Source organism: Bradysia coprophila, unplaced genomic scaffold, assembly GCF_014529535.1.
Source record: "Bradysia coprophila strain Holo2 unplaced genomic scaffold, BU_Bcop_v1 contig_232, whole genome shotgun sequence".
In the NCBI taxonomy this organism is placed as follows: domain Eukaryota; kingdom Metazoa; phylum Arthropoda; class Insecta; order Diptera; family Sciaridae; genus Bradysia; species Bradysia coprophila.
This window is the reverse complement of record NW_023503493.1, coordinates 11,536,696-11,680,177: the sequence shown is the minus strand read 5'-3', so window position 1 is coordinate 11,680,177 and position 143,482 is coordinate 11,536,696. Positions and strand designations below refer to the sequence as shown.

At 35.3% G+C, this 143,482-nt stretch overlaps 8 protein-coding genes, 3 long non-coding RNA genes and 1 other non-coding gene across 15 annotated transcripts; 8 read left to right on the top strand and 4 right to left on the bottom strand.

The window, feature by feature from the left end:
• Positions 1 to 19,691: 19,691 nt before the first annotated feature.
• LOC119076627 lies at positions 19,692 to 21,620 on the top strand. Its single transcript, XM_037183493.1, has 2 exons — positions 19,692 to 20,149; positions 20,208 to 21,620. Exons 1-2 carry the CDS (start codon positions 19,963 to 19,965, stop codon positions 20,756 to 20,758), a joined length of 738 nt encoding a protein of 245 aa, XP_037039388.1. The 5' UTR covers positions 19,692 to 19,962; the 3' UTR covers positions 20,759 to 21,620.
• A 22,705-nt stretch (positions 21,621 to 44,325) lies between these two features.
• On the top strand, positions 44,326 to 45,527 carry LOC119076631. Its single transcript, XR_005087665.1, has 2 exons — positions 44,326 to 44,408; positions 45,078 to 45,527. It is a non-coding gene; the product is annotated as an uncharacterized LOC119076631 (long non-coding RNA).
• Positions 45,528 to 77,565: 32,038 nt separating this feature from the next.
• LOC119076623 lies at positions 77,566 to 79,072 on the top strand. The gene is made up of 5 exons (XM_037183488.1): positions 77,566 to 78,321; positions 78,379 to 78,540; positions 78,607 to 78,678; positions 78,739 to 78,828; positions 78,959 to 79,072. Exons 1-5 carry the CDS (start codon positions 77,734 to 77,736, stop codon positions 79,031 to 79,033), a joined length of 987 nt encoding a protein of 328 aa, XP_037039383.1. The 5' UTR covers positions 77,566 to 77,733; the 3' UTR covers positions 79,034 to 79,072.
• Positions 79,073 to 79,938: 866 nt separating this feature from the next.
• Positions 79,939 to 80,993, top strand: LOC119077212. The gene is made up of 3 exons (XM_037184393.1): positions 79,939 to 80,699; positions 80,767 to 80,922; positions 80,979 to 80,993. Exons 1-3 carry the CDS (start codon positions 80,112 to 80,114, stop codon positions 80,991 to 80,993), a joined length of 759 nt encoding a protein of 252 aa, XP_037040288.1. The 5' UTR covers positions 79,939 to 80,111.
• Positions 80,994 to 81,233: 240 nt separating this feature from the next.
• Positions 81,234 to 91,769, bottom strand: LOC119076636. Its single transcript, XR_005087671.1, has 3 exons — positions 91,759 to 91,769; positions 84,732 to 84,740; positions 81,234 to 81,406 (listed from the first exon to the last, which is right to left on the bottom strand). It is a non-coding gene; the product is annotated as an uncharacterized LOC119076636 (long non-coding RNA).
• Positions 91,770 to 96,738: 4,969 nt separating this feature from the next.
• On the top strand, positions 96,739 to 97,841 carry LOC119076626. Its single transcript, XM_037183492.1, has 2 exons — positions 96,739 to 97,186; positions 97,267 to 97,841. The coding sequence occupies exons 1-2, from the start codon at positions 96,834 to 96,836 to the stop codon at positions 97,769 to 97,771; spliced, it is 858 nt and encodes a 285-aa protein (XP_037039387.1). The 5' UTR covers positions 96,739 to 96,833; the 3' UTR covers positions 97,772 to 97,841.
• Positions 97,842 to 99,592: 1,751 nt separating this feature from the next.
• On the top strand, positions 99,593 to 99,674 carry Trnas-gcu. Its single transcript has one exon. It is a non-coding gene; the product is annotated as a tRNA-Ser (tRNA).
• Positions 99,675 to 101,441: 1,767 nt separating this feature from the next.
• On the top strand, positions 101,442 to 102,039 carry LOC119076629. Its single transcript, XR_005087664.1, has 3 exons — positions 101,442 to 101,630; positions 101,704 to 101,814; positions 101,882 to 102,039. It is a non-coding gene; the product is annotated as an uncharacterized LOC119076629 (long non-coding RNA).
• Positions 102,040 to 119,394: 17,355 nt separating this feature from the next.
• Positions 119,395 to 121,224, bottom strand: LOC119076617 (methanethiol oxidase-like). The gene is made up of 3 exons (XM_037183480.1): positions 120,843 to 121,224; positions 120,500 to 120,786; positions 119,395 to 120,441 (listed from the first exon to the last, which is right to left on the bottom strand). Exons 1-3 carry the CDS (start codon positions 121,148 to 121,150, stop codon positions 119,519 to 119,521), a joined length of 1,518 nt encoding a protein of 505 aa, XP_037039375.1. The 5' UTR covers positions 121,151 to 121,224; the 3' UTR covers positions 119,395 to 119,518.
• Positions 121,225 to 121,726: 502 nt separating this feature from the next.
• Positions 121,727 to 123,549, bottom strand: LOC119076618 (methanethiol oxidase-like). The gene is made up of 3 exons (XM_037183481.1): positions 123,153 to 123,549; positions 122,786 to 123,072; positions 121,727 to 122,724 (listed from the first exon to the last, which is right to left on the bottom strand). The coding sequence occupies exons 1-3, from the start codon at positions 123,455 to 123,457 to the stop codon at positions 121,802 to 121,804; spliced, it is 1,515 nt and encodes a 504-aa protein (XP_037039376.1). The 5' UTR covers positions 123,458 to 123,549; the 3' UTR covers positions 121,727 to 121,801.
• An 8,926-nt stretch (positions 123,550 to 132,475) lies between these two features.
• LOC119076624 (solute carrier family 25 member 51) lies at positions 132,476 to 136,464 on the bottom strand. 3 transcript variants are annotated; one of them, XM_037183489.1, is made up of 5 exons: positions 136,314 to 136,464; positions 135,803 to 136,042; positions 135,619 to 135,742; positions 135,079 to 135,392; positions 132,476 to 135,005 (listed from the first exon to the last, which is right to left on the bottom strand). In XM_037183489.1, exons 2-5 carry the CDS (start codon positions 135,962 to 135,964, stop codon positions 134,703 to 134,705), a joined length of 903 nt encoding a protein of 300 aa, XP_037039384.1. In that variant the 5' UTR covers positions 135,965 to 136,042; positions 136,314 to 136,464; the 3' UTR covers positions 132,476 to 134,702. The 3 variants fall into 3 exon arrangements, with proteins under 3 accessions (XP_037039384.1, XP_037039385.1, XP_037039386.1); XM_037183490.1 differs by lacking the exon at positions 136,314 to 136,464 and adding an exon at positions 136,147 to 136,302; XM_037183491.1 differs by lacking the exon at positions 136,314 to 136,464 and having other exon boundaries at positions 135,807 to 135,931.
• Positions 136,465 to 140,819: 4,355 nt separating this feature from the next.
• Positions 140,820 to 142,329, top strand: LOC119076621 (choline kinase alpha-like). 2 transcript variants are annotated; one of them, XM_037183486.1, is made up of 4 exons: positions 140,820 to 141,094; positions 141,152 to 142,003; positions 142,052 to 142,097; positions 142,167 to 142,329. In XM_037183486.1, exons 1-4 carry the CDS (start codon positions 140,994 to 140,996, stop codon positions 142,242 to 142,244), a joined length of 1,077 nt encoding a protein of 358 aa, XP_037039381.1. In that variant the 5' UTR covers positions 140,820 to 140,993; the 3' UTR covers positions 142,245 to 142,329. The 2 variants fall into 2 exon arrangements, with proteins under 2 accessions (XP_037039381.1, XP_037039380.1); XM_037183485.1 differs by having other exon boundaries at positions 141,152 to 142,097.
• The last annotated feature ends 1,153 nt before the right edge of the window (positions 142,330 to 143,482 follow it).

Below are 143,482 nucleotides of genomic sequence, written 5' to 3'. Positions count from 1 at the left end.
GACATTTTATCGCATACGCGGTGTGATTCCCCGTGAATATGCACGTATGACAAGCCGTCTCGGCAAGCCTCGACCCGCCTTGTCATACGTGCATAATATTTATTATCGCATAAAATATTTCTTTAAAAAAAACTCATACGGTGTGTGTGTATTGTGCCCTATATACACGATGTACATAAGAGTAAACAAATTTACCCTAGAGTGCTAACGTTTTTGCAAGCAAACGTACATCACTAGATTTCGGTGTGTTTGTAATCGACCGGTGGTACAAAACTTTTAACGTCAATATTTCAGTCAAATATTCTTAGCTTCGAACTCCTTAATCGTCGAATTTGAGATGTTTGCCTACTGCGATAAAATACCTCACTGATATAAGGCTGTATATAAGAGACTCGTACTAATGCTTGCGCAAGCGCTCGTATACGTACACTTCTCTTATATACAGCCTTATAGCAGTAATGTACTATTATCACGTACGCGCGGGTGTTCGAATGTCAAAATTACTTAACTAGAAGAATAATTCAAACATTACACTTCAGGTCTATGTTGTTGTCTCGTTTTCGCTTATGTAATAAAATAGAGTACCCACTTGTCACTATCAGTCTCGGCAAGCTTCGACTTCTTCGTGACAAGTGTGTAATATATATTACATTTCTGTGGATATAAGTACATTTTCCCTTTCACAAACAGTGACGTAAAGTGCACTTTACCGTGCATAAGCATATAAAAATTGTTGATTAATAATATGTCGATTGGAAACTAGTGTGGTAATGCTGTACATTTCCAAAATTGTTTAATCCATCACGTTTCCATGACCCTGAAATCACTTCTACATCGTTTACACGTTACTTACATTTACGATATAAATTTCGTTCCGCTCCAATATAAGCAGTCGTTATCAGCAAAAGAATGAAACGAGCTACATTCTTTAATGACAAACGCAACCAACGAATTTCAAACTACCACTACGCTATTTAGACGATAAACCCGTATACGGATCAAGGCTTTTAACTTGGGATCGCGTATCTTCTGGGCTTCTTTAATTTACTAACAAAGAGCAATCAAGCCAAATGTATATGTTGTGTGGTGCCTTCAGAATATAATTAAAAGTTTTCTTTAGAGACTCGATTGTTCGTTTGATGTTTTACACCAATACCCTCTCTAGCAACCAAACTTCGTTTTGACGCAGTCAAAATACCACCTTATTTTGACAAATGTGACACTGACTTTTTCTTGTAATAGAGTTGCTCTTTTTTAAAGCAATATTGACATCACACGAAAAAGACAAACTTTAAACTTTTTTTCATTTTTGCACACCAAAATAACGGGGCAACACACCAAAAAACACGTCACAATCACAAATTATTCATTTCGAACACCGAAATGGTTAATCAAGACGTAGTATTTTCAACACAAAAAATGAAAAGTGTAAAATTTTCTATGACAGAATACACTGTAAAGTTTTACCACCTTAATTTTCCTAGTTTGGTTTGTTTACACAGAAATATTGGATGGTAGAGTTTGTAGATGGATACTATTAAAATAACGAGATGGGATGGGAGTACTTATACAAAAAAATTTGGTTTCCTTGCTTCTACTACTACTATCCAATGTGACAGGTCCTAATTCAAACACTTTGGACAGTGTCACAACATATCTGCCTAAAAACCTGCCCTTCAATTGGGAGAATTGGGAACAGTCACATATGACATGGATGCGCGTCTCATCTTTCCCACATGTACCACAGCGCCCTGCTATCGCCCAATAGCTCTGCGATTTGATTCCGGTCAGTGTTGATCAGCTCTTTGAACCACTTTTCCTTCGGTTTCCGAAAAAAGTATTTAGTATGCATTCTTCACCCAATCCTTTAACGCTAACTATATTGGTGGTATGCTGGTTGAGTCGAAACTACGCTTTACGGTAGAAGCATTCCATTCCAATATTAGTGATGCGCCGAAGTTTCTACCCAAAACTTTTAATCTCAAATGTAATATGACAACCTCTATTAATCACACGATTTATCGTCACTCATCAGTCATCACCAAATAAATTAACAGCAAGATAAAAAGGTATTATAATCGATTCGGTTTTTATCTCAACCTAAGATCGAAATTTGAAGAATTGAACAGCAAAAGAGGTACACAAGTAAAATGTTACATCAAAAAACCAACCGTCATTATAATAAAATGGACATAAACAAACAAGTACTCGAAATTCCATATAAAATGTGTACAGAAATGGAATGCCAAATAAAACATAAGAGAGAGATAGATAGAGATGATCGTCGTGGTCATCATCATCATCATCAATTTTATCGTATACCAAGAGAACATCGAATGTGAGAATTACTAAACAATAATGAAATAATGTGCATCCACAAAATTGTTTTCCAACAAGACGACCACAGCATCCAAAGATATTAAACTTTTATACCGAAAAAACGTAGAAAACTATCGCTCGTTATTATACGAAGATTGAGTATATTTAACGTTGATTTTGACATCTAGGTGGTCCAATAATTGTTAAACATAGTCTCATGCCAGTTCGAATGAATGTTTTATATGGTTAAGTTGCGTGCGCTATGGATATAACATTTTCTATCTTTCGATATATTTCTCTAATTGTGGGTGGGTGGACCTCAATTGTATTTTATGTTAAAGACTCAAATTTATCAACATCGAGGGCGATCATTTATTTATCACTAACGGGGCGATGGAACTATATGTTATAAATTCAATTGAGGATTACAAAAGACTCGATGCGATTATTTTATTGGTTTTAATGGGATTTGTTTCGTTGATTAAAGACCGTTTAATAGACAACCATTAATTTTTGGAATGAAATATGTTTATGATGAGAGGACGTTGAAGAAGAAAAATTTATTTATTTTTAAAATGGCATAATATTTCAATTGTGGTCGTTTGCTGGTGGTTTGGTGAGACCCCATGCTATTGCTGCGTTAGTATAAAGTAATATGTTTGGGTGATTTGCTAAAAAAATGATTCGAATGGTAATTAAGAGCATGCGATTATGGTAAGTAATTTTACTCCATATTCACTGAGTGTGACTTACACCGCGTAAGATGGAACCATCGTGGGAATAGAACAAACCCAAGGATACCAGAGATCAATACCCAACGAAGTACGCGCAAGTACAATATCAAGCTTTCAGGAAGATAAAATGAAGCACGAGAACTCATATTCTCATACTAGTCCACAGGAAATGATAACAGCACTGTGCCAGCTAGACAGAATACAAAGTGACAGTTAGGTGCTATAAAGAATCACAAAATAGTTATTTATCTACCAAGGTACCGGCATACCTACCGTGGTAGATACAACGTTTTTCGCAATTTCGGGCCATAATCACCTTTCCAATGCAAAACATGTCCTACATTTTGTTCCAAAGTTCTTGTGTATACAGAAATTCATTTGAACGATCAAGAAGGCTGCATTATAATACACATTGCAATGTGATGTAAAGAGACGCGTTGAATGAAATCGAGTAGTCAATGCTTAGTATATACGCTTCAACAATACGTTCGGTATAATTGTGTGACTCTATAGCCGAATGGCTACAGTCGCTGCTTTGTGTTCAAATACCTTTTGGTGTCGGGGGTTCGATCTCTGGTCAATGCAAGATTTTTATTTATACAAATTTAGCCTTCGTTGAAGGTAATAGGTTCTTTAGCGTGCGAAAAGTTGACATCGCACTGCGTGCGAAAAAAAGTTGATATCGCACTGTGTCCAGGAATACAGTGAAATAAATACCTTCAAAACGACATTAAATGGATGCATGGAAAGGTGATGATTATGGACCGGAATTGCGAAAAAGTTAACAACGAACCATTGGAGTACATAAAAGCAGAATGTGTACATGTCAAAGCACCTAGCAGGGTAATAGAGGTTTTTACACGTCAAATAAAGTAGTATTTGATACCAATATGACCATTCGCAGCCTTAAGAGCGATATCGCCAAATCTTCGAACAACTTTGGGACAATGGGTCGAGGATATTATTGAGTTATAGCTCATTCGATTCGTTGAACTGTTGCGAGTAAGACGTAGTACTACGTTTCGAAAAATATATTCAGATTTCGGTGCCAGAGGTCTGTCAAAAGGTGGCCAAAATCGTTTTTTTTTTGTATAACTCGAGTGAAACAATTTCGGAATTTTTTTTATAGCTAGGTTTGAAGGCCTTGAAGAGACGCACATTTTGAGTTTACATACCATCGGGTACATGGGCACCTGTCGGTGGTATCAGCCATTATAGGTGAAAAAAACCGACATTTTCCCGAGTCCCTGGCCAGCTGCAGTGTCCATATTCCGTGACATGGTATATATGGTGAGAGAGCCTAGCCTCTGTAGTACCATACCATGGAAAAACATCCTTGGTATAGATCCACTGCAGCGGACGGGAGCGACTTTTGTGGAAGTCTACCCAAAATCGACCAAATTTCACCATTTTTTCCACTTTTTTGAGTCTTTTTGCGTCGTCATTCATTATTAAGAGCTGATTAAGAGTGAAAGGAACTAAAATAAGGAGAATCACGACATATCCACAACGGTCACACACACTGAGCACCCAAACTTCGACTTTTGTAAGCTATTACCTATATAAAATAGTGGTATGAAGTATTTTTTATACTTTTCGTGTGCCTATTAATTATTTATTGTTAATAAAATTGTTAGTAACAGTGAAATAAATTAAAATAAAGAGTTTTAAGATTTATACACGTCGGTCACACACACTACGAACTCATATTTCGATCGTTTTCCCGGATATTTGGACCATTTTCCATGAAAATGTTTGCTATAAAGCTAAATGGTCAACTTCAGCTCTAATTAGACTTGCCTCCTTCACCATTACAACGAACTAAACATTGCATCCGTTTCTGCTGTGTAGTTGTAGTCAAATTTTAAGCCAATGCTGCTTAAATCACCCAAAAAGTAATTCTGAATGTGTTCTTAACGGAAGAGCCATGAGTAAAAACGGATGCAATGTTTAGTTCGTTGTAATGGTGAGGGAGGCAAGTCTAATTAGAGCTGAAGTTGACCATTTAGCTTTATAGCAAACATTTTCATGGAAAATGGTCCAAATATCCGGGAAAACGATCGAAATATGAGTTCGTAGTGTGTGTGACCGACGTGTATAAATCTTAAAACTCTTTATTTTAATTTATTTCACTGTTACTAACAATTTTATTAACAATAAATAATTAATAGGCACACGAAAAGTATAAAAAAAACTTACAAAAGTCGAAGTTTGGGTGCTCAGTGTGTGTGACCGTTGTGGATATGTCGTGATTCTCCTTATTTTAGTTCCTTTCACTCTTAATCAGCTCTTAATAATGAATGACGACGCAAAAAGACTCAAAAAAGTGGAAAAAATGGTGAAATTTGGTCGATTTTGGGTAGACTTCCACAAAAGTCGCTCCCGTCCGCTGCAGTGGATCTATACCAAGGATGTTTTTCCATGGTATGGTACTACAGAGGCTAGGCTCTCTCACCATATATACCATGTCACGGAATATGGACACTGCAGCTGGCCAGGGACTCGGGAAAATGTCGGTTTTTTTCACCTATAATGGCTGATACCACCGACAGGTGCCCATGTACCCGATGGTATGTAAACTCAAATTGTGCGTCTCTTCAAGGCCTTCAAACCTAGCTATAAAAAAAAATTCCGAAATTGTTTCACTCGAGTTATACCAAAAAAACGATTTTGGCCACCTTTTGACAGACCCTTACTTCACGACCTCTGGCACCGAAATCTGAATATATTTTTCGAAACGTAGTACTACGTTTTACTCGCAACAGTTCAAGGAATCGAATGAGCTATAACGCAATAATGTGCGCGACCCCTTGTCCCAAAATGTTTGATTTTGTTCGACGTTTTCGCGATATCGCTCTTAATGGTAATTTTGCAATGTCATTGAGAAAAAAAAGGTATGGAAAATAGCGAATAGCTTCGATTAAAGTACTACTTCATTTTTTTCTACTACCCTGCTAGATGCTTTGGTACATGTCCAATTAGCGTATTATGAAAAAAATGACATTCCGTTGACTAGTCTACATTTCCAATTTGTTGGCGATGTTTATTCTTCTGAGGTATTAAAAACATTTAGTTGAAATCGGCAGACTATTCGAAACGAGATGAATTCGATGAACTTTCATTTTTCTCAGAATTCGCTAATTCGATATGTCTCCTGTATTTAGATGTTCAAGAATAAGATGCCTAATGCCCAGCTCACACACTCTGTTTACAAAAATCGTCGTATTACAGGGAGAGCGAAGTGAAATTCACCGTGTTTTCTGATTTGGGAGTGTTTGTGGTGGTTTCTCATTAATTCAGGGTCTATTTTCAAAATTTACTTCACGAATTTCATCAATTTTACGAAATTTCATCAATTTCACGAAATTTCATTAATTTCACGTAAAATAGGCACTGAATTGATTCCATAAGTTTCGTTGAATCGTTGAACAATTGAAAATCTAGATTTCTATTTTCTGAATTTTTGATAGGCACGCACTCGCAGCTAGAAAGAAATAAACAGCCTCGATGAAGCGAGGATGTTTAGAATGAAATACTAAAATAGAAAAATCCACATTTTCATTGGTTAACATTTTGTGTGAAATCATTTGCAAACCACATCAGAAAACATGTCTGTAAACGTTTATGATCAGGCAGGTTTACCCTTACGTTAACGTTCAGCCAAGATTGCTTGGTTCAAGGTTCAATAAACCACTCAAATCAATACCTTTGAATGTATCAATAAAATTTAATAAATTTGGATCTGAATTTGAATTTGGCTGCAGGCGACCCACAAATCTCAACCACCTTTTTCGAAACAGACTTCTACATCATTTTTTCAATCGGCATTTGTGTGCGCCTCTCTGTTAACTAATTCATTTTTTATCAGATTTAATTTCGTCATTGAAAACCGTTCAAAACCCTTGTTCTACTTAATTTTGACAAATCGCCGATCATCGAAACGGATAAACGAATTTTTATGTCGTTGATGAATTAGATAATGAAAATGAGAAAAAGAAATTAATAATATTTGGCCAAACAAAATCCGTAAAGAGCACATTCCTTCCATTCCATATTTGATTTTTGAATATAATTTTATTTGTTGGTTGTTGTTGTCTTCGAACCGAAGTACGATTTCAACATAACTTTTTTTTTATACCCAGAGTCAGAGCCTATGTATCCTATAAAGTAATATAAATTACAAATTACAAGATCAATAAACAAAATAATTGAAAAAAACATTATTGTTTAAACTTTTTGATCATGTAACAAGATGGATTTAACCGATAAAAAATATTTTAAAAGTAATAAATTATCGGCATTACTTTTGGTGCTTTATATGGAGGATAAATAAAAACTTTTTTTTCTTTTCGTATTTTTTTTCCTCTCTTCTTATATTTTATTTTGTTTGGATTATAATCTGCGGGGATATTAGCAATAAATTTGAAAGTTATGGGGAGTGTGTGAGCAAATAATATATTGACCAATCGGACGTGAATAACAATGAAGATTAAAAATTTATATGTCAGTTTGGCCGTGTGCAATCAAACAACAATTAGCATTGCTCAACAGTTTTGCACAGAGAATGTTTGACTGCGTTCATCAAAGAAGGTTTCCTTTTGCGTTTGCATACTAAACACTGGAGGAAAAAATTGGATTGGAAAATTGAATTGGAAAACATGTGATGATCATTCTTGAGTGACATTATTGTACAATATTCACCCTAAATTCTGAGGTGCCTGGTTACTTTAAAGGTAATAACAATTGAACATTGCACTAGAACATACACGTCAATTTCAGAGAGATTATGCAAGTTTATAGGGGCTAATAGGGCATGGGACGATGTACTAGTTTACCCTGAAAACTACAAAAGCGCCAGCCTTGTTCCCATATCTGAACACGGTTGTTTCATGAAGTTTTATACTGAAAACTACAAAAGCGCCACATTCAGCTAAAGAGAATTTGCTGACAAGTGGTGAAAACGTCAACAATATCCATGCCCTATCCCAAACTCGTAAAACGTTCAGTCGATCTCGAGTATTTAGATCGTATTGAAATGCTGATTAGAAACTCAAGCTCAAACTTTTTAGTTTTTGTATCATTCTATTAGTAGTTCGTTATTTCAACATCATATGGTTTTGGGTCGCAAAAAATTAAGTACTGAAAAAATGAGCATCTGTACAGGCCCACTTCCGTTGGCGAAATTGGCCAAAGAAAAATAAGTGTAAGTAAACAAACACAAACATAATTGTAAAATGTTAGATCAAAGTTTCCTTAATAAACCAACCAACCAAACAAACACCCGAGCACCTCCAAGTTTTAAACTGCTGAGGACTTTTCACGAAGTAACGTACGAAGACAAGCACCATATTCAGCTACGCTAAATAAACTTCCTCGTTAATTTCGTGATGTAAACACATGAGGCTTCCCATATAAAATAAACGTCATTTTCGTTATGATTCCCAAAAATTTTACGGACATGAAACATGTCCGGCTAAGATACCGTTCATGAATGACATGAGCTCTCCCCTAAACGCAGATGTCAATTATGAACGCTTCCTAAAAACGAACTTCTATTTGTCGCAGAATTTTATGGTAAATAAATGTAAAAATTCTGAAATTAGTTTCGGAATTTTTTCAGAATTTTTCATTATTTTCCGAATTAACATTCTCTAAGATAAATCCTGACTAGAGGAAGATTTTCGGTGTACTGTAAATTAATATTAAATAAAACATTTTTCTCGCACGTCCCAATAAATCATTTCAACCAAATCTGAAATATTTTTCTCTGTGTACCTGTTGCATACACTAGTAGCCATTAGATTGATAATAAACAGAAAAATGTTCATTTGAATGAACTAATGCCGACAATATGTCAGAACTATTAATCATCGGTGGACATATTAATAAATAACTCCGTAAGTCATTCTCAATTCAATTTTGTCATGTTGTTATATATATAATCGTATATTGGTATACATAAACATATGATTGTTATCGACATTAAATGACATGTACTCAATCTCTCACTTCTTTTCATCGATTGTTGCAATCTTACAGATTTTACATACCACTTGAAGAAAAGAAAAAATCGAAAATCTCTTTATAATTACTCATACCAGCTCAATGGGATACCAACAATGAGCAATACAACATTTTATTATAATAATAACGACGAGGTGAGAAAAATATGTTATGTCATAGACTTTTGTGTATTGGGACCTCGATTGGACTTGAATGTACGGTGTGCGCGTTGTGCACTAAAAAATGTATATTGTCGATGGAAGGAATATTGATTTTTGACAGCCACTGTTATAATTTTTACTTTATCGCACTTTAAACATAAATTTTCATTTAAATGTTGTTCCTATTCATTCCAAATATTCAATTGTTAGTTTTGAATGAATTTATTGAATGAATGGAAATTAATGAAATTAATCGCAATTAGATACGTGAGCCGTCCGTTTCTGGCCTTCCAGAGGCGCAACAATTTTTTTACTTCATTCTGTATGCTCTCGTTTGACCTCCCCTACCACCTCATACCACAAGCTAAACATAACCATTTGTCTCAAAAACAAAAAGGTCACATTTTTGATGTTAGGCAATCTCGGTAGTAGCACCTTTTGGACCATCGGTTTCTTCGGCAGTTTTGTAGAGTTTTAAAAGCTATACCTGTTGAATTAAGCTATCAATCATAGCATTCTCATAAATTCTAATTTAGAATCTAATCACATTGGCTTTTGTGAAAAACCCTTTTCATATTCATTCTGTAGGAATCAGTAGTGATTGAATAAACATTAGGTTTTTGTATAAGTGCTTTTATCCTCATCACGAATTGGAACCTCTAACACTACATTCCGCTTGAACATTGTTTTCAAAAATATTCTCGACTTTCCGAGTTATGTCAATGGGAAAGTTGAAGTTGTCCGGGGGACTTCTTATCCTGCTCCACTGGATCCATCAACCACATGCCTGGACACAGTTTTCGATGATCTACGTCTTCCGCACACGGGCCACGCCCTATTTATTACTTCTTTTGGTCAGAGAACTTTCAAAAGATAACAGAAAATCTTTTATTTCGTTAGTGTTCGAAGCTACGAATTTGGTCTAAAAAATACGTCGAAGTGTAGAAAAACAAAATTTGTTAAGATATCTGAGCAAAGAGGTGTTGTTTGAACGCAACAATCCATCACCATTTAACATTTTAGATGAATTTATGACACCAAATTATAAAGTTTTAGTGGAGAAGACAAACCTTACTCTTTATATGGTAAATCTACCAAATACAAGCACCTATTGCTCCAACGAGCAAAAGAAAAGAAAATAAAGGGCTCGTAATACTGCATGTTTTTGCCAGATTTAACGTAGTGCTCAGAAAGAAAAACATTACCTCCTCGGACTCATTAATGTTTATAAACCAAACCACCACAACCTATCACTTATAAAAATTATAAAAATTAGGCTGTGCTGTGCATGTCCGGTAAAAGGAATAAACTTAATTCAAAGCATATTGGCTGTATATAATTATGATTTACGCCAATTTGACTAAATTGACTTGTATGTCTGATGTAACGGTATGAGTTGTAGAACGAATTTCAAAATAAGAAAAAAAAGATTGAAATTTATAAATTTTCCATGTTATAATGTTTTTAAACAAAAGTTGTATTGAATCATTACCATATAAGGGTACAAGTTTACCTACTTACCGTATCACCGTATAAAACATACCCAGACCATGTACCCACTGTGTGCGAGAGTATAATATAAAATATAGTTATACCTGTTGTTACATTGGCTATACAGATATATATAGTAAGTCGTACGCGTTCAAATTCAATACAGAAGATGACAATTCAACATTTTATAAGTTATTGACGTTGGTGTACACCGCTTTTTGAATTTACTCTTTATTGCTGCCCGCAGATATTAATTAAATTTTTAATCTTTTTATCGATTATTGTGATGGATATAAACATTTGTATGTAGCATTTCAATATGTGTATGGGAAGAAAACGTATGATTTAATTGAGTTTATCAACATTGTTGTGCTGTAGCACCCGATTCTCACAACAATCGTAAATGTGTTGTAATCTAACAAGCTGCTCTGGCGTAATATATAGAATTGGCAATGGATAATGCGGCATGAGACACACTTGATGTTTAGGCCTTAGGTTATATTGTGCATTAAAGGATGCCACATTATGGTGATTGCATAAAAACCGTTTCGTTTTTACTGCAAACTTTACGTATCAAAAAATGTGTTGAACCGTTCGTTTCAACTACTTCTTTCACTGGATTAAGATTGAAATGATTGACTTTTTTGCATAGATTTATTTAATGAAAGAATGCAGACTAAATATTGAAAGCAAAGTTTACATTTAAACCGTACGTTCGAGTTGATATAAAAGAACAAATCACTGCAATCCAAAGTTATAAATTAACGAATTAAGAAAGAAATTAACGAAGATGAGTCAAATACAAAAGGGCGAAAAGTTGCATTAGCGAATTATAACAAAAATGAAATTTGTGTTTTCTGAAGTACTCCCTTCTTTCGGTCAATATTACCAAATTATATTCTACTTACATCCTAAAGCCTCAAGAAAGAAGTAAAAATATTAAAATTTGATTGTTCCTATAATTCGCTTATACGATATGTTCTTACTCTGGTTTTGGCACTGGCACTGGTATTGGTATTTAACAATATTGAAGATCTGTTTCGAGTACTCACTCTTTGATCTCCAATGTTCCGACTTGAATAAATAATGCGTGCGTGTGCGTATGCTCTTTCAGGTAGACAGTGAGCTGGATAAAGTTATTTGCAAATACAAGCCGTTAGTGAATAAAATAACAATCCATTGTTCGAGAAATTTGATTACATCCCTATATACAAACCATTTAGCCGAAGGGGCACTGACAAACTATGACAAACGAAAAACGTATCGCGATAAAACTATAATCTGATAATCTATTACTCCTCTGGTTTAAAATATCGCTACGTGTTTGATACAAAATCTTGTACTTCAACTGTTGTAAAATGCATTTTAGTATATAATACAAGTCCATCCAGATCACATCTTTTATTTTCGTCGTTGTTGTCGGTAACAAATGAAGATTTTAAAAAATTATCTACTTCCCATGTCTTGTGGCATGCAACTATATCACAACGAGGGATTAGTTGAGTCCTTCAAAGAATAAAGTATGCAAATGGTTACTGCACAATCGTGAAGAAGAAAAGTGGTTTAGAAAGAGCTTTTTAGGAATTGTCAGCTGTATAGCTCAGGGCCTATTTTTAAGAATGTTTAATTCAATTCAATTCATTTTTATTAATCAAAGAACAAGAAGGAAATGAATCCTTATACAAATGTCCTTACGATTAATCTTTAATAGTGAAAATTCAGAAAAAAATTTAGGAAATCCAAAAATTCCTGTAAAAAATTTTGAAATTTAAAAAAACGGGATTTAGAAAACACAATTTTAGATTTATCAGAGTTTTAAAAGTCATCGATGTTTCCAGTCAATCAAGTGCTTCGTAATCCATGATATTTTGGCGCGAAATTTGAATTCGCTATGGTACATTCAAATTTTGTGTCAAAATATCATAGACTGGAAACACTTCATTCACTGGGAACACAGTTAACTTTTAAAACCCTTTTTAGTCAAATAAGCCCTGGTACAGCTTTTTTTTGGATCGGTGATTTTGTTTTATTATGAAGGGGGCAGAGACGAATAAATTTTGCTAAAATGAAATTCATTAATTTAATTTATCCAAAATGTAATGAAAACCACCCATTAAAAACAGCATGCGTTTCGTTTGATTTATTACGAATTTTTCGTATTTTTTTTATTATTAAATTCGGAGTCCTTACACGATGTTTCGAGTTGTTGTTGTTGTTGACATAGGTTCTCGTTCCTTTGCAGCAATTGTAAAATGCATTTAAATATACTGATAACTGTAATTGTAATGAATTATTATTTTAATTAATTTATGTCCCATAAAGATAGTCGCAGGGAGTCCCAAAAAATATTTCGATGTCAGGTAGCAATTTGGATGTTCGTAAAATTTGAGCCACCATTTAATCAAAACTTTACGACTGCCATTTCGTGATGTTACAACATTATTTTTCATTTGGGTAGATATTTTTAGCACAACAGCTTTCTATAACTGACAGCTTAAACCTGGAGCAATTTTTAACAAAAATGAAATTATGATGCAAAAAAACGTTGGGAGATTTGTTCATTCTATCAAACCGTAATAAATAATTATAACTTTGAACTGTTTCTGCCTGCGGTCACCTATACAAAATTAAATACGAAAAAAAAGTTCACATCCAAGACGCCTGCTCATTGGGCCGTCCGTCGTCGTGTCGGTATTTATCTGTGTCGGTAATCCCTACATTTCACACCTAACTTGAAATGTTAATAATACACCTCATTAATCAATTTAGCGGATGACTCTCTTTTATTCATCAGAGATTATCTGCTAACTAATAAGCAGAGATAGGCATCGGTAATACACTTTATAATGTTTATAATATACGAGAGAAGATATTCATCCATCGGTCGGTATCACTAATCTGATACAATTTCCCACAATCTTTCTTCTTTTATTTATATTTCCCATTATGTGCCTAGAGCAACCAATAAAACCACAAGAGCCCATCATTCACTCAATGATTTTTGTGTTTTCTTTTAGTGATGCTATTCATCGTTTGATATTTTTTTGTTGTTGAATTTATACTCATGCTGAGAAATATGGTTCGGTTTTGTACGTTCAGCACGGCATTTGTCCCTCGCATGGCCGGACGCAATTTGCTTGTGTTTATACGGTTTATACACTGCTATTAAACTCGTATAAACACATATACTGTAAAGTTCTATGAGTGGACCCTCTCGAGTGGAGTCGACTTTTTGAGACCCTCTTATTACCGAAATATTTTACTGTGCCATCACGAGTATTATTTCCAATGGTAGCTTTCGAAAGCTTTGCAGTCGACGTCAGTAAAATTTAGCCACGAATTAGTTACAGCTGTTTTTCAGTCGGTCCACTCATACAAAAGAGTGATCATACGTCTTTATATGGTTTTAACACCATAGAGAGAGAGAGAGAGAGAGAGAGAGAGAGAGACAGAGATAGAGAAGCATGTTTATACATAACGAAAACAAACACGAAGCTGAAATCTCTTCTTGAAGTAGCTTCTTATGCTCCTCACAAACATACATACCTTAATGTTTTGGTAGTTTTGTACCTTCATTAGCAATCACATGGTTGATCGGATCATCTACAAACGAAAAACTCGTGGCGAGAGATAGAAAATAATGATTTTTACTAACAAGGATGTCAGAAATATCACGAACGATAAACGCCCCAACCATTATTTTACTTTAGTTCGGTTTTTTGTTGTTGTTGTTGATGTTGTTGAATTATTATTATTAAAGATTTGGTAACAGCACCTAGAAACCTTGCTCATGGATCAAAGTGTTGAACTAAATTTTAGAGCCAACAATCAAGCAATTTACTTTATGATATGTAAGCGGCAAGCATCAATTCAAAAAAAATTACATGAATAATCGAAACCAATTACGTTGAAAACGTATAGACGTACGGTCAATTGTAAATCGATTTACCTAATAACTCTTTTTTCCAACGAATGTAGGCTTCTTTATGTAAATAGTGATGGTGGACGTTAGTGAAATTTAGATGGAAATTCATTCAGCTGGTTTTCAGCTGGTCCTGTCGTACAAACAGATTTGTTTGCTCATAACTTGTTTATATGCTTGGAAAGACAAAGAAGACACAACCAGTTACGTTACAGCTATTACACATTACACTGTAGAAGTAAAAGGAGCGAATGTTTCCAAAGCTGTAATTACAATTTGGGTGGAGGGATCAAACGTCGACTTTTAGAAGCTTTACCTTCGATTCGTACTGAAAGTCACCCCAGTACAGCACGACAAGAAATTCATTCAACGCTGAGTTTCACCAGTGAATTAAGTAGGACATCATTTCATGCTCACAAAAAGGTTTTGCTTTCTTGAATAAATTTGTGTGCGAATCTGTGGGACTATGAGGGAAAATAAATTTCCGTGGGTGAATGTGGCTCGGAATACAATCCCCATCGTATTCCATCCATCACTTCTCCCATATATCTTAAATCTACTATTACGATTCTGGTCATTTCTTTCCAAAGTATTAACTATGAATTTACTGAAATTAGCATAAGTAAGTGCGCGTTAGATTGAATTGTTTTGAAAAGATAATAAAATGTAAACATTTTGCCTACCAATTTACTTTAAAATGATAACACGACTCGAGCTTGGCAGTGTGCCAACTAAAATTAAATTTGGATACGCGATGTAACAACCCATTTTTAGCCCCGTACGACGTACGAAGGGGCTTATAGGATTACGATGCCGTGTGTAATTGATGGAATTCGAAGCAGACGGTAAGGGCAAAGTGTTTGCCTATGTTCATAGATGACGAATCCGCAATAAAAATTTGGGCCGTCTGTCCGTCTGTCCGTCTGTCCATCACGTCGATATCTTGAGTAAATCAAATCCGATTTCAAAAATTTTTTTTTTCCCTGAAAGATAGTCAAAATAGTGAGGCTAAGTTCGAAGATGGGCATATTCGGGTCGGCCCTTCGTGAGTTAGGGCCACCTAAGTGATTTAAGGTCTTTTGGTGATATTTATGGCAAAATAAACGATGGAAATATAAATGATACGGCAAATGATAGGTATTGTCAATACCAATCCAGGAAAAAAAAGGTTTTTTAAAATCGGGTGAGTGGACCGTGAGTTGGGGCCTTAGAAGTGAAAAGCTACTAAGGCCCTATGTGTATTTTACATAGAACTCAAGTAAATTTAATCCGTTTTTCGTAATTTTTGTTTGATTTGGAAGGTAATCGAACGCCGAATAGAATGTTGTTGAAAAAAAATTAAATTTGGGTCCTTGGACTAAGGCCACTACTAGGGCCCTAAGTGTATTTTACATTGAACTCGAGTAAATTTCATTCGTTTTTCGTAATTTTTGTGTCATTTGGAAGGTAATCAAAGGCCGAATAGAATATTGTTGAAAAAAAAAAATAAATTTGGGTCCTCGGACTAAGGCCGCTACTAGGGCCCTATTCGTATTTTACATACAACTCGAGTAAATTTCATCCGTTTTTCGTAATTTTTGTTTCATTTGAAAGATAATCGAACACCGAATAGAATGTTGTTGAAAAAAATAATAAATTTGGGTTCTCGGACTGAGGCCGCTACTAGGGCCCTATGCGTATTTTACATACAACTCGAGTAAATTTCATCCGTTTTTCGTAATTTTTGTTTCATTTGAAAGATAATCGAACACCGAATAGAATGTTGTTGAAAAAAAAATTAAATTTGGGTCCTTGGACTAAGGCCGTTACTAGGGCCCTATGTGTATTTTACATATAACTCGAGCAAATTTCATCCGTTTTTCGTAATTTGTGTTTCATTTGGAAGGTCATCAAAGGCCGAATAGAATGTTGTTGAAAAAAAATTAAATTTGGGTCCTCGGACTAAGGCCGCTACTAGGGCACTATGTGTATTTTGAATATAACTCGAGCAAATTTCATCCGTTTTTCGTATTTTTTGTTTCATTTGGAAGGTAATCAAAGGCCGAATAGAATGTAGTTGAAAAAAAAATAAATTTGGATCCTCGGACTGAGGCCGATACTAGGCCCTATGTGTATTTATACTAAATAAATTTAAATTTTAGGGCTATTTGAAATTTTTGTTTTATTTGAAAGTAACGTCGTACGGGGCTTCGTAATTGCGCTATGCGCAATTTCTAAGATGTACACATTTCATAATAATTTGACTTCAACTACGTTTACGGGTGCAATAGGTCTACGGTCAAAGTAGGGTGACAGACGCACTAGGGTCACGTACGCAATAGATATACGGGTTTGTACGGGGCTCAGTCGCAGCAGACGCTCCGACTGTTCTGATGGCTCGTTTTTAATTACAGCTCTTTGCCAATACGTATTAGCCGTGCAGCTGCTAATATTTGAGTAAGAGTTATGACAGTGTACCATATACTTTCACATTTTACACTGTTTCAAGGTCATCACGGTGCGGTTGAATGAATTTTAACTGATTATTTCGATGCACTTTTGATATTTTTGGATATTATTAGTCAGCTCGGAGCCCTGAACAAGGTTCCACAAATTTTTTTGATTTTCATCCGTACCGTCGGTGACAGTGGTGCATAGCCCATCCTGTCTACAGAGAGAGTGGTGGAAAACTGGTTATGGTTGCAATCGGTAGTGCCTGAAATTCTAATAACAATTGTAAAAAAAAATTTTACCATTAGTGCAAGGGAAGCCGGCAAAGACACGCTAAAGTTTAAAAAACGTGATTTTCAAACAGTCATACAGGCGTGGATACTTGAGGGATGAAGCTAATAAATAGTTCTCGCAGTAGAGCAACATCTCCTCTACCAATTACCAAAAAATGATTTTTGGAGACAGTCTACGCAGAGGCCGACAGTAGCTCAAAGTTTTTCCCTCATATTTGGTAAAATTTGCAAGTTTCAGAGGCACTTGAAACCCACTCTTTCAAATTTTTTGTTATTAAAATGGGTAATTCTGAAATGCTGGAAATCTCAGCTGTCCATCGACACCACACTTGCAATGACTCATGTCAACAGTGCCGACATGTTGCGTGAATAAGTGAAATGTGTCCTTCTACGACGAAATTTTGTGCATGATTTGAAATATCTATATGAAGAGCAAAATATCGATGTTGTTTGGTGTTTCTGTTGTCTCTATAACTTTGTTAATCAAACAAATCATCGCAGCGGTGTTTTCAAAGATTTTACAATTCAAGCAAAAAATTTCGTCGTGGAAGGACAAATTTCACTTATTCACGCAACATGTCGGCACTGTTGACGTGAGTCATTGTAAGTGTGGTGTCGATGGACAGCTGAGACTTCCAGCATTTCAGAATTACCCATTTTAATAACAAAAAATTTGAAAGAGTGGGTTTCAGGTGCCTCTGAAACTTGCAAATTTTACCAAATATGAGGGAAAAACTTTGAGCTACTGTCGGCCTCTGCGTAGACTGTCTCCAAAAATAATTTTTTGGTCATTGGTAGAGGAGATGTTGCTTTACTGAGAGAACTATTTATTAGCTTCATCCCTCAAGTATCCACGCCTGTATGACTGTTTGAAAATCATGTTTTTTTAAATTTAGCGTGTCTTTGCCGGCTTCCCTTGCACTAATGGTAAAATTTTTTTGTACAATTGTTATTAGAATTTCAGGCACTACCGATTGCAACCATAACCAGTTTTCCACCACTCTCTCTGTAGACAGGATGGGCTATGCACCACTGTCACCGACGGTACGGATGAAAATCAAAAATTTTTGTGGAACCTTGTTCAGGGCTCCAACCTGACTAATAATATCCAAAAATATCAAAAGTGCATCGAAATAATCAGTTAAAATTCATTCAACCGCACCGTGTCATGCGATTAGAGTAAACACTTCTCTATTTGACAAATTATTCTACATCTACACTAGGAACATAGACACAAAATTAAGTATGAAATATTGCGACATTGGTAGCAATTTCGAAAAGTTAGTAAGCCTCTTCTGAACATTATATTCGAAAGTCCGAAATTCTGTGACATACGTTTTTATTGTAGTATGTTATCAACTGCAAAATAGTTGCGTACCTGCAGGAAAATTTGCTTTCTCACAAAGGAAAGGTTTCCCCAGAGTGAGTATGCAAGTTTTCCCACAGACACGAATTATATTTTACATGATAGCTTCCGGTAAGCCCTTTTTCATAGTCACAAACCAGCGCGCATGTAAAAGTATAGTGTTCACCTCGTTACCCCACTTTATTTTCGAAGCGAACGCCCTGAATTTTCGATACTACCCTCGCTCACTTAGGACAAGTGTGACAGAAATAAACTTTGTGTAACACTGTTCATAGTATTTTCTAACTAATGTTGAGAGTTCCCGATGAAATCGGATATTTGTTTTTACATAATTGAGGACAAATTGATGGCGAGGTTGAGCATTCACAAAAAAAGTATTAAAATCTCACGCCGAAAATTCCTGCGACACTACAGTGTGTGACAACAAAGGTTTAAGTACCTAAAATCTGTGACGCAGATATGAGGTGATTTGTAGGGAGAATAAATGCGAACATTTTTTTTTACCAACGCGTTAAAATGTACTACGACGTCATAATTCAATTCATTTTAAAATCTTTCACAGGGGAAGAGTGTTTAGTATACTATACTTTACCAAGTACACAATACTATATATCATAAAACAATTCCATTTTTTAGAATACCACAAACGAAACGAAAACATCCAAAAGATTAATTCAATCTATTTCTGCGTCAACATTCCACTCCTTTTCTATGCCACTATATCACTGTATTATGTGAACTATAAATAAATTTCTGGGAATGTTCACAAATGGCGCCATCAAAAATTGATTTTTCTTAATAATCTCTCACGACATCATCAGCAATACACTTTATGCTGTATTGTATACACATCAGCTGGATCAACAGAAATGCCAATGTTTTCATTTTGAAAGTTCGTTGTATGTGAACAATCCCCATATGCTTTCCAAGCGCGCAACAACCGTTTTCTTTTTTATTTCGTTTCGACGGGTCACGTGGTCACGCAATTCTATTTTTTACGCGTTATTTCAAGCATAAATTTATGTTACAAGCCAAATATGTTATCAATGTTGATGGTGAATTAAAATTTTTTTGCGAGAAGATCATAGAACGTTACTACACTGTGCCTTGTAAACTTGCTGTGTGAATGCAAAAGTCATTTACATTGACTCGATAAAATCGAATAGAAGTTTAATAAACGTTCGTGTGTTGTGCTCCAGTGTACTTATACGTTGGAATTGAATTCTCAAAAGTTCCATACGAAATGTTGCCTTCAAATAGTTGGACAAAATCGATAATTTTAGTCGTCACCATAATAACAATGCTTAAACCGACTGCCGCTGGATTCGGCGATTTTATTGGTTCAATTGTCAACACTTGTCAATATACAGCCTGTGAGAGTCATCCAAGGTGTGCTGGTGGATATGATACCCTTTCAACAACTCGTGACGGTACAACAATCCTATATAACAGCGTAAATTTACTTTGAAGTTCAACGTCCCTTTTCAGGCTGCTCAGGATTTAAAGAAAAGAAATATTGTTGCCCAGCTGGTGCGGGACCACAGTGCTTCTTCACTAGTTGCGGCAAAGAGACATCTTGTCCAGGAAATTATCGTGAATTAGATCGCACTAAGACTGGATGTTCTGGTTTTTCGGTCAAGGCATACTGTTGCAAGACGACAAACCTGCCACATTGTTTTGACATGTCGTGCCCGGCCTTTGCTGAGTCAGCCAAATCTTGCCCACCAGCATACAGAGAGTCGAGACGGGAGAAAGGTCGATCTGGCGGATGTGACTCAGCTTTTGCTGAACGCCTAACTTGTTGTATTCGTGGTAATGAAAACGGAAATTTTGTAAATCAAAACGTGAACAGAAACACCGACACTGAAGTTGTATCGGAAACGAAAACGGTGAGACTGGAAGACGGTACGATACAGACTGTAACAAATACTCAGACTCGCAGTAAGTCGAGAGGTGGCCTGTTTAGTAATTCTCAATCATCATTTGCAGCATTTGTCAATATTTTACTTCTATTTCCTTTAGCAGTTGCACTTTTGTGAATTGTTATCGGCATTTTCGACGCTATATTTATCTAATTGTTTTAATCACATTCCGTCGATGCTGCAACAGGCCCGAAGTCATAAAAGTGATTCGAGGCTAACGTAATTGTATTTTACATGACTAGGAATAAAAAGATGAAAAGTAGAGTTTTCGCGTGAATTTTGTTGATCCGAGGCGAAGCCGAGGTCAATAAACACACGAAAACGAGACTTTACACTTTTTATCCCGAGTTATGTAATGGATTTTAATGCTAAGGGCGTCGAAATATGAAAAGTACGGTTTTCGACGCATGTAGCATGTAAAAAATATTTAAATTTCTAATTATAGATCAGCCTACCACAAAATTTCTACTTTTCAAAAATAAACCTTCTTACCAATTGTTTTTGGTGACACTTTACATCACTGGAGGTTCTATATGTTTTCATAAATAAATGTAAAGAGCCACTTAAGATAGCGAAAGAGAGGAAACGAACAATGTCTTTAACTCACAACCCTCCAGAGAAATGAGTCATTACTACATTGGTTTGAGCGCTAAAACTCATTTTATAAGTGATTAGTGAGTAAAATAACTTACGTAATTGTTTGGAACTTTGTGTTTTGTCTTGGGTGGCCGCATCCCTTACCTTCGGCTCGAGTTGCAAACGCCACACTTGACAAAATAAAAAATTCCAATCAAAGATACTATTGCCTTACGTCAAACAGCTGATCCAATCAGATGATAATATGTGTAATAAAAGATAACAATTTACCGTTATTTACACATGCTTTATAAGAAAATAAAATAAACGTCAAAGGATATATGTCTAATCTCGAAAATGACATCAATAAAAGAAGTTGTTGTTAGAAGAGTTGATAGCAATAACAAAAAAACTCGTCCGAAGACTTTGATTTTTGCATTTTCGTTGACATGTTCGTATTATTGATCGTCCCATTTACTGAAGCAACGTAACATAGCACTTAACCAAGCACGAGGACAGAATTTTCAAGAAAGCCTCTTTGACGCAGTAGTTTTGTACATGAGAAAAGTGACAGATTTTCCGTTAAAAAAATCCGTTGTAGTGCTTGGATCAGTGCTATGAACGAACGACCACTAGAATCGCACCGAATGTTGAAATTGCTCCACGTCCAAACAGTCGTTTGAGGTTAATGCAAAACATGCGGAAAGATTATCGAACATTCCATGTTGTTCCAACTAGTCAAAATAGATTTAAAAAAAAAAGATTTTGGATAGAGCTGCATAATCTACTACTACATCGTTGTCGTTAATTCGTTGCTTGTGTCATTTGGCATTCATTCCGACCTTTGTTAATTCATAACTGAGAGATTCTTTATGGTGTCAGCAGGCTACCCAAACGCCCAATCCACTTCCCAATTTCTCATCTATCCAGCCCGTAGGCAAGCCTTCAGGTAGCACTCTAAAGTTTAGCACTAATTAAACATGTTGTCATTCGTCCATATCATCACGAAATTGACTTTAATCGTAATGAAATCCTCAAGCAAGTTCAAAGAAAGGTGTTTTGAAAATACCTGAATCCAGTCGAATCATATGTCACACATCATGCCTACTAGTATCTAGTGTAATCCAGTATATGGAATAATTATTTGCCGATATTTGGCCTAAGTTTCGCAAATTCCATTGTGCCTACCATATTCAATTTTATGACTCGAAAGGTCCTCTCGAGAAATAAAGAGTTGAATATGGTCACACTCGATTACTATTAGGTACACCTATTCAAATCACGCTTTCATGTGTAATACACAATAGTAGATCTGTGTACAAACGAAAAATGAATAAAAAGCCGAACACAATTCATAATTTCAATTCTAACAAAATCTTTGGTTCGAAATTAAATTAAGTTGTTCGCCTCTATAAGACAAACGTCTACACACAATATATAGTCTCTCATGGTATACCTTTATGAAAACATCACGTAGGCAACCAAACTAAGCAGTCTCCACATGACTATATTAAGACGAAAACAATAAAAAGCCAGGCAATGTTCAAAAAATGCTAATGTTCAAATCGCACTAGTCAACCATTAATGGTATGACCACTTCTTCATAAGTTGCACATCGGACAGATTACAATAAATAACAATTTTATTATTAAAATTAATGTTTAATTTGAAAGCATTTTCTCAAGATCATGATGATCATGCTGTTCGTACCGTCATGTTTCGCTTTACAAAACATTTATATTTGAGCCCGAAACTCCATCAAACAATGTAGATGCTAAAAAATATAATAATTGCAGTTGGATATTGTAGCGAAATGTGTAGTGCCATTATATATTTGCCAAGACAAAATTTACAAGCAAAAAGCCGAATATCATAAATAATTTCATTGTACATTGTGGCTGGTTTAAATGCATTTCTCTGCATAAAAGCTGATTTGCTGTCGTGTAACGAAATTTATTGGTTCAGTAGTGATTGAATGCTGCATTAGATTAGAGTATGAACGGGGCGTGTGAGCCGTAAATCCAGCAAATTTTTACGGCTAAATCGAGGGACTATTCAAGCCGAGAACGGAACCACTGGCAAAAAAATGTCGCAATAGTTCCAATTCCACTATTCAATTACATACATTAAATTCAATCCCAAAAATTCCATTACCTTCTGAAAGTTCCAAAAAATTCCATTAAATTCCTAAAATTCAATTCCAAAAATTCCTTAGTTCAGAAGTTAATACAAAAATGCAGAGATTCATTTGAAGAGTAGTCAAGTATACGCCAATGCAACAAGTATTCATAAGCATTCACTTTAATTTCCATTGGAAATTTCAATATTTTCATGTAATTCCATTTACCTAACAATTCCACAGTGTTTTATTTTCACAAATTCCGATTCACCATTTCCCGCAACTCCCTCAGATACAAGCCCGGAAAATGGGCGGCCGTAGACGATCTGTCTCGGTATATTTTTTCGGTCAAAACTGAATTGGATTACTTATCTACGTCATTTTCATATGAATAATAACTCGGGTTTAACAAGAACAGGTAGATTGGCTTATTTAATCGTAATGTGATACGGTAAGCTGCTAAAAATGTTTCTCTTGCGTGGAACGGTGAGCTCAAAACATGAAACGTATTAGATCACTGGTCATCAGTCGCTAAGAGTTCAAATCAATTCTAAACGCTCCTCTTTTAAAGGACATCCTTCTACAACAAACATATTAATGGGTTCCAGTTATTGCCTCTTTTCTGTTAGTTAAAACATATTGAAAACTGAAAGTTGGAAACAGGTCGAACTAGAAGCTGCACTACCTTAACTGTCCTCTTTCATTGTCATCTATAATCCAATTTATGCAAATATTGTTTCAACTCAAAAACGGAGATATAAATCTGCGGGAAAAAGTGAAAAATGCAATGGTAGGTACTAATCGCACAAAGTGCAAATAGTCAAATAAAGACTAATCCCACAAAGTGCGAATAGTGAAATAAAGACGAATCGCACAATGTGCCGTTAGTCTTTATTTCACTATTCGCACTTTTCGAGTAAACTGAAAAGCTTTGAATGCTGCAGTTAATGAAGCTAGCATTGACATAAATAATTAAAATGTAACCGTTGATGCTTCGTATTGTGTTTTGACATAATCACCATCTTCTACAAACATTTTGTAGATTGATAATCACTCTCTTCTTCAAATACTTTGTAAAATCAGCATGATTCTCTTCTTTGTAAACACTTTGTAAAAGAAAGTATCAGTCTTCCTACAAACATTTTGTAAAAAGAAGTAATCACTCTCTTCTACAAACACTTTGTAGATCAACACTCTACTCTACAAATACTTTGTGAAAGGAAGCGGCACTCTCTTCTACAAACACTTTTAAAAAGACAGCAACATTTTCTTCTTCAAACACACAAGTAAGCAATCACTCGCATCTACAAACACTTTGTAAAAGGAAGCAATCAATCTCATCTACAAACACTTTGTAGATGGAAGCAACACTATGTTCTACAAACACTTTGTAAAAAGAAGCAATACTCTCTTCTACAAACAAATTGTAAAAGGAAACAACACTATTTTCTACAAACACTTCTAAAAGGAAGCAACACTATCTTTTACAAACAATTTATAAAAGGAAACAACACTCTCTTCTACAAACACTTTGTAAAGCGGGAAAGAGATTTTCCGAAACCCGACTCAAGACCCGATTTTTGAGAAACGAAGAGATTGCAGATTATGAATGGAAAGCAAATGAGAGTTTTCTTAATTTTAGTTGGATACAGAGTCGATAGGTAAAGCTTGGGCGAAGGAACTCTTGTATCGAAGAGCCATAGAGTGTACTCAAATGCTAAACTCAAGTAATTGAATTATCTTCCGCTTAACCTACTACGTGGTAAGTGAAAACCGTTTCTGCCCTGTCAAATAAGTAATTATACTAAGCCGATATGATTGACTATGACTGAATCAGCCAAGGTTCATTTATTTTATTGCCCATTACAAAAAATATTAAAATGCACAAACGAATTGCCTGCACATAAAACATCTTCTTGCTTATGATACTAGACGTGATATATGAATCAAGACGTATGTCGACAAGAATGTTGAAAAAAGGCCATAAAATCGTCTCTAGTAATAAGAGTTCCAGTGCAACATCTTTAAGGAAATAATTTACCATACGGATTTCTACCTTGCAGCACTTTAACAAATACTTGAGAGAGATTATTGAATTTATTTTCTCAAAATTGTATTTCAATATTCAGATTAAAATTGTAAGATAATTCAATGTGTGCAATGTAATAAGAAGTTAAATACTGAATATTTTGCTACACCGATAACCATAATAGTTAAAGACAATGTGAACAGGAATTCAATATTGTCGGTTAACTATTCGATGAAATTTTCTCGGGTGTTTTCAATTTTAATTATTAAAATATCGATGTTTTCAAGCCAGTGAAAATAACTGGGATGAAAATAACTGGGACACCTCCGACGAGTGAAATGTCTTTTGGTCTTATTTTAGTTTTTCTGTTTCTGTTTCTCCTTGAGTTCCATCGGAAGCGAGAAACAAGGAATCAACTCACTTTTGTAATACTAATTGTCATAATTCGAACCCACAACTGGCAATTCAATAATTCAATGTGAAGTCTCGACTTACTGCTCTATTTAGTTGCCATACAAAAGCTACTGCTGCATCGAAATTCATCTGTTATCGACAACAATGACTAAAATAAGCCATGAACTCTGACTGCCATTTTTTATACAGCAAGACAAATGTTACGACATTTGAAGTAAAAGATTTGGTTTTTAAGCCAGGTAATATGTTAAACAACGGAAGTAATAGACTCACCGGTGGTGATTCCGCTATACTTTTTGTAAAAATCTTACACTGACTTAATTATTGACTTTACTGCATGGTTAATTTCCATTTACATTCAAATGTTAAAGCTCGCGTTGAAGTCGCCTCGCACCATCCCAAAATATGGCACTGTAATTTATTTACGATATCTGAAATTGAATGAAATCACAATAAAGTCAAATTTAAGTGAAATAAATCATTTGAGTGAAACTAAAAATAGTTAAAATTAACAATCAGGTAAACTGTGCGGCCTTTGAACAGTTTTAGCCGACCATAATGAAACGAATATTGGACGACGACAAAAAAAGGTTTCTAATTAAAATTTCATGTTGATTTTAGAATTATTAATTATTCATAATTTTATGGAAGAGTTTTCATCAAAAGAAGTTATTAAAATCAAAATTCATAATTTATAACTGAGCCCGAAAACGATAAAATTGCTGAATGCACACACAATGCACACATTCTTACATTTCCCATAATAAAAGACTTTTTTTAACGAAAAATATTTATCGTGAACCTGATGGATACAAATTACAAATTGAATATTCAAAAAAGGTTTTTTTTTGGGTGAAAAGTGTTAGTTTTAAGATGATCGTAAGTATGTTGCGGCAACTCATCAATTATCCAGTTAATTGATTAAATAAACATGATTTTTGTATTATTTCTTTTTTTACGAATGTTTGTTGTGAATGTGCGTTGCTTATTCAACTTAAACTCGTAAGTCCACAGATTGCGAACGCTTTAAGATTGTCATTGTAGCATTACACTTACTTATTCAACAAGTTAATGCTTAGCTGTTTTGTATTAAAAGACAGATAGTGGACATTTATATAGTACGTCCTCATGATAGAGACAAAGGGTTCACAAAACGTAACAAGGGATCCATTTTTGTCTGTATGTTATAATGAACTTCCGACATATTGGTGATCAGAATTGAATTAGCCAATCGGCAACCAGAACCAGCCCTGGACGATGAAAGAATGAAGGGTGCTGAGAAAGAAGAGCATTGAAAAATTTTTTAAGCATAACCGTAAGAGCCTCCTAATGATTCACCGCGAAATATGTTTGTTACACGACCTTTACTCCCTTGACTCCTGAGTCAAGGGTCTTACGTCAGAAAATACATCTTACGTGCATTACGTTCACTATGTTATATATATGAAATGTTAGCACAAACCGGATAATGCAGAAATGTCTGTAACGCTTGATGGTACGATAACTTGAGTAACTCTGAAATGATTTTCGAAAATTTGGTTTCAATCGACGTGAAAAAAATTCATTAGATCACGTTCGTGGATGGGCAATATTATCCTAATTATCTAGAAGTTATCCCCAACATGGTTTCTGCCTATTTTCTAGACTGAACGTTAACTTGGGGATTTTCAAAATTTTTGTTCAAGTTCATAAGGTGTTTGCCCACTTCCTGGTGGTATTACCTCCGAACCTAGGCCTTCGATTTTATTGTTTCTTTTTTGGTCTATGTTCTGGTCTTAATTTAGAGAATGGAGCTTTGTAATTAAAATTAAGGAATGTTTCAACGTCTTAAAAAGTTCATCAATCAAAGGACCTGTCCCACTCATATGGTGGAACCAAATTTTTGAGCTCTACATTGTGAAAACTATAACGCAACAAATTTAACTCAATTCACACCGTGTAGGTGCGCTTCAGAATTTGAATTTTGGGTGAATCAGTCAAGGAACAAATGAATTGAATAATAGTTATTTATCTACCAAGGTAGGTATGAAGGTATTTTTTCGCACTAGATGTCGATGTGCGTCGTGTGCGAAAAAATACCGGCATACCTACCGTGGTAGATACAACGTTTTTCGCAATTTCGGGCCATAATCACCTTTCCAATGCAAAACATGTCCTACATTTTGTTCTAAAATTCTTGTGTATACAGAAATTCATTTGAACGATCAAGAAGGCTGCATTATAATACACATTACAATGTGATGTAAAGAGACGCGTTGAATGAAATCGAGTAGTCAATGCTTAGTATATACTAGACCCGGGCGCCGGTCTATATTTTTCGGCGGCGGCTGCAATTTTTTTCTAGAATATCGGCGGCGGCTGAAATCGGCTGAGCCGATTCTTCAAAATTCGGCGGCGGCGTAAGTCAAATTATATATCGGCGGCGGCGGCGCTATCGGCTGAGAATTCGTTTCGATCTTAAAATTTAAGTTAAAAATGTTTTCTTTACAAGAGAAGAGAGAACTACATTTTGGTTGGTGTTAATGTTTCTAGATAAGCCTAATGCAGGAATTGTAGATAGATGAAGGAATTTGTTTTCGCATTGTCCACGGATGGCCACCGCTCAGGTGGTTTTGATTTTTGCTTTTTACATATTGCCAAACATTCATTTCAAATTGAAGATTTTGAAAATACAGGGGTTACGCTGTTTGTTTTAGCAGAAAATGGCAAATCGATTTTTGAGCCCTACTGATATAATCTACCTTGCACCAGAGAAATGATAAGTTGGTACGCCTGTGGCGAGATAGAAGGAACATTGGAATGACAGCTGGCTTCTATGGGAGAGAATGTGAGAGAATTTGTATGGAACTCTCTCACATTCTCTTCCATAGAAGCCAACTGTCATTCCAATGTTCCTTCTATCTCGCCACAGGCGTACTAACTTATCATTTCTCTGCCTTGCACAAAACATCAAGCAATGCAGACTGAGCAACATACTAAAACTGAAATTTTTTACCCCTTAAGCAGTGTTTCCATCTGTATATTATTACACAAACAACATGAACCAATCTTCATCTATTCGCATACAACAGTGTACTATAAAACAATCTTTCTCCGCCGTTTAAATTTGGTTTGATTGACAACTTTTGCTAAAGTGCTGCGCTTTTACATTTGTACACATTCCACGATCCACAACTTAAATAACATTGTGGACTGTGGAAGGTGTACAAATTCAAAATCGCATGCGTTTATCATTTTTTAATTAAAATTCAATTGTCAAAAACCAGACTCGATCATTTTATTTTGCTTTTACACAAAACTAAAATAGTGCTACCGAATAAGTCATCCTCAAATTAAAGATAAATTGGCAAAATAGATTATGGATTTGAGCACTATTTCACAGGACTGTCAATGATTGACGCTGTCGGCAGGTCGGTCACTTCTGTCACTTCACCGACCAATATTTTCATGGACAATGTGATCGAAAATTTAATTTCCTAACAAATGACTTTGATTTTTAAATTTCGTATCGACCGACTCGAAAGCAGAGCCATCGCTGATTTTTGAGGTAGTGACGAAAACAATTTCCACAATCTATAAATAAAATCGTGAACATGGGATATTTTTATTGAAAATGATAGAGGGATATGCTACGAGTAATTTGCAAGCGAAATTAAAAACCTTAAGCAGGGATAGCATATAAAATTTCCAAATATTAACTCTCTCATTTGACACATGGGATACAGAAACACATCCAAATGGAGTTTTAAGAATCCAAGTGGGTGGTGTATGAATGAAAGAAGCTCCTAACATTCATTTGACGGACCTTATATTTGGCAACTATTTTTCATAATTTTTCCAATATTTAATAAAAGTTTTACAATTGAAAAACGTACAAAAACTCAAAAAAGTCGTTGAAAACTTTCAAAAGCATTTAAAAAAATATTTTTTAGAGAAATATTTCACAAATAGTTTTGATTAGAAAATGAAATAGAAACATTGGCAAATTGCGCCGAAAAGTAATAAACAAAACAACCGTAGGCGGCGGCGGCGTAGTGTTTCGAATGTTATCGGCGGCGGCGCTGATCGGCTAGCCGATTTATACTATTCGGCGGCGGCGACATCGTTTTCAGCTCTTTTTTCGGCGGCTATCGGCGCGGCTGGCGCCGGCGCCCGGGTCTAGTATATACGCTTCAACAATACGTTCGGTATAATTGTGTGACTCTATAGCCGAATGGCTATAGTCGCTGCTTTGTGCTCAAAAACCTTTTGGTGTCGGGGGTTCGATTTCTGGTCAATGCAAGATTTTTATTTATAAAAATTTAGCCTTCGTTGAAGGTAATAGGTTCTTTAGCGTGCGAAAAAAAAGTTGATATCGCACTGCGTGCGAAAAAAAGTTCATATTGCGCTGTGTCCGGGAATCCAGTGAAATAAATACCTTCAAAACGACATTAAATGGATGCATGGAAAGGTGATGATTATGGACCGGAATTGCGAAATAAATTTTAACGCACTCTTATATGAAAATATTGTGAATCAGTCTTATACGACGCTGCTTCACATTTTGAATTTTCAGCGGACTTACAGCCTCAATATTCTTTGAATAGCTGCAAATGGCTTCAGTCATTAAATACTGTAAGAATCATTTTAATTGTAGTTTATTTGTCACCTGATATTGATTGTGTGGCATTATGGTGTATTTAAACTGAATTTTATTATCGAATCGGAATTTGTCATAAATAATTTAAAGTCCAAGCATTCGAATATTTTAAAACGTGTAGACCAAGGTGGAGACTATATCAAACGATTCCTCGAAAGAATTTCTGGTTTGTCAATTTTTTTTCTGATTCTCTCAATTGAAACTATATAAAATATGGAAATTGCGCTGGACATAAAATTCTAGATAAAGTACCCACTTAATTTGCCAACTTTAAGCAAACAAATATCTTCGGATAAAATAACAAATCGACTGTAATCCATTTCCATTTGCAAAATAAATTACCATATCGATTTCTAGTTTGTAGGAAGAAAAAAAACCGAAAAAGAAAAAAATACGAAAACGAACAACAAAATAAAAGTAACAAAAATCGAAAATACGGAAAAAGCATTTCAAACAATTTTATTAACTCATTTTACAATTAATTTATTTTCCAAACATGTATATCGAACGGAGAGCAAGTACATTTCGCATTTATATTTTCGCAGATACATGTGTACCTTCAACGGAAGATCTCTCGAAGATATTCATTGGAGAAACTGAACATAATTGCAATATCTTGAAAGGAAAATTAATGATTTGATGCTGTAACAAGATACAACATAAATCTGTGTTGGTACATTATCGCGAAATTATACAAATATTTTGATTCCATTCGATATGGTTAGATGTGGTGGATGTTGTCTGGTGCTTCATATATTTATAGATACAACTACACCACAATCTTCGGAACATATATGGAAAATGTCAATGATTTTTTTCAACTTCATAATTCATTGTTTTGTTGTTCGGTAAATACATTTCTTGATAATAAAAGATATGCCACACGTTAGGTAAATGGACTCTTTAAATTGAACGAAGTAGACAACTTTACGTTGTAATGCTTGAGGACATTTTACTCATTTTTGTGGCACCTCCGGGACTGCACTTTTGAGTTGCAGCTATGAAGTCAAACTTATTCGAAATCGAATTTGTACAAAAAACAACAAACTACTACGAAAATCAGAAGATATGGAAATTTAAGTGAGATACCACAATTATCGCTGTTTTAACGTCTCCAGCTGCTGGAGTCCAGCCAAGATGCAGACAGCTTGACACTTTGATCAAGAATAGTTATTTGTTCAAAAAGGTAAGAAAAGTCGGAGATTGCGTTCGGTCAGCGTTTCTCGTGTAATTTCCAACTGTTTTTTCGGGGTGACCACAACGTGTTTCACAAAAAAGACTGCCGAAGTTTCAGTGAAGTGGAGAAAATGACTATTTTCCCAACAAGTGACCTTTCCTTTGCCTTTATTGCACAAAACGTAGTACCGGACTGGCTCGAAAAAGCCCATCGGGGGCTCCATGCAACTCAATTTAAAAAGGCCCACAAATTAAAAATTCTCATACAAAAATCCAAAAGGCCCATCGGGAATTCCCCGAATTCACCGTATGGCCAGTCCGGGCCTGACAAAACGTTGTATACGACTCGATGCTAAATGCGTTTTTAGGCACACGATGTGTATTGTCACACTCGGCCTGCGGACTCGAGTGACAATCTACACATCTAGTGCCTAAAAACGCATTTATCACACTGTATAAATAACAATTTCGAGCCTGCCTGCGTTTTGAAAAATCATTTACATCGGCGTCTTTCGCATTATAGGTGAATGGGAATTTGTTTGAATTCTCTTACATAATCAAAATATATGTTAAGACTAATGCAGTACTAGATTGGGTATCAAACACTAAAAGTTGACTCGAACAGAAGAAGTAATAGATTGAACGATTACATTGTTATCTGAGCATCATTTCGAAAAAAAATATTGATTTTTTCATCGCTTGACCGGTTTCAACTCTGATGCAGTAATAGAATTTATGGATCTCATGGATTTGTAAATACCTAAAGTCCGTCAAAAATGTTTCATGAAAAATTTCCTAACGTGTGGACCAGAAAAATCCCAGTTAGCAGAGAATAAGATAATTCTAGGAAATGTACGTAAAAAATCTCTCCTAACATCTTCAACGGCATTGTGTTAAGGGAATTTTGTGCAGAAGATGTGATTCGGTACAAGATTTTATGTACGACAGTTAGGCTCTCATTTTAGAAACGTAACTTTTACGCACTAGTGCTTAAAAGATGTGAAAATCTTTTTGCGAGCTATGCACTTTGACAGTACATCAGAACAGAATAGCATCCAGAATTTGTGACCCTTATTGGTCGACGGATGGTATTTGTCCGTATAATCAAATATTTTCCGTTTACTCTTCATTTTATGCAAATTTCAAGAGTTATCTGAGTCTGAAATCTAATCGCAATGTATGTTTCCTTATCGATGCGAAAATCGTGTTTGATGGCACACTTCTCAGACCGAACCGTAAAGTGGACGGCGGTAGTAAAAACGCATTATATCTGAAACTAAAAGTCAAATTTATATTTCCAATGACTTAACTGACTTTAGTTGTTTAATAAACGAGAAAAATGTGCATTTGTGGCGGTTAAATTGCATCTACTTTCGAATAAAATAATTATTTTTCCATTCAAAAGCCGTAAAATATTTTCCCGATTCCGAAGCGAAAACTCTTTTTAACAACCAATTTTAACGAACATTGAAATTGTCCAAAATGGAAAATAAAAACTTGCATTTAGGTTGTTTTAATGATGAAATTTGTCGTAAATTTATCTATTTACACTATTTTTACAGCCATCACCTTCGATTTAACGTAATTTGCCAAAGCATCAACGGCAATCATTTTAATTGCCCATAAATTGGCATTTTAATTTGATTTTTGTTTTAATTAAAAGTTGAATTTATCGGAATAGTTCTAGTTCATAAACAATGTTACACTTTCTTAATTATCGCTTGTAATTAATGGGTTATAGAATTTGCGTATGAACTTAGCGTGTGTTTGTTGTATTATGTGTTGTGTATACGTATATATCTACATAAAGTAAAGAATAATAAATTGTTGAAGACTAATAAAATATTGTGAATGGAAAGTATTATGCCTGACATCAAAATGTTTTGGATGCAGCTGGAACGAGAGTACTATGAGGTGCATTGGAACATGAAACGAATCAACACAACCAGTTTACAGTGTACAAATGTTTCTACTATATTTCCTGGCTGAGTTGAATGGATATGTAACGAATGTTATATGTCCTGCTCGTTCGTTCCCTACGTTCCCTATATGAATCATGCCATGGAAAATTTTATTTAGTTAAATAAATTCAATTACCGGCTGTTTACACATAATAGTACATTACTATACCAGTTAAGTAATTTGATATCTCATATCCAGACTTTGGGCTGAAGTCCTCGGATACTTTCTTCACTAGTGAGGGAATGGCCACATTACCTCACTAGTAAAGTAAAAGAATTGTACATACTTTGGTTTGTGACTTATTGCAACCCTAGGGATGGAATAGTACATTGAATGACAAGGGGCGAAAGTAAAAAAATTCAACCGTGTGCGAGAGTTGATGCCCGCGCCGAAGGCAAGGGCCTCAATCGCACAGGTTGAATTTTTTTACTTTTGCCCCAAGTCGTTCATACTATTTTTTTTGATACCAACATCGAAAGTTGATACGTATCGCAAACAGCAGAACAAAATGTTGAAATATGAAGACATTTAGCCAGAAAATCCGGGGGTCCAGGGGGCGGCAGCCCCCTGGTATATCAAAAATTTAATTATTTAGCCATCACAACAACAACACACACAAAAATTAACAAATAACTAACAAATCATTCAGCAACAAAAAGTATCAACTTCGTATGTTAATTTCAATAAGAGCACTGGCGCACGCTTTATTTCAATTTTGATCGCAGTACACTTATTGACAAGAGTCGACTATTACATTATGTAGTCGACTTTCGCATTATGTATTCTTTCTTTCTCCCCGCTCAAACACATAACTTGCATTTTTTTACTTTCGCCCCGGATTTCGAGGGCGAAAGTATCAACTTTCGATGTTGGTATCAAAAAAAGTAAATTGACTATCAGATCAACTCGAAAACATGTAAAATACTATTTCCTTAAGGCTTCGAGTAAAATACTGTACATACACATGTCTTGTCAAAGTTTTATTTAGACGAATGGGAATACTTCCTTCGGGTGTAGCTATCAATTCGCTCGCCAGAATACAAATTTGGAAGCACGTACGTAATATGATACTAAGTAGTGAGTCTCTTTTGTTCTTGTATCTTTCGGCAAGACTATCATTTAATCTGTTACTTCTTTTGTTTAAAGTATAATTAGCTAGAGCACTTCATTTACTTTACTTAGGTGGAGTCCTTTTAAAAAGTGTCTTAAACCAAAGTCGACTAAAGGTTTTTGGTCGTAAGAATATGAATGCATTACAACGAATTACTTTTCACAACACGACGTCCATATCTACATTTGTTTCGGCTTTTTTGTGTGACTTTGACTTTGTGCAATTTCATCTCCTCTAAAACATGAATTTTGTTTGTCTGAAATGGTGAGACGTATACTTCCATCGTCCACATGATTTATTATTACATAAAATTTCAAAATGCAAACACAGCAACTCTTCTATGCAAACCAATCTGAAACTGTAACATTTCAATAAATAATAACAATTCTCGAGCGAATGGAATATTACAAGGAAAAAAAACGAAGTAAAAACAATATGTCTCTATGCACCTGCCAGCTATTGAGAGAATGAAAAAAAATTATAAATGACACAGAGATCAACGGTTGTAGCTCGTGCACATTCATATAAATAATTGCACTGGAACTGGAGTAATCTAAATATTTCTGCAATCCTCTCATGTATTACCACCAGGGGAGGCCATAAATAACATAAATGAAGAATGTATAACAAATATTTACTATAATTTAAATGAGTATTCCTTCAGATATCACTTTGTCTTAGGTTGTCTTATCCCAGAGGCGGTGTCAGACATGAATCTTTCTTTTCAACTTGTTTAATTTTTTTCGCAGAAAAATTGCATTTTAAATAATGTTTCTTTATCTGGACGTTCTATCTCTTAACTGATACGATCAAGCGCGTAGATAATTTTGCTAGATTTTTTAGTTTTGTTTGAATTTCTAAGAGGTCATTTTGAAATTAGACGGAAATGCACTTACTACTTTGTCATATGAAGAAACTGGTCTATCGAGTATTTGAGTCATTCTTACTATAGTGATGCGACTTTTAACTAAAATTGTCCTACAGCATGCCTACATGCCATCAAGGGATGAAAGAAATTGTATGACTATGAGTAGTTAAATGCACAAGCCGGACATGTCTCTTTAGCGAATTATAGGAAAAATGAAATATCAATCATTTAGCTCTGTTTCAAAAAGGTTTTTGCGGCTTAAAGTACCATAAACAATTCTATTGACATCTCCAGCCTATTTGAAACGGAGAAAAATCAATGAAATTTCATTGCATTTTTCGTATAATTCGCTAAAGAAACACGTCACATTCGAAGTTGTCAAGTGACAATCTGGAAAGGATTGTCAATAGAAGTATACAACTACTTAGACGAAATGATTTTTTGGCATGAAAAGCTCTCCCTGAACTTTCAGAAATATGTCAGTCTCTCAAAGAAATTACCAATAATGGGCGTGGGTCGAAATATTTAGGAGGAAAGAGTAACGCTCCAAATTTGCTAAATTTCGACAAAATATAAAATCTCGATTTTTGTTATAAAATTTAAATTGAAAGTTGTTTTCAGTTCAAATTAAATGGCATTTCAGGCCATCACAAAAGACGGACTTGCCATCATCAGTTATTTTAATCGCCAATCATTACTCAGAAAAATATTCGAAATGTATAATCAAACGACACGATCATGTCGAACATTTTAACCACCTTATTCGATTGAACAATTCCATTACTTACAGCGAAAAAAAAATTCATTAAATAATTCCTTAAATACCAATACCCAATTTCGATGTTACTGGCTTCAGAAAATATTTTCGTTTCATTTATTTGTATTTATGTATACCTACCGCAGTGTCTCACTTTTGGATTTTTATAACATTTTCAACAGAAATCGCATAACATCCATTGTGGCAGAGACGAATTATAAATTATATTCGATGAATCAAAAGACGCGAAAAACGAAATTTTTATTTCATTTTATACTTTGACTTTTTTCTTATAAAACGAGAAGGACAGCCATTGCATTCATTTAGGTTAATTGAAACGCTAACAAATTCCAATCTTTGCACGGCTTGTAATGTGTATGACTCAGAGCATTTATCAAAGGACGTCTGTTTCAGGGGCTTTTCACCATAGCACACCCGCACAATGGGGTGGCTGATACATTTGGTGCAGTCAGTGGAGAATGGACTTTTAAATTTTTCGGAAGGTATAATAAAAGCTCACGTGACTAGGGAAAAAAGTCAGAACTAGTGTGAAATTTGCCTTCCGAGCCGAAGACACGAATCAAACGAGTCAGAATTTTTTTTCCCGGGTTGCATGTACTAGTTTTCATGTGTGAGATGTGATTAACCTTATTGTCTCTACTCAAAATTTCTACTTTCTCAGCATCTTTCCCATAAAAATAATTTATCGCTCGCGAACTGTCTCTTTGTTTTGGATTTCACAAATCTTGTAAAGAATTATTGTCTTCGTTTCATGGTGAAATACGGTTAATCGCACCACATTATGAGAAACCTCGTGCAAAAATAGGAAATTCATCTGGCTGAGCGAAGATGTAGGCGTGGCCTTTTCGCAGATTAACAATTATATTGTTACTATCAATGACTGTACTATGTCAATGGATACTATATAGTATGTCAGGATAGTCTGACATAAGCCGACGTCGCGTTAGCGCTATAAAGTTAACAGCATCTTCAGGTCCTAATAATTGGGAAATTTTACGAAATTTCACGAAATTCTGCGAAATTTAACGAAGTTTCGCGTAATCATAAATTTTAACAAATAATAGGCTCTAATGTGTCTCGGCCGACGTCAAAGTGGTCAAAGTTTGTTGAATTTCATGACGTTATGTATAAACCTCAAAAGATTCAAGATAATTGTTTGACATAAGCTGATGTCACACTATACGCGTCACATATGTAGTGAAGTTTAGTGGAAAATTTGCGTTTACAGTCACTACGGTTATGCAATCTGATTATTACACATAAGGCCTGGGTAATATCTCATTTGAACAGATTGGATAGTTATTTCTCTCCTCATCAATATTAAGATGAGTCCATTTGGGCCGAAATGAATCGTTTCCATTATCATAAGCCATTATTGTACCGTATAACAACGTTTCATTAAACCGATTGAATCCAGCCGAGTAATCGCTCATTACTCATTTATAGACTAAACAACATTAACAACTATTATAATGACCTAAAACGTGTTGTTAAATTCTAAATATATGACTTGATTGTACACATAAAGAACATCGTAATGTTGAACATTAAAAAAATTGATGCATGTTGTTATAATAGCATGAACTTTAACTTTCGTATCAAAGCACTTGAGCGCTAATGTTTTTGGTGTTATTATTTTAAAATTGCGTACAATAACATAAATTACGCTGTTAATATGTGAGCGAAACTTCTTAATTAAGTTCAAAGCCGAATTGCATTTTGCTAAACGTTTTATTAATAGAAATGAGTAATACGTTTTTGCTCAGCGAAGCAGTACGTTCAACAATTTTTTTTATTTTTTTTTATTTTGATATTTTAGAATTAAAATTGTTATTTTATCGTACCGGCTTTTCTGATCGGCGGGTTACAAAGTTGTATGTCCATAGGACATTGAATAAAAAAAAATTGTCGTCGTTGTTGTTTACAAGGCTGCGACAGTGATAAAACATAGTCCGAGATTACAGTTCAGTGGCAATGGTGAAAACAATATTATTTAATATCAAATTGTTGTGAGCGCTATATCGGCAAGATGTGACGGAATAATAACCAAATAAAAACGTCGTGCACGCCTCGGATCGGAACATTTAACTCAAGAAGTACCATTTCCATCATATGTTCCATTGCAATGCTTAGGTATGTTATGTAGTATCCTTAATAATCCTTAAAGGGCAAGTGACTCGAACATTATTTTACATGATGGCGTGCACTAAATCGCTTGGAATCGAACAAATAGAGGAAGTGGTAATTCTCCTGTGAAGATTTTTTACTTGAGATAAGAAACCCTTTCCATCATTGACAAGCGAGGTATTAATCGCCTTAACGTGTCTTCCAAACCACACCTCGAAGTATGCAAATACTACCCATTTACTTGTAATTGCCAAAAGTGCGAGTGAGACAAATATAATTCGAAGTCGTTAGAGCGAGTAGGACAGCAATGTTCCAAATACCGAACATTTCAATCGACTGGAAATTTAGGTTAGGTAAGTTAATTGATATCTCAATCAATTATAATAAATTACTTCGCACCGAGATTCATACAACGTTTTATGCAACTGGAGAGTAATTACGGCGTCAGTTCTCTTTTCTCTATTCAATCAAAGCTCTACGGATAGAGAACGATTCACTCTTTCACTGAAAGATGTCGCTGCGATAAAACCATTGTCAACAGAAAAATCAATAATTTTTTACTCGACGGATTTCAGTCAAATAAAATGCCATCGTATAGCACATGATCTCAGAACTCCGGAACAGTAATCAGTTTTTCAATCGACCCTATATCGGCTTGGCGATAAGTATTTGAAAAAACGTTTTCTGTCATTTCATCAAATTCTTTTTTAAAACTCTTATCGCCAAGCCGATGTATAGCCGATTGGAAAACTAATTGCTGTTCCGGAGTCCTGAGATCATGTGCTATACGATGGCATTTTATTTGACTGAAGTCCGTCGAGTAAAAAAATAATTATTTTTCTGTTTAACAATGGTTTTGTTACAGCGACATCTTTCAGTGAAAGAGTGAATCGTTCTCTATCAGTAGAGTTTTGATTGAATAGAGAAAAGAGAACTGACGCCGTAATTCCTCTCCTGAGGGATCTAAAGTTCGCAGTTTTCGAACATTATGATCTCAAGTTGCATAAAGTATATATAAACGCTGAAGGTAGTATACGAACCCTTAGCGGATCAGAGAAATTATGGATTCCTTTTTACGGGTTTATTGTGTTTGTTTGATAGGATAAGCTATACCAAGAAGTTACGGGTTCATTCATTTTTGTAACTTTCTTGATCATTTTGTACTCCTTTTACATGTTTCAACAATTTAACGAAGAAGGAATTGTTGAGTAACGGCTATTCATCTGCTATCAACGACGACAACAATAACAACCGATAAGCTTTGCTAGTGCTGTCATATATAGCAGAAATTGAGATAAAAATATTGAACGAATAGATTTTGCATCAAGTAATACTAAATGTGAGGACCTAAAATGAAGTAACAGATTTTCGTTGTTGTGACACGCTTGTCATTTCACAAAACTCTCAACTCGACCAAATTATGTGTAATAGATTAAGATAGGACGTATATTGTATAAAACTCTTCCATAAATTGGTACACCTTATTAGGACTAACAGTTTAACAATAAGGTGGTTGGTAACTTGCTAATAGATGCGCATTTTTTTCGTCATTATAAATTACCATCGAATGCAACATTAATTGTTCTCGTTTTAATACGTGCTCAATTTAACCGATTGCTGTTGTTACGGGTGGTCTGCAAAAACCTGATAAAAAGAATTCCATATGCCCGTCCAATTTTGATGGTAATATCATTCTGAGCAAGAACGATTAACGCAACAATGATGTCCGAGTGATGTCCAAGAGACAAGTATAAAATATTCCGAATAAAAAAAATTACTTTATCATTTTACGTATGGTTGCGGGATATGGCATAAAGTCGACTGCATAATGTGATCCGAAAAAGAAAATGGTAATATTCTCTGATGTGGCGTTCCGAATTGATGTTTTACAATGTCAGTGCGGAGTGATTTAATGAACTTACAGTTGGACGTGGACATGTCGCCAATCGTTTATATTTGAACAGAGATGACGACTGAACGCTACCAGTATGCAAAGGAACTAGAACTAGTTGTGCATTATAGTCTACAACAAGTTATCCAAGAAATAAATGGTAGCAAAAAAGCAAAGACCAATTTTGAAAACACAAAAGGCTTGACACTTATTTACGAAAACATGCATTGAAATCTATTTGTTTCATTACTCACAACACGTACCGTATACATTAATGAATCGACCTACTATTAATATCCATTCATCACATATTAGATTTCGACTATAGTAGACTCTATATCGAGAGAGAGAGACACACCATGTAAATAGACACAATAACCATACGAAAATCGGTGTTTCATTTTAAAACATAAATTTGATCTTATCGAAACAACCTTGTATTACCTTGCTCTGATTTATATATATGTTGTTAGCTACACATGATTGAGCACTTGTTTTAACCTAAAAAAAATTGTCTGAACAAACATGCCGTGTCTAACGTTAATTAATTGAACATATAAAGTCGATATTGAAGCAAGTGAATTTTAAGGTTCATTCCGAATGAATTTGATTAAAAACTAATTGATGTTTTGTGTTTGATTTTTCTTCAATTAGTTTTCTTATTTCTGCGTAGTATGAATAACTCAGTTGAACAGATCAATTGGAAGTAAATACCGGCGCTTCAAAGCTATAATCGATGCATTGTTTAAGGAATTTTAAAAATATTCGCAAAATGCTGTTTGGCAATTTATTTATTTTTGTTTTACACATATGGGCTCATTCCGTCGGAAGCTACGTCCAATAAACTTCTTTCCAGAGTATGACTATATAAGTCTAGTGAATATGTTGTTCTCAAATACTATTTTTCTTTTATTTTGTCAAAGTCTAGTACTTCTATTTTTTATAGAAAATCTACTACTTCATTAGTTTTAACATACATGTTTCTATATTATAGATCATTTGTCTATGCCCGTCGCTTTTTCTTCGCTTGCTGTCGATAGCAGCTCGTGTTACAGGTCATAGTAGGAGTTCTTACCTTTAGATTTCCTGGTTGTCCATTCAGATTGCATTTTTTTGATATAAAAATCATAAACTGAGCGAAATTATTTGCACTGATCCAAGCACTAGCTCACATTTTTCAAACGTCAAAAATCTAGATTGTTACAGGAAACACGGACAATTACAGTGAAAATCGGAGAGTAAAATATTGTAGGTTCTTTATCGATTTACAAAATGTGAAAAGAATGAATGAATCCTACGATTAGTTCTCAATTAATTTTCACACCTATGATTGAATTACAACATCCAACACCGCCTCTTAAATCCATATTGGCATTCACCATTGACAACAGTAGGATCAAGCAGTAAGGTTCAAACTCTTTCCATTGAATGATATGATTTTCTATTGAATTTAGCTTCATAATGACTCTCGGTACCTCTATACTTGTTTCATGCGATGATGTTTACGAGGTTCTTCCGCTATGCTGATGCAAGATTGGTAGATTACGGTCGGCTCGGCACAATCTATGCCCATTTCGGTCGACAGACTTCTGAGCCACTTTGTTACACCGATCTCAATTTCTGCTATGTTTATATATAAGAATTTATTTAAATTAACTTCGGACGGGGTTTTCAACATTGCTGTAAGAGGGAGTGTAGGGATAAATTAAAATAGCGCTACTTAAAGATGCAGTATTGATGGGTTATGTTTGTAGCTCCTTTGAATTGCTAATGCATACTGAAGTTACACGATTCCACGCTACTACTTTATCGGAAATGAATGAAATGAAATGTATTTTTTTATTCGGTGTAAAATCGCTGGGTCTGTTTACCAATTGAGGTCATCTTAAGACCAATTCCCGCAGCACCCCGGCTTATTAGGTTTTCATTAACGATTTAGATGATTCACACAAAACAGACCTTTGATTTTGTTTTGTTTTTTCAAAACAGTTGGATTCACATTATATAGTGATTCTTGTTACAATTGAGCATTCGCACAAAACGCACAACCCGAGTAAAAATAAAGTCTCAATTGAGAACGGTTTGAGCTATCTCAAAGTCTCAAAAATTGGCTGAGGATTGGTGAGATATTGGTAAAGTTTAAATTTTGAGTATTGAGGATATTTTTTGTTAAAAGTGAGGAATATGGTGAGATATGAGAATTTTCTTGAGATATTTTTTGATAGACAGGAGGACTACGCTGAGGCTTGAGAATTTTTGTAATATATTTTGTAATTCCTTTTATAAATGACACGGACTGCCCAGGTTTGAGATTCTAAAGGAGTCGTGTAAAATCAGGAGTACATTTTTGAACGGTGGTGCTGCAAAACAATGTTTTACTCAGAATAAACGTATCTATCGATTAAAAACGGTAATCGATCAAATAGTCACAAGAAAGCATCATCGCACACGGGATCGCATGTGAAATTTATACCTCTATGGGCTTTATAAAAAAAACGGTGCGTTTTTCGAGCCATATTGACACACTTCTTTAATCGGTATTTATTAAAATTTGATGAGAATGATGAAATGGTTTGAAAGTGACACGAATCCCTTGCACGAACAAGCGTCAACAAGATAATTTGATTCAAAGGAAGAAATTTATCGAGTGTACAAAAAATACCTTGCACTAAGGTCGCAATTGAAGCAGTTGATATGAGTGGGCATAGTACGGAGTTCGTCTCCGTTAAATGAAAATTCTTGAATAAATTCTTAACAATAAATTTATTCAGTAAATTTGGTTACGATACGATATATGAGTCTGATTCGGTTGATGGGACGCTACGGAATGACCGAATATAATGCCATTTCCGTCGGGGTGTAAAATGACATGCGAGTGGTGAATTCTAATGTTACATGAACCGCCGCAATAGCATCACTTTACTGCTCATGTTGCGACTTTTTAGACAAAATAGGAATAGACTGACAATTCACACAAAAATTTTTGTTCGAGCGCTGAAGCAAAAGTAAATACGAAATGTGTAATAGTGTAAGTGGGTACCATTCAAAAAATCGGCGTGTGGATAATTTTTCAAATTTTCAGTTTTAGCTTCAGTTTTACCATTACCCATTGCCAGTCTATTTCCATTTAGTCTAAGGTGCCTAAGGTGCCATGATACATAATACTACAAAATCAGGTTTCAGTTGTGCCGTAGGCCCATTTAATGCGTTAGCTCTGATAACTTTGCTTCCTGTTTTTTTTTTGATCATGTTCAATTGCGCCGCAGACCCATTAAGAGGCCCGACCGTTCAGTTTAGACACACTACCAAAAAAAGAAAATGGGTCATGAAAGCATAAACTCACGTCACGAATAATTAATTTCAACCTTAGCTATCAAAACTGTGGTTTCACATTTAGTGAATTACTTGATTTCGACAATGATTTTTCACTTGTAATTTACTAATGCAAAACAAAACTTCACTTTCTGTTAATGCAACAACAGTCACGGACAAGCAACTATGTTTAAGCCAATCATTACACTAATGAAAATTTAGTCTCACCTCTTCGAAATTAGGTTTTGTTTTGATGAAATTAATTAAAAACACAATTTTTCTATCACGAGTTAGGGATTTGTTTATCAAGCGAGTCTCCACCGGTCAGCTATGAATTTTGATTTTCTATTTTTAGAAGTTGGTACATTACACCCCCTGAAAACCCGTGCTTCGCACTACATAATAAGCACATACTAAACAATCTAACCTTAATCTATTGTGATAAAGCATAACAGCCATATAATGCTATCAAAAATAATCACAAGCGTTTCATTCGAATGAAACGAGATGGCGTCATAGTATTTGGTTTGTATCAAAACTGAAGATTCGGAACCTCTTAAATGCATTAGTTTTGATGACCTTGGTTCCTTTTATAGATCGGTTTGGTTCCTGTTTTTTGAACATATTCTGGTTTATAATCTATCGATTAGTTAAGTTTGTTATTGTGTAAATTGATGATAAGTTTTTGGTGTATATAAAGACAGTCTATTTCACTCCAAAGTCAGTAAAAAGTAGAAGTGTACATTGTAAACATAAAGTTTTATTGTAAGTGTTTGAAATAAATTATTTTTGTTCTAAGGCAATTCGTACTAGTAGAGATGGGTGGTCATTAAAAGTTGGTTTGAATATATTTCCACTAGCCGTGTTCATTTTATCCGAAGTGTGGAAAATATTCTTGGGATAGTAATTTAAATGGTACATAGGTACATAGAAGGCTAAAAAAGTGAATCCGTCTTTTTTCATAGATTTAAAAACAAATAATTTAGGTACCCACTTAGTTAAGGGGGATGGGGGAATATCGAAATTTGTGTGTAAATTTAACCTGAACCTACTGGATTATGCATCCACTGCTACAGAACCTATTTCTTTTTAGTACTATCGTTGTTCCTCACTTTTGCTGAAATGCTTTTTTAGCGAACTCGATTCCAGAACTCGCCTCCGGCTCATTCAATCACTAACCTCTCATTCGCTAAAGCCTTTCAGCATGCGTTAGGAAAATAACTAATACATCTCTGTGTGGTCAAACGTACATTATGCATTAGCTCAGAGAGAGAGAATTCGGGTCTATCTTCTCACACATAAAATATGCACCTCTGTCCAAATGACGAGTTGGATCATGATCCACGCCTTCGGTTTAGATAACAAACCCCAACTCGTCAAAATGAACATGTATAAGTAAATTATAAGTAAAATCTTTTCACATTCTTTCCACAGCTGCTGATTCAGGAAAAACAACAACGGTGCAAAATGTCCAAATTTATAGTCCCAACTATGTTGGCATTCATGGTTCTGTTCTGTGGATGCTTTTTCGAGTCAGTTCATGGAACTGGTCAGGTCTCTCAATGCTTGACACCAACGGCTCTCGGAAACATCAACAACGTTCCTTCCAATAGACAGACAAGTAAATGCAGTACTGGACTCTATTGTCACAAATGGTACAGTAATACTGTTTGCGAAACTAACGATGCAGACCGTGCCAATGAATTCAAAGCTTGTTGTGAATCAGCTCGATATGCATACAATACATTCTATGTCAATTAGGGAAATTTCTATTTTTTTACTGGAGCTGTCTAAGAGTTGTTTCTTTCATTCTTCTTATTTTGATCAAAAATCCTTTCTAAATTTTTCTTAAATAAATAAAAATGAATATTACTTTGACTATCATTTAACTGTTGTACGCTCATGCGAAGTCAGTTGTAAAGTCAGACAAAAAAAAACCCTTAAGGGTCTACTAACGTAGTAGTACTAAGTGTACTTAAGTCTACGCACAAAATAACTATTATCGATGTGGGTGACGTATTCTGCCAAAAATTGTACCGAAAAAAAGCGCCAGAAAGTAGCAGATGATTCGGCTTTCTCTTGTGGACCTGTGATTATTGAAAAGGTGAGAATCGATTCAATTGAGCACAATATTTGGTATTGAAAGGAATCATCAGTTAAATTGACAAAAGCATATCTCCATTTATGTGAATTTTCTATGCATAGCAAAAGAAAACGGGAGCAATGTTCCCGGAACATGCAACGTAATACTTGTCTTACACAAAAGTTGGTCGAACAACAAAATGGTTTTGTGAGCATTCCACGGGGCATTCGATATTGGCGATGCGGGATGCGGTACGAATAAATTGAACATACCTATGTACGATCCGATATTCAAATTTTGTCAACATAGAAAGTGGTGACATGAATGTGTAGTGAGCAAAAGTTGAACATACTTATGTCCGATATTCAAATTTTTCCAACTTAGAAAGTAGTGTCATCGGTTAACGTGCAAATCGCGAATGGCTTCTTTTTCGCTTCTTTTTCGAGAAAATGTACTAAAACGTTTAAAAGCTAAGTAACAGAGTTGACAGAAGGATATACAAAATAGACACAAAACATACATTTCCCTACGGTATCCACTATCCAATCCACTGTATTTTTGGGAATTTTAATTCCGAAAAATTCGGAAATTTTAATTCTGAAAATTGAACACTGAATCGGAAATTTTAGTTCTGAAAAATTCGGAAATTTTCAGATTTTTTTAAACGACGGCGACATAAAAACCGATAAACTCTGGCTGGTTTTCTCATAGCGGAAATAATGATAAAAATATTGACTTTGTAGTCAGGTTCGAGTTGTCCAAAAAAGCCGTTTCGCTCATATTGAATGTGAAAAGCGATTTTATGGTTGATTATCGTAGATGGATCGACCAGTAACTCGAATCGCGATGTTGGCAAGCTGGGATCGGCTTGGTTTGGTCTAGGGAGCCGACGTTGCCCAACACTTCTTTTCGCTCTATGAAATTTTGATTTTTGAAAATTTATTTAAAAATATAAAATGAAATATTTTTGACATGGTTCCATGGGCGAAAATATTCCGAATGGTGTCTATTTTATGTTAAAAATAAAAAACATTAATTACTTTAACAAAAGCATTTCTAGGATTTTCCAGATTTGCACACATTGATGGGCGCCATCTTCAATTACAGCGCCACCTGCGTACTTTTTCAATCACTTATATTTTTCTCGTATGCAGAAAGGTTCAAGGAACACAGGATGTTTTTCCCACTCAATTCGGATCAAAATTCAATTTTATAGAGCCGAAAGAAGTTTCACCTAACGGCGGCTCCCTGGCCCAGACCAGGCCGATCACAGCTTGACAACATTGCGATTCGAGCTCGTCGCCGACCTACGATAATCAACCATAAAATCGCTTTTCACATTCAATATGAGCGAAAGGACAGCTCGCACCCGACTATTGCATCTTTTTTTCTGAATTTTCGGAATTTCTCAGAATTTTCGGAATTAAAATTCCCAAAAATAAGCTCTGGTTCTATTTATATAGCTCGAATTAACCGACCTGACATAAGTTCACATAAAGATTATATTAGGAAATTCTGAAGTGATTTTACTTCACACAGTTCGAAAAAATGACAACAAAAAACTAAGGTATTGTCTAACGACATTCAATGAGTCCATATTAGGTAATTTAGTCAAAACACTTTGAAAAATTAAAGCTTTTCGACATCATCAAAACTTTGCATCCGAAAAGACATAGTATCAGCAATCGACTCCTACGCTTTTCACTTTTTTTTCTTCTACAAACTGAAATGCTCGTCATAATGAACTTCCTCTTGTCGTTAAAATCAGAATGAGCAATTCGATGTTTTTTTCTTGAAATATTTTATGCATAAAATTACCGCCTATTCATTATAGTTCTTTCGAATGGGTTACACGCCAGATCATTTATAATCGTAGACTCAATAAACGAGTTTTTCCGCATAAATTTGTTGCGATTTCTGTGAAACTCGGTTGTGATTTATTCCAGCCGAGGTATCATAGACACTTTACGTCATAACATAAGTGTGGAAGAGTCATAATCACGCATACAGAAATATATTTTTAAGAAGAAAAAAAACTCTCTTCCGTGGAGAGATATAATTCAAAAATTGGTTTCATCGTTCTTTCAATTAAAATTGATTATATCAGGGAATACTATCTCTATAAACGCACCTTTATCACGCACCTCATCGTTTTACAGCTCCAGGTGTAATAATTTCACAAGACTAGAGATATTTTATTCGATGTTGTTGGTGTTGAGCAAAAAAACGAACTATTGATAATCATCTCTCAGCGTACTATAATTTAATGATTAGCGCCACAAAGTCACACCTATCTGAGTATGTTAAATTGCTTGATCCCATGTAAAATACCAAATCAACATTTGTATACACCTCGACTCGATGTAACATACATTCCTTAAATTTACATCTTTAACCCGCGTGCAGACATTAATATCGTTTATGTATAAGTTCTGCCTAATGCTCTTGATGTGCAATGTGATACTTGGTAAAATATATTTAGAAAACAATTCGTGAATATTACGTTGTATTAATGGTAGAAGTAGTAGGAAAGTAGTAGAAGACAGTTTCCTTTAGTATACCAATGTTGAATCAAGAAAGGGAAAAATTTGTTTTACAAATTTTTACAAACGTGAGGCAAATCATAGCACCAGGCCTTATTTTTAAGAACTCTTTTTTTTGGAAAACGTTCCGAAAAAAGTTTGGAATTTTAAGAATGAATTTGCGAAAACTATGAAAAGGAAATTCAAGCCACATCCAATCCGAATGATCGATGGCTCCATAGAATCGTTAGTCTCCACTGACAATTTTGTGGAACAACTTTTTTCTGGTTGTCTTTTTATTTTTGGCAGTGGAGTTGTAAAAGTGAGCTGTGTCGCAAGTTGAATAATATTTATTTGTGAACTAAAAGTTGAATTGTGTCGCCAATAAACAGACGATTTATTTGGAAGTGTGCAGGTTTGTAGTGCTTAGAAAGACGCTGCGATACATACCCAAAAAAGGTCGAAAGGTCCGTGTGTGGAAGCGCTAGACATTGAAAATCAGTATATGGTTTTCGGTTTCGGAATCTCTTGGACAGCAGCGACCAAACAAGTTTGACAATGGATCGAGAGTAGTCCACCAGGAGTCCAACGATACTACGGATGCCGTTGGCCGTCGCTGTCCAAGGTTTTGACAGGAAATTGAGAAAATTTGACTACGTCGGAGAACTTCTAAGGACTTCTCTGCCGCCATAAAGCCACTAAAAAACGAAAAACCTATCAGACCTCGTTACTACGGGGAGGAAAAAAATTCATTCTGACGGTCTCAATCCTCTTTCTTCGCATGAAATTAATTGCTTATTACGTCCTTGATTGTAAGTTTGTTATTTAGGCAAGTATGAGCTTTGTGGAACGAGCCGAAGGCACAAGCCGATAAATTCATTTCGATCATCAAAATAACGTAGCTTATGCGAGTTTGACATTTCAGAACAATTAGAAAAGACCTGAAAACAAAAGAATTTTATGTCAAACTCGTGCTGCTATGTAAACCTACAGGAAACTGAAAGCGCATTGTAATTTAATATTCATAAAATCTGTCACTTTTCTTGTTAAAAGTAATGCACAATGTTCGTTAAAAATCTTGTACTTCGTTTGTTTTAGCATATAGTTTTTTTTGTAGTAGTAACGTTAACTATAGATTACGCGATTTACTGTTGTTGTTGTTAACAGATGAGTTGTTTCTAAAGGGTGTTGAAAACAATGGTTAGGGTAATCTGATACTGTCCATCAATCATGCATTTGAATTCTATTTTACTTAAAAAAAAGAAGAGAGATTAGATTATGCCTATATCTTGCAAAGATGAGTTTAACACTTTTAATAATCCATTGGCGCCGTCTTTTCATTAATAAGACATCCTGTTACCATACCATCCATTTCTTCCGTACTGATTGCGACATTACAATAAACAATCGAATTTAATTCAAAATAAAAAATAAATTAAATTAAAACGCGACATTATGTGGTGGGTGTGTTGAACGTAAGCATCATAAGTATGTGGTATATATATAACGTATTTCCGAGCTCTACTTTTATTTTGATGATAATTAATGTGTTTAAGAGTTTGTTTATAAATATAAATTCGAAATTATTATCGAAACGAAGGAATGTATTTATGGTTTTTATATTTCTCATTGAAGAGTAGGTAGATGTTGATATTTATGCGTTTGAATGCATATTGAAATTGAGACATAAATTTAATGGAGCGACCAGAGCGACAATCAGCTTGTTTAAAGAGATGTGAAAGAGATATTTTGTAATTGGATTTTTTTGCTTTTATTTCTTTTTCTTTTTTTAAGAAATCGAACATCGTGAAAGAAAGAACTTTTCTTAAAAGTCGAGAAATAAGTGAGCAACGTGCTGACAATGATGAGTTTGCTTTTTATTGCAAAAAAGATAAAGTAAATTAATGAATCGGTTAATCGAACGATGTGATTTGTTTCTTGAAAGTAAAAGAAAATTAAGGATTGCAATAATAGCATGGTATAGTGATAACTCTCGTCTTAATCACTTTGTAAAACTACATCAAATTTACAAACTAAAAAAACGCAGTCACCACGTTCATCTGAATCTAGTACTTTAAATGCAATAAATATTCAGATAGATCATAACAGATGGCGTTGCTTCCGCTTCGCTGCAACTTACATAAAAAGTTGCAAAACCGGTATTCAACTGTCCACATTTAGCAAAATGAGAGGATGAATATGTTTTTTGACGTGATCAGATCTAGATCCAGAAAAAAGTAGCTTCGGTTTGTTGACTCGTAAGAAAGCCTTTGATAAGTTTATGTGAACTCATAGCCAGTCCAAGTCGTTTAAGAGCTTAAGCTTTAGGATAAGGATCTACTGAGCTGATTAGCCCGCTTGAGATCAATGAAACAGAAGCCACCAGTCGTTTACGAAAATTTGATGGACTTAAGAGCAACAACTAGTAATTTAGCTCACTTACTACGGCATGAATCGTCATTTGCTTGTAGTGTCGCTATCAGTGAGTTGATAATAGATGAAGTTGCTTTCGTCATCTGTTATCATATGTTTCGTACGACGTTGGTATGATTACTCTTCAAGTACAGTTTCTGTGACTTTTGTTCAAATATTTTAAAGCATAAAATCAACGCACTCTGAGCATAATTGATCATAGTGACAGTTGCCAAATAGAGTACAGTTTTGTATGAATGTTTTTTTGCAGTGCAATTCCAAAATATGTATGATACACTGTCCAGTTTTAGGAACCCTATTTAGAACAACTTTTATGCTTGAAGTGCGTTGGTAAAATTAGAAATTTTGATGAACATGTACAGGCCTGAAATTAGGTACAACAATTTTGCATTTCAATCATAGTCTCCATAGGTAAGGCACTTACATCTTAGTACAAATATGAGTGGTATGGCTAGTATATTTGTAAGAAAATGTCAAATTTGATGCTCTACTCAAATTTTTTTTAAATTACATTCAGTTTTTAAATAAAAAAAATGATGTCAACATGATGTGCGACTAAATTGTGCATGAATCCTATCATCTAAAAGGTAATGTAAAATATTCCTTAAAGTAAACTAACAATTTTGTCAAAATGGCCGTAACGCCATGGCGCGCGCCACCTTCGAACTATTAGAACTTTTGAATATGAACCCGGCAGACTAGTAAAATCCACACTGCAATCGAATGGGTAATTGTCCATGGCCTTGTCCATGTGAAGCAACCACATCAACAATAAGATGAGTTTCAGACACAGCATCGCTCTTTGGGTATAGTGCAGTTGGAGTTAGATTTTCATTAATTTAGATACCTTGGCCCACATAATCTCAATGATCAGTACAACTGTGCTGATTATCCAACAATACACAATGATCGTCGGAAATTCAAATTCGTCATCTGTCTGGTTTTTTGATTTGTTGAGGCTATATGTCACAATCTTTTTTTCAAATCCAGAGTTTGCTTTTTTCATCCATTGCTGAAACAATCCTGAACTGTGTGTCCAATGAATAATTTCGTTTAATTTATCAATGAACAAAACCGTGTCATAAACTATAAACATAGTGAGTGAAGTTGCCACTCTTAAGTTTAGATTAGATTAGATTAGATGGGAGGGTGTAAGCCCAGCACCTAAGCCTCAGATGGGCCTGTTGTGCTATTGTACAAGTCTCTTGATCATATGGACTGTGATTTTACATCATATCTCTCCCGACTTAGATTGTTCACAAATCGACCGTGTGTTAACGTCCCATACGTTGTGAATTCTCCAAGCCGTGGGTGGTATGCGAATACCACAACCATCACTAATTGACCTGTACATTTTCCCAAAGATGGCGCTATCAACATTGTCATGTTGTAGCTCTTTCTACTATTGACATTATGTCGATATGGTTTCTTTTATGGAGAAAGCGAATGTTGGGTTTTTTGATATTTCCGACTTTGTTACGGTTACGGCTATTAGTTTTAGGTAATAGCAAGTGTCTAATCACCATAGGCCATGAGTTGCCTCTTCGTATAAATCGCCATGCCACCATGTGACTGAACTCGTTCTGGCGTTGCAGGTTGTAGCGTTTGAATGATTCGTATTTCGTCATATCCCTTGACATCCATACAACGTATCAATCAATAGATCTGTTAAACCTCGCGGTCATTTTGGAGTACAAGATAGTTTCTGTATCTTGGGATTGTACCACAGCAAATTTGTAAAAATTTGCTATGTGGTTTTGGGGTGTCAAATGAGAACCCGAAGCGTTTGTACCTTACCTGCACTAAAATTGACTGCCAGATGCCATACGGCAATGTGTCATTTTCGTACATTAATCGAGCACGTAATTTAGCATTAGCTTCTGGTAGAGTCGATTGTTAATCCGTAAACCGACGCCACGAAGCACATGTTAAATAACAAAGGAAATAACACAATTGTTGATATCGCACAATGAGGCGAGAACGACTTTATTGATCAAAGAGAAAATGACCTACGAGAACAACACTTTGACTTCGTTAATAAAACCTTTAAAATAATTTCACCATTTAAACATTACAGCAAAATAAAAACACCAAAGCCGTAAAAGTTGGCACAGAAATTAGACAAAATCGAAAATGAATTCACACACAGCCACACAAAAGAAACACTTTTAGAGAGCAACGCATAAACACGTCCGTTCTCTGTGACTGCCGTTGTCTCTTAACTCTTAAACTCTTAAGTTAGTATCGTAATAACTCCTTACGCCCAATCGACGTTGAACGCTTTTGAGTATATCAAAGTCATTATCAATCATCAAAAATGAAGTCGAAACATTCCTCTGGAAAAATTGTTGTTGGTAATTCTTAATTTGATTCCTTTCAATAGAAATAATTTTGTTGCTCCAATTAGCGTGCGGTAATCGATCAGTTACCGTTTTGAGAACCTTATCCGTGTATCCATATGGGACTAAAATAGACAGCGGTGAATTGTAAAGATCGGAAAGGGTTTTCAGTTGAGGTTGCAGAACCGGCTCTGTCAGATAGCTTTGCAAAGATGAAAGGTACCCATTGACGACAACAAACCCAACTAATGTTAGTGGACAAATCAGAAACGTTTCGGCACGAGAGAGTCGTTGATAATTGATGTCACTGTTTTCATTGGCCAGAAGATTCGCAACATCCAACAAACTTTGAAGGAATACAATTTTCTTCTCTTTTATGTAGCGGCAAACAATTAGCATTGAAACCATTGCAACTATTGCTCCACCGCAATAAGTGAAAATCTCATTCGACGTTAACGTCCGCAAATAAGAATAGAAGCCCGAGTATGGTTCTGCTTCGGGAACTATAATATTTATGTGCGACATTGATATTGGATACATGGGAAAAGTAACCGATCTCTCATTGTACGAGTGAAGAGTGGAATAAATTTCAACTCCGTTCATAAAATACTCTACTGGAGTACGATAATTTGCATTGTGTATTGAAAATGTGGCATTCACTGCTTGAAACGCTGTGAGCCAAAATTGTTCGTTAAAAGAGCTTTCAAACTGGCTTATTCTGAAACTGTGCAGATGACAGTTGGAGTCCAGGCTTGGAAAGATTTCCTCGCACAAGTTTCTACTTGTGACGTTTATCAGTTCAAAATGTCCATATGAATGAAATGTAAAAATATTTAACGACCGTCTAGAAGGTAGATAGGCGGTCGCGAATACGTTAACCATTAACTGGGCTCTGAGCCACAAAAAGTGAGCTCGTAGATCGTCCATCGTTGTGGGAGTTTGAAAGAATATTGCAAGCTTCCATTTTCTGTTGCTACGTTGAATATTCCGAATCTGTATCATCAAATTCCGGTTCCTGTTGAACATTGAACTCCCCGGAACAACAATCATGAATGGATTTTTATTTCCGAATTCCTTCAGATTTTTTAAACCTTTCACACTTCCTCTATTGCTCTCGAAAATGAAGAAACTATTCGAATGATTTCCATTCCGGACAAAGTCTTTGATATCTGCTGATGAGTCCACCAAGAAGATATTGTGGTCGAAGTTGAAACAATTGTTCAAATCATCAATAAGTCTGACATGTTGAGAAACCAGTGTCAGAAAACTTAGGACTGCCTGCATTTCTATAGTCTCTGAACGATATTTTCCCCATCACTAACTCAAGTTAATCAATGTTACAATGTATTCAAGTAAACAATAAAAATCAATTTTAATCGAACACTAATCTGTTCAATGTTCAACAGTACATCATTATCCGGCTGTTTAATTAAAAATAGTCAGGTTCATGATGATATGATGGATTTTATTACTTGGCGACGCTAACACAATGCATAAGTATTTGACTATGTTATCGATTGCAATAACAACAACCGGAGAACGGATGAATTTCCCCTGCACCACAATGGACTATGAAACAAATGAAGTAGAAGATTTCGTTTTAATTTAATAAACCAACCAATGAGCTGATGAAATGCTAATGAATGGAAGCATTACGTTGGCTTCGTCAATAAAAGAGGTATCCTTCAGTAACGCGTTAGACACGTATCCACCAACAAGACCTAACTGATGAAACATGAAAAATGTGTGATCAAACGAAAAAAAAGAACGGAGATACAGGTGTTACGAGTTTCAAGTAGTAATTCATTTCATGTAAAGTCAACAAATTACGTTGGCTACCAATTTCATTTTATATTAATTGCACTAATTGTGGATCAAAATTATGGTTTTTTTTTGAAGCGCAGTTTTTCAACTTTAAGACTTTTAGAAAAATCGTATGCGATGTGAAAGGTATACCGACGAACCGAATCAGAATATTTTAGTTTTAGGAAAATCTGGTTGGTCGATCAGTAGCTACTTTTTTTTTTAAATCATTTATTTTATCATTCCATAATAAACATTGCGCGGAATACAGCCTCATTCGAAAAAGTATACAATTAAAAAAAATCAAATTTTCGTGTCAATCAAAATATAAATTAAATTTTTATCACAGTAAGAATACTATCAATTTCGTCTAAGGTAAAATTAGAATAAAATATCACAAAAAAGTTATCCACAATCAATTCACAAAAACGAAGGGAGATATGGCAGAAAACATCTCACTTTCATTCATGACTTTGAGCTTAAATTTAGCTTTAAATGAGTGAATACACCTGAGCTGACGGACTTCGGAACTGAGCCGGTTATACTCACTGATGGACTGCTGTAGTGATGGGTGAATGTTTAATAGATGCACACAGCTTCGTCGTCTTGAGGATCGCATATGAATGTCTCCATTGAGTCGGATGTCGAATCCATGTTTCGTCAATGATTTAACCATACGATGCAGATGCACCACTCTCTTCACTATGGCAAGTTGATGAATTGGGAGAATGCTAACGCTGTACAGAAAGGTGGTTGAAGTGTCTCTGGGAAGTCGAAAGCACGCTTTGAGGCACTTATTTTGCATAGTTTGCAGTTCATCCATTTTTGTCTTGTTACCCTGGCTGTAGATCGGTAGCATGTAAACGATGTGACTCTGAACATACGCATGATAAAGTTGCTTTCTTTTACCGGCCGGAATGTATTTTCCACATCTCCACATCAGCGGTGCGAACGGACGAACCATCTTTTTAACGTGCTCGATGTGACAGTCGAATGTTAGCTTTTCGTCTAAGATGAGACCAAGGTACTTGTAGGTGCGAACACGTTTTATGTTTTCATTGTCGATCATAATGTTAAAGTCAGGCAGAAAGCTGGCGACATGAAAATAATTTTTACGTGTTACGGTATGTTTCATTTCCATTTACATTGCCTAATCACGTGAAGCATTGTACTTACGAGGTTCCAAGTTGCTATTTGACAAGTGGGTAATACAGCTCTCCCCTTCGGGTCGGGCTGTAACACCCCACTTGTCAAATACACAACTTGGAACCTCGGTAATATACTATTAATAAAATCGGGTCTGTACAACAGCAGCTCCCATTTTTATTTCTTCTGACATGTAGCCATGTAGTATAATCATAACTTGAACAGCTTGACAGGATAAGGCAAGGAATTTGTTACTGGATAGTTATTGCTGTTAGCTGACAGTTTAGTTGCGGATTAATTTATCGCTCATACCGAAACTGTAATACAAAGTCTGTTCAAATTAGGTGTAATGGCCTTGTTGTGGTTTAGCACAATTCAAAATTGGTAGCGGCAAAATTTACATCGTTTTTGATATCATTTTTTCCCAATAATTACCGTTCATTTACCTCAACCACATAATTTGATACAAATTTTGTTGAACAAATTAAAATAAATGAGCACTGCCCACAGCATTTTAATGTCGTTTGATTGAAGCGTGTTATATTACCGCGCATTTTAATAGCCATACACATACACATTTAGACGTATACAGTCCCATATAATCAATATTGCACAACATTTCCTTACGTAAAATATATGAAATTTTATGAATGAAAACCGTTGCATAACCTAACCTGCCCGACTAATTTATTCAAATTGAAAACTTAATAATTTTATGAATGAATTGGCTCGAGTATTGAATGGGGCACGGAACCGATGAAAAAAATGAAATTATTAAATTTTTTATTCGATTCAAACGTCTGATTTTGTTGAGATTGTATTTTATATGCAAAGTTGCGAGTTAAAATGTTTGCGTCTGGCTGTTAACGATTTTGCATTAGTGCTCCACTCTGCACTCATTTATCGGTCTGTAATTATACATTTCAGATATGTATCAATATAATGAGCTTCTTGCGCATCAATTTTATTAATTCGAATATATACTTGGAAGGCATAATTTTATAAATGAACCTGCGAACCATATAATTGTATACTGCAAAAACTGCAACAACAGCAACAAAAAATCAAGCGCAGAGTCAAGCCATCAAGTAATTAAGGTGAATTGAAGAGTAAAAGATTACAGTTTTGTGATAATAAAACGATTCAAAATGACTTCAATTAAAACCAAATTTATGTGAATGGTGTAAGACTAAGTAACATAATTTATAAAATATGCGCTTCAAAATCATCGTGAGATGTTCGGTTAACATTTTGGTTGCCAGTTTTTATTCTCTCGTCTGTTTTTTTTTGTTTGTTGCTTGGTTGGGAGTTGTTAAGCCCTTTTCAAAAATGGAATTAAATGGCATAATAAATCCTAAAATTTAAGTGAATTCGCAAAATATTTTGATCAGAATGTCGCAGGTATACAAAAGGAAAGTCATTAATTGATCAAAATATGTACTTAAGCTGATAATACAATAATTTTAATCATACATTCCAGTCAAAAGAAAAGTATAATGAAACATATTTCATGTTTTCCGTTGAATTGGAACGGTCACACAAACGACGATTTATTAAGCATGGAGTTGGAACTACTTTCGATGGAAGGTAGATAAATCATTAAGATGGATCAGTTCTGTAATTACGCTCCTTATGATTTACACGACAATGTAATTTTGTAACAGCAGTTTTCGCCTTTCCAAAATGTTAAGAGTCAAATTGTGTACGTTTATGAAGGTCGATGAGCTGAATATTATTGACCAACAAACGCCGAAGTCCGACCCATTCAGCCGCCACAACAAGTGAAAAACCTCGAAAAAACCAAAATTTTTGAAGGGCTCTGGGCGGTTGGGAAAGTTAATAGCAGGAATCTCTAACCCGGAGTTGTGTAGCTTACTTCTCGCCCTATCCATTGACACTCCACTCGACCATACTCACCGTCCCAGATAGAAATGGAGTTGATTTTTGACAATGTGTCTCAACTCGCTTCTTTCGAGCGAATTTTATTATTTATAGGTTTATGAGATAATAGTCAGTAAAACTAACTTGATACAGCCTGAAGATGTCTCATAGAAATTTTTTTGTAGAGGACAGACTGACGAAACGAACGAAAATTCTAAAATTTTACCTCATCAATTATTTGAAAATAGTAAATAGACCTCAAAATGGTTTTTGATAAATTGACAAAAAACGATTTTCACGGATCCGGAGAAAATTTTTCTAAGGGCCATGTCAGCCCAACAAAAAAATTTCGGGGAAAAAGTTGTTTTACGATATTATCAGAATTGAACGACGATTCATTTGAGCCATAGCTCGTTTGGATCGAGGTCGGCTTGAATATCGACTGTTCGAAGTTTTGGCGAATTGACTCTTAAGTACACTACACATGGACACTATATAGATAAAAATATGGATCTAGATGTAAATCTTACAAGGAGTGACGGTAGGCGATCAACTCTTTTTGGAATTAAAATTTAATTCCATCGGGAATTACTTTCATTTAACCTTAAATCATTAGGTCCTTGAGGGATTAAATTTTTAAGACCTTAGTTCATAATAATAAAACAACAGATTTGGAGACATCTGTTATCATCAGTAGGGAAAGTGTTTTTAAAGTGACAAAAATGGTGCTAGTCGTGTGAAAATTATTTATACGATGAGAGTGCAGCTTACAGTTAATAGTTAATACGTTGATAATATGCAAATACCAAGCTTTCAGCCTGTCATTGAGTAAATAATCGGTTGGAAACGAAATGAATCGGCTGGGAAGGAATGGATTATCCCTTACATGTCCCTTACTCAAACAATTTCTAAATTAAATTTCTCAAAATTAGTACTTGCTTTCGGTTCTGTCTGATAGTAAATACCGTGTCGTGGAAGGTGAAGTTTTCGATCTGTTAGTCATAGTTAGATATTTACAGATGTTTTACAATCGGATCTACTACTTCATTTGATATATTTTCAAAAAATTGATTTAAAATCTTTTACTTCATTATTTTAAACATGATTTGTCCTATACTAAGATCGTTATGGGTATCTTGTAACAGGTTCAGTGAAATTAGAAGAAATCTTTAGTGACCACAATTTGTCAATTTTAACTTATATCGAAGCACTTTTAGACAAATACGTGCAATAAGCAGTGGGAAATCATTTATTTTTTGTACAACGTTCAAATCGAAGATGCAACTTGTGACTGCAACTGCTTGACATTCATGTGGCATCTCGTTTAAAGTGTGAGAGGAGGCTAATGTAACATTGAGAAGGAAAAAAAACTGGATTAAGTTTACCTGTCACTGCGCCAATTATCGTGTATGTACGTGAGATCGCTGGCCATTATTACGAATATTTAATGTATATTCCCAGCACTTTAATAACAACATTTTTCTCACTTTATTTATGAGCGGAAAAAAATGTTAATGCAACTGGCTCAATTAACCAACTCAATTTAGATGACAGTGTCGTCTCATCATCATGTATTTAATCGCATATTTTCAAACTGATTACAAAAATTCTTTTATGTAAAATGTATATTAATCGGTCTATAATGGTGTCGATTTTATCATTTTTCCAGTTCACAATATTTTAATAACCATCATACGTTAATGCACAAATTAACAAGTGGCTGCTCAAGTGTTTTGTTGTTAAAATGTAAATAATTTTATGATTCGATTTTGATAAACATTTCCTTTTCGTTCGGTTTCTACTTCAAAAATATTCCATGAATGGAAGTTATACTAAGTGCCAGCTAAACAAATCGGCGTGTTGGGAGACCCGTAGATCAATAGTTTTGTAGATGATGGGTATAGATCAGACGTTATGATTCCATAAAAGAGGTCATCTCCAAGGACGTTTCAAATACCATCCACGTTAAAGCGAAATGAAAAACAAATGAATGAAGTAACGAAACATTTACCGAAACTTAAGTGAGGTTACGTATGAAAGTACCGTAACTTGGAGGAAATCTGTACTAATTCTCTTTTTCCATAACGATGATTTGGTGCAAGAATTTTGAAGCCGAAATTAAATTAACCTGCCTTTTTACCACAATACCATAATTATTAGCGTGGCTATTACCTGCATGAAGTTTTTTTAGTGTGCTATTTCATCGCACTAGATGGCATTGGCCAACCCAAGGCGATGTCGAGGTAGACAATTCATTGTGTGCAATAAAATATCAGCATTTGTGTTTGAAACCAATGACATAATAGTGGGATAGACAGGAATTACGTAGCCGAAATCGTGAAGCAAAAGTAAACTCTGTGTAATATCGAGTGTAATATACATTTGAGACACACACACTAACACATTCCAATTAATTTTGACAAGTCGGTGAAACTGTAGCAGACTTTTCGAAATCAACTTTAACCACTTTAAACGAAAATTCTTTCATTAGCTGCGGCTATCAATTACACATAAACAGTCGCCTAGATAGCGAAAACTATGCTTGTGGGGTGGTTTGTACCAAATTTTTCTTTTCACATTCTGATTTATTCTAGATGTTTCGTCCTTGAACTTGTACACATAAACTGTTCACTACCTAATTACACACATTTTCTAACACATTTTTTAATTTTTAAAAAGAAATGTCCCGAAATGTTAATACTGACGATGCTGACACTTTTATTATGTGTGACTACTGGACGTGAAAGTTTATAAATTCAGCCAACTGACTGTCGAGATATTTCAACACTAGTTAGGAAAAAACAATATTGAGCACCTTCTTGCACAAATGATTCTTGTGGAACATGTCCTTAATGTATCACAATTAGGACTTGATCTACAAAACTATTGTAAAGGCTGGATTGTGTGGATTACACCTTGCACTAACTCAAGTCATGCTTTCACGGGCCGACCAGTGTGTATATATAATTTTGTATAGTGTTCCAGTTCGAACAGTTAGATCAGTTTTTCCAAAAGTTAGCACAGTTTATCGAACAGATAGCATAGATTTTCGAACAGTTGAGGCTGTGTGTGCAAAACGTTTTATTATGGTGTTACACTCGCGGAATTTTGAAAACCGACACATTTTCTGTTTCGTGGTTTATTGTTTTTTTGTGCATTTTCCTGTATTTTTATATGGAGAAATCAGAAACTCAAGTAAAACACAGAAACAGAAAATGTGTCGGTTTTCAAAATTCCGCGAGTGTAGCACAGTTTGTTCGGCAGTCCAAAATTAAATTTAAAGACTGCGCAAGTAACTATCCTCACCCCTCGTCAACAAAAAAGAAGTTTTTCCGAAATGCAACCAAAAACTAAGAACGGGTATCGATTCAAGGACCTTTTGGGAGCTCAGAACAGCATTCAGTAAAATCGGACCAGCTCCTTCCCCATACAAAATTTTTCATTTCATGAAATTTCATACACCCCTCTGAAATCGTTTTGTCACAAAAGTTCGGTGAGTGGACATATTTTGATCGAAGTTAATTTTTATCTTATAGTCAGGTGTCATACCTTTCTAACGATACCCCACTCAATGTATTTCATGTGAGAAAAATCATTTTGTTGACTCGAAAACTGTCGTGAAGTCGCCTACTCAAAAATAGAGCAAACTGAGTAATCAAAGAAAGTATAGTATTCATTTTCATAAATTTGTCTTACAAAAACGTTTTATTTACGTTCCTTCTATCAAAGTCAAATATAGTTATTTATCTACCAAGGTAGGTATGAAGGTATTTTTTCGCACTAGATGTCGAAGCCGAGTCAATAAATGGTCACTCAAGATGTAATTTGTGCTTCACAATATGGAAATGTGTGTAAAATAACGTTTTTTATATGTAAACGAGCGCTGCGCATCTCTGCTTTACAATAAACCTATATTCGTAGCAAGCAATTGAGTTTCTGTTAATTTTGTGAAGTAAAAGAAATGAGGTTTTCCACCTTCTACGAAGAAGGAGGAAAGCAACATTTTCAAGACCAATGATCGCGCGGTTCAGGACAATTTCGAGCTGAACATGTAATTTTGATTTAGTTTATTTCATTCCCATCGCTCCAGCCTGTTTGAAGACCAAAAACAAGTTGAAAACACTGAAAAATATGGGTCTCCTGGAGCGACATTTTACTTCAACTAACTTTATGGCTTGCAACAGAATTTATCTGGGGTTTTTTATACGTGGAATGAAAGAGGGTAAGTCCAGCTACAACACCCTATAGTCAGTTCCGCGGATAAATTCTGTTGCAAGCCAGTAGCACTGACCAAACATTGACCATATTTTGAGTCATAAGTCTAGAACGGGTGGCGGCCCATACCGATGATTATACTCTTTATGAAGGTCTGCCAAAGGCCTATATTCCTACAAATTTTCAACTTTTAGAAACATGTCTATCTTGAGCTATCACAAAAAAAACTGTTTTCACCACCCCTTGACATGCTATGACTTTTCAAGAGTTCACTCCGAAAATGGGAAACTAACAGAAAAACTAAAAGATCCCTATTTCTTAGAATTGAAAGACGATTCTAACGAGCTATAGCTTGCCTGGATCGCCGAACCATTGCATTTATTTTCACCAAAATTGGTTCAAGTTTTGGCGATATCACTCTTAACTATATTTAGCCTGTTTTCGAGTTGGCGACTTCACGACAATTTTCAAGTCAACGAAGTGATTTTTCTCATTTAGTGGGGTATCGTTAGAAAGGTATGACCTCAGACTATAAGATAAAGTGTAAAGAGGGGTGTATGAAATTTCATGAAATGAAAAATTTTGTATGGGGAAGGAGCTGGTCCGATTTTACTGAATTTTGTTCTGAGCTCCCAAAAGGTCCCTGAATCGACACCCGTTCTTAGTTTTTGGGTGCATTTCGGAAAAACTTCTTTTTTGTTGAGGAGGGGTGTGTATCGTTAGCGTCGCTAATATATTTTCACATTTTAGAGTTAGCGCCTCTAACCTCAGTTGTAGGGTATTTCGTAAATCTTGCAGTGTCACCAACAAAATTAGCATGTCATTATCACCAACCACATAATTGAATGAAATATAACCGTATGTTAACATTGTCATCACTATGTCGACTGACACGATGAAAGTGGATATAAAGTGGATATACTTCATAGCACGAGCGTTTTGTTTAATTCCTTTTCGAATCAATAAACACAAAGGATTCGTCGAAAAGACGAGAAAGTCCTTTGCAGTTTTATCGCTTTCGGAGTGATTTTACAAGGACTATCGTTTTGGGCGTTATGTCACTTGTATTTTCTGATCGAAACAATTTTTCCAAATGAAAAAGTCAGAATACTTGTAATCAAATGCGAACTAGTTGCGCTTTTTTTCAAATGTTTAATTTCATTTTTGTTCAATTTATGGCATCACAACACAGCCATACGTCTCATCAACAACATAATTTCGTTCAAAAGTATTTTAATGAACATTTACCCTCGAAAGGAGTTTTTGGATGATATTTTCATCAAACAATACCGTGTCAGATGTTCACTATTCATAGTTCAGGCAACGATTTCAATTAGTGCAGTCATGTTTTTAGAATACAAAAACACTGAAATTGGTGCGAATTTGAGTTGGATGACTTATTCATTCAATCATATAAGCGGTCTGCTACTTCCATCACTGTTCTGTTACGGTGGCTTGATCATAAATTCTCACTTCTTGCGCATTTTAAATGACAATTTTGAATTATTTGTCTCATCTGTAAGAGACGAGAAAAATGTGAACTGGAAATCAACCGACAGAGCTGTATTCCAATTAAATAAATTCGAAATTTTCTTCAGACAAATTGGCATTGCAGTTGACCAATTATTTCACATCTATGGAGTTCAGATTCTCCTAACATTAATTTCATCTGCTGGATTCACATTGTCTTCGGTAAGGTGTAAAATTTGAAAGGAAAAGTGGCGATGTTAACAAAACATTGATAAAATTTACAAGTTGTTCTTCATTTTCACTATGGTACAAAAAGAACCGAATTTATGGGAGGCGGCTGAAATTTTTCACACACTCACATATACCGTGTATCACGTCATCGAATTGTATTGCTTGACTACAGCTCCACATATTCTCAAAGTTGAGGTAAACCACATTTATAGATTTGTAGAGTTCTGCACAAAAATCGTTGTATATACCACGGTAGGTATGCCACGGCATTTCCTCGCACACTCTTGTCAACCTCGGCTTTGCCTCGAGTTGACAAACGATATCTAATGCGAGAAAATACCTTCAGATCATCGCTGATATATAAATAATAACTATTTACACCCAAATGTAGGGCCAGTCTTTTCGTTGTTTGTTGTAGGTTGACCGAAGTTTTGATATTGGATTTCAATTTTATTTATTTGGCAATCTGGATAAAAATCTTAAGAAAAGGGTAAGTCGCTAGATCAGTACCTTTTGAGAATGTCATCTGTTACCGATAGAAGCGACCAAAAAGTGCGAACCTCCTGTTAGAGTGGTCTGATATCTCAAGTGCATTTTAAAACGAATGAAGTAAAAGAGTTGGCATCAAAATCGAGATCAAAATATGATTCTTTGAACAGACGAAGTAACAGATTATAATCGACAGATGGCGATACGTACATTTCTTTCATTTCTTAGGACTATAATCGATAATTAAGAATTCACTGATCATCTAGGTCGAATTACATTTTATTGGCTTAAGTAATACCCGACCATCATTAGTGATTCTGGGACTGTTTAAGTTATGAAAAACAACTGTTCATGGGGGTGAGCCATACTATTTCGTATCTAAATCAATTCCCTTAACACTAAACATTATTTTGAATTGCAGCTTATCGCTGCGACAGCATCATTTTTAATCATCCTAATTCAATTCCAATTAGAATGTGCTACCTGCAAAATGAAGCATGACAAAGGAAAGGTCAACGGAACATTAATTCACTATTTGTAGGATATCATTCGTATGCCATAACCAGAACAACAAGTGAAACTAATGTGAGCGTTAGATAATGAATTGTTGATTCAATAAAGTAATTGGATTAGAATGATGGAACGTTCTGGCGAATTTTTTCAATCAAAATTATCTCGACAGAGGAGTAAGAACTTCAGTTTGATATGTTAACCTGGATGGACAAGCACATGAATTGGGAAGGAAATTACTAGTGGTAATATTTTCGCTTACCCAGTCGTCGAAAAGTAAAAGGATTCAGAAGGCGCTAATCTTATGTTATCGACGATTGCGACGAAAATAAGCGATACGGTCGTGCTCGTGCGCTCTATATAGTAGGAAAAATGTTTGAACGAATGAAGTGAAAGATTTTGAAATGGAAAACTTTATAGACCAATACTAACTTACCGGCAGCGCTGTGCTAAAACGAGCTAAAATGCAGGCGAACACTGACAAAAAAGTTCCAAAAAACTCACCTGCTGCAGGTAACTTTGTCTCCAGGTAATCTTCATTATCTGCCGCAGCTGTATTTTTTGTATGGGGCGCTACAGCTGTGGCAGCTATTGTAGATTACCTGGAGACAAAGTTACCTGCAGCAGGTGAGTCTTTCGAATCTTTTTTGTGAGTGAAATGAAATTTAAAAGACTGTGCAAGTATAAATGACTAGCATTGTTAGCGTCGCTAATATTTTCACATTTTAGCGCTTGCGACTAAAACCTTCATTGTTGAGTATTTCCTGAATCTTGCAACGTCACTTCCAAAATTAGTATCTCAATATCTTTAACTAAATAATGGAATGTAATACAACCGCATGTTAACATTGTCACCACTATATCGACTGACACGATGAAAGTATATATAAACTGGATATACTTCATAGCGCGAGCGTTGTTTTTGATTTCTTTTCAAATCAATAAACACAACGGATTCGTCGAAAAAACACAAAAATTCTTTCTCAGTTGTGTCGCTTTTGGAGTAATTCTACTCTACAAGGACGATTGTTTTGGGCGTTATGTCACTTGTTTTTTGTGATCGAATCAATTTTTCCAAATGAAACCATCAGAATACTTGTGATGAGAGGGAAACTGGTTTCACTTTTCTTTAAATGTCTAATTTCTTTTTTCTTCAATTTATGGCATCACAACACAGCCATACGACTCATCAACAACATAATTTCATTTAAAAGTGTCTTAATGAACGTTAATCCACGTGAGGATTTTTTGAATGATATTTTCATCAAACAATATGCCAGATGTTCACTATTCATAGTTCAGGCAGCAATTTCACTTAGTGTAGTCATGTTTTCTGATTACAAAAACACTTAAATTGCTGCGAATTTGAGTTGGATGATTTATTCATTCAATCATATAAGCGGTCTACTACTTCCATCGTTTGTCCTTTAACGGTGGCTTGATCATAAATTCTCACTTTTTGTGCATTTTAAATGACAATTATTTATCTCATCATTTGTTAGAAATGCAAAATATGTGAAAAGGGTAACTGACCAATTATTTCACATCTTTGGAGTTCAGATTCTCCTTACATTAACTTCGTCTTCTGGATTCGCCGTGTCTTCGGTAAGGTACAATTGGAAAGAAAAGTTGCGATGATAACAACAAATTGATTAAAATTGGAAGTTGTTCTTTATTTTCGCTATGGTACAAAAAAAAACCGAGTTTATGGGATGTGGCTGAAATTTTTCACACATTCCACATACACTGTGGACACTTGACTACAGCTCCACATATTCTCAAAATTGAGATAAACGATTTATAAACTTCGAGAGACTCTACAGATACAAGAGCTAGAAGATGAAACCTTTGCTCCACGTTTGACGTTTCAACTTTCTAACTCCATTAATCGTAATATGGCTGTAGGTTGACCGAAGTCTCCAGATTGGCCTTCAATTTAATTTCTTTGGAAATTTGGATGAAAAGCCTCGAAAATCTGTAAGTTTAAAGCAAATCAATAATGCATTTCATAAGAAAGTCACACAGAGAAAAGCGCAATAGACTTACTGCCCGTACGTTCAATTACATTATATTGGCTTCAGTAACACCGGACCAAAACTAATGATTCTAAGATGACGGGATGGCTCAGTGGTTACGTACTAGCCTTCCACCAAAATGATCCGGGTTCGATTCCCGTCACAGACAAATTCCGCATGGAATTTTTCTAGCGATTATATCGCATTGGTAACGTCCTTAGTTCACTCAAGCTTCATAATTTGGGTAGTTGCGGTGTGTTTGGTGGCTGCAACGATGTACACACTGAATGAATCGTATGACGTAACCCAAATACGATGAATTTGTGTACATATGTCTAGCCTACATTAAGGCGAGATATCAATTTCGCACCTAACTTTCCTCAGAGAGTAATTACATACTTCGAGGCGTGGTTCGGAAGTCACGTAAAGCCGGTGGTCCAGACTGAACTTGTTATTGGCCTTAAAAGGCTGTTAGAACGGTCTCAAAACCAACAAATAAATAAATAAATAAAAGACTCGTTCTAAGACTGTTTAAGTTAGAAAAGCGCCTGTTTATGGCTGTGAGTTGAGTGTTTCACTATTTCTAAATGGTTTTTTCCTTGAAAATAGAATTGTAGCTTATCGCTGTGATCGCATCATTTTTAATCATCCTAATTCAATTTCAATTGGAATGTGCTACCTGTAAAATCAAACATGGCAGAGTTACAGTAAATTGAACATTAATTCAGTATTTGTACGATTGATGCGAAATAACCAGAATAAAAAATAATTAATTACAACTATCGTGAGCGATGGAGGGATTCTTTTGAAAAACAGCCTACCGAAATCGGACGCATTTTCCAGTGGACTTTTTTATAAGTGCCTAGAAAGGACTTCGACCCTAGAACCCAAAACCACTTTCAAAAAAATTCTTCAAAGTTTTTGTGACTAGTGAAAGGTGATCAAAAACCGAAAACTTGCACTTTTCTTACCAAAATTTCTCCGGGTACACGAGCCGTACAGGGTCGTGTGGGGTGTCATTAGAAAGGTAATCACATGTACTATTGAGCCGAATAGAGACTCATTGCTTCTCAAATTAATCCACACTGAAATATGTGCAGTTGAAGTTTTCAACAGAAAACTTGCACTTTTCTTACCAATATTTCTCTAGTTACACGAGCCGTACATGTTAGTGTGGGGTATAATTTGAAAGGTAATTTTATGTGCTTTAGGGCCAAATAGGGTCTTATGGGGTTTGGATGCATATGCGATGAAATATGGGCACTTAAACATTTCAACTTCTCATATTTCATCGCATATGCATCCAAACCCCATAAGACCCTATTTGGCCCAAAAGCCCATAAAATTACCTTTCAAATGATACCCCACACCACCATGTACGGCTCGTGTAACTGGAGAAATATTGGTAAGAAAAGTTCAAGTTTTCTGTTGAAAACTTCAACTGCACATATTTCAGTGTGGATTAATTTGAGAAGCAATGAGTCTCTATTCGGCTCAATAGTACATGTGATTACCTTTCTAATGACACCCCACACGACCCTGTACGGCTCGTGTACCCGGAGAAATTTTGGTAAGAAAAGTGCAAGTTTTCGGTTTTTGATCACCTTTCACCAGTCACAAAAACTTTGAAGAATTTTTTTGAAAGTGGTTTTGGGTTCTAGGGTCGAAGTCCTTTCTAGGCACATATAAAAAAGTCCACTGGAGAATGCGTCCGATTTCGGTAGGCTGTTTTTCAAAAGAATCCCTCATGGCAAATGAAATGAATTGTTAATGTAATAAATAAACTAATTATAGATTAAGATGAGGAAACGTTTGCTGATTTCAAAAAAACCATAAAATTCCATAAATTTCTAAAAATTCTTGAAAACAATGAGCGAGCTTGGTAAAAAACCTGAACCTGACCCAAGAGTAAATAGAGAAGGTAATAGATGAACGTTATTAGTTTTTGGCTGATCGTTAAAAATAATTCCGTTTACCAATATGTTCGTGCAGTTGGTACTTAGAGAGAATGAAAATATTTGTAAAAGGAAAAATTCCAATGGTCGTCCCACAAAAAATAAAGATCGAATATAATTTCCTCTTACCTTTAACGAGTTTTAAAGTGACAAAACTGTCTATTAAGAAATAAGTAACATTATGCCCAGTTTAACGTATTTATTGCCGCACTGCAGAGGGCGTGATTTTTCTATAAAAACTAGGAGTATGATCGATCACGAATCCTCATGTCTCTCATTTTTCCATATATATTTTTGACGTATCGTGATCTTTGCTAAATGGTCTTGCCAGCTTGCCCCTCATGTGAAATTTTTATCGGAAATAGTGAAAAGTGAGCGAAAAATTCAAACTAAAAGTGAGTGCAGGTCACATTAAGCTAAAAACTGAAAAGAGTGAATGAACCAGTAATCGGCCACATATTGTGTTAATGAAACAATTAAAGGTGGCCGATTACTGGTTCATTGCTGAATACTTGTGCCCGCACCCTACATTTAATGAATTCAACAATTACACTAATTACGAATTACGAATTCCAATTGAATAATGAGACAGTTTACCTTTTCAATCGATTCAATCGACTTCAGTCCACAATATGAAACCGAATGTAAAAGTGTTGTACTACATACTGAAATTGAACGGACTAGTTCCGTTTCGACTTAATTCACGACGAGGAATTGTGGAGAAGACAAAGGGATCTTTTTATCATTTTGTCATCTTCGGAGCCTTTCTTCAGACAGTCACAATTTATGGATGCACCATTTTGTTCAATGTGTTGTCAAAATTTTCGAATGAAAACATGAGAGTCGTAATGGTTAAGGTGGAAATTGGTACCCAGGCATTCAAAGCCTTGATGATTTTCGCCTTAAATCTATTTTATCATAAAGATATAATTCAGTTAATCAATGACACGATTTTATTCAAAAAAGTCACGGCGCCATTCCAGTTATTTTTTGATAGCACTTTAACCAGCCAGTACATCGTGAGATTTGCTAGTTTTTTCCTACAACTCCTTTTCATGTTGATAGTATTCGTAATATCTGTTTATGCGCCAGACAGTGGTACGATCAATATGTTTTGGACTGTTGCCATGTACAGCAATTTCAATGTTGTAATCGTTTCGTCCACATTCGTCTATGGCGGACTAGTCACATGTGCACGATTTTTACGATTATTGAACAATAATTTCGAGCTGTGTGTTTCATCGACGAAAAACGGTCAGAACGAGAGCGGTAAAGCAATTTCAATCGAGACGGCAATTTTCGATTTAGAACGTTTTGGCATTTTTTTCGAAAAATTTACTTCAATTACGGATACACTGTACCGCATCTACGGATTTCATATATTGATAGTACTTGCTGCATCTTCTGCCTTCACTTTAGCTTCAGTAAGGAGTTTTTAAATAATTTGAAAGAAACATTTCGATTTACCGAAAAATCGTTGAAGCTCTTCTACGGTTTTGATCTTTCGTATCGACAACAATTTTTGACGCAATCTTTTAATGAAAACAGCCGTGAAATCATGGATACGCTTACAACCACAGCCATTCATGTTTCCGAACTGTATTTCCTTATTACGGGCGCTAATTCTATTAAAATAGAGGTACTTAACTAGATGCGGAACAGTCTTGATTTATGTAATGAGTTAAACTAAATCAAATTGAGCAAAATAACCCCTTGCAGTACCATAATCGTACTGGTTATTTTCAACAGATCAATAAAAACTACTGATCGCTATTTTCTGTGGCTATACAATATACACTCGCGGAATTTTGTGAACCGACACATTTTCTGTTTCGTGGTTTTCTGATTTTTTTTTTTTTGAATTTTGCATGTGTTTTTAAATGGAGAAATAGAAACTCAAGTAAAACTCAGAAACAAAAAAGGTGTCGGTTTTCAAAATTCCGTGTGTGTACCACATATTTTCCGGATTTTTCATCAAAATATTAGGGAACGTCAGATTGTTCGATCAGAAACGGAGTGTTCAACACAAACGGAAAAACAAACAATAATGTAGCTTTGCCGCGAGCTTTGCCAAAGAAAAATCGTTTGTGCTTCCGTTTGTGTTGGACTTCTGACGTTCCTATTAAGAATCTTTTTCGCATTACATAATTTAGGAAATGGTTGGCTCCGCTTAAATTTTTAATTTCATTAATTCGCTTCCGTTTATAGATCGAACGGAGTTTTCAGATTTGTTTTAAATATGCCGTTATGGAACACGTAGACGGAAGGCTTCGTGACGCGGTAATATAAGTGAAGTCCTATGGATTTGAACATCAAGGTTATCTGATTCCAATTTAGGTTGATCGTCTGCACATTGCGATAAGAAACAACAGGCCACGTCTCTTGGTTCTGGGATTGCTTGAAATAGAACAATCCTTATTTTTATCGGTTTGTTTGATTTTGCAGCCGTTACCGAAGAAGTGGCACCGACTTTACCTGCAATGCAAAAAGAGATTGAATAAAAAATTAAACTGAAGACTCTTTTTATTTAATCAATGCCACCCCGGCAAAGTCGGTGCCATCGTTGACTGTACTGAAACGATATTCTTATTCACTCAACTAAAATGGTTTCAAACTTTGCAGATGGCTGCAACGATAGTGAACTTTTTGACTATTTTGATACAATTTCAACTGGAATGTGCAAGTTGCAAAAATCGACATGAAAATTCAGAACAAGTAATTTAAAATGTAGTGGCGGCACCGAGGGCGGCACCGAGGGCGGCACCTATACGGGCTCAGTAATGATAGAAAAGTTTATCAATAAAGAACGACACACATACAAACAAGATTTGAAAATATTTCCTGTCGCAGGTAACGTTTTCTCCAGGTAATCGATATTGCCTGTCACAGCTGTATAGAAGGAGCTACAGCTGTAGCAGCGATTGTAGACAAAGTTAGCTGTGACTATATTGCCTGTTAAAGCTGTATATCAGGAGCTACAGCTGTAGCAGCGATTGTAGACAAAGTTACCTGTGACGGGTAAGATTTTCAAATCTTGTTTGCATGTGCAAGTACTGGCACACGCCCGGAAACTGGTGCACCATATACAATAAGCGGCATAGTGAATGACCGACCGTTTGTATGTATATTTACATATTGAGGATTTTGTTCAATTGAGACTTTTTAATAAAAATTTGGTCATACTATAAACATGCGAAATCCTTAGTAGTTAGTTACATAGCAGCTGATAACAATTTTCACATGAAAGCCTTTGGAAATGTTGTTCATACGATACGTTAGACGAAAGAGATCACGACTTAAGTAGACATTGTGTTTCAGTTTTGACTGAGAGACACAGAGTGTGACTGGATGACCTTGACCACCATACGTCACAGAAAGTCGGTAAATTGAGTCAAAGATATTTTGTAGCTTTTTTTTATTACAAAAATGAAGTTGATAATGAAAAGGATGGTAATACTTATTCAAGCGTTATTAAAAATGGGTTCAACATTATTAAACACATTCAAAATAATTGCGGCTTGTCAACTTTGGGCACCCTGGACTTTACTTAAATAGTCGTGGAATACCTCCAAATATATGAATTAATGTCCAACGAGAATATCAAAAAACACGAAAAAACATTAATGTTTACCTCCAAATATATTTCTAAAAATCTAGAATTCAGTTTTATCAACACAAAATTGACCCAAAAAATTTAAGAAAGAAAATTTAAAAAAAAATTGAGTCACACGTGGCAGATGATTCAGGACATATTTTTTCCTGTTTTAACTATTTTCCTAACATTAGTTTCCTCAACATCTGCCACTTGTGACGCAATTTTTTCTAAAAATTTTCTTTCTTAAATTTTTTGGGTAAATTTTTTGTTGATAAAACTTTCGTCTCAGAAAGCGTCACCCTCAGCGATATCAGTTATTTTGTAAGTAGAAACAGGGATTTGCGTCACACTTTCACTCTTTAGGGTTTTTTGGCGGATATCAGTTCTTTTGGAAGTTTATGGGTAAGGGTCACTGCTTTTGTAAGCATCTCATGTCAACAACAGCTCAAATCCATCGAAAAATCCGATGGAAGTTGGGAAGTGCAAGAGGAATCATCTTTCATTTCAAAATTTAGGAACCAACCTCGGAACACCTTACTTATATCGAAAATAACTCAAATCCATTGAAGAATCCGATGGAAGTTAGGAAGTGCCAGAGGAATCATCTCTCATCCCAAAATTTAGGAACCAACCTCGGAATACCTCACTTATATCGAAAACAACCCAAATCCATCGAAAAATCTGATGGAAGTTAGGAAGTGCCAGAGAAATCATCTGTCATCCCAAAATTTAGGAACACCTCACTCATGACGAAAATAACCCAAATCCATCAAAACACTTTTTGGCGACATGTATTATCACCCGGGGAATTATCCCCCAGACTGGAATTATCACCCGGGGAATTATCACCCAGGCATTATCACCCAGATCAAAAGGAATTATCACCCGGGGAATTAACGCCCAGGCATTATCACCCAGATCATTTTGAATTATCACCCGGGGAATTAACGCCCAGGCATTATCACCCAGCTATGTGAGAATGATTTCCCAGCAGTTTGTAGCTTAGAAATTATTACCAACTGAATTGGGAATTATCACCCGGGGAATTATCACCCGGGAATTAACGCCCAGATCAATAGGAATTATCACCCGGGGAATTAACGCCCAGGCATTATCACCCAGCTATCTGAGAATTCATGCTTAATTAGTCTAGTTAATTGTGTATCGTCTGAGAGACAAGCACAATTAGGTAATAGTGCATCATCTTAGAGACATGCACATTTAGTCTAGTTATTTGTGCATCGTCCTAGAGACATGCACAATTAGTCTAGTTAATTGTGTATCGTCTTAGAGACATGCACAATTAGTCTAATTAATTGTACATCGCCTAAGATGCATGCACAATTAGTCTAGTAGATTGTGCATCGTCTAAGAGACATTCACAATCAGTCTAGTTGATTGTGCATCGTCTTAGAGACATGCACAATTAGTCTAGTTAATTGTGCATCGTCCTAGAGACATGCACAATTAGTCTAGTTAATTGTGCATCGTCTTAGAGACATTCACAATTAGGTTAGTTAATTGTGCATCGTCTTAGAGACATGCACAATTAGTCTAGTTAATTGTACATCATCTTAGAGACATTCACAATTAGTCTGGTTCGTTGTGCATCGTCTGAGAGACATTCACAATTAGTCTAGTTGATTGTGCATCGTCTTAGAGACATTCACAATTAGTCTAGTTGATTGTGCATGTCTCTAAGACGGTGCACAATTAACTAGACTAATTGTGCATGCATCTTAGACGATGCACAATTAACTAGACTAATTGTGCATGTCTCTAAGATGATGTACAATTAACTAGACTAATTGTGCATGTCTTAAGGACGATGCACAATTAACTAGACTAATTGTGCATGTCTCTAAGACGGTGCATAATTAACTAGACTAATTGTGAATGCATCTTAGACGATGCACAATTAACTAGACTAATTGTGCATGTCTCTAAGACGATGCACAATCAACTAGACTAATTGTGAATGTCTCTAAGACGGTGCACAATTAACTAGACTAATTGTGTATGCATCTTAGACGATGCACAATTAACTAGACTAATTGTGCATGTCTCTAAGACGATGCACAACCAACTAGACTAATTGTGCATGTCTTATTGACGATGCACAATTAACAGGACTAATTGTGAATGTCTCAAGGACGATGCACAATTAACTAGACTAATTGTGCATGTCTCTAAGATGATGTACAATTAACTAGACTAATTGTGCATGTCTCTAAGACGATGCACAATCGGCTAGATTAATTGTGCATGTCTCTAATACGATGCACAATCAACTAGACTAATTGTGCATGTCTCTAAGACGATGCACAATTAACTAGACTAATTGTGCATGTCTCTAGGACGATGCACAAATAACTACACTAATTGTGCATACATCTTAGGCGATGCACTATTACCTAATTGTGCATGTCTCTCAGACGATACACAATTAACTAGACTAATTAAGCATGACTTCTCAGATAGCTGGGTGATAATGCCTGGGCGGTAATTCCCCGGGTGATAATTCCTATTGATCTGGGTGATAATTCCTGGGTGTTAATTCCCGGGTGATAATTCCCAATTCAGTTGCTAATAATTTTTAAGCTACAAACTGCTGGGAAATCATTCTTACATAGCTGGGTGATAATGCCTGGGTGTTAATTCACCGGGTGATAATTCCAAATGATCTGGGTGATAATGCCTGGGCGTTAATTCCCCGGGTGATAATTCCTATTGATCTGGGTGATAATGCCTGGGCGTTAATTCCCCGGGTGATAATTCCAATTTAATTTCAGTTTTTTCAGTCTGGGGGATAATTCCCCGGGTGATAATACCCGTCACCCGTAGCCAGTTGAAGTTTATCTAAAAATACGAAATTTTACTTATTTTCGTACAAACATCAATATTTCGAAGTTCAATATCTCGGCCAATTTTGAAGCTGCAGTAGGGATTGCAAACCGAAGGCAAAATCAATAACCGCGGTTACGGTTATTTCGGAGCAAAATAACCGGTTAATCGGTTAACCGAACTTTTAAATAAAAACACAAAATTTTTATGTTCTAGTAATATTTTTTTTTGTATTTTTAACTTAAACAGTTAGATTTAGATTACATCTTATCTTTTTAGAGTAAAAAATGCTAGATTCTGTTACTTAGAATGTTTATCGAAACGTTTGTTTTTATCCGCAATTTTTGCCCTAATTTTTTGGAAATATGATCTCAAAAACTTTTCTCCTTTCTCCTTTTCCTATATTCGCCAGCAAGAACGTTAAGGTTGTATTTGCAGTTAGAAGAGTAGAGTCCGCTCTGCAGAGAGCTTCCACAGCTAATTTGACAGGTAGCAATATTTCAATTAAAGTTTTGATAGTCGCCATTTCCTCATCGGAAAATATCGTGTTAGACTTTATGTCTATCAATGCCTTCCGTATACAATTTTGTAATTTGTAAAACCTCTCTATAATAGCGAGTAAGCTACTCCAGCGAGTCCTGCAGTCCAAAATTAACGAATAGTTGTCCTGGAATTCCTCCAGCACATATTTTTGTAGAACTTCGTCGTTTCTAGTTGGCGAACGACGAAACAACTTCACGACGGTTCGAACTTTTTGAATCAACATAAGAATGTTGTGTTCGTCTGTAAGCTCATTTGCTTCAGTATTGTCTCCATCAACTTCAACTATCAAAGATTCACAATAATCGTTCTCAACGTCATCGTTCAAAATGACTTCCACGACATCGGCAATATCTTCATCACCGTCTGTTTCAGTACTGGATTTTGGCTGTTTTTTATATAAAACCTCGACTACAGCAAGCTGGAGTCCATGAACAACGCACAGTTGATGTTCCGCATCGAATAAACGACCTGCTTTTTTCATGACGTTCGGTCCATCGGTTATGAGATTGACAATATCCGACTTTGCATTCAATTGAAAACGGTCCAATTGATTGTTGATGAGTGCAACGATCTGAAGAAAATTAATAAATGAAAGAGATCAGAAACTCATCCTCATAATTACACGAACTTTTTCTGCGGGCAGTTTGCCGAAGGCTCGCCCAAGGCCAAGATTCCAAGTGTCGTTTTCCGAATGAATGTTGACATTGATATAGCGTCGATTTCGGAACGATGACCATTCGTCGGACGAAGCGCTGAACTTTTTCCCTTCAGCCTTCAATTGGTTGAATTGATCTATAGTTTTTTTTCGAATTCTATCAGCGTAGCGTAGAACCAGACTACGAATTGTATTAGGTGATTTAGGAAGATCCGTGAAGCCCCTGGCTGCTAAGCCCTTTCGTATATCCTCTGATGTGCAAAATAAATGAAACGGAATTCCATCCAACGATGCCATTCTAGCGACTACTTGATCCAAAGGTTCAATATCCGTAATGGGGAAATATGCACGGATTTTCTCACTAGCTGATGACATGTTTTCATTGGATATCCTTTTCAACGAAGTTTCATTATGCACCAGTCTCATATGGTTATGTAATGCACTTGTAGATTTGCCTTCAGCTTTGATTAGGTAAATAAAAACGAAAATTGCAAGCACTATTATTATTTTGATTGAAATGATTTGACAGTCTAAGCTTAAGCGTTGCTTAAAGCTCAGCCAAAAAGATGGAAGAGTACTTTTTCTGAACGCATACTTTCCGCGCTAACTTCAAAAAGTGTATTTAAGGAAAAACCGAAAAAACCGGTTATTTGCTTCCGGTTAACCGGGATTGATTTTGACCCAATTAACCGGTTAACCGGTTCGGTTAAAACCGGTTTGCAATCCCTAAGCTGCAGTAACGTGTGATAGCTTGCTGTAAATATGCTCCCCCGTCCTAAAAAAAATTTCGTAAAACATTTTTGGTAGTGGACTTGTGTCACGCCCGCTTACTAACGTGCGGGCATGATGTGTTTTAAAATGTTTGTAAAGACAAATTCTATTGATAAACCGAGAAATTTCGTTCCTGGAATATATTTCTTCATGTTGATGCCAATCTGGAAAGTGCAAAGGTATTTAATTTGTTGTTTGCGTAGACACGGAGCTGTAAAAATCCCTGCTCAAATATTCTGTAAGTGTCAGGGGTATGATCGAAATAAATTAAATGATTCCAACGAATGCCATTAAATGGATTCAACAATTACACTAATTACGAACTACAATTAAATATTCAGACTATAACACCATATGAATCGATTCAATCGCTTTCAGTCCACAATATGAAACCGAATGTTAAAGTGCTGTACTTTATGCTCAAATTGAACGGACTAGTTCCGTTTCGAATTAATTCACGCCAAGGAATTGTGGAGAGGACGAATGGATCATTTTATCATTTCCTCATCTTCGGAGTCTTTCTTCAGTCAGTTACAGTTATCGCCAGCATACTTATATTCGCTTTGTTGTCACAATTCCCCAATGAAAACATGAGAGTAGTTGTGGTGAAGATGGAAATTTGTGCTCAAGCTTTTAAAACATTGATGATTTTCGCGTTAAATGTGTTGTATCACAAAGACATCATTCACTTGATCAATGAATCGATTTCATTTAAAGACGTTACAGCGACGTCCCAGTCATTTTTCGATGACACATTAACCAGCCAGTACATGATCAGACTTGTTTATTTTTTCGTTCAATTCTTGCTCATGTCGACACTATTTCTTGTATCTGTTTATTCACCGGACGACAATGTGCACAACGTAATTTGGTTTGTAGCCATGTACAACAATTTTAATGTTGGAATAGTTTCGTCCACATTCGTCTATGGCGGTCTAGTCACATGCTCTCGATTTCTGCGAATATTGAACAATAATTTCGACATATGCGTTTCGTCGACGAAAAATGGCCAGAACGTGGATGGGACAGCAATTGCAACCGATACGGCAATTTTTGATTTGGAACGTCTGGGTATTTTCTTCGACAAATTTACTTCAATTACGGATACACTGTATCGCATCTTCGGATTTCATACAATGATTGTACTAGCTGTGGCATCTGCCTTCACTTTCTCGGAGGTAAGAATTTTGGAATTGAATAAAATAAATTTTCGACTCACCGATAAATCCTTAAAGCTTTTCAACGTCTTTGATTTGCTGTATCGACAGACAATTTTGAAGCAGACACAGCCATTTAAAGAAACCATCCATAATATGGTAGACATGATTTCAGGCATTGCGGTTAATGTATCCGAATTATATTTCATTATAACGGGCTCTCATTCTATTAAGAAAGAGGTATACTTGATCAGACGGACCATCCCTAAATACCTAAAAATCTATTGTTAGAATAATAATTTACAGATTGAAAGGACTTTTCAAATTTGCTTTCAATATGCCGTCATGGAAAATATAGATGAGAAACTTCGCGACGCTGTAAGTGAAGGCATATGTAGACGGTAAATTGAACATAACAATTCTCCGTTTTAAATTTAGGTAGATCGTCTTCACATTGCACTAAGAAACATTAGGCCACCTCTCTTGGTTCTGGGATTAGTTGAAATAGAAAAGTCCATGTTTTTGTCGGTTAGTTTTGTATTCCTTCAAAATGTCTGTTGGCGATGTAAATGAAGCAAAATTCAATTAGTGCTCCATGTACTTAGTCAACGCCCATTGTACTGTACGGTCTTCATTGATATTGCTTCTGAATTTACAGATGACTGCAACGGTAGTGACTTTTTTGACTATTTTAATTCAATTCCAACTGGAATGCGCAAGTTGTAAACTGTGAAAGAAGTCTACGGAGAGTTGCAAGCAGTTAGAAATAAGGAAAGCGATTTAGATAAAAATCCTAAATATTTTGGCGAATTGACGACTTATATTTAAGCGAATGGCTGCCACTGTTTCGAACTAAGAGGCAAAGCAAATTACAGTGGCAAAGAGACAACCAATGTAGAGAGTCCAGTCATACCTTTTTGCATGAACATATCTAGTGAATCATAAACGAAATTCAAAGGTAAAAATTCCCAATTTCGCTTCATCACCAAACACGCTTAATATGTTCGGAAGTGTGGTTATTGGTTACGCAACATAAATATGGCTTGCACCTCGTTTCAGGGCCCTATTCTGTTCAATTTTCGGAAACAAATAAAAATCACATTTATCCTCTGTCAACGTTTGTTTGAGGTGCTAGTAGATAGAAGATATCATTAAATAACACATTCAGCTCTCGGTGAGTCAAAGTGCCGTAAAGGGTCTACACCTTAATCCTAAAAATTAATTTGAAAAATGGTTCGCCATATGTTTTCTTTCCCCCCGTCCATACTCAGTCTGTAAGAATCAGAGGTAATAGCGAAACAAATAATTGAGTAGCGTCAACAAATTAAGTTTAATGGATTACACAATAAACAATTACACTAATTTTACCGAGGGGGAAACTGAGCGAGCAAACACTGTCCCAAATACTTCCATTGGCGTTTATTGGGTCATCTTTTGTGTACTATTTCCTTCCATTGGCACACCATTTCCTTCTCTTGGTCACCTATAGCAAATAGCACCTGTCTTAGTATTCGCTCGCGTATGTTCCCCCTCGATAATAACGAACTACAATTGAATAATGAGAACATTCACTGCTTGCCTCGATTCAAACTACTCCAGTCCACAACATGAAACCGAATATAAAAGTGCTGTACTACATACTCAAATTGAACGGACTAGTTCCGTTTCGGATTAATTCACAACGAGGAATTGTGGAAAAGACGAATGGATCGTTTTATTATTTTGTCATCTTTGGAGCCTTTCTTCAGGCAGTTACAATTATCGCCACCATAACTATATTCGTTGTATTGTCACAATTCTCCAATGAAAACATGAGAGTGGTTGTGGTAAAGATGGAAATTGGTGCTCAGGTTTTCAAAACATTGATGATTTTTGCGTTAAATGTGTTGTATCACAAAGACATCATTCAGTTAATCAATGATTCGATTTCATTTAAAGACGTTACAGCGACGTCTCAGTCATTTTTCGATGACACATTAACCAGCCAGTACACCATAAGATTTGTTTCTTTTTTCGTTCAATTCATTATCATGTCGGCAACATTTGTTATATCCGTCTATCAACCTGACAACGATGTGAACAACGTAATTTGGTTTGTAGCCATGTACAACAATTTTAATGTTGCAATAGTTTCGTCGACCTTCGTCTATGGCGGTCTAGTCACATGTGCACGATTTCTGCGAATATTGAACAATAATTTCGAAATATGCGTTTCGTCGATGAAAAACGGCCAGAACGTGGATGGGACAGCAATTTCAATCAATACGGCAATTTTCGATTTAGAACGTTTCGGTATTTTCTTCGGCAAATTCACTTCGATTACGAATAAATTGTACCACATCTACGGAATTCATATATTGATAGCACTAGCTGTGTCGACGGCTTTCACTTTGTCGGAGGTAAGTCATAAGTCATTGCTGATTAAGAAAATGATTTTATTTTTGATTCACGTGTAAATGGTTAAAGCTCTTCATCAGCTTTGATCTCATATATCGAAAGCCATTTTTGACGCAGACATTTAAAGAGACCATCAATGATATCGCAGATACGATTTCAACCATAGCCGTTAACGCATCGGAATTATATTTCATATTAACGGGTGCTCATTCTATTAAAAAAGAGGTAATTTACTGGATCACTAAGCCGGAGAAACATTATGAAACATGTGAATCACCTAGGATTTTCCAAAGTAGAAATAGCTGGGGAGGCAATGTTATTCAAACGTGCAGCATATTATTTCGATGCTAACGACATTTTTTCATGGTTGACATCAGGGCTTATTATAGGAAATTTTAATTCCGAAATTCCGGAAATTCCGAAAAAATTCTGAAAATTCTGAAAAAATTCTGAAAATTCTGAAAAATTCCGAAAATTCTGAAAAATTCCGAAAATTCTGAAAAATTCCGAAAATTCTGAAAAATTCCGAAAATTCTGAAAAATTCCGAAAAAGTTCTCAAAATTCCGAAAAAATTCTGAAAATTCTGAAAAAATTCTTTGAAATTAGAAAAAGTTGGTAATGTAGATAGTGTTATTTTAATTATGAAATCAAATTTAGATAGTCCTCAACAATATTTGAAAGTATTAAATTGGTTATTTCAACCGTTGACTACGATTTACTTGCGCTTTTCAAAATAATGTGACTTTATTAAAGCAGATGGTCCGAGACTCTATGTATATTTTTTTTATCAAAGCGATGGCGTTCGTATCGACTTTTGTGTCACCCGTGTCACCGAAGATCTGATTCAGTTATTATGCCATCACCTCCCCATTATATATCTACCTTGAGATTTGCCATGTTATTTCTCTGAATTAATAGACCGACTGGACCGATCACTCTACTAAAATTGTTTTAGCTATAAATAATAATAAATAGACCGCCACAATCTCCAAGCTCTGCATATTATTAGTATATATAATTCACAGATCGGAAGGACTTTTCAGATTTGCTTTGAATATGCAGTGATGGAAAATATCGATGGGAAACTTCGTGACGCTGTAAGTGAAGACATGTAGTCGTAGACGGTAAATTAAAGTTTAGAATCCTCCATTTTCAATATTAGGTTGATCGTCTTCACATTGCAATAAGAAACAAAAGGCCATGTCTCTTGGTTCTGGGGCTACTTGAACTGGAAAAGTCCATGTTTTTGTCGGTTAGTTTTGAAATGTTCATGTACTGAACAGTTTGCATTGATATGACTTCTGTATTTTACAGATGACTGCAACAATAGTGTCCTTTTTGACTATTTTAATTCAATTCCAACTGGAATGTGCGAGTTGTAAGACTCTGAAGGAAGTTTTTGCAGAAGCAGTTTGAAATATGGTAAGCAATACAGTGGCTGCTCATTAACATCTTTAATATTTTGACAATTTTATATTTAAGTGAAAATTGTAGTTTTGTCATTATTACAGTTGTTACCGCCTCGTATAAAAAAAATGGCAGAGGATTGTGGAGCAGCACATTTCAGTATCTGTTATACTGTTAAATTTTCGGATGCAAATAAAAATTATTTTTACAAACTATCGAAGTTTTGGGTGCTTGTAATAAAAGCGGTAAGTAAAATTTCAGTGAGCAAAAACGGCTCTGGTTAATTCGGGGAAGCAACTTACATTTTCATATATTCTTGAATTTTCTCGATTTTCTTGAAATTTTTCGGATTCGAAAATCAAGGAGATCGAAGGCAGGAAGTGTTTGGGATTGCTAAGAACATAGGAACAAATAATTAGATGAACATTTTTCATGTGCCCGAAGTGTGAATAACGATTCAGGTGAGAAAATTTCTCTATTTTCTCTATGGAGAAATAGGTGAGGAAATAGATATTATCTCACCTCAATTGTCATCAGACAAAGCGGCAAAAAAATCCCATTCTGTCAAGGCATTCGAAGTGTACAAAATAAGGTTATTCGCACCGCACACATGAAAACATATTATAGAAAAACGGACGAATAGTATTTTGATTTTTGTATGAATTAAGCGAGGGGTGAGTCACTTTTAGATTAAATGGATTAAATGGTATTAAATGGATTTAATGGATTAAATGGATTTAATGGATTAAATGGAATAAAAATTGGATTAAATGGAATAAATAGGAAAAAAGTTCATTTTACCAAATACTTTAAAAGTCTTAAAAATGGTTGATTTTGATCGAACCACGTACTACAAGTCATATTTACTAGAACGTTAAAAAGCATAAAATTCCACTTTTAGAAGTTTTTGGTGTAAAATGGATTAAATGGATTAAATAAATTTAATACCATTTTTACCAAAAAAAAATGTCTATGTCTCACGAGTACTTAAACGCCCTGGGGATCGTGCGAATCTAATTTTCGTAATTAGTTTACAAATTTTTTAGGTTGGTGGCCTAATTATTTCGGTAAAAAAAAATTGGATTAAATGGATTAAATGGAAGTGACTCACCCCTCGGAATTAAGGGTAATTTAGGGCTTGTGGTATAATAGACCAAAAACCAGAATTGACAATGTAATTGCACCCTGAAGTGGAAACAATTGAAAAGTATTTTGTCTCATTTGAAGTGTGCAGAAATGTTCGTTCGTTCACTTCCTAATGGTATAACATAATTTGAGTGGTGAACTTGACATGGATAAAACTGATTGGAAAGTTAACATTAATATTACCAGATATATATTCTCTGCATAAAATCATTTTTTAACCGAATCGACCCACTCTCACCGAAACATTTATAATGCGACTGGATATCGGTTGCACCTTGTTATAATAAATTTATAAAATTCAGCCTACAATTTCGTGCATAAAGTAAACGCACACTAGCCGTATACAAATAAATTCATAAAATTTTTTGTTTAAAATAAAATCAAATGACTTGTTGTCGTGGTGAATGAGAACATTATAATCAAATGAATGTGAATTAAAAAAGTCCTACACACAACATATCCAATGTCGACAGTATAACAATTTTTGTTGTTTTTTTTAGTTAAATTTATTTTTATTTGTTGATTGTGAACGGCTCTAACGAATTGTTCCATAACATTTCAAAAAACTGACAGCAAAAAAGAGCCAATAATTTTTTTCCTTTTCTTTATCATTAAAGACAGCATATATTTTGCGTGTGTGGTTCGGGATATTAATACGGTTTATTAGGCTGGCGCCGATATAATATACATTTTAAGCGAATCAAAAGTAAATTATTTTTTTCAGCAAAAATGCTTTATAAAGTTATGTTGCAGACAACTTTGCATATGAATCAAATACAATTTTATATTACATTCAACGCACCTTCCCCGATATCATATTCATTTAATTAATAACATTGTGGATTACATTTGCACCGAAAATAAATTGTCGTCGTTCTTTCAATTTTAAGTATAATCCAAATTTCTGACCGACGACGTCCGACACATTAATAATACCTGTTTATCTCTCTCTGTTATATGTACACTTAAATATACATTCGAATGTCACTATCCGGGGATATAATACGCATATTATATACATCTCATGTCATGAGACATTTACATTAATAAACTTTGTATGGACTTTCATTCGATATACATACTGTATTACTAACGTTCATAAATGACGTCACGTTTTTTCAGTGCTGTCATCAGATTAAAAACACTAAAAACTCGACAAGTATGAATTTATATAATTCAATAGTTGCTTTTATGGCGTGTAGTTCAAAAACAGTGACAATGACAGTTACAGCACAGATGAAACGTGACGACATTTATGAACGATCCCTAAATATCAAATTACAATACTTGTGCCAGAATCAATCCAAACGTTAAGCACGTCTAAAGAAAATAATTGTCGTCTTGTTCAATCAGTCATTGTTATAGGTTTCTTCCAAGGTGAAATGAAATGTCAAACCGTAATCCATAGAGCCATAACCTCAACACTATTAACAATGCAATTGTCAAAATAACAGAGAAAAATAAGTTGTGGCTATGGTACTTTGGATGACTTCGGCTTATTTTGTTCGGCTTAACCGTTGCTTGGAAGGAACCTATGGGCGGATCATTATTTTACTAATTTCGCAAACTTTCAAAGATCTACACGCAACTACCCCATACTTGAATGTTAAACCGATAAAATTATCTTTGTATTGATTACAAGTTGTATTGACAATGGGTTTTGAACTCTCGCCCTTGCAACTCAATCGAGTAGAAGTAAGTAGACGAGTAACCACTAAGTCATTGAGCAGAGCATATCACTCATGCATAATTATTTTCGACTCTTTGATGCACAGAATCGCATATTAGTCGCGTCACTGTCGATAACAGATGACACAACTGTCGGTGAAGGGATAACTTATCTATTTTCACATTGTTATGATCTTATAAAAAAGGGTTAAGAATGGGTTGCTAGTCAACAGAAGTACTGAAAGAGGAAACTGTCAAGTAAATAAAGCAAAAATTGAAAAAAATCAATTTTGTCTCTCACACGGTGTACTTTTTTGGTAAGTGGAAATCAAGCCTTATCATCAAAAAATATCATTATTCTGTCGAAAATGATTATTGAAACGTATTAACAAATGACCAGCGTGTGTCGGTGTGTGTATGATATCTTTGGTCAAAAGCATCGTTTGAAGAAAATGCTTCTTAACCTTTCGCAGACGCAAGCATATCAACTGTACTACTAACGAATCTATTACTTTATTTGATCTCAGACAAAAATTAGTCACAGTTTCAGGTTTATTTTTGAAGTCATTATCGATAACAGATGACATTGTTTGTAACCTCAACACGACCGTAATGTCCTCTTTACACCCCTTGTACTGTAATGTATCGACTAACGATTTTATTTATTTCAACGTAAATTTTTGCACCAAAATTGGGAATTTTTTTAAAAAAATTTAAAATCAAGGTGTTAAAGACACTTTTTTGAAAGGAAAAGTGAGTGGTGTGTGACCGATTAAGGTGACAATTTACCTTTGCCTCTTTTTTATGCATTTGGTTGTGTGGTACGGGTAATCATTTATAAAATATCTGGTTGCAGAGCATAAATTTATTAAATGGAAAAATCAGCACAAAATGATATTCTTTTAACGAAATATATATTTTACGGTGCAGATTTATCGTCCAACAACAGTCAAATTAAGACTCATAATTCATTTGTACGTTACCAACGAACTGAATATGTAATACTCTCGTTTTTTTTTCTTCTCTCTCTTCATTTCGCTAACCAGTAGCTAAGCTAATCACTTAATAACACCTTTTTTAATGTGAAGCAATTCCTCATCGAATTTTTCTTTGCATCGATCATATGTATACAACACACATCGGTATATTAATACGGTGAGTTATAAAATAATAATTCGAAACTAGTCATTCATAAATGACATGCGGTGGGCGATATTAAATACAACTAAACACGCAACCATGTATTCAACAACAGAAGGAGAGAAGAAAAAAAAAATCCAAACCGAATCTGTATGATTTTCTACTGGATTTATAACTCTTAGATCTATGGCTGGTAAATTCACTCACTCTACATAGTATAATTCACCTGCATTCGATCACTGAACATGATTCGGTTTATGAAAACTTTTATTTCAATTGCATTTGAGATTAACATTTCCATTCAATTTTTTGATACAATTCTTACTGTGTAAGGCAATCGATCATTTTGCACTTTTAAATGTAACTTTAAGTGATTTACCAGTTATTTTCGTTCGGAGATTTACTAGCGCGATACACATCAATATACAGACCTCAATATATTCGCTACACATATTTTGTTCTTGGTGTGGTATCCAACCTCAGTGATAACATCAATCGGTAATGAAATATTGTTCGGTAACATTTCAGAAATGAACAACTTGTATGTTAACATGGTTGCGTTGTTGGCGTTTAAATATTACCTATAGAGTGTACTTTTGCTGGTTTTTGTGCTCCAATCATTTATTGAAATATTAAAAAATCATAAGAAAGAATGACTGTGCGTGTATGCGCTCGGGTAGACTTGGATTTCTTGGAATTTTTTGTTGGTGGGTAGATCAAAATTTATTCTTTACACTTTTAGCCGATAATAAAAGCGTGCAATATACCCACGGGTTGGTTGGTACTCTGTTTCCCAACGATTACGGAGCATCACTAGCCACTTACAGACAATTAGTAATGTCTAGAGACGTTTTTTTTGTAATCCAAGGCTCGAAGAGGCATTATAAGCGTTGGTAGTATAGGATAGGATAGGATTGCTTTAAATGTTTCATCCTTAAAGTCATTTTTGGTAAGCCAAGGAAAGACCTAACAAAGTTTATGAATGAGCAATAGTTGTCCGACTTCTACTACATATCTGGAGACTGGAGCGTCCACCCTACCTAGCTAATTTTTTCGAGAATTAGAAAAACGATAACAGATGGCGTTGCTTGCGTAGCATTACTGTATGTTGATCATCGTGTTGCACAAAGTCGAGTTTTGCAGTACTAGTAAAAGTAGGGAAAAAAATTAAAATAAAATTTAGACGCAATCGACGCAAACGTAATTCATTCCAATAAAAGTGCGTGAAAGAGCGTGAAATAATAGTTGGTGTTGGTATAGATTTTGACACTCACAGTCTAATTTATCGACAATGTGGTTACCATAAGCAAAAAACAGTTTTTCGTGCTTAAAGTGTAGCTTCTCTCCACATGTTTAATGTGATAGTTTCTGAGAGTCGCGGGAAATATCAATATTTGCCTATAAATCACATTAAATTTAACAATATTTTGAAGACATTTGTGATTGGAGGCAAATACTGACATTTCCTGCAGCTCCTACAATTCATTCGTTCAGAATCAAAATCTAACTTTTACAACTTTTTCGCTTGCCAAAACAGATTTCATTCTCACAACGTTCTGGGAACCCAGCTAATAACTTCCACCCTGGTTGTGTTATTAACTATTTCATAATGCATCATGTCACTCCTAAGGAACAAAGTGACATGTTTCAAGCAAGAGCTGTCAGCGGTAAAATACGAAAATTTGATTTTTCGCATTTTAGCTTTCGGCATGTAAGCGAAAGCGAGTGCGAAAGTAATTTATTATCCTTTCGACAAGTGTAGAGGCACACCACTGCACATATTGAAAAACAGCTACAGATTAAGTTGCTCAAAGACATACGAATGGTTTTCCGAGTATCATAAGGTTGTTTCCAAATTAATGAATTACGTCGCAGCATCCAATGTTTTTATGGTTTATTGCCTTCCAATTGCAAAAGTTGCTTATCGTGAAATGAACCAAGAATACTCTTTCAAGGTATATTTTCACAGTGGCCAAACTGCCATACAATTGTCAACTTTCGCATGGGGCAGGCAATAAAATATTTTTTCGACTTTTCCACCCAATGTCTAATAACACAGACTTAAGTGATACTATAGTCCTATAAAATGGCCAGGAACATACGCCACATTTTTTATTTTATGTCGCTATTTCCGAAAATGTGTTATGCTAAGTATGGTATAGTGGTCCAAGTAATTAACAAATATTAACAATAAATTATAACCGATGCTGCTCATGACCGTATTTTAGAATTATTGTTGAAATTCCCAAAGTATTAAATTTCTTCAATAAATTTCCGTTTCACAAGCAGGAATGAAGCGATTTGAATAAATGTTTGCTTTATACAGAGTTATTCTACGTTCGGGTGGGCTCTTCTTTTGTCGTAACAAAGAAAAAATTGTTGAAAAATTTAACTGAAATTGAATAAAATGGAAATTTCGTCTACAAACGATCGTGTTTATAGTGGTGATATTCCGAGTGATATTCATTAAAATGGGATCGCCAGCCAGCAACAATAAAATTGACCATAATTTAGATAAGACCACAAAATAGAAACATTTTCAAGCACCGTGTTGTAACCGTATCTGGTTGTCTTTTCTTTTCGAAATAAATATCGAGAAAAAAAATCAAAATAAATGGGAGAATCATTATTGTTGTATTTTAAGTTATAAATTCTCCAATTGTCATAAATCCAATAAAATATTTTCCGAAATGAAGATACTGGTGTGATTTAAAATCATAAAAATGACATAAATTTCGGTGAAAAAAATACCACCAATGATGATGATGTCGTTAGTGAGATTTTAAGCGCAAGGTCAATAATCGTAAATTATTGATTTCTTTAACTCTTTTATTTTCTGGTATAAGTGGTTTCAATCGAGGTTTCAATAAGTCGGAAATTTAGCTGATCTTTTCAATTTTCGTTGTTTGTTGTCGGTCTGAAATAGGACGTTCAGTCTTATTTCGACGTTAAATATCACCTACAGTTATTTACGTGTCTGTTATGAACGATATTATTTCTGGCGAATTCACTTGTTGTAGCACGAGCGCAGCGAGTATGCAAATCAAAGTTTTAGATGATGAGGCCTGGTTAATATTGTCTTTAGAAAAATGTCTTCTAAAATCAATGAAGTAATAGTATATTACTTCCGAGGTTCCAAGTTGTGTATTTGATAAGTTTTTTACAGCCCGACCCGAAGGGGAGGCCTGTATTCCCCATTTGTCAAATGACAACTTGGAACCTCGTAAGTACAATGCTTTATGTGATTAGGCAATGTAAATGAAAAGGAAACATGCCGTAACACGTAAAAGACTTTGCACCTAGCACTAGAAATTTCTTTGAACAAAAGGCATACCAGATTACATCGCAATACGTTTAGTCAACCTGCTTGTCTTAAGTTCCATTTTTCGCGGCATTTAATTGGAATTCTCGTGTGATGGTTCCCCGCGATCATTAGTTCGATATTATCCAGTTACAAAACTGACCCCAAAATGTTATTCATCGTCGATTAAAACCGAAAGTTTTAAAACTGGTTCTGGGTTTCTCCAGTTGTCGTGTCATCAAAAAAAAACAGAAACAACTTCATTTTCGGATTACTTCTAGATCATTAGGTCGATTTTGCCCATCTACTCATGACCTCGTCGATTAAACCTAATTTTTGAAAATCGGTTCAGAATTACTTCTGTTATCGTTCCATCAATCGTTGCAGGCATTTATGTATTTTCCGTTTTTTGCTAACATTTCATTCATTTCACAAAATCGATCACAGTAGTGAACGTAGCAATGAACGTAAGACGTATTTTCTAACGTAAGTTCTTTGACTTATCAAACAAGGGAATAAATATATCCAAACAAGGGCATCTCTGTAGGCCACGTTTTGAATATTATTCAATATTATTACAGGTATCGCATGTACCAGGATATCACGCGTGCGAAAGAGACGTAGGATATGGTTGAAAATGTGATAGAAAGAGTTACAAGTAGCTTGTGTGATTACTTCACTCGCCAAAACAACAATCTTACAAGTAAGGACGTAACATATCATTAAGAACCTGCTTCTTTGCTGTCATCAGACGATGCGTTAACCTGTCACAGACGGCAAGCATAATAACAGTTTTACTATCTGATCTATTACTTCATTTGATCGAAGATTTTCAGAGATTGATTTCAGAAATCTTTTACTTCAATTGTTTTGAACATGCTTTTTGCTATATAAGACCTCTTTAGTCATAGCTTGTCGTTTATTAATACTGTCGTTGTCGATAACAGATGACAGCCGTCTGTAACAGGTTAAACAAAAGAAGTAACAGATTATAACAATTATATGGCGATGTGACTAACCCATTAGATATACCTTGGTTACTGTATAGCTTCTTCGTCGACATATTTATCAAATTTACTTATCTTTCACTTAGCACTTTTAAATTAAAGTGCACATATAGGATCGCTTTTACTGCTACACCCGCTAATAACACCTTGATTTATATCTCAATTAACCATAAAAATTTATAGAAATGACATAAATTGCATTCAAATAAAATTGTTTTTAGTTTTTCATCCATTCCAACTTATATAAATGAAACAGTTAAACAGAGTTATGTCCAATCACCCGGGAAGAACATATTCTCACATTTAAGCCATTTAAGCCGTACACACGCATTGATATATCAAACCATAAAATTTCTGAAACACATTTCAATCTGGAGAGATTAACAATATCTCTCGTGGATGTTAAATGGCACTAATAAAATGTTTGCAACAAGTGATTTTACTTTATCGATTATTTTTTATTATTCTATCAGTTAAGAGTTTTAAGTAACAATGTAGAAGAATGGTTATATATGTGAGAGACGCAGCGAGATTATTCAATAACATTGGCATTACGCTTAATGGTGTTAAGTCGGCCAATAAATATATTTTCTTCTTAGTTGATTCAACTACTTATATCATCTGTGATCGACAACAACAGCAATAATAGGTGAATAGCTCGGGATAGTCTTTTCTTATAGCAAAATGTGTGTTAAAACAAATAAAGTATCGGAAACTCGAAGGGAACAAAAGAAGTAATAGATCGAGCGATAATAAATCGTCCTTCGAAGATTCGTCGATTTCTGATAGATTTAAATAATTCTAATGAATCCAGTCCCAAGAATAATCTATCTTGTCTCCCTCGTACTTGGGCTAATAATTGCATTTAATTTTTTAATATCAAAATGACAAATCTTAGTTATTTGTTATTATATGACATCAACTGCTGTCTTAACCTGTCACAGACGGTAAACGTACTAACAGTTTTACTATCTGATCTATTACTTCATTTGATCAAAGATTTTCAGAGATTGATTTCAGAAATTCTTTACTCCATTTATTTTGAACACGCTTTTTGTTATTATAAGACTTCATTAGACAGAGCTTGTCGTTTATTACAGCTGTCGTTGTAACAGGTTAATCAAATGGATACCTCCGTAAATATCCGTGAAATATCATAGCAGTGGAGTTAATTAACGCATTCTCTTGGAATGGCTGACACTTGGGGCTTAGGGATATGTCAGGATTCCGCATTTTCCAAGTTAATGCGTTCACACGAAAATAGAGCGCGTACATGAGTAATTTTACGACGAAATATACAAGAAATGTAATAGAATTCCCTATTGATTTGTCGTCTTATCTCCGAGCGGAATTCAAAGTATCTTTGCGTCACTCGCAGATGGTTTTCAGACGTTGTCGTTAATATGAGAGTTTCAGCTCCACAGGTGAGCTCTAGGGGGAAAAACGTGTCGAACACTTTATGTTTCAAACTGTCGTTCATTTCGCTCTCGAATATTAGTCTGAAAATTCTGAACGCTGACTGTTGAGTCTTCAACAGTGCTAGCTACCAGCTAGCTTACGATTTGTGGTTTTGGGGAAACGATTGAGAATAAACAACTATTTCGGGCGTGTTGCCCTTTCAACTTCTCCATTTGTTCTGACCAAACTATTTTACTTTACACAAATCAGGGCCTCTTCGATCTTCCATGCAATATTCATAGACACTCTGATTTGTCGTAATTGCAAGTGTAAACACTCCTGTTCGAGATCTAACACTGACCATCCTTCAATCAGAGCAAACAAATCTCCCATTTTTAACGCTACGCAGAAAATTCGCAGCGGGCCAAATTCCTAACATCGTACGACGTAGAATGGGCGATAAACACCGAAGTGGAGTAGGGAATTCATGGATCGACAAGATAGGAAGAACGACCTGAGGAGGGAAGACAGGATTGGCACACGAAACTGCTGGAAGAAACATTTAAATCGTTCCGTCATTCGACTGGCACATTTATTTAAGGAATAAAACAGCAAAATTCAGCTGCTCGATTGTCTGGACCCAGTTTCAATTTGTGACCGAGGTTTGTGTAACCGTCGACTGTTTCAATGACGTCATTCTCAAACGTAATTCCTGTATCGATATTTGTCATCACTTTCGTTTTCGACGGTTTTCGATTCAATTTGTTGATCATCTTTTGAAGTAGGTTACAGGTACAGAAAAGTTAGTGACATGGTTTCTGTTTTAAAATTTGTTGTGGTTTGTAAATGATTCCACCAAAATCTGCTTAACAAATGAAAATCTAGATTTTTTATTTTAATATTTCATTCTTGCTACTGCGAGCGAATGCCTAACCAAAGTTTAGTAAATAAAAATCTAGATATTCATTTGTTCAACAAAATTCTTGTGTATTCATTTACAAACCTCAACAGCTCCCAGATTAGTAAGCATGTCGAATTTCACGTTAGTTCGTTTTACATCACGTCTGACAATACTGTTGGTTTTCCAGAAAATCCAGAACTTGATTCAGAGAAATATCCAGAATTTAGAAAACGTCTTTATTGAAAGGGACTTAACAACAGAAAGATTTGTGTACTGCGATCAGTGAATATTTCAATTATCAGTAGTCATATAGGCCTGTTCATTTTAGAGAAATAGTCTCAAATTCATCTGGAATGGTGTTTATCTGGTCCGGAAGGCTAAAATATTGGACCCGTATTTTTTTTTGGAATTTAAAAAAATAGTTTAGATCTGGGAAGCGAAGCATTTGTTCAAATGTACGAAAGCGTTGGTTAGAAGAGAGGAGAATGATGGTGTATATCTTTTTTACTCTTCTAACCAACGCATTCGTACATTTGAACAAATGCTTAGCTCCCCAGATCTAAACTATTTTTTAAAATTCTAAAAAAAAGATACGGGTCCAATATTTTAGTCTTCCGGACCAGATAAACACCATGCCAGATGAATTTGAGACTATGTCTCTAAAATGAACAGGCCTGGTAGTCAACTAGATTGTTACTACCTAAATCTAACAAATATTCCTACAATCTATTCCTATAAAGTTTTTACTAGTATCTCAATCCTATACCCACAGAGGTCCTAATCGAATGGAACATTCGCATGACATCATAAGCCGCGCGCACAACAAAAACGAGACAATAGTTTTTTCTCCTGTAAATGGAAAAATATGAAACATGATTTCAAATTGTAATAAATTCTCAATAAGCGGTCTTTAAATGGAACTACACACAGAGTCTCAAAGCGTTTTAGAGTGTAAATTTCATGGTAATAAATCACACAATCACATGCGTTTTTGTCATGCATATTTACCACTGTTGAGCGAGTACGAACAACAGCAAATAAAAAATAGTAGGAGGACGCCTAGTTTAATAGATTTCCACTATAATCGATTCAACCAACCGAATCACGAGTAACACATAAAATCTACCAGAAAAACATTTTTTTTGTCTCTCGTTTCGTTGAAAACGTTCAATCATGAGAATCATAAATCTTCGATAAATCTAAGCCAATTAAACGCCATTCACTTGCAATGTAATAAGTGTACACCGAATCGTTTTTGGTGTAGTATTATGATCAACAATATATATAAATCGTTGTTGTTGAGAGTTTACATAATCATCTTAAAATATCAAAGAAATAAAATGGACAGAAAAAGAGAATTTGTAACAGCAAAAAGACATCATGCTTCCATGTTACGTCATAAGTACGCTGTGGTTCGTTTTGTGTGTACAGTGTACAGTATTTACTTGGCGCCGCTATGTCCTTGTGTTTATTTTATTATTGTTCGGATTCGAATAAATAAAATTTATTAAATAAATTTACAAGAAAAAAAAGTCTTCACTTGTAAACCGTATCGAGTGTGTGTTCACTGTTCACTTGGCTCTCTATACTCATCCGAATTGGATATTTCATATATAGTATGCACAAAAGATCTATAAGTATATACCAACATAGCAAACAAAACAATTTTTTTCTTAATTGATGTTATTCACATAAGATGCTCAGAATGATCCTAACGAAAAATTGCCATTTCTGGTGTATACGCAACGTTAAAGGTAAATAAATATATATAGGAGGTACATATGTTTGTAACGATTACAGGCTACTCTAACATGGTGCACAGAAGATGTCTCTTGTTGGATCGTATGTTAGCTTAGTTTAGTTAACGATACTTAACGATGCTTAAGAGTGGCATAGCATTTTACCATTTATCTGATTTCTAATATTATACAATATATTCCAATCTATGCATTAATCTTGAATGTTGTGGCACGGGCCAGAAGTTGTTGTTTGTTGCTAAGTATTTAAATTGTATATTTGCTAAGCGGTTGTTGTTGTTTAGCTTAGCCATTCGGTTGTTAATATGCTGTAACGCCATTGATCTTATGACATTCACGTTTAAGTTTATATTCTTCTCGAAAAACAAAGAACTATGCGATTCTCGACCTATTAGTAGAGTGTGGGCATTAGAAACTGACCAAAACAGCTGTCACCGACAACGACGACAAAAATAACTGGTGAGCTTATGCTGGTGTTATATATTAGTTCTATTTAATGAAATGTGTAGGGCAGAACAAAGAAAGTACAAGATTTGCTATCAAGTAATATACTTTTACGTGTTACGGCATGTTTCATTTTCATTTACATTGCCTAATCACGTAAAGCATTGTACTTACGAGGTTCCCCTTCGGGTCGGGCTGTAACACCCCACTTATCAAATACACAACTTGGAACCTCGGAAGTAATATACTATTAACAAACGAAGTAACTGATTTAAACATATTACATTAAAGAGCTGGCAGTTTAAATTGAATTATAAAGTAAAATCTATAGGCCAAGTCTATACTTCACATGTTTATAACAACGATAAGGATAGTAGTGCAGTAGCCATTGAAGTAGCCATGAAAGGTGCACGGGATGTCTTGGGTGATTTGGATAGCTCTTGGTACCCTGAAAAAGAAAAGTTCGGGTGCCAAGCTGAAATCCTGTCAGATTTCGGGAAAAGGAGGGTGGAAGTCTGGAGTGCACTTTTCCAGTTTTCGACCATTTTCGAAAACTGTGAACAAAATATTTCGTATTTTTATGGATGACATCGATAGAGAATTAAATTTCCTAAACCCTAGAAGTTATAAAAAAAAATTTGTACAACATAGGCTGGTCCAAAAATATGGTCAAAGTGAATAAATATTTTGAAACACCTATTTTTTCACTGTTTTTGTCATATTTCAGATGGAACCAATGATTGTATGTTTAGATAATGTTCTACAGTATTGTTGCCCGGAAAATTCTCTATTCATATCCAATATTTCGAATACCTAGAGGCACCAGAAGGTTACAGGGTGGTTCTGAACAATAGTTATGTCACGTCTGTAGATAACAATTTTTAGTGTAGCGTTCAGCGTATTTAAGAAAGAAGTTTTCACGAGAATTTTTTTTAGAAAAATGGCAGGTTCCTATCAGTCCGGCTACTATTTTGATATATATTGACATTAAGAAGTAAGGAAAATTCCAAGTTAATATTCACTCACTCGTCAAATTATCGAACATCTAACAATTAGAAATATGGCTACAAGCATTTGGACGATACAGGGTGGATCACAATGTTTGTGAAAGCCAGAAGATGATGAAGAAATGTGAGCATGTTAATATCCAAATTGTGATTGCCCGTCCTGAGAACTTAGTCCGAGGCTTAGTCTATTACAAAATGAGATTAGTAGTGTCATTCTTGAATCTTTAAGCATCTAAGATAAGAACTATCAAAGCAAATTTATGCGGAAACATTGCATGAATGTGTGTAGTGTGTATGAAGTAACTTACATTCTAAGAAAGCGCTAGAAATAATCACATAATGTACAAATATTTGAAAATAATTAAAACTCGGCATTTCTCAATTTTCTCTTTCTCTTCGTTTTGTGTTGTGCTTTTTATCTACGGTATATTGTATCAATGGTTCATAAGTCGAAGTTCTAGGGAACGATACTTAAGCATCAGTGATAGATGAAATCCTAGGAAATAACCTGGACCCATCTCAATAATCCTAAAAGTCCAGACATTACCATATGCAATTCATGCGAAAAAATCTTTGAAATGTCAGGGATCTCTTCAATGAACTATACGGAACAAAAAATTTCCAGTAAGAGCCGCTGACGATGTAGGTATGGTAAAAGTAAGATATAGTCTAGATTAACAGAAATTACCATGAAAACGTCGAAACCGCCCCAACTTTTTCGTTAGGTAACATCGCCTCAATAATGGATAATTTAATTTTTTGGGTTGATTTACTGTTACAAAGGCAGTCGGTTATTGCAGTAAGAACATTCATCAAGAAAAAAAAAATGAATCGAGTTGGCTAGAATGAATATTATAGTGAAAAATATTCAGTCAATCCTGAAATTGAAACGTTTTACAGTCACAAATTGATTTTCCTGAAAATTTTATTTTTGTAATTTTTTAAATAAATTTTTCTAAATGTTTAATCATTCAATTATACTCGATGAAGACACCATCAGAGTGCGTAACGGGCACTGTGTAATGGATGCTATAGCATCCCAAAACAATCAAATTACGGAAGACGAATTATTTGACCAATTCATTACGTCGACGGATGCGTCACGCGACATTATCGAAGATGAATTGAGACAAATATTACATAATGGCATGGTTGGTGGATTTATAGTAAAAACTGGCAACAAATATGCAATCCCGACACTTCAAAATACGTATGCAACTGATTGTGACGATGGCGAAGGCGACGATAGTAAAGATGACGTAAGGGAAGGTGACGGGAAGCAATATGCGATCACCATCTCAAGTCCTGACAGGTATACGACATAGACTCGCAAAAAGTAGATTCGTTGTTTGTTCGCATACACTTACACGGCTTACATAAATGTGTCGATAGGTCTGAAGTAACAGTGAAAGTAGAACCAGGCACTTCGCCGAGCAGGGCTTCAAGGAAACGGGCAGCAACAGGTCCATCGCCTCACGAGCCCTGTTTAAAAAGAGGAAGGGATGCACCTTGCCCAGAGGCAGTTGAATTATCGATTAAGCTTCGAGATGGTGATTACAAATTCGAAAAATCCAAAAGAATGGAAAAGTACATACCGAAGCTGTTTTCGATTGACGAAAAAAGCGACGTCAAACGTTTTGCAAGAAGGCCAACATTTGTCGAGGGCAGACATTGTGCACCAGATTATGATATTGTAGATGAAGAAGAAGAAGACGAAGAAGAAGCTGAAGAAGATGAAAGTGGACCTGGATTTGAAGAGAAACATGGAGATGATCATGATGATGATGATCCTTCAGCGTGCAAAACTGGACCGGCTACACGAAAGTCTACACGAAAAATAATACCTGCTAAGGGTAAATGTGGTGGCAGGGCAGATCCCCATAAATGTTCATTTTGAGACCGTCTCTAGTCAACAGTTGTTGTTCGTCGTCAATATCAAAATTTATGAAATAAAAATTTCTGATCAATAAGTTCGTTCGTGGATTACTTAGGATGTCCCTTCCACATTAATTTAAAATCGGTAACTTTTCGAAAATTTGTTTGGATGTCACACAATATCGTAGTTACGGTACACACGGTGCATTAGTTTGAGATGATATTTGAAATATACCCGTACATCCGTAGCACTAGTGCGTCCTTATCCAACTCCGTCCGTCACTATTTGGCTTGAGGCTTGCGTAGCCCTAGAGAAAAACTTGAAACTTTTTAACTTTTACATAAAGTATTCATCTCAGAAAATACAAATAAAGCACTCATATGGAAAATCACTCATGGCAATAAAGCTGCAGGCGTCAGTCAAAGATCCAGAGTTCAATTTATATTTTTATAATACCATGACGTCCTCTAGTATAACAAAAGTTTGCAAAATCGGCTCGACTTAGAGTTCGATTTCTTTACAAATAAAACAAAAATTAGGAAAATCGGATGAAATTTTTCGAGATATATGCAAAATACACTTAGGGCCGAGTAGCGGTCTCAGTCCAAGGACCCAAATTTAAAATAAATTTTCAACCAAATTCTATTCGGTGTTCATTTACCTCTCAAATGGAACCAAAATTATCAAAATCGGATGAAATTTACTTGATTTATGTGCAGAAAACACTTAGGGCCCTAGTAGCGACCTCAGTCCAGAGAGCCAAATTTAAAACTTATTTAATGAAGTTTTATTCGGTATTCATTTACCTCTCATATAAAATAAAAATTAGGAAAATCGGATGAAATTTACTTGAGTTATATGCAAAATACACTTAGGGCCGAGTAACGGCCTCAGTCCAATGATCCGAGATTGAAACGTTTTTAACCAGATCCGATTCGGTATTTATTTACCTCTCAAATAAAAGAAGAACTAGTAAAATCTGCGAAAATTAACTGGATCTATACGCAGAAAACACTTAGGGCCTAGTAGCGGCCTCAATCAATGACTCAAGATTAAAACGTTCTGAGCTACATTTATTCAGTAGTCATATCTCTCAAAACAAGAATTAGCAAAATCGGCTAAAATTTGCACGATTTATATGCAAGAACAACTTTGGTCTGAGTAGACTACCATTCTAAGGGCCCTAAGTCACCACCCAGTGACCTGAATTAAAAAAAACTTTTTTTTCTGATTTTCTATCCTCAATACCTATCATTTGCAGTTTCATTTACACGTTTAACATTTATATTGCAATAGATATACTCGAAAAACCTTACAACCTTAGGCGGTCCTAGACCAGGAAGAACCGACCCAAATATGTCCAAATTCGAACTTAATCACACAATTATGATTCACCTTTCAAGCGAAAAAAAAAAAAAATCAAATTCAGTTGAGAATTTCTCGAGTTATAATTCGCGGACCAAATTTTCTTTGCAGACCCACCATCTATGACCAGTGACTATAGCCAAATGATTTGCCCTTACTTCGAACTAGCAGAATGTTTAACAAATGCCATATCAAGTCGTATGGCGCTAAAAACCTTCTTTTACACGAGCACTCATTGAGAACCTGAAACTCGACCTGAACGACTTTAATATAGAAATTCTTCCATACAGTAAGCAAATTAAAGCTGAATAAACAAGAAACATCATGTTAGTTGCCAGTAAACTAAGAGAATTTTTGTATATTTTTCTGATTGGTTCAGTCCGCTTGTATTGCGCTCAAAACAGTGTATCATGGTTGTGTTTTGTAATTTCGATAGATTATTTCTATATAACTCAGAAATAATGCACGACGAAACATGACGAGGTGGCCGAGTGGTTAAGGCGTTGGACTGCTAATCCAATGTGCTCTGCACGCGTGAGTTCGAATCTCATCCTCGTCGGATTTTTTTTTATTTTGTTTTTGTTTTTTTTTTATTTCAAATTGAATTTAGTTATTTGTTTATTACTGATAAAAATGTTCGCTCGTAAAGTACCTGTAATACATTCATGAATTTCGTTCGGTATGGCAAGTGATAATCTTTGCATGTAAAAATTTCTTGATCTTGTATCGTCAGAAGTTTCAATTAATTTTTTTATCGATCACGGCAATCGCATCAGGGTCCAGGGCCTATTTTTATGATTTTTTTTTAAATTGTTATTTCGAGATTTTTGCAGAATTTTTTTAAAATTACATAATTTTTAGAAATAAAATGTCCAAAAAGGAGAACACGACCCTTGGTCTTTGAAGGGTTTTTGATACCGTCTACTCGTTTTCGTTTTTTTTTTAACAGACCCTTGGTTCCAGCTTAGACATGACATTGATGGTAGATAATGCCTCTTAGATAATTGTAATCAGTTCAATGTATGAGATTTAGTTTTAATCTTTTAAGAGTGTATCATGGAGCGTTCATTAGTTTCCAATTCGATTCTGCTCTATTGCCAGTCCTCTTTATTAGAGATCAGAAAATTAGAGACTATTATTTAGAGACTATTTGCCACTCCGGTGGCAAGAAGTAAATTATTTTTAATTATTTTTATATATTGATGTATGTCATCCGTCACAGACGTATTCTGATGTAAATGAATCATCTTTTTGAGAAATTAATTAATTTTTTTCGTACGTGTTCGTTGTCAGTCAACGGAAAATTGTCAGAAATTTTTGGTAAATATTCAAAACATTTGATGTCGAATACAATATTTAAGACGAGGGGTAAACATTGTCATATGTGGGTCTTCATCCTGCTCTAGGACGGGAGACATATATTCCAGATAACAAATTTCTAGACACTGACTTCTATGTGTGTCACATAAAAAATAATCGTGACAATAACTAGGCGAAGCCGAGGTCAATAAACACACGAAATAGTTATTTATGCGACCGAGGGATAATAGTATTTTACATGACTAGGGATAAAGAGATGAAAAGTAGAGTTTTCGTGTGAATTTTGTTGATCCGAGGCGAAGCCGAGGTCAATAAACACACGAAAACGAGACTTTTCACTTTTTATCCCGAGTTATGTAATGGATTTTACATGCTGAGGGCGTCGAAAGACGTGCCTCACACATGAAAAGTACGGTTTTCGACGCATGTAGCATGTAAATGCTTTTTTCGTGAGTCAAAAAAGCATTTATCACCGAGTTGCATACAACGTTTTGAGAAACTTTTACTCGTAGTTACGTAATGTATTTTACTTGCTACATGCGTAGAAAACCGTACTTTTCATGTTTCGAGCACTACTTTCGACGCCCTCAGCTTGTTGATTCCATTACATAACTCGGGATAAAAAATTAAAGTCTCGTTTTCGTGTGTTTATTGAGCTTGACTACGCCTCGGATCAACAAAATTCACAGAAAAACTCTACTTTGCATCCATTTATCGCTAGTCATGTAATAGTATGAAACGTATGTACCTGCGGCGGACTTTTGAGCTTAAAGTAAATTTACATTTCATCCTAAGGGTTGTAATAAGCCACTTTCGACCCTAGGGAAAACAAGAGTATGTAAAATGCAATCAATTACAGTAGTGATTATTTAGGTCTGCGGTGACCTTTTTTTTAGAACATTGACGAACCCCCGGCTTAACAAAGGTCTTGTAGTGGAAAAGTATCAGATCAATGTCATCAGTAAACAAAATATTTTGCCTAGATGAGGACAACACAGCTGTGTATACTTTTGCTTGAACTACTTAAGCCTTCGCACACACGGAATTGAGTAAAGTCACGCCAGAAAGTTATTAGTAACACCAATAATCTCATCTGAACACGATGTTAAAAATTGTCATGTTAAATATAGTCATTGTGACGATTCTAGTGATTGTCAATAATGTACACGCAGATTGCGGTTTAACTGGAGCATTTGTAAGCTTATCTTATCGTAAATTTTTACGAAAAGTGAATTTATGACTCAAAACTTTTATTTTTATTCCAATAGTGTGGTAGAGGTCTCAACAGAGTAGACTGTTGTGACGGCTACTTTTGTGATATTGCTCCGAACGATGCTAATGCTCTTTGCACTCCAAATTGTGGAACAACTGATGCATATGTAAGTGAAATAATGTGATTTGATGGATTTGGTTTAAGCTAATTGTTAAATTTTTGACTATCATCAGTGTGGACTGGGTGTGAACAGTGTGGCTTGCTGCGAGGGTTTTTATTGCGATGTGGCACCAAATGATGAGTACGCTCGTTGTACTCCAAATAAAATTAAAAAGAATGTTTTTATCAACAAAAAATGAATAAATTTATTTGCAATCGTTTAAAATCTAAATTGTGAAAATTTTGAACTCTTTAGGAATGAATCTGAATAGATCCATTCTCAACCGAGATCCAATGCAGATCAAATCGGGTAAATGGGTAATCATCTCTTATCGAAAGCGACGACATAAACGAGAGGTGTTTACATGCTATAGTGTCCTTTTATCCAGTAAAATCTATGTTGAAACTAATGAAGTAAAAGATTTTGGAGACCACACTCGGCAATACTTTAGACAGACGCAGTAACAGAATTAACAGTCATTGTGAAATGAAAGACTTTTATGCCCAAACGATGATATTGAATCAACAAAACATTTGAAATTTGGTTGGGTCACAAGATTTAATGTCGCACACACGTCACTAAAATTCTTAGACAAAAGTTTTACATCTCCTGAATCATTCGAATTCTAATGTCTCCGTTTTCGTGATCAACTGAGATCTATCGTAGCCCATCCTCTCGCTGAGGGGGACGGTAAAACCTAAGGAACTGAACTTGAGTATTTACTCTGGATATTCATAAAAACCAAGTCTGTGAACATTGGGAAGTTCACGCAGATTATAGGTACGTAGGTGACACACCACTTTTCATACCAATTGGATTTTGGTGTATTTCTCTCTATGTGAATGGTGTGTTCCCACGTATCTAATGAAACTCTAACGCTGACACACAGTGGCGCCTCAACCTCAAGGAAAGGAGGAGAAATGTTTTGAACCAGCCATTCTTACTCAAGGTTACCAGAAACTAGAAGTGATAGCAAGCGTTAAAGTAACTACATTCATTCAGAAATTTTCTCCGCCTTTCGCTGCGGTCCAGTTGTCATGCCGGTGTGTGATGTTCGTTATTCACATTAGTAGTTCAACGAGCGTGAAGTATTCAGCCTTAAATAACCTTAATCGTGAAATAAACGTGAAATTCTAAATTCTTTAAACGGCGACAGTTTGGCCTTTCTAGCGCTGTTTGATAATCAACGTTTGAACAGATTTCATCCAAACCACTTACGTTTCTTGATGAGTGACCTCTTCTTTATTTGAACGGTTCTCATGATCGTTTTATTAATAACATCTAAACACAGCAAATAAAACTGTTTCGTCTTGACGATGGAAGGCCAGAAAAAAAAAGAGTTTTTTTTTCTTCTCTTTTCCGTGGCTCTTTATACTACACATTTACATACAATGCAGTTTTAATTCAACTTTAAAATCTGATTATATATTTTTAGAGGAAGGTATGTAGGTCTGCATTTGCGGCGGTATAAAAGTAAAGTAAGAAGAAAAATAAAATTCTCCTCTCTGTACACAAAACAACCAAATGGTGAAAAAAAAAAGTTAAAAGAAATGAAAAATGTGTGCGCGCATCAAAGCTTTTAAAGCCGTGAGGAGGAATTATATCATATTGTAAAAGTTAACGTGAACGCAAACAATACCGAAAAAACAACAAACCGTATAATCCTTTGTCAGTTATTATTGCTACTGTTAGGCGGCGGTACGGTTACAACAGCGGGGTTATTATTGGTGGTATTAATAATTTTCTTGAAATTTTATTGCAATTGTATAGATCCTCAACGAGCGTTATTCAGCCGTTCTTGCGTATAAATTAAGCGAAAAAAACGAGAGATTTTTTTAGATTTATGATGATAAGCAAAAATTTTTATGTTTTGATTATAATCCGAGTTGTAAAAAGAGGAGATATTGGATTTCAATTCAAAGAAAAATATCAGATGAATACCCGCTCAGCCAATACACGGCATTAATCGGTAGCTGTAACTACACAATTTTGGTTGCGTTATAAAACATAAAAATGTCATTTTTTTCCCAGGTAAAGTTCAATTAATCTTCTGCCTTTTTCATATTAATCGATTATATGACTGTGGAGTGTTGCACTTCGTGGTGTGTCGTAAAAAAATTACAGAAAATTTTTGCGAAAGATTTCTTTCAATTTCGTTTTTAGGGCTTTTGAATATGGAATTACTGGTGCTGAGAATTTATTATGTTTCATTTTTATTACAATTCCATAAAATGTTGCGTTACCTAATTTGTGTTGCGAAAAATTTGTGTATTTTCATTCTGAGAACGATGAAATTTTTGCTTGGTTACCTAAGTATTGCATTCCAATGCAGCATGGTCTTTCAGGACACGAAAGTTTTTTTTTTTTAATTAACAAACTATCAGCAGGTCGTACTATACGTCCATGTATCGCTTCCCAATTTCTCTTCGTGCACAACAGTAACTTACATTCTTAAATATGGTACTGTCTTTCTGAGATTTCACTGCCTCTGGCTGTATTATCAGAAAATGGTAAATCGGCTATAGAGCTCCAAAAAATCGAAAAAAAAAATTAAATCACCAAGGCGACGATAATCACCTGGACGACCTCCCCAACAAAGTACAGGATCAATCGGATACAAATTTACACACAATCTGTTTATCTGTTTGTTTAGAGACCTCAATAACAACCTTTTACTACCACTCATTTCACAAGTTCAGTCTGAGACAGACACCAAACACTGCAACTACCCAAATTATGAAGCTTGGAGTGAAAATTACGACGTTACCAATATAGAACAATCGCCAATTCCATGTGGATCGTTTTGATGGAAGGCTAGTATGTAACCACTGAGCCATCAGATCAATACCTTTACCTTTCACATACGGTCAGATGTTTTACTATCGGATCTATTACTTCATTTGATCTAAATATTTTCAATTGGCTGTCTCCAAAATCTTTTACTTCGATTTTCTGAGCATGCGTTTTACTCTATATAGGACAGCATTGGTCTCTTGCAGTCGTAATCGATAACAGATGATAACCGTCCTTACGTTTGTCATTAATATTTTTACGAGCGTTTGCCAATATGTTCGATTTTCTCGTAGCTTTCGGCCTAACAATAATGTCTTCTTAAAATATATAAGCGATATTGTGCCGGTTGGTTCGCAATATTTCATTTCGCAATCATTCAACAAAAGCCAATAAAGCAAAAAAAAAGATTTTTTTTCTTTTGCATTCCAACTCAGATAATGCTTCAGTTTTGATATTGAAGAATATGATGTCTGACATTAAGCCTCCGGATGAAATATAATAATTTATTGATATGCTGATGCTGATGCTTTATTAATAGCAGTCATATAATTCACATAAACTTAGCATTAATTCAACTTGTCGCATTGATTGCTTCCATATAGCATTTCGTTTCGTTTTTTTTTTAATATGGAAAAAGTTGATTTTATTATTATTCTTTTATAAATCGTCAAAATTTAAATATTAAACCAATAAAATAAAATATTTTCTGGTCGGCCGCAGGGATGTTTAGCTATGCAAACAGAGGTTGGAAACAACTTAATTTGCCTTGAAGTTATTATTACAATTTTTTTTTGTATTAAAATCACAAAACTTGATGTACCATTATATAGCTGGAACTAAACCAGAATCGCTTCTCTCGTTGCTTTTTTTCTTAAATAATAAATGCACTACAATTTATTACAGAAGTGCACAATAATCGCTTTCGATGACCATAGGGTATAGTCATACAATATCATTAATCCATTTTTCGATACGAGATATGCACAATTTTCTACTGTAAAATTTATATTAACATTTTACTGCTAAAGGGTTGCTTAATTACAGACGGCAACGAAATGAGATATTAAAATGCTATGCACAACATTTTACTAGGAAAGTTGATATGGCCGATCCATTGGTGAGACCTTCGATACATTTTTTTTACCACGTAAGCATCGAATATAAATTATATAAACCCCCGCTAATTAAATTGTCTCAATCACAAAGCTCTTTGAATTATATATGACAAAACAAAAATTTGCATCTTAAACTTTCAACTACTTACTCCTCCGCTCTGCAACAACAAATTAAGATCTCACTAGCGACAATACACTTCTCTCTCCAAATGATAAAACTTAACGAAGATTCTGAATGAAATTCTCTCGCCGTTCAATATTTTAGTGTTTTAAAATGAGCCATAACTCTCGTCTATATATGATCAATTCAGTTAGATCAATGACTTGAGTTGAGAAGACGACTTTTTTGTCTTCTTTCTTTAAAAATCGAAATTTTTAGAATTCGTAAAACAATTTTCATAAGAATTTGATGTTATATACGTTCCGTGTCATTTTTGGTTGATAAATATTTGAAATGGAAATGTAATGATGGCGAAATGCCATCTCAACTGGAACAAGAGTGTGCAAAGTCTACATTTGAAGGATAAAAATTTCGATGAAGATTCTTTAAGGTGAAACTGTAAAAAAATGCATCAACGAGTCTGACATAAAATCGACTTACTGTAGATAGCCATCAAACACGGTCATGCCTCCATTTCAGAGCAAAAAAAATGTTATATTTTTTCGAAAATGTTTTTTTGTTAAGTTGAAATTTGTAATTTTCGTAGCTTTCTCAGAATGTTTTCAGAGGTCATAATCAGTTCGCGCTATTTTTCCTTTCATAAATAATTTTGGATTGTAACGTTTACGGATTGATTAGAAAATATGAGAACTAACACAAATTTGAGGATTAGTTGAGGATTAAATATTCCAATTAATTCCAATTTCATCTGTTAGAAAATCTAGCTCTTCATTGCATAAAAAGAGTTAATTCGTTAAACCTTCGACCAGCCTGCATGGATATATGTAGTTTATGCGTTCTCCAATTTCAATATTATCTAAGGCCTTTTTGAATTTTTGTACTTTGCTGAGAAAAATGAAGTGCTAGATAAATAACTCTTTAGGAACTGTGGGATAGTCGATGAAAGAATTCCTTTCCGAACCGTTGAAAATCGTTTTTCTCGAATAAATCTAGTAAAAAGAAGCCTGTCATTGTTTGTGAACACTAAAATGGTGGGTTAGATTGGATGCTGCGTCGGTAATTAATTACGTGAGGTAACAATTGTGTTTTCTGAGCTTTGGTGATTGTTCTTCGACAAGTGTATCATGAACACTATACACTTGTCGAAAACAGTTACCGAAGCATGTTGCTCAAAACATATAAGTGAGAATAAGCATTTAATGTATTGGTATTTACCATAATTAGCTGAAGTTTACCGAAAATTTACCGAATTATTTTTTGATAAATTAGGTAAAACTTGGTAAGTTTCAGTAAATTATAGGAAACTTTGTAAATGAATCCTGGTTCTGATTTATTTCCTATTCCATGCAAAAGTTGTAATGGATTTCGCAGGGAGTAAACCGCTACATAATGGTCAACTTTCACATGAGGCAGGCAATAGTAGATTACTATAACTGAGAAGTAACTAGTTATCTCGTATCACGGTGAGTAAAAGTACCTCGGGCTGCCGCCCTCGGATACTTTTACTCACCTGTATACGCGATAACTCGTTACTTCCCAGTTATAGTATGCTATTTTACCTTACAAGGTTGGTAAAGGCTTTGCCCTAGGGCAGTTATGGCCTTTTTACTTTCCTGATAAGGTAATAGTATATTACTTCCGAGGTTCCAAGTTGTGTATTTGATAAGTGGGGTGTTACAGCCCGACCCGAAGGGGAGGGCTGTATTCCCCACTTGTCAAATAACAACTTGGAACCTCGTAAGTACAATGCTTTACGTGATTAGGCAATGTAAATGAAAATTAAACAGGCCGTAACACGTAAAGTTATTAGTTGTGATGTTCTAACGTATCCAAAAGTCTTTAACCATGTTGGTGCAGGGAGATAAGAAGAGAAAAAAAATCATTTTTCAAAAAACCCACAGATATCATACCAGCAATGTTGAGGAAAGCTAGTGGTAGGGTGTGATAACATAAAATTTATAGCGTATCTTAACGTAATAGTTGGGACAATTTTAGTGACACATTTTCCTAAAATTTCCAACATTTTCCAGATTTTCCGAAAATATGTTTCGGGAAAAATAATGAGAAAAGAATGGGGAAATGTTGGAGGGACTAAAGTCTTTTGTTGAGATAGTTTCTTTCAAAACTGAATGGAAAAGTTGTAAGACCGTTAAACTGTCGTTCATTCGAAATGCTATTAAATATCTTTTTTTTTTCAATTTCACTTTATTATCGTCACTTTTTCTTAGTGTGGAATACAATCATCTTAAAAAGGCATTTTGAGTGTTGGTAATTCTACTTTCTTTGATTTTGATTTTGAATATGATTAGCTGTCTGCCCTTGGCCTATGTCGTACATCACACGGTATTCCAGTACATAGATTACGTCTGTTTTCACTTTTATTTTATTGTTGTTAAACAGAAGGTTTCAAGGAAATTAATCTTCCAACACCGTTTCCCTATTGACGGAAATATTTTTCAGATATTAGTTAAACTCAACAAAATATCCATGTCACTTTGTGGGCAGAAGTTAATACTCTGCGATGCAATCACTGCAAGGGTTAAGCCATAAACATCGCTTTCAATGTGATATTTTGCATCATATTCCATGTCTCAATAAACTAGCAAATCGAATAACACAACAGATCGTTTCCGAACCAAATCTATGACTGCTTGTTTCGAGACACTTAAACCATTAATTTTCCATCGAAACGTTAATCAATGACTAATAAAACTTTGCTCATTCCGTGAATAACACTGAACATTTATCCACATTTGGTGTGATTGCGAAAAAAAAGGTCGCCGGGGTCAGGCAATTTCATTCGTGTGTGTGTGGGTCTAAGCAACAAAAGTCGAATTCGTTTTCGACCATTTCTTTGATTTGATGTAGGATTTTGAACATTTAAAAATAAAAAATTTCACGAGCGAACGGAATATCAACCGCAATTTGATATGCAATTTATAAAATATATATCGTCTCTCTCGGTGCAGGCTACAATATAAAAACAAAATTTTATTTTTCCGATGCAACAAAACGTTGGTTGGTTTGTTTTTCCATGGTTCGCGCAGAACTTGAGATGAACGAATCAACTTTATGTAGATTCGTATAAATTATTGGTTTTATTTTCCATTATGAAATTATGAGAAATCATTAATGATATACCTTTTATGCTGTGATGGTCTGTGACATTTTATGCCTTTTAATTGGTACATTTACAAAGATCGTAAATTGCGAACCGATTTTTTCTGCTTCGATTTTTCTTTTTTAAATTTTATATCCAGACATATTTTACGAAACGTTAATTCGTATCGCAATTCTATTTGCCCGTTGGGTGTTTGATTTATCAGATATTATTTTAGTTGCACTGCCAATGATGCCACTTCAACATATTATTTCGAACGAATATTTTATTGATTTTCTCCTTCAGCAGGTCTATATTTTAGCGTTGTAATTACATTACAGGCGCAAGTCGCTGTGAATCAATAACATATCTAGTTTGATCGGATAACATATGACCGTACGCGAAACGCAATGCATTTTATATAAATTACCAAACGATTTAACTCATTTTTTTACGTCTCTTCTCTCTGGTGAATAAAATTAAATCGACATGACGATGTTACGGTTTTTAAATTAAACTAAAAAAAAATTCCTCAATATGCAAATCAGTAAATGTGTCTTTCGTATCAAACATGAAACGATTAACACAAATTCTATTTAATTGCCGTTCATGTAATTTACGTGCGTTTAAAGTAAAAAAAAATCCCTTCAAGTTAACCAGTTTTAGGATCAAGAAGCGACACCATGTTACAATTTTATTTTATTTTTTTCCTTTTCGTTGTTCTGTTGGAATTACAATTTAAAATTTTACATTCACCTGTGACACCTTTAATGGTGGCATTTTAATCAAATTAGATTGGAAAGTGCGCGGGACCACCGAAGCGTTTTAACCTTACACATATTCACCGAATAGTTTACGATGCCATTACATGAAATAATTACATAGAATTCTGTGTGTGGGCATAATGTTTCCAGAAATCTATAAGTAACTGTGTGGAAAGCACAGCTCGTAAATAAAAGCAGAAATTCATCGGAAATTTAATTGAATACATTTTGTAATGATTTAGCAACAGATTTCAGTTCACAAAGATTGGGATGTCTCAGGGTCTGGGCTGAGATTTCGAGTGGAAAAATATCGTGATCTGGGAGTTTCAATTTCTTCTCAGAAAATGAAGAGATTGATAATTGGAAGCAATAAGTTTGTCCAATATTCGATTCAAATATCGGAAGGATGTGGTGCAAAAAGTGCTGATAATAAATAATAAGGAAGCGGGTAGCACCGGAGAGAACGAGGATGTCGGTTGATGTTTATCTTAGATGGATTTTGGTTTTGGACCATTTTGAAAATTATTAAGAATTTCTCGAAAATAATATCCCTGGAGAGGCATTACGGCGTCAGTTCTCTTTTCTCTATTCAATCAAAACTCTACTGATAGAGAACGATTCACTCTTTCACTGAAAGATGTCGCTGCAACAAAACCATTGTCAACAGAAAAATAATTAATTTTTTACTCGACGGATTTTAGTCAAATAAAATGCCATCGTGTAGCACATGACCTCAGGACTCTGGAACAGCAATTATTTTTAAATCGGTCCTATATCGGCTTGGCGATAAGAGTCTTAAGAAAGGATGTGATGAAACGGCAGCAGACCTTATCCTCAAGCCGATATGGGGCCGATTGAAAAGCTGATTACTGTTCCGGAGTCCTGAGATCATGTGATACACGATAGCATTTTATTTGACTAAAATCCGCCGAGCAAAAAATTAATTATTTTTCTGATGACATTGGTTTTGTTGCAGCGACATCTTACAATGAGATACTGAACCGTTCTATATCGGTAGATTTTTGATTGAATAGAGAAAAGAGAACTGATGTCGTAATCCCTCTCCTGGCTGGACACCGAAAAAAGGTTTTTTTTTACATTTTCACTACACCAATATACCCACTGAATGACTGGTATGACGTAATGAAAACACGATGAATTTGTGTGCAGATATCTAGCCTACATTTAGGCGAGATAACAAGCACTTGAAAGAATTTGCATACTTCGAGGCGTGGTTCGGAATTTATGTTAAGCTGGTGGTCCAAACTAACCTTCTTATTAACTGTGTGTTTCTAAGGAAACAGACAAATTATTAAGTAGGGAAAATAATCTGCTAGACAGTTTAAGTAGCACTTAGGACTTCGATGGTCCCATCTTGTTTTTCATCATTAAGTCAAATTTCTAAGAACCGTCCTGGTGTTGGAAACTTTTAGTAAGTACAAAAATATTGTGGGCTGTCCATGGCTTGTAGCTGATACCATTTCAATATGATGTTGCCTAAGCATTTGCATCTAGAAAATGTATAACTTAAATCAGATAGGATAGTACAACGTTGCGGAATACTGTGTCAACAACATATAGTAACAAAACCAAGAGGTCTGACCCGCCACAAGACGGGACCTTTGACTAATCGATGCTTATATTCACGGTGCGTGTAACATTCAACACAGCTATATGGCAACACAGTACGCTTTATTAAAGCTGTTCCGGACGATTGCAATTACTCATTTTAGAAAGTTCTAATATAATTTAGCATTTTGATTGATGTTTTCGACTATTCGTTTTTCAAATTTGCAATAAACATAAATCAATATACACCTTACAGAGAGCTGAAAGAAAAATATGGCCTGTCATAAATGATGACTTACTATTTGTTACAATGAAAATAGCAAGTTAGCGCAACAAGCAACAGTTTTCAGAGAATATGCTACATTCAATTACACATTTAAAATAAATATTAAATTATACAAAGTCCATTATATGTGGATACACAGAGTGCATAACAAGATAGAGTTCGTAAGACTTTAGACACACACAAAATGTAATACCTAAGTCGTTGGATCGCTGCTTTTGGAGATACAATTTTTTTCTCTTCATTATTTGATTACTCCCTGTGTTGAGGACAAAGTAATTTTTGAAATATTACGTTTTATGCATTTAAGTTTGAAATGTTAATCCAGGTAAATAAAGTCGCGTGGCGTGGGTGAATCCTACGCAAAAACATTTGTTTTAAAACGTACAAAGTAATTTTTAATTGAAACAAAATATACACAAAGTGCATGCATTTTAATAATGATGGATGTTTAGTAAAAGGAGGGTACGAAAGCTGTGCATTCATAAAAATCCGCAACGTTTAACATTTTATTGCTTTAAGTAGGCACACGACACAACAACTCAATAATAACGTTCAGTGGTTTTGATTCGTCCGTTGTGCATTACTCAATTGAATTGCAAGTGTGAGAGTTCAATATAATCAACCGCAGACAGACTTGAACCGATTTCCATATTTTGACAAAATAAAGCTGATCGAATCGGAACAAACAGGTTAGTTTGACTGTTCAGACACATTAATGGAAGAACCATCATAGATGGTATGTCGCTTAGCGCAATACTGGCACAAGAAAATATTTCGGTAATGAAAAGGGTCTTAAAGTAAGCAGAAAAAATGGGTATCGTAATAGTAAACTAATGATCTTGTTCCAAGCCCGTCGTAGGTTGTTAAGGTAGATTTTTGTACCCATCGTGAACATCTTTCCTTCTTATGATGTGATGTAATGTGCTGAAATAAAAAGAAGTACTAGATTGAAACGTCACGTATATATGTACCAGATATTGCCGATTCTTCTAAATCGGTCGATTTATCATGAACATATCGTCGGCAACATGACTAAAGGGCATATCTCCGATATCTCAGGTTCTACTGAACCGATTTTGAAAAACTTTTTTTCCCTGAAAGGTAGTAAGAAGTTATGAATTTTGAGCTTTTAAAAAAAATCAGTGAAATCAGCATTTTTCGTCGTATTCTCTAAAGGCTTTTCAGTTTTTCCACAACAACTTCCGAGCCGTATGGCTGATTGATTTCATTTCGAGCTCAAAATTCATTAATTTTGACTACCTTTCAGGGAAAAATAAAGAAAAATCAAAATCGGCTCAAATGTCTCACAAATTTTGTTTAAAAAAAAACTGGTTTTTACAGTTTTTCGACAATATCTTCTGAACCATATGGTCGGTTGACTTTACGTCGGGCTCAAAATTCATAACTTTTCGCTGCCTTTCAACAAAAAAGAAGTTTATCAAAATCTGTTTAGTAGTTTCTGAGATATTGGAGATACGCCCTTTAGTTATGTTGCCGACGATATTCATTATTCATATAAAAATAATATGAAAATGAGTGCGTTTGTGTTTTTCTTTGCTGTTTTTGTCAATGAATATAAACCACCAAGGGTATGGTCTAATTTCACCTAGGAGGAAACAACGATTTTAAAAACGGATTCTAACTCGCCGATTTTCATATTCTTTTACATGCTTCATGCGTCGAAAACCGTACTTTTCATGTTTCAAGCACTACTTTTGACGCTTTCGCATGTAAAATCCATTACATAACTCCAATGAAAGTAAATAGATAGGTATGCCCAAAAGTTCAAATTTGTTCTAGCCGGAGCACATACGGATTTGCATGGCGCTACCTCAAACGAAGTCATTTCTAGTGCAAATTTCCACTAGAAATGAGGTCGTTTGAGGTGGTGCCATGCAAATCCGTATGTGCTCCGACTTGTATGGACTGGCCATACCTACTTATCTACTTTCATTGCATAACTCGGGATAAAAATGAAAAGTCTCGTTTTTGAAAAGAACCAGGTTAAGACAACTCTGAGTTGATCATGAAGGCGGTGACACACAAATTGAGTTCAGCGGCTTCGAAGTTTAATTATCTCAGTATTTCTTGGTACTGCATTACAACACGTAACATTTCTATCTTCACAAATATCTATTTTGGTTAGAAGTTACGAAACGAATGAATTTGGCAAAAACGAGTCTGTTCAAAGTTTGATGACTGTAAAATTAATTGCACATTTATTTTCGTATCCAGTACAAAGTCATACCGTCCTCTGTTCTGATCGATATTATATCGATCCAATTTGGACCACCCGAGTTTTGGATCGAGATCGACGGTACCTCATCGAAATTAAGTGCAATTAATGTGCTTTTAAAGACGAAAGATTATTGAATATGAACATGGAAAAGGTGTACTCAAAAATTATGTTATACAATGCGTTTCGGCTTGGCATTATGTACGAGAAATATTTTTTTTGGAAAAAGAAACATCCATTTCTGATCACTTCATAAAAATTTAAAACAGTTAGTCCCAGACGACGATTTTCACTTTATTAAATCAAATTAAGTAATTTAGATATTCTCAAGAGACGATGTTGATGCCCCGAAAGCGGTGGCCCATAAAAAAAATGAATAAACTCTCTAGGAAATTCGATTTTTAAGAAAATGTAATTATTGTGCTTCATGATGATTATTATCGGATTATTTACATGTAGAATTTCGAACAAATTTCATATTTTAGACAAAAATTTAGTTTACGCAACATTGAATTGTGTAGCTGTCTGTGCACTGAACAAATTTCGCATCTCTTCACATCGATCATGCAATTCAACAGGGACCTACATATTATCTGTTATCGACATAAGGTACAAGAAATTAGCGGTTAGCTGATGGCTAATGTGATCATTTGTGTAAGCTAATGAAGTAATAGATTATTCATTTGAGAATACCAAGGTCAAATGAAGTAATAGATTTCAATTACAATAAATTTGTGATATTAATATCGTTTATCAGCAAGTAGGTATTCACTAAAGGGTTCTTTTGCAAAACTGCAAAACCTATTTTCAAAACAATTCATCGACTCCCGTTTTCCATGTCATTAAGGAAAGAGAATCGAAAACATGTACCTTCAATTTTTTCCATGTACGTGATGGCCACGTGGGGTGTCAGGCAATTTCATTTTCTGTTTGGGTAAATTAGGTTTTCTTTGGGTTTAAAATCCGTTTATATTCAAATTTTCACATCTTTTCAACTGCTCACATTTGAATATATCGCACGTGTCGCTAGCCCTCACTTACAAATCTATCGAACCAATAAAATCAAAACAGACCAGTTTCTGGTATGATGTACAATTTTCAAGGCATCAACATTACTTAGTCATTTAAAACATATCCAGATTCGAAACGAAAGGTTCTGATCAAGAGAATTTATTATGCAAATCGATACTAATACTTTATGGTTCATCTCGAGGCTCTTCTGGTACGTCCAGCTTGATAGCTATTTAATGGCTTCATTTCGTTGCAATCAAGATTAAAACATTAAAGCCATTTTCGATGTGTTGTTTTTCAACAAACAAACAAAAAATCGTCATCGTCGCCGCAACATACTTAATCAGCCTCACACTACGCGTATAATTTTTCCATCGAAAATACTGAAAATACATTTTCGCTGAAGTGCTAATGCATATTTATCACGTTCCTCATGGGACACTATGGCAATATACGGCGATGGATGATTAATATGCGAATAAATCTTAGAATGGCAATGCTCATAAAAGCCATCAAGAAAGAAAATACAATTCAATATAAAACGTTTTTAAATGAAGTGATAAATATTCCCAAGAACGTATGACGATCAACATTTCACTGTTCTCATGGGGTTATCCTCTCCTTTTAATTTCTACTTATGGTAGCGCAAAGTAGGAAAATATTTGTCAAGGGTCACCACTCTCACACAAATTAATTTTAATTTTACACAAACGATGATGGGTTAGTGTGGTCTTTTCCTAAGAACCACCTGCAGTGTGATCATACGTGTACGTATATATTATGACATTCGTACGCATAAATGTTTGGATTGGAAGAAAGAAACAAGTCGCATGGGCACGATATGAAGTTAGAATTTGTTCACATAATTTGTTTTAATCGTAGAAGTAAATTTAGTTGGACAGATGTTCTAGCAAATGATTGATATGAGAATCAGTTGATAGTTTGAGTGCTAAGTATAGTTTTGTTATACTTGTTATCGGAAGAGAAGATATAAAAAAGCTATGATTTTCGATACATCTCAACCAATAAAGTAGTAGATTTTCTATAGATCGGATGAAAATATTTATATCCAAAGAAGAAGCAGACCTGATAATACTAAAGATATGCTTGCCTTCTGTTAAAAGGTAAAACACATTTGTTTTCGTTTGTTTAAATACTTCTATACTGCCAATAACAACTTTAGTCTGGACCACCACCAGCTTCACGTGACTTTCGCAAGCAATACTTTCTGAGTGAAGCTAGGAACTTCATTGATATCTCACCTAAATGTAGGCTAGATAGGGTAAATACTTTTCTGTTTTGATGTCCTGCTATCTATTTGCTCAGTTAGAATAAAAGTGTTTCAAGTCAGCTAGGCCGTATTTTTAATGTAGTTCTTATAAAATCCAAGTAGAATATATTGGTTTTCGAACGAGTCGCTTTGTGGTTACCTTGATATAAAAGCAAACAGCATTCTTAATTAACGTTGATCACGTATGGAGCAAGCATATATTAATGTAACAATAAGGCACGTTCCTTCACCTTCTGTTCCGTTGGCGTACAAAAGTGCTAATGGATTTGTTTAGTAATTCTTATACACCAAAGTGCCGACCAATTCATTTTCTAATTTTATGTTTTAAGCTGTACATTGTGATACCGATGAAGAATATTGCATCGTAAATTATAAATGCGGAGTTGCAAGGCTTGTGATTTTTGTAAACTCTTTTTTATCGTATTTGCCAAGGTATTTGCAGGAGAAAAAACCAGAGCAACTTTCAGAAAACCACAACATTGAGGGTCGATGCAGGGATCATTATTTTCATAGCGCATTATTTTTTGCTATCAGATATTTCTAATTACTTTGTTTAAATGTTTTTATGAAAATATTGGATTTCGTTCGACAAGATTTTATTCGTATCACGTCCAATTCCTATTCAACTAATTAAATTAAAAGCAAGAATGTCTTCGCCAAAATCTATCTAAATCGAGAGAACAAAACAAAGCGTACAAATGTAGGCTAAGATAAGCATCGATACCTCTTAACAGCTGTTACACACAAAAATGTGTAATGCTAAACGCAAGGTTTTTGTATAGAAAAGTCCGTCGAATCCTAGATAGTTTTTGTATGGAACAGTTGCAAAAGTCCCTTCGGGTGATGTGGTACATTTCATGAACTTAGTCTTGATTTCCACTTAAAAAATCCAATCCATTTTGTGTACGTTTAGCTAAACCACGCCATTTTTCTATTTTTTGAAGAGTAAACAGAGTGCTTTTTTTGTAAGTGGAAATCAATACTTAAGAGGCATCAATGCCTAGCTAAAAATTTAGCCTACATTTGTGCGTTTCATATTTTACATTCAGCGATATTTTGTCATCAGAATCTTTATTGAAAAATATATGACTAAGACAGCAATAACGACCACGAATGTTTCTTATAATTTGGGAAGTGGACAGTATATATGGCTGTATTTCAATGTAGAAATCGTTATGAATGTCTTTAAATGATTGGTAGTGGGTTTGTGGACATGTAATTTGAAATGAAAAATTGGTGCCAGGACGACTGTATTTCTATATAGAGATGTGGTATTGGGTTCATGAATGAATGTGTTAAGAGTCAAATCGCATACTTTGGGAACAAGCGGTCTCCGATTTCAATGAGTGATAGCTCGTTGCATTCGTCTTTCAATTCTAGGAAACAAGTATCTTTCACTTTTTCTAGAAAAAAAATTGTTTTCTGTGAAAAGAGCTCAAAAGTACAGACATGTCAGAGGGTACATGTTCATTTATATGTGCAACGATAGTGGGTGAGGCCAGCTACAACACCCCATACTCAGTTCCGTGGAACAACAAAGCTGCAGAGAATCCGGACTCTCCGAACATTCACTATATTTTTAGTCATAACTCTCGTGGATGTACTCGCACCAAGCAGTGCGTATACTCTACCTGTAGGTCTTTCCAAGGCCGACAGTCGTAGAACATTACAACAATTTAAAATAATTTTTTCTTGAGTTATTGCCGAAAAACTGTTTTCGGTACCCTCTGACATGTCTTTACTTTTGAGAGCTTTTGACGGAATTTTTTTTTTTAGAAAAAGTGAAAGATAAGTGTTTTCTAGAATTGAGAGACTAATCCAACGAGCTATCACTCATTAAAATCGGAGACGGCTTGTTCCTCAATCGCCTGAAGTTTTGGCGATATGACTCTTAAGAGGTATAAAAGACGAGAAGGAGACGATTGCTTCATGGATCGGCGAGTTATGATTCACTTCAGGTTATACTCTTCAATGAGTATATAGAAGAGAAACGGGCAAGACAGGTTTAGTCCCAAACACACCGGGAAAGAAATCATCAAAAATAATCGAAAATAGAGCATTTAAAAAACGACCAAACGTTTGCTTTTTAGCGGAGCATCCGCACCTCTCAACCAGTCTATACTTAACTTTTTGCCATTATCATAATGGAATCTGGTATCTGATTTTTTAAACTATTGGTCGAAGGCTAGCTAATTTCGCTAATTTTAGTTCTAAACAGGATACAGAATGTAGTCATGGACACCTTTCCTATTTTGGCCCAAATGAAAAACTCATCTATCAGCCAGTGACGTGTTAATTATTTTATCATCTTGCTGAATCCCCTAAGGATCAGAACTGAACCGTTTTGATTTAAAAAGAAATTAAGATCAGAATGTCGTTTCTCCGACTATTTTCTCACGACGACGACGCGACGATGCTGTATCACATTCACTGAACATCTAACGTTTACTTCAAAAGTGTGCTGAGTAATAATGATGTATACAAAAAAAATGGTCATTATTTATTAGAATAGTGTATTATGAACGATGAGTATTTATCATGGGCTTTTTTTTCTCTCTGTTGAAATCATATTTCTCACATAATTAATTCCTAGCCAACGGCGTGTGTATAATAATTGTGATACGATATACATTCTTCATATATGTACAATGCATAGATAAGTTATGATCACAGCGTAAAATAAATGGAACTTATCCAAACTGGATGTGTGGATATTAATGTTGCTATTTATAAACGTAAAGGTGTTGAAGATTTGTTGAAGACTGTTACAACTAACGTATATTCTGTTGCATACTTAGCGTAATTGGAATTTAGATACGACCAGATAAGATTGACTTTAAAAGTCATACTCCCACTGAATCACATAATTAGTACCGAGAGAGTGTAGAGTTCATTTCGATAGTTTAGAAGGATAAAAACTATTCCAGACTATTGGTTGGAACCAATACCACAATCAGACGTAGCTTTCCAATGACAACATCGAGACCCACTCTATTCAATCGCCCACTCGTCGTATTTCAACAAATCTAGCGAAATTTCAAACATTCAATATTTCTGCAAAGAACTGGTCATCTGTTCTTGACAACAGTATCTGTTCTCGTATGATAATATTAATGAAGTAAAAGATTTTGTGGACAACTGAACATAGCGTGATACACTTACCGTTTCATAAATATATGAAGTGACTGCACATGGTCCTTCAAAATAACTTTCTACAATCCGTATTTCAAAGTAATGCCAATTAAGATGTCATACATTTCCAAACTGACCTTTTCATTTAAAAAGACATTTCTTGTGTGCTTCCAATTTTTTTTATATTGACGAGAGGTGAGGGTAGGGTCAACATGCTTTCAAAGAACTCACGTACTGTGATTAAGCAATGTAAATGTACATTTCATCGTATACATTGCTGTAACACTTAAAATTACAAATTATCGTTCCACCTCCCTTTCGGTGAAAAAATATCACTGGAACAATCTATTCCTGGCCAGCGAATTTCATGCGCCAACGCAGGACCTTTTGGTTCATTGCCATAGTTGACCAAGAAGTTTTTGTTCACTTTCATACCTCCCTTTTTATTGTTTACGTCAATCTGCAGAAGACAAGCTCCCTTTTTGTAAAGTTCAGGGTAGAATTGCTTATCCCAGGCAGAAAACAACGAGGTTGTAACATAGAGTCGCTTTCCGTCGATACTCAGCTGTAACATTTGTGGGCCACCTTCGATGCGAACACCTTTGACGTATAATGGATCTGGTTGACTGGTCAGTTCTGTATCATGAACGACATTGACTGGACCACCTTTTACAATTGATCCTCCAATGAAGACTTGTCCGACTAGTTTCGGCGCGGCTGGATTGCTAATATCGTACTGCCGAATATCGCCATGAACCCAATTACTGAAATAAAGGAATTGATCGTCCATTGATATGAGAATGTCCGTAATGACGCCAGGCATATCGGCCAAGCCCATCCACCAATTTTCGACTTTCTTCGGTGGAACTGTAATTACAAGATCGGCCTTCCAGTCTCCGGATTTCTTATTGATGTGAAAGACTGTCGATGACAGCGCACAAGCGACGTAACCGTGAGGTTTATATGGATCGTGAAGGAATCTTGTTTCGAGTGGCAACCAGCCATTATCTGTTCCAAGATCAATCGGTTTGACGTACTCTCGTCTGTCCCATGACCACACATGGATTGTGTGGCCATAAAACTTGGCTAGGTCGTCTAAATTGATTCCACCTTTAAATTTTTGCGGTGCTCCCCATTCACTTGAAATCATCACATCGAAATACGGCTGATACCAGAAATCGTAGCCGTATGGTGTGTTGACATTTGAGTATTTTCCTGCAACAAAAGACATGATACTAGACCCCCTAACGTGAAACATGAGGTTCTAGAAAACCTTTGACTGTGAAGTTCTTTTTCCCATCGATCATTAGAAATTGTCCTTGTCCATTTCCGGCTAGTCCATCACCCATCGTTGAGATCATCACTTCGCCAGTGGGGATGCAATGTGTTGTATGGGGCGAAGATAATCCCAAATTATGAAGTTCCTCCGGTTCAATAGTCTTATAATGTTGTGGCTGCCGTTCGTCGGATGTATCAACAATATAAACTCGATCGCTGTTCAAACATGGGAATAATAACTTGTTCCGCACCGCCGTTTTGTCGTCATGACAGGCAGAACATCTGCAACAGGTCAGCGGTCAGATTTGTTTTTTATTTCTAAAATAGGATGTACTAACGTATTCCAGCCAGAATGATGTAGTTCGTCTTTTACCTTCTGTACTGGAAAGTACAATCTGGATATCACAGTACTGTAATTGGGACTAGACGGGTCAGCATCGACTACAGAAAGATAGTCCGGATTTGCTGGATTTAACGATATGCATGGGACGTAAAGTATTTTCTCTCGTTTTGCTTGTTTAATTGCCTCTTGCGGTGAACTAAAACCCGGACCGGATTTAGACGATCCACAATCACAATCAGCAACAACTACAGAACCGTGTATGAAGAATCCAAAAATGGATAATGCAATCACTAAGGCGTACATTCAAGTACAATTAATATAGTAATCGGATTCGAAGAACACGAACACCCTTCGATGCTAAATTGTAATGTAATGAAGTGTACAATTTTCAGTGTCATTTATAGGTGCTTTGTGACCAGTCGACGTTATATTTCACTTGAGTCATTTTTGATCACGTAAACGTGACATTACCTCAGCTCCAAATGATAACTACAGTGAGGTGGGAGTAGCTAATGCACGCCGTTTAATTTAAAATAAATCGGTTAAAAGACTCGGTCAAACCGTTTTCCAATCACCTTTTTTTAGAAAATTGTGACGCGAAATGTATGGAACTAGTGACAGAGTGAACCAGAACCTTTGTTATTTATTTTGAGGTGAGTTTACTTTATGGGTACTTCGTGAAATGAAGTTGAGGTTTCATTGAAAACAATTATCGACACTGGTAATAAAACGTAAGACTATTGAGTGCATCGTGATAGAAAAACTAGCAAAATACGTAGGATACGCTCACACAAAGTGCTTCCTAACGTCAATCACAGCACTACTACTTACCTTCACTTTTATTAATTTCTGACTTCAATAAAAAAAAAACTTTAATAGTTGGCTCTACATTTTAATAGGTCGACTAAAGTTTCAAAACTGTCCTAGCCATAGTTGAACATGCTTAAAAAACCTTTACAAATCGTCGTTCCATCTCCCCCTCGGTGGGAAAATATCGCTGGAAGAATCTATTCCTGGCCAACGAATCTCATGAGCCAATGCAGGCCCATTCGGTTCATCTCCATAGTTGACCAAGAAGTTTTTGTTCACCTTCATACCTCCCTTTCTATTGTTTACGTCAATCTGCAGTAGACAAGCGCCTTTATTGTACAGTTCCGGATAAAATTGTTTATCCCAAGGAGAAAACAGCGAGGTAGTGACATAGAGTCGCTTTCCGTCGATACTCAGTTGTAACATTTGCGGGCCACCTTCGATGCGAACACCTTTCACGTATAATGGATCTGGTTGACATGCCAGTTCGGTATCATTGACTACATTCACCGGTCCTCCTTGTACGATTGATCCTCCGATAAAAATTTGTCCGACCAGTTCTGGTTCGGCTGGATTGCTAATATCGTACTGCCGAATATCGCCATGAACCCAGTTACTTAAGTACAAGAATCGATCGTCCATTGAAATCAGAATGTCCGTAATAACGCCAGGCATATCCGCTAAACCCATCCACCAATTTTCGACCTTCTTCGGTGGAATTGTAATTACAAGATCGGCGTCCCAGTCTCCGCTATTCTTATTGATATGGAATACTGTGGATGAAAGTGCACATGCAACGTAGCCATGAGGTTGATATGGATCATGAAGGAATCTTGTTTCGAGCGGCAACCAGCCATTAGTTGTTCCAAGATCAATCGGTTTGATGTACTCTCGTCTATCCCATGACCATACATGAATTGTGTGACCATAATACTCGGCTAGATCGTCTAAATTGATTCCACCTTTAAATTTCTTTGGCGCTCCCCATTCAGTTGAGATCATAACGTCGAAGTACGGCTGATACCAGAAATCGTAGCCGTATGGTGTGTTAAATTTTGAATATTTGCCTGCAAAGTAATTGAACATATCAAACCCTTCCACTTTAGCTCATCGTTCTAGTAAACGCACCGTTGACGGTAAAGTTCCTTTTCCCATCGATCATTAGAAATTGTCCTTGTCCGTTTCCGGCTGGCCCATCACCCATCGTTGAGATCATCACTTCGCCAGTGGGAATGCAATGTGTTGTATGGGGCGAAGATAATCCCAAATTATGAAGCTCCTCCGGTTCAATGGTCTTATAATGTTGTGGCCGCCGTTCGTCGGATGTATCAACGATATAAACTCGATCGCTGTTCAAGCATGGGAATATCAACTTGTTTCGCACCGCCGTCTTGTCGTGATGACAAGCAGAACATCTGGAACAAAAACGGAAACAAAATATTGTCACAGTACCACCGGATTGGCCTGAATGACCGTGAACGTGAAGGACACCTACGTGTTCCATCCAAAATGATGCAATTCATCTCTCACCGCCTGCACTGGGAAATATAATCTCGATATCACCTTGCTATACTTGGGACTTGTGGGATCAGCATCGACTACCGAAAGATAATCGGGGTTGGCTGGATTTAACGATATGCATGGGACATAAAGTATTTTTTCGCGTTTTGCACGTTCGATTGCCACTTCTGGTGAACTGAAACCTGGACCGGATTTAGACGATCCGCAACCACAGTCAGCAACAACAGAACTGTGTATGAAGAATCCAAAAATGGATAATGTAAGCACTATGGCGTACATCACAAAATTTAAAATTTTAATTTTCTTCAACCAAATTTCTGGTGAACAAGAGTACCCTTCGACATGGATATTATATTTGGAGCGTTCGGCAACTGTGCAGCCGAATTTATAGACGCGTCAAAACAATGAAATTCAGTTGTTCAAAGTAATATTCTAGTATTTCAGTTATGCATACAGTACGCCCAGTTTGTCGATGATTATTTTTCTGAGTTCGCAAACAAAATTCGCCTGACAATTATTGTATTTAGGCTTTAACGGGATTTACTCAGCTGTTTGAGAATGAGTCTTTTGTGAACGAGCTTTTCAAGTGAACAAAAATATTTTCTTTTTTTTGAAAAGACATTGTCATCAAGATGAGGAACAAAATTATTGAATTTGTAAGCAATGAAAGTGTAAAACAGGTATGGTCTATTGCCCGCCCGGAGGACATAAAAATTTGATTTTCGTACTTAAACGCACTCATTTTCATATTATTTTGACATAAAATGTGAGTGCGTTTAAGACGAATTCGCCGATCGACCACAATGAAAGTCTAGAACAGGTATGGTCGATCGGCAAATTCGTCTTAAACGCACTCACATTTTATGTCAAAATAATATGAAAATGAGTGCGTTTAAGTACGAAAATCAAATTTTAAAATCATAATTGAACTTTATTCAAATGTAAGGTTACATATCGGTTTAACAAAGATTAAGGCGATCCTTAGCCGGATCACAAGTAAAATATTTGATCAAATTTTTATGTCCTCCAGGCGGACAATAGACCATACCTGTTTTACACTTTCATTGATCGACCATACCTGTTCTAGACTTCATTGTTTGTAAGCAGGGCCACATATTTTATCTGTGAGTAAAACAAAACAAAAAAATAGTGGGACGCTCCAAATATGAAGCGAACGCCTGGAGTATTCTGTGATACCACAGCTAGTTGAATATAGACGAGGAAAAAAAGATGTTCTTTATGGTTCTTTATGCATCAACGTGCATAAGCATCGATTAAATCGACTTTTTGTGTAAGACGGTGAATACAGTTTGAATTACGCAAAAAAATGGTTTTACCCTATTAACAAAGTCAAACATTCTGCATAACGCAAAAACTTTGGGAGGAATTTATTCCATTTCAGTTGTGTATACACAATACACATTCAATTAATTGGATCTAGTAATCATCTGCAAAGTTCGCAATATTTACGTTTCTTTCTCTATTTATTCAGCCAGCTGTAAGAGAAACACATGTTTATCAGCAAATAGTTTTTCGCACGTACCTACCTTTCTGTTCGAAAAATTGTCTAAGTGAAATTAAAACTAGCATAAAAAGGGACCCGTACGACGGGTGTTCGTGATAGTAATTTGTCCGTAAAAGCCATTTTAACTTGAAACTTCACTGCATCTTTAAATGTCTCTATCCTTCCCTCATATTAGCCTCCATTCCCATTCCTAGCGTGATGAAGGAGTTGCAACTACTGAAGTCTCACTAAGATTATCTGCATTATTTTTTAGATTTTCTTCATTTCATAAAACGTTGTATGCAACACGAATCGTATGGAGCAAATGATGTCTTGACAACCTCGGCTTCACCTCGGATCGGCATCTGACATCTAGTGCGATAAAATACCTTCATACGATTCTTGTTTCATAAATAACTATTAAAAGTCGCTCCGAAGTTATATTTGTAAAAACTGACTGTTTTGAGTCACATTCCACTAAACTAACCAAATAGTATTTTTGTCTCAAGACTCGTTCCTTTCCCTTTTAAATGACGGGTGATGAGTGAAGGAGCCAAGCTCAAAAATTTCAACAAAGGCTCCGACGTAGGCAATAAAGTTTTTGAATTTTCACGGTCACATTTTAAATTTAAAAACAAAACTGCGGGAATACCATTATCTACTTCCTTGATGGCAACCGCCGACCCGGTGCCACTTCGATCTTAATTTGATTTCGAACGAAAACAATTCATGAAATCGGTAAAAAAAAATTCTACGTCGAGCAGCCGTAGGTTCATTGTGCTCAAAAATGTGTTGGTACGTAGTATTGGAATTGTGTTTTTTTATTATTTAAAGGAAAACATTAAGAAAACTGTTTTATTGGGGCAAATAAACATCCACCTGTCGAATAATTCAGTTTCAATTTTTGCAAGCTCATATAGAGTTTCTAAACGTATCACTAGTATTTCCGCCTTCGGCTCGGATATACTCTGAAATTATTGAAAATTCAGCTAGCGAAGCTTGTTACTCAAATAACACACTTTGGAGTTTGTTTTTTTAACAAATTTGTTACATCATGTAATGAATTAGTTACGCAGCTTCCTATGTAATTTACCATTATACTTCAGTTTGTAAAGACTACTTAGATCAAATCAAGTAGTAGATTCGAAAACTATCCTTACAATGTACTTGCCTTCTGAGATGCTCACCGAAGCACCGAGTGAGTTTGCGTATATCACAAGGCTGCTTCTGAATTAATGAATCACGTAGCAGCCTTTAATGTATTATGGTTTGTAATGGATCAATTCCGCAGTGGGAACACTGTAATGTAATGGGGCTAACAATAAAATCTTTTACGTGTTACGGCATGTTTCATTTTCATTTACATTGCCTAATCACTTAAAGCATTGTACTTACGAGGAAATACAGCCCTCCCCTTCGGGTCGGGCTGTAACACCCCACTTATCAAATAAACAACTTGGAACCTCGGAAGTAATATTAATTAATTTGTTAATTGTAACATGTAGATGTAGATGTCTTGCTAAATATAAGACGACATCAGCTACAGCTTCTTGCTAGTAATAAGTGTTGCGATTGTTCTGTACGAGGTAAAATCGAAAGTCAAAGATTATAGAAGAACTTATGACGTAAGACGCAATCAATATCGACATTCAAACGTGACGTCTCGTTTTTCTCTTTAACTAAAGACCAAATTAACAATACAAACATTTGGAAAGAGAATTCATTTTTCTGATGCCTTCTCGATTTGTATAACCTTTTCAAATGGTTCAATAAAACCAATTTCTTGATACAATATTTATTGATCACCGTATCTAATTCCCAATGTTGAAGATCTCACATTTCATTGTTCCGATATGATGTTGGCTACAAAGGCACAATACAGCGATCTATTTAATTTTCAGCCGCGTTGACTATACCAATTCATTTCAATACAAACGCAAGAAAACCGATTAGTTAACAAGTAATTTTCTTACAATTAACATGAATCGATTTTTTTTTGTCTAAATAATAATTTGCTCCAGTTAAACTGATTTCTCACACTGATTAGTGACTGGCATGAATCGACCGGTATATACTATCGTTATAGAGTGTTGAAATCGTTTAATGTATCGAATAAGTGCGTTGTGATGAGATCGGAATTGTATTTTAATAATCTTTCAGATCGTTAGCGACTTCTTTTCTGTCTGCAGTACAAACAGAATGAGCTTTTGTTCTAGTGGGTGTTTATCCGGACAATTACTTTGCTACATTGGCGGGAATGCATGTTGAGAAGAATAGATGCCTTATGGTGTTGTCGAAATTATCATCTTTGTTTGAACCTGTCACAGACGGCAATCATATTAATAGTTTTACTATCTAATCTATTACTTCATTTGATCAAAGATTTTCATAGATTGATTTCAGAAATCTCTTACTTCATTTGTTTTTAACACACTTTTTGCTATATAGGACCTCATTGGTCAGAGCTTGTCGTTTATTATTGCTGTCGTTGTCGATAACAGATGACATCCATCTGTACCAGGTTAGCACCGGTTAGCCCCGGTTGCAAATACTCTCGAATACAGCAATACAGACTCAATTTACTATTTGTCCCCGAATTTCCCCATCCAAATCCGAACGGTTCAGTGGATATTTTCCATGGAAATTTTTATTCAAGGAATTCTCTTCCAATTTCGTGGAGTCGCAGTATATAGAATTTGGATGCCACTGCCTTTGCGATCAACTTAAACGAGAGAGAACCTTGCAATTACGTGCAGTTTTAAGATGATCAATTGATTTCATAGTGTTAAAGTATGTAATACAAAGATCTAGTGTCTTTTTAGAAACAGCATCAGCATCAGAAACTGCATTGCTACCGCCTCGTTTCTCTAGACTGCAACTTAAAAATAATTTCACGTTCAGAATTTCGCATTTTTTTTTTGCTTTCATTCAACTGAGTGTGACAATTTATTGACTTTTTAAACAAACTGGTGCACGAACGAAAGTTCCACTTAATGGATAAATTGAATGCAAGGCAATTCAAGGTTGTCTAGATAAGATCGCACTTTAAACATAATGTTGACGAGAGAGAGAAAAGTCTGTGGGCAGGTTCTTCAACGTTGTTGAGTGTTTATTATGTAAATTCGAAAATATCAAACTTGCGCCAATGAGTAGGTTATAGTGAAGTTTTGTGTATGTGCTGTGAAGAATTGCTTGCGTCTTACGCATGATGACCGATTCTTTTATGGAGGAATGCAATCCAAATATTTAATAATTTCTCAATGGAATTTATTTATGAATTTTGTTTATTTTCATTTTATGTATTTATACTACATCACACCGTCATACCAACCAATTGATAATTTAAAAAATATTTAAAAGGAGATGAAAAAAAAAAAAACTTTATTTACGATTATTTTCGTGTGTACTCTAAGACGAATTTCGTATTTTAATAATGTGGTGCCCATAATGATATTATTTATGATGTGTCATCAAGTATAGGATTAATTAACTTAACAATGTTTGTGAATCAAATAAAATATTGGATAAACGAAAAATTGTTAATTGGAATTTTTTCTTCTCTCGGTGACTTCAAAAATTTATGTACAAGACGACATCGTTTCTGTGGGGATTATAGAAATTTCGTAAAATAATAAATTTCGGTAATTTATTTCCGTTAATTTAATTTGTGTCTTCGCTTTTTTTATCATTTTTAAGTGAACATAAACGAGTGATAATATATAATCGATGTTGCGAAAATCATCTCACACGAGCTCTGAGCACATAAATTCTTACACGCGCTATGTTACGAAACCACGCACCGAGACCTATACTAAGCCATCGGCTTTTATTAGTGTTAAGAGGTATCTGTGCTTAGCTAAAATTGTAGCCTACATTTGCGTGTCTCGTAGTTCATTTTTTATTATATCTTTTGATCAGAATCCTTTTTGAAAAATGGACGACCGTAATAACGACCATGAATGTGTTAGCTTTAAATAAAAATTTGTTTTTAGTTCTAGTCGTTTGACCAGCTCTGACAAAAGTAAGCAGTTTAAGAGGAATCTACATATGGTCAAATTGTTGACTACATTTGGGTTGAAAATTATTATTATTTCGATGATAATTTGGGGCTCGGATCCTTTTTGAAATAAGTACGACCATTGTTTGGTGTTAAAATGTGTTACATTTCAGCAAAAATTTAATTGTTTGTGGTGATTTCCAAAGAAAACTCAAAATATATGTCAATTTTCGTGGAATCTTGACTTTTGTCGGGCTTAGGTTACACTGCCACAAACATATAAATTTTTACTAAAAGCTAACACAATTTAAAACCAAACGATGGTCGCACTTTTTCCAAAAAGAATGCGAGTCCAAAATTATCATCAACAAAATAATAATTTTGACCCGAAATGTAAGCAGCAATTTAGCTTCTTGTCCATAACCTGGTCTAAACGAAATTTTCACAAACTGCTAAGTTTTCTCAGAGCTGGGCGAACTGCTACAACCGATTCTATTTTCTGTTAAAAGCTAACACATTTGTTGTCGTCATTGCGGTCCTATATTTTTGAAAGATGATTCTGGTGGAAAGATGTCACTGAAAGTAAACAAAAATCCAGTATTAAAAAACGCCCGAACGTATGCTTTTTAGCAAAGCATCGATGCCTCTAAGAGCGATGAACCCCTTGCAAATTTGTAGCGTAAATTTGGGCGGAAAAATATTCGTTTTTTGATGATTTCGCTGAACCAGAATCTTTTTTTTTGAAGAATTAAAACCATTAAAGCACGTAAAAATGTGTTACTTTTATAGGAAAAATTGGTTTGTGAATCATGACTTAACCAACTTTAAGAAATCTGTGCAGATTAAATCTATGCAAATGTTTCTGCAAGTGCAATAAGATAACCAATAAAAAAGAGGCTGCGCCTCGATCGGCAAATTCCACACGAGAAGTACCATTTCCATCATTTACCCCATTGCCAAGTAAGGTATTTTATTCAAAAACTTGAGGTAAAGTTTTGGCTCCGTGAAGTAAAGTTAATTTTCGGATAAAATTATTATCAATTAACCAATTAATGCGTTGTCCCGTTGTCAAAAGCCCCCTGGAGTTCGCGAGTATTTTTATTAGTGAGTACTTACCAATCATCAATTTATGTAAAAGAAAATTTTGTCTGGTCTGGCTATTCCATTTAAAAAGGGGTTTAGTCGAACCACCGTGATCTACAGTTTTGTAAATATATTTGCACAAAAATGAGCCATATTATAACTTCATGCTTCATGCACAGCACTGCTTCTAGCCTGAACAAAGAAAATATTCCGAGGCTGATGAAATCACAGTAAACACTTAACTGCGTTTTTTTTGTAAAGATACAAGATGACTTGTTTTGGTTGTATGAGTTGAAACATACAATACAAAGAATCCTAACATGTAGCTCTAACCTCTAAAATTTGGAGGCTATTTGACACTTGTCAATTCAGTTTTCATGCTAGGAGCAGTGCTCAAGTTAAAAAATCGATTTAAAGAATGTCTCGGCCAATATCACTGAGTTCTGTGGATCATTGAACATAAGACGCATATCCTTCTGTTGTATATCCCAACAAAAATCTCTTCGAGAAAAGTGTGACGCAGTCTTTGAAGTACAATTTCTAAAATGAATGATATCGCTAGAGTTGACGCTTTCAGCTTCGTTACGCAAAAATTAAATTGTACACCCAATTAGTTCAAACAAGCTGGCTTAGTTTTATCTCATCATCTGCCAAATAATTTTTACCAAAAAAAATTTGACTGGAAACAACAAAAATTTTACCAAAAAAACCTGCGTCGCATGTGGCAGATAAATTTTCTTGCAGGTCTGTTCCTGAACATCTACCACATGAGACGCAGATTTTTAGCCCCGTACGAAGTACGAAGGGGCTTATAGGATTACGGTGCCGTGTGTAATTGATGGAATTCGAAGCAGGCGGTAAGGGCAAAGTGAGGTAAGGGCCGAATAGAATGTAGTTGAAAAAAAATTTAAATTTGGGTCCTCGGACTGAGGCCGATACTAGGCCCTTCAAAAAAATAAAATTTTAGGGCGATTTGAAATTTTTGTTTCATTTGAAAGGAACGTCGTACGGGGCTTCGTAATTGCGCTATGCGCAATTTGTAAGATGCACACATTACATAATAATTTTACTTTAACTACATTAACCGGCGCAATAGGCTTACGGTCAAAGTAGGGTGACAGACGCACTAGGGTCACGTACGCAATAGATATACGGGTTTGTACGGGGCTTAGTCGCAGCAAACGCTCCGACTGTTCTGATGGCTCGTTTTGGTAAAATTTTTGTTGTTTCCAGTCAAATTTTTTTTGGTAAAAATTATTTGGCAGATGATGAGATAAAACTAAGCCTGCTTGTTTGAACTAATTGTTTAAATAAAATTTAATTTTTGCGTAACGAAGCTGAAAGCGTCAACTCTAGCGATATCATTCATTTTAGAAATTGTACTTCAAAGACTGCGTCACACTTTTCTCGAAGAGATTTTTGTTGGGATATCAGTCGTTTTAGAAGTGTAGTCAACACTGCTTTTTAGAACAGTTCTAATTCAAAAATTTGACGAAATTCGAAAATTTGACGAAAATCGAAAATTTGACGAAAATCGAAAATTTGGCGAAAATCGAAAATTTGGCGAAAATCGAAAATTTGACGAAATTCGAAAATTTGACGAAAATCGAAAATTTGACGAAATTCGAAAATTTAATGAAAATTGGACGAAATTCGAAAATTTGACGAAGAATGTAATTCTCTATCTGCCACCATTCAAGAAATATCTCCAAAACCCCAATTTACCCACCCATTTCCAACTTTCGACATTTTTCACATATGCCCCTCTGTTCTACTCGTAAAACTCTGAGACTTTGCCGAAGAAAGTAACTCTCTATCTGCCACCATTCACAAAATAACTATAAAACCCTAATTGACCCACCCATTTCTAACTTTCGACATTTTTCACATATGCCCCTCTGTTCTACTCGTAAAACTCTGAAAATTTGCCGAAGAATGTAACTCTCTATCTCAAATAAGCCAAAAAATATTAGTCCTTTCGTCCTACACTCGAGTAGCTCAAAATTTGGTCACTCTGACCACTCTAGCTCAACCGAATCTGCACCAATTTTTCTAACTATTTTTTTGTTTGATTCGCGAATACCGTTCATTTTATGGGTCGCACGCCTCTGTAGGTTTCAATACAGCTAAGCTACAGCCGAAAACGCGTTCCCGACCCTCGAAAACCACACTCAGAAACCACTTCGGGGCCAATAAAACAAAATTCTGGTTTTTCCTGGGGTAATGGCGTATCACATTTTCATTTTTATGCCCACCCTGAGGTTCCTGCAAAATTTCATGGAGATTGGCTGACTAGTTCCCGAGATCGACCGTCGATAGATAGATAGACAGATAGATAGAAACATACAGAGTAAGTTGAAAGATTTTGATTGTTTGGATAACGTTAATTTGGTGTATTTTCTATGAAAAGTGCCAATTTCAAAACGATGTATCTCCGGTAATTTTAAAGCTACATAGTCGAGTGATAGCTCGTTTTGCTCGTATTTGAAGCGAGAATAAGATAGAATAGGATTTGTGGCCAAAGGAAAGAAACTTAAATTCTCGCCTATATATAGTTGCCGCGTCTCAAAAAATTTTCTTCGTTCTTTTTTTGGAAGTTAGACTGCGTCAAGTCCTCTGCTAACGCTCCGGACATGATAGTCCCAGGGCTATCGCATTTTATTGGGAATTTTATTTACTGATGAGTCATTTAAGCGAAGGAAAATTAATTTTCGGGTCAGATTGTTCTTTGAATTTTATTTTTTCAATTTAACACAAATTATTTTTTTTACAGACTTTACACAGCATCTAGGTAGTTTGTACATTTTTTTTCTTCGTAAAAATAAATTAAATAAAAATATCCATCGGATGATGCAAGATCACCCGCACGTGTAGATTACATAATAATTAACAATGACAAATACAATAACAAATCACAAAATAAAAAATATTTACACCATTCCGTTCTAAAGATTCGACTAAAATTATTTATTCAAATTTGATTTTCGTGTTTGGCTGGCTATTAGGATTCTAGAGACATTTTTTTGTAAAGAAAAATGGAAATTTAAAAAAAAAAAGGCATTTCAAACATGGAACACTTCCCATTTTCTGCTTGTCTATACACTGGGACTGCTATAAACTGTTAAATTTTTATATATTCCGGAAATTTGAGAAATTGAAATAAAGTGGAAAATTCATAACAATTTTGCAAAAAGAACAAGAGTGCGACAGCTGAAAAAACAATAAGAATCTGCAATGCTAATGAAAGAGCTTTTCAGAGCTTTGCAACTTCCATCCAGCCCAGCATTTTCATTCTATATAGCACTTCTATATTGCGAGGTGCCACTCATAAAAAAAATCTAACTTGACAAAAATATATATTTTTCGTCAAAGTTGTTTGTCTTGTAAATAAACTAAAGGTTATAGAAGTTCACAGTTCTTCGAAGTGCTATATAGTAAAATGTCTCTATTACTGTTTCTCTGAGAATTTTTTTGTTGAGGCGTGCGAGAAGGAATATACCCTTCACGCCTCAGCAAGAAATGTCCCTGTGAGGCAGTACAGTGCTTTGTTGTCTTGCGGCCAGAAAATGCGAAAAACTGGTTTGGTTTACATAGCTGCATTTTCTGGGAACAAGAATATTATCCGGTTTGGTATCGTTTGAAAAGCCTATCTTAAAATATAGAATTTGACTATTTGGCATGCGTAGGAAAATATTGCGTGATTTGAAAACTTTTATCGGACATAAATTTTACTTAATTATATTGCGGATATTGCGTAACGGTTAGCGCTTTTTTCCTTTGGGAATTCAGCATTCAAAAATTTAACCTCGCTGAATTCGTGCGTTCGATACAAATAGGGTTAAACATCCAAATACGGGCAGTGCCTATTGTTTTACCAGCTTACATATCCTTTTGTTAAAAGGAGGCTCGTAATTTAAACAATATTTTTAATGGTTATAATGACGTCATCTTTTGTTACTAGGCTTATAATTGGGCTCGTATTTAGATCTCTTACCCTACGAATCACTTTGTTAATAAAATTTCATGGGAATACAGGCAAGTTGTTTAATAGAAATGTTGAACTCTACTTTCATATACAGTCAGAGCGATAGTTCGGCGACGTAGCCAAAAGTTTGTGCAAGAATCGAGACGGGTTGGTAGATGCCACATGTAATTACCGTATTGAATCAGGGACTATTTTTGGTAAAACATTTTCCTAAATTTATCTACATTTTCCCGAATTTCCCTATGTTTTTCCAAATTTTTCCAAAAATAGTCCCTTGTATTGATACACAATGGAAATGTTTGTCCACAACCTTGACAGTGATATATTCAAAGTTACGTGGTACCGGCAATGACATTAATGAAAACAAAATCAATGTTTGGAGACTTCACTCTGTCGTATCAAGCGAAACAGCAAAATGTCATCAAAATCAGGCTTCAGGTTTGACCCTGAACGGCTTTTTGATAGTCAGTCCGGTCAGACTTTCAATTACTTGAACTAAAAATTGCAATGTCAAGGACGTGTAAAGCACCGCTTTAACCATTCAAAGTAGTATAAAAACCACTCGTTTCATACATTTCATGGAATAAAATGTCTCCCTGTTGAAATCACTCGACAAATAAGAGCGAAACATCAGTCTTCGCATTCCTATGTCCGACGGTATCCGTGAAGTGGTCTGATTGAGTAATTCATAAAGGATGTCCACAATAAGGTACACTGCACGCGAGGTTCAATTTCACTTGAATATTATTTTGTTGCCACGATAATTATCCGAGCGATTCCGATTCGGTTTTCGATTCCATTTACCAACCAACGACAAAATTTATTTTTTTTTAAACAAATAAATAATTTGACTAACAACGAGAAAAAATTTGAAGGAAAAATTCCATCTAAAAATAGGATTTATAATGAATGCGTGAATCCATCACCCAAACCTCTTCCTCTTCCGCCCAATCGATCAACGCACATGTTGGAAATTGTACAAAAGTTTCTTCATATGTTCGTATGCGGTGTTCATAATACCCCAACTGATAAATGCCCTCGAACAATTCACCGTACACCCCTTATAGACATTAGCTACTTTTGATCCGCGCTCTCTGTACACATTCATAAATGCCGTCCACATACTTATTCTCGACGTGCCCATCGTACTTTGCATGGACACTTTGACAACGTTAAACGGATAAAATATGGAACTGGTTACCGCACCGATTATAGCGCCAGACATGAATTCCTGAGCGGTTTGTGCCATTGGATCAGACTTGAAAATTAAGGACAAAAATTTCCGTCAATTTCAGTCGAAAATAGTTTTGTTTGCCAAATATGTAACTTACATATTGCGGCAGCCGACTGGCTGCTTCTTCCCTCAGCACAAAGAACATTGCATTTGATGGGCCATTTCTCAGTAAAATTGGTGTCAAACCGCGATACAGTTCCGTGAAACCGTGATTCGACCACACATACCGAAATGATTGTGCGGTGTTCTTGAACAGCGAATGGTATGTTGAATCAGCGAGTAATGTTTGGACACGTTCGAAGGGCATCAGTGCCGCTTCAACTGTTCCAGCCGCTACACCAGCTATTATTTTCGCTACATATGGATTGAAACCGATTTCGACCAGGGGTCGTCGAGTTCCATCGTAGACACCTGCAAATTGAATGAATTGTTGAAAATCGAGATTATTTCCACTTGGGATGGTTGTAACGCAAACGGGGTTGATAAGAGAACTTGATTTAAGAGAATGAACTTCATGACATTCATTGAATGTCGTGTCATTCATCGCTTCTCGTCGTCCTCTTCGATGTGAACTTCTTTAGTGATGTTCAGTCATTTTACAACAAACGACACGATGTCAACGAAAGAAACTACTTACCAAACATTAATGCCAGTGAAAGGGTCTTCTGTGCTAACGGAGGAAAGATTCCACGATACAAAAATGTTATTCCTTCCCTGCGCAGCTGATGAAACGCCGAACTAGCCTGAACTCCGTGCAGCATCTACGTCCGTTAGGAAAGGAAATGTTAAAAATATCAAAACACCAACGTCTGCCCTGTTACCTGCCGAAAAATGATTTTGTAAATGGGATAAGTGACAGTGATGTTGATAAACGCTGCACCCCAACCGCATATGAATTCCGATTGATCAACCAGCAGAAAAGGTTTCTGTAGAAAAACCGCATATTTTCCACATCCAGATTTGGTATTGTCATCGTTGGACATTGTCTGTGTTGTAAAAGAATTTATCTTCTTTGTTTTGTGTCTAAACGAATCGTTCGCCTAGATCATTCCCCCATTTTTCTGTGAAGAGAAATATTTGTTTAAAGCGACGATTTAGACATGCTAATGAATTTTTTAATTAAATCAACATCGCGTGTGTCTAGTGGGTCATAGGATATACTGACTCTAAAATCGTCTCTGACAGAACCTCTTCTACGCAATCATCGTTTTCTTGTTATCACCACCAAAGAAGATAATCAATCGTAAATGTAACTATTTTTATGTGAGATGACACTAAATATTATATAATTCTGTTAACGACAAACACATTTTGAGTCAACCAGAAATTTACCGTATTTAGAAGTCAACTTGACAGGCCTGACGACATTTTATTCATTCAAAATATAGTCAAAGTTTATCAATGAATTTTAGTGGAACAATCAAAGTGAAGAAAATCATTAACTAATAAATTCTTCTTTGAAATGTTTACGAATGGAGAACTGACATTGTTGACGTTTCATCTGTTGTCCCAGCACAAAAAATTGTATTTCTGTGTCATACAAACGATACAAACCATACACACTATTGTGAATTTCACCAATGAAAGTACAAACCAGGTACGGTCGGTACGGTCTGTCAATGATTTTCATTGAAAGGTGAGTTTGTTTATATGAAATCGCTATTTCCTCCGCTCCATACAAATTTTGACATTAGACCATACAGAGTATACGAAGTATACTTTCATTGAATTTCACAGTGCGTTGAATTTCTTTGGAAATGACGCGCGCTATCTGCTCCTGCTGTCGTTGCAGCTGCTTGAAATATATCATTTTCATGACCTTGTAAACGTCAGACACGATCCCAACTGTCAGACATGTCGAAAAATATCGAATGAATTGAACGAATGATTTTCATATAACTATAAACCAGTAAATTGAACGCAGTTACCGTCAATTGATTGAGGTTAAGGACTACTTGACGAAAAATTAAGTGGGGTTACGTTGACGAGTACCGTATAATGAAAATGATCTATTGCTAGTTTAAACATAAACTTTACTTCAGTCCGACAAAAATAAGAAGTAATCTATTCAGCGTTTATGATCCAAATTGTTCAACACGTTACTCACAATACACATCCATATGTATTTGTATGTATAGCTCAAGGTTCTGAAAGATCAGGTTAAGGCACTTTCGAGTTGACCACAAAGGCGGTGACATAAACATTTTCAACTAGTTTTGTGAAACCTTGTAAGGTAAAAGCAAAATAAAATGATCGAGTCTGGTTTTTGACAATTGAAATTCAATTGTCAAAAACCAGACTCAATCATTTTATTTTGCTTTCATTTTATGACAATTTCAAGTATCAAAAAAAAATATTTTCAAGTTGACTTTTCATTCAATATGAAATGAGTGCGTTTAATAAATTTGTTGTCACCCACCTTCTTGAGTGTCTTAACTTGTTCTTTCAGAACCTTGAGCTATACATAAAAATACATATGGATGTGTATACTTAGTAACGTGGGGAACAACTTGGATCATAAACGCTGAATAGATTACTTACCCATCGTATTTTCCGCAGTAAAGAAACAAAATGGCCGTCAATCTATATAAAAGACACACACAAGCTAAAGTAGTGAACAACAAAGAACAACTTAAAACTGTGGAATAGAATTTGTGTGGAAAATGGCACACATATTTCAGCAATTTATAAATTGAAAAATCTTTCCAGCTCTTTTCTTGCAAATACATTTTTCTAGCTTATTAACTCTACCTGAAACAGCATACGCAAGATCGATTAAGGTCAAAACATTGCAGATCAAATTGTTTCTGGATGCACTAATTTTTTTTTACATTTTTCAATTTTTACAAGTTAGGCGAGAAGTTAGGTTAAGTTCATTCATTTGTTGAACTCGATAGATTTGAAGAAATTTAAATGAAAAATTAGTTCGTTTGAGGATGATATAAGCGAAATCGCTATTTCCTCCGCTCCTTATTAATTTAAAAATCTACATATGATTCAGCCTTTAAAATTTACATCGACCTAGTTGAATGGCATGATTGGTATCGCTGTAAAGCTTAGACCTCGGGCTAAACAGTAACTATATATTTGTGATCAAACAAGTCACCAGTAAGGTCCAAACAGTCTTCGAAGCTTCCCGCAGGTTCGAAAAAACGAAAAATCGATCTAACTAAAAATTTTCCCATCGAAATATTTTCTTGTTATGTTATTCTTACTCGTGGTGCCACCCTCTATAAATATTTCATGTCCACGAGAGGTCGAATAAAATTTTTTTGTAGCTCACCGTGCCACTTGTGACGCAATTTTTTTTTGGTAATTATTTGTTGTAGAATTCGGTAAAATTTTTGCTTTTCTTTTTGCGAGTCGAAGCTGTAATCGTCACCCCCACCGATATCAGTTCTTTTGTAAGAGGATAAAAGGACTTGCGTCACACCTCTACTGTAAGTGGTTTTGGGCGATATCAGTTCTTTTGTAAGAAGATTTTTTTGAGAATTTGGAACAACACAACACAATAAAATTAGCGACTTTTTGAAAAATCCTGAAGAAAATGTAGACTAAAATATATCTGCCATATTTAACTTGCGGTTAAAACGTTTAACACTCACATATTTTATAAGGCTTACTATCGGGTCAGGTCAACCTGAAAATTTCAGGTCAGGTTCATTTCAGGTCAGGCCTTCCGTTGGGAAGAGTCACAATGGACCCTACCACCAGTACAGCCATTACGGCCACTCACGATGTGGATACTTATATGCCCACAGAGGCCTATTTCTTTCTTTAATTCTGTTGACTACGAACAAATCACACTTGTTATAGTGCTAGTTACGTACTTCCGGGGAGTTCTTTTTTTGCAAAACCAGCTTGACAATAAATTGCCTTAGCCATCCTCTTCTAACTCTTCTAGCAATCCATAAGCTGATAAAAATTAACTAAGTCATTAATTTTGGCTTTTTCTAAACGAAAGCGATGAAAACAACTCAGTGTCGAGAAAAAAGGTATCAGTACTCATTCCTGGGCTCTTGAAAAGTCATATTATATGCGAAAATATGTTGTACAACTTTATTCAAAGTAGTTTAATTTTCATCCGAAATTCAATTTCAGGTCATCAGGTCATATCAGGTCATAACCTGAAAAATCAGGTCAGGTCAGGTCAATTTTCTTATCAGGTCAACCTGACCTGACCTGTCGTATGCCTTATATTTTACTAGTTATAAGTCACATATCTCACAATTGAAACGCTCATCGCTCCCAAATAGTCATTTTTTGGGGAAAACCCAGAAACACGTGTCGACTAGAATGTGAAACTCTATAACTTTGTCATTTAAACGAACTTTCTACGATTATTCACCAAGAAACTCTATTCTCCGTATCTGCAAATAGCATTGGTGTATGTTCTACACATAGCACGAAGAAAATGTTGCTCAATATAAAGTTTTGGTTCGGAAAATTATCGAAAATACAGGTATCCAGGGCATAGATTTAATTTAATTAGATCAACACACCAGCAACTAGGTAACATGAGAACTCAATTACTTCACCATAGCAATGATCCTAGCACTAATACTCGTACGTCTGACGGCAAACTTGGATACATGTAGGCGTGCACATTTAAATGTGTTATGTGTTCTAACTCAAACCAAAAAAGCATAACTACTGTGTTAACGAAAGAAATGTAAAGCCTATTATTCTGATACCATCAGTCTTCTAATATTTTCTGTGTTAATGCTAGGGACAGTGCTATGGCATCACACATTTGAAATAAAAAATAAAAAGCTCATACGCATCATAATAAGCTTAAATTGTTATGTGAAAACCCCAGTTAACACAAGCCGACTTTTTAAATGTGATTCTTCCTAGTAATGTACATTTTATGTACGTAAACATTTGCGTGGTTTGCGTCCTATAGGTGACGGGACGGGTTCATAAATTTACTGTAGATGGCGTGTACTTACTCGGGTATAGATTGCAGATTTTGTATGAAAAATTTATTGACTTTGCCAATAATTTAGTGGAAATTTCTTAACTAAACTCAAAACTAACTTAATTTCAAAACTAACTGGAGTGAAACCAAATGTTTCAATTATATTTTGCAAAGAAAATTGGAGTATGATCGGATTTGAATAATATTTTAGTGAAAAACCGACACTTTCGGTAAGTTTTACATGCAAAATCTGCAATTTATACCCGAGTAAAGCTTTTGTGCTTTTGAGCTTTGGAATAGACAATTTTTTGTTAGGTTAAACATGGCGTATTTTTTGAACATTAAATGAGGACTTGATGTATAGATAATTTGTACAACGTGTGACTTGGTGTACTTCTAATGTACAAATTATTAATTGACACGTATGTGCTTCGGTATGTGTACATCTGATGTTCGGGTCTTTGTTTGTGCTTCCGTGTGTGTACATCTTATGTACAAATTACCGGGTCCAATCTTTGAGCTGAAGTTGTAGTTAGGGTTTTAAATAAAAATGTCCCTTGATCTGACCGAGATTTGAACCACAAACCCTGGATTATGAGCTAAGCGCGTTACCAACTCTGACACAGAGAGTTGTATGTAGAATCGCTTTGATTAAATTTTAGCGGATTTTAGTTAAATTTTAGTCGGCAAAAAATAAGAAAGAAAATAGAAGAAAAATTATTATTGACCAGTTAATAGTATGGATTACTGGACCACCAATTGAACATGTAATGTACATTCGGTGTGAAAAAATAGCCATTAAATGTTTGGAGGTCAAGGCATTTCGTGTAACAAATTGTTAGCTGGGACGTGCCGGGTGGTATTCGAACAATATATAAAAGGCTTCAAATTTATTGTGACAAAGTATTTCTTTGTAAATCATCGCACTTGCCTGGTCACATATTTTATTTTTATTTTTCATCAGTCGTCGACATACATTAGTGAACACCAGATTCTATTTTCAATTCCATATTTCTGATATATTCGAAATTGTATTAGATTGCAGTGCAATTTTAGCTTTTTTCACTGAATACCTTACTCAATTAATTGAAATGGATATAGGTAAAGGTCGAGCCTTGGAGTTGGCAGTTTCGTTTGTTTCCGATCAGTGGAAAACGTTAAATGAAGACAACATTACGGTCAATGTTTTTGGGTAATTTCCGAATTTTTAGTAAAATTCAAAAAGCTATTTTTTATCTGTTTTCTCCAGCGGTGGATACAGCGATCGACTGTTTATTGTTGAGGATGTATCAAAAACATCCAATAGTAATCCAACCAAAAAATTCCTAATCAGACTTTATGGAGGTAAGTTAATCGAAAAAGATGACATCATTAAAGCTGGCAAATGCGAAGCAAGTGAAGGCATCTTGTTCTTCACCAATGGGGTTAAAGGGCTTGGGCCAAAACTGTTAGGAGTTTTTGATGGCGGCCGAATTGAAGAGTTTGTACCATCACATCAACTCACCGAGGCTGATTTAACTGACAAGAATATGTCATTGGAATTGGTACGTAAACTTGCCCGTTTTCATGCTCTTGAAATACCAGTACCCAAGCAAAATCGCGATCTACTCGCTATATCGGCGAACCATCAAAACGAATACAACAAGGACACTACACTGAAATTAGCAAAACGTATTGGTATCAATGAAGATGAGTTAATGTATCTAGATGAAGACTATGTTGCCGAGCATGCGTTCCTTCGTAGTTTTGAGACAAAGGTTGGTGGTCGACAAGTTCTTTGTCACGGAGATCCCAACAAGAACAATATTTTGGTTCGAGACAAACCGGATCAATTCAATGAGCGTGTCATGTTAATCGACTATGAACTTGCTGGTACAGATTACCGTGGCGTAGATTTGGCCGCACTTTTCCTATGCAAAATGTTTGAAATGACAGAAGATGGAGTTTTTCATTTAGTTTGCGAATGTCCTGATGAAGAGTACCGTCACATGATGCTGGAGGAATATTTGAAAGAAACGAAAAAATTGAACTACTTTGAATTCGATGCGATTGGGCTGGACTCTATTGATCATTTGATGATGGAAGTGGACTTCTTTGTAATGTATGTTCTACAATTTTACAAGGGATTCTTCATGAAAATGCCGAATAGTGAATTCTTTCAGAAACTACCAGACGAGGTGATTAGCAGCTGGCTTGTAAGTTGTAATATTGCCTGTTTACAGGTCTTTTTGATTGTAATCTAATTTATATTAATTTTTTTTTAGAGATTTATTCCCATAATGGCAACAACTTATGAAACTCAAAAAAAATGTTTTATTGAGAAATACAGTAAAGTCATTTAGATCGACAATGAAAAACTTTCGTAGGAATGTAAATTTTCCACTAAAACGGTAGTGTAATATTAATAAAATGAAATTCTACAAATTTTTTGTGTGTATGCTTTGTTCTACGAGGAATGACTATCACCAAATGTTTTTTTCCATAGGATTTCCTGAAAATTTGAAAATTCTCGTACAGGTACAGGTATATTGGGGCTAGGTAAAAAAATATCTAGAAAACCTTTCACAGAATATTCATTCTGCACGGAATCTCAACGGACTTCATAACAAAAGTCAAAAGTTAAAAATGTTGAATGGCTTCAAGTTTCGTCGAGGTTGAGTTATGTATAATTTTTGGAATTATTTATACGCTTCCTACTGCGGGACAAAAGAAAAAAAGAAAACCCCACGGGGCGAAAGCGACAAATATGTAAGCCCACACGGCTTGTATTTTTCTGTCACTTTCGGCCCTTGGGCTAACATTTTTAACTTTCGTCCCAAGTAGGCAGCATATAATGGTTATTTGAGATTTTTCTCTGGTTTTCGACCCCTTACATGAAAAATTCACTTCGGTCGGGCTACAACTCGCGAAATTTCCTAAAAACAATCGTCCAAAACAGATACACAAAACTTAATACGTAAATACTCTTTCGGCCCCTCTTCAATTCGCCTAGTTGGTTGGCCGGTAGAGGCGCCACATTTTTTATAGTACTTCAATCTCACTGGACTATAGATCTCTTCGTTTGGTGAAACTGATGACGGAAAGGTGAGGAATGGTGGGGGAAAGTGTGCAAACTAATTGAAACCAACTTCACAATTTCACATAGTAATGAATAAGTGAGTGCGTCCAATTCTTTGAAATGAATGTAAATGAACTAAATACGGGGAATTCTATTTCTGGTCTATTTTTTTGTGTATCATCTTCACGTTAATTCATTCCCATGAAATGTCACAGCAGTGAAGTTTGTTCATGAAAAAATAATTCAGTGAGAGCAGTCTTTTTATGAAGAAAAATACGAAATTGTAATAGATTTTACCCTTAGTTTCGAAACTGCATTCTCCTATTTGCACGTAAATAACTAATTGGTTGTAGTCGAGATTGTTGTACTGGTAGATTTCAAATTAAAAGAAATAAATTTTTGTTTTAAATTTTTGTTCGAAATTTCAAAGTTTTACGGGTGGTCCGGTGCGGGTTTACAATTGTACGGACTCAATCTTGAGATTACTTTTTTAAACATTTTGGCTCAAAAAATATGAAAAAC

What these genes read in the sequence shown, in the direction of transcription:
- LOC119077212 (XM_037184393.1), top strand. Translation starts at nt 80,112, where the DNA reads ATGAGAGTGGTTGTGGTAAAGATGGAAATTGGTGCTCAGGTTTTCAAA. An exon ending in CGGCTTTCACTTTGTCGGAG is followed by an intron (nt 80,700 to 80,766) that starts GTAAGTCATAAG and finishes AAATGGTTAAAG; the next exon opens with CTCTTCATCAGCTTTGATCT.
- LOC119076623 (XM_037183488.1), top strand. Translation starts at nt 77,734, where the DNA reads ATGAGAGTAGTTGTGGTGAAGATGGAAATTTGTGCTCAAGCTTTTAAA. An exon ending in CTGCCTTCACTTTCTCGGAG is followed by an intron (nt 78,322 to 78,378) that starts GTAAGAATTTTG and finishes AAATCCTTAAAG; the next exon opens with CTTTTCAACGTCTTTGATTT. An exon ending in CTCATTCTATTAAGAAAGAG is followed by an intron (nt 78,541 to 78,606) that starts GTATACTTGATC and finishes AATAATTTACAG; the next exon opens with ATTGAAAGGACTTTTCAAAT.
- LOC119076624 (XM_037183489.1), bottom strand. Translation starts at nt 135,964, where the DNA reads ATGTCCAACGATGACAATACCAAATCTGGATGTGGAAAATATGCGGTT. An exon ending in ACAAAATCATTTTTCGGCAG is followed by an intron (nt 135,743 to 135,802) that starts GTAACAGGGCAG and finishes TAACGGACGTAG; the next exon opens with ATGCTGCACGGAGTTCAGGC. An exon ending in CCAGTCGGCTGCCGCAATAT is followed by an intron (nt 135,006 to 135,078) that starts GTAAGTTACATA and finishes TTAATTTTCAAG; the next exon opens with TCTGATCCAATGGCACAAAC.
- LOC119076627 (XM_037183493.1), top strand. Translation starts at nt 19,963, where the DNA reads ATGTTGCCTTCAAATAGTTGGACAAAATCGATAATTTTAGTCGTCACC. An exon ending in CCTTTCAACAACTCGTGACG is followed by an intron (nt 20,150 to 20,207) that starts GTACAACAATCC and finishes GTCCCTTTTCAG; the next exon opens with GCTGCTCAGGATTTAAAGAA.
- LOC119076618 (XM_037183481.1), bottom strand. Translation starts at nt 123,457, where the DNA reads ATGTACGCCATAGTGCTTACATTATCCATTTTTGGATTCTTCATACAC. An exon ending in CATCATTTTGGATGGAACAC is followed by an intron (nt 123,073 to 123,152) that starts GTAGGTGTCCTT and finishes TTTTTGTTCCAG; the next exon opens with ATGTTCTGCTTGTCATCACG. An exon ending in AAGGAACTTTACCGTCAACG is followed by an intron (nt 122,725 to 122,785) that starts GTGCGTTTACTA and finishes ATTACTTTGCAG; the next exon opens with GCAAATATTCAAAATTTAAC.
- LOC119076621 (XM_037183485.1), top strand. Translation starts at nt 140,994, where the DNA reads ATGGATATAGGTAAAGGTCGAGCCTTGGAGTTGGCAGTTTCGTTTGTT. An exon ending in ATTACGGTCAATGTTTTTGG is followed by an intron (nt 141,095 to 141,151) that starts GTAATTTCCGAA and finishes TGTTTTCTCCAG; the next exon opens with CGGTGGATACAGCGATCGAC. An exon ending in AGGTGATTAGCAGCTGGCTT is followed by an intron (nt 142,098 to 142,166) that starts GTAAGTTGTAAT and finishes ATTTTTTTTTAG; the next exon opens with AGATTTATTCCCATAATGGC.
- LOC119076626 (XM_037183492.1), top strand. Translation starts at nt 96,834, where the DNA reads ATGTTTAATCATTCAATTATACTCGATGAAGACACCATCAGAGTGCGT. An exon ending in ACCATCTCAAGTCCTGACAG is followed by an intron (nt 97,187 to 97,266) that starts GTATACGACATA and finishes ATGTGTCGATAG; the next exon opens with GTCTGAAGTAACAGTGAAAG.
- LOC119076617 (XM_037183480.1), bottom strand. Translation starts at nt 121,150, where the DNA reads ATGTACGCCTTAGTGATTGCATTATCCATTTTTGGATTCTTCATACAC. An exon ending in CATCATTCTGGCTGGAATAC is followed by an intron (nt 120,787 to 120,842) that starts GTTAGTACATCC and finishes GACCTGTTGCAG; the next exon opens with ATGTTCTGCCTGTCATGACG. An exon ending in AAAGAACTTCACAGTCAAAG is followed by an intron (nt 120,442 to 120,499) that starts GTTTTCTAGAAC and finishes CTTTTGTTGCAG; the next exon opens with GAAAATACTCAAATGTCAAC.